The following is a 110,796-nucleotide window of genomic DNA, read 5'->3' on the forward strand; positions in this document are numbered from 1 at the left end:
ATATACAAAAAAGCGAAAAAACACTCGATTACTTTGCATAGGTTATTTGTTTAATTCACAAAGAGAAAAAAAAAACTCTTAAACTCCTCGTTCGCGCTCTCAGCGTTAGTTAGTGAGTGACGTCATGATTTGAATCGGCGCGCGCACCGGGGAAACCTATGGACACTGAATGTCCCGGAACACCGGAAGTAGAAACATTCCACCCCCCCCCCCCCAAGCTGTTTTTTTTTCTCCTTTTGGTTAGTGACGTCAGCGCGCGGCGTTACGACTGGAGTTGAAGATGGCGAGCGCAGAGACCGTGGCGGAACACGAGCGGATCCTCCGGGAGATTGAGAGCACCGACACTAACTGTATCGGTCCCACACTCCGGTAAGTGTTCGGTGAAGGCGGTAGGACGCGGTTTGGTGCGCTGGAGAAGTTACAGGGCGGGGAGGAGTGTGTGAAAGCGTTGTCTTGTTCTCCTTGTCTCGGTAACTCTTCAGACTTCCAAAAGACTCTTCCCTGAAGTTGTCATGCAGCTAGCAGCTGGCTAAGGAGCGCGCGCGCGCTCTCTCTCTCTCTCTCTCTCTCTCTCTCACACACACACACAAACACACACACACACTGCTAACAATTAACACCGAGACAACAGAGCAGACTTGGTATTCACAGCACATGCATGTGCAGCCTGCTGTCTTACAGCACGCCAGTGATCCCATCTCACACACACACACACACACACACACACGCTGTTAAGAGTTTCCCAACTTCCTAATTAGTGGCAGCTCTAAACTGCTGTTGCCTGTCATTCCAGCACGTATTGATTCAAGCAGTCGCAGTCCAAACACGTGTTATATACATCGTGCACCTGGACTATAACTGGCTCTCAGTGATTTATGTATACACACTCACTGATCATGGTTAACTTTGTACATGTCCTCACCCAGGCTGCCTTACAGGTGGTGCAGGATGATTCTTGTACCTGCTGTTCAAGTATGGCTCTGTTAACCTGTCTGTATTTTGATATAAATTAACCAACTTGTTATTGCAAGCTCAGTCCTGACACCAAATGTCCAGGTTATTCACATTTACATTACACCATTTCGCAGACGCCCTTCTCTAGGGCGACTTACTTTTTCCCCCTCATTATACATCTGAATTGTTGAGAGTTGCTTAAGTGCCCAACAGTGGCAACTCATGGGGTTTTAAACCTGGGACCTTCCGAGTAGTAGTCTAATGCTCTAAACCATTGAGCTACCCCGTGACCTTGTGCATAAGTCTTCACTGAACATCTTATTCCAGATTTAGTCCCCACTAGATTTGGAAGTGTGGATTTTTGTTCATATAGTTGTATTAGGTAAATGAGGGCCAGGCAGCGTTCCAGTTCATGGCAAGGTGTTCAGTGGAGTCGAGGTCATGGCTCTGGAAAGGATACGCATGTTATTCCGCTCCAAAATGCCAAACCATGTCTTTATTGGGATTGCTTCGTGATTGGGTCTCAGGGTCTTAGGAGGTTTTTACATCGGGGCGTGGGATCGTTTCTGTGTACACTTGACCCCAAAGTCTGGTTCATTTTGATCAGTGAGAACACAATCGCTCTGCGCTCTGGAACTGCAGTTATGATTGACAGTCGTACCTGGAAACAGAAGTAGTTCACTGTTTAGACATGACGCCATCAGTGCCATCTGTCTCACCTGAAATCTGTGTGTCAATCTTATGCTCTGACCTACATAGTCATAGCTGATAAAGTAGAAAGGCAAGTTAAAGGGTTGCTCTTGACATTTTTGAAATAGCAATACTATAAGGCACAGAGCCAAAGTGGCTCGCAAACTGCATACTGCCGCCTGTGTAAATACCCAAGTACTACTGAAAGCAATAATAATGTGAACTCTGCCTGTCCGGGGAGTGGGGAGCAATCGTTCTTGGGCATGGTACAAATCAGTTGTGCTTAATGTGAAAATGCCCTTGGTTCCAGTAAAGAAAATTGTAATGCTACAGGATGCAGAGATGATCGAGACACTTGTGTGCCTCTCACGTTGAGGCAAAAGTCAGGAGGTGATTCATGTATGAGTGCATTGATGTGGTGTCAGCATGGAGAAACAGAAACTGTGATATGATGTTAGGGGTGCTTTAATCAAATCAGAGCTGGAAACAAAAAGGGGTCAGAAGCGTGGAGTAATAAACTTGACTGGGGTCAGTACCTAACAGCCACCCCATGCCTTAATTTATTATTTTCTGTAGCATGCATGTCTTTATTGTCTAACAACATTTATTTGTTTTTTTCTGTTGCTCATGCTGGCATAATGTGTTTTCACCCGGCTGTGCAAACACGTTGCTGAGCACCTAATGTGCCTCATGGAAGCAGCGGCACAATGTAGAATTCATAGACTGATGAGAAGCTGTTGCTAATTTTAGTTTTTAGACCTTATGGTGTGTGTGTGTGTTGCACACTGATAAAGGCTTCATATTTTCACTTACTCATCGGTGTGACTTGTGTGATAGCCAGTGGGGGTCTGGTCTGTCTTGTGGCCCTCCGCTCTGCCTTTGTAACCTGATAGCTCCCTGAACGGGATTATTTTTGTCGGTGACAAAGCAGATCGTTTCATACACTGGGTCATATTCTTTTATTTTCCACAGAAAGTTATTAATAGCGTTCTTCTTGATTCAGAATTATGGCAATTGCTAGATTATACCCTGAACTGGTTGTTAGCTGACACTCAGACGTTAGTCATTTTTGTCATGACACACCCAGCCACAAAATGGACACAGCTAAGTTGTGGTGTTAGCTCTTTCCCTTCTTTAAGCTAAAAAGGATAACTGCTGTGTAGTGTGTATTGTGAGGTTACTAGCAGGAAAATGACAGAACTGAAGACAAACCGCTTATGAAGAAGTGATTACTACATAAAGTGATTTGCTTTTTTTTTTTTTTTTAGAAAAATAACCAGTGATGTGATATACAGATCACCGTTTTATTCCATATTCCATAAATTATTTAAATTTTTACATCGTAGAAATTCATCTGTGATTACCATACAAAAAAAAAAATTCAGTTGACACATGTTTCAGTTAAGTTTAACGATGTGGAACATCTACATGAGGTCGTTCCTCTTATCGCTTATTTTATAACAGCTGTAAGCAGTTAGTCTCCCTTTGGTAATCTTTCTTAAAGATAAGACAATTGCAGCTTACCAGGTTGCAACCACAAGCCATTGATTTATCTCTCACTTTTTAAACAAGCTTCCACAGGAGATTCCATCTGAACCCCCCCCCCCTCCCAACAAGACACAAACAAAACTTCTTTATTGAAGTTTATTATTTATGTGCTTCTTTATTGAGTGTCCTCTATACTAATTCTTGTACAAGCTGTTACTATGGATACTATAGTTAAGCAATATCACACTTGAGGTTGTGCTGGATATATGAGGGCATCACGGCCATGCTGATATCGAGCACAACAGCATGACTTTAAGTGTGGTATTACTTTTATACAATGTTTGCGCAACCAGCAATTATAACCAACAGATTACGATTTGTTTCTTTATTTCACCAGAACTACCCACCACGCGTGGAGCTGGCCATCGACAGTGTAATTAACGGGTGAAAGTAGTTTTAATTTCTTGCTGGTCCTGTGTAGCCTAAAGGTGGGGAGAATAAACCATGGAGCTGGTGGACATTCCTGTAGATCTTATGAATTTCTGTTTATATTTCCACTTTTTTCACTTTAGAATATCAGGAAAACTTCCAGGAATTTCTGTGTTCCGGGGTCGAATCCCAGATAGTGTTAAATGGAAAGCTTGTGTGCTATGTAGGGGGTACAATCATCCCAAGTAGTGCATTTGATTAGGGATTAGAAAAGGATTTGTAATTCAGTCTCATGTTAGAAGCTGGTTAGCTTTGTAGTTCTATGTGGGAGCACTAAGTACCTCTCATCCCTCCCTTCTGAGAGAGCTCGGCCAATCAGCTCTCTCTAGACCTTTGGCTAAGAGGTTACAGAAAGAATCGAACTCGCGATCTCCGGATGATAGGGAGAAGATTTTACCACTGCGCCACTCGGAGGCCAATACAGCAATACAGCTTCTGACCAATCATAACTGAGAAATCCTTATTTCACTTGTAAATGCATTTAAGTGTTGAGTACATTACTTTGTTTGCAATGATATCAGGACCATCAGGTCAGAAATTTTAGCTGGTACGAAATCAAGTGACTAAGGTGTACAGATTTTGAACTACTCACATACTAAATATAACTCCTGGCTGGTTTTGCTGTTTGTTGTTTGCTTTAAAATGATGGACTGATGTTTGTAAGTATATTATAAAATATTAGATCAAGTCAAGTAGGCCTTTATTGCCAGCAAAAAGACAACATAAAGTGCACATGAACATTTACAAACGAGAGCAACAACACAACAAGATCATAACACAATCCAATACTCTGAGGTAGTGAGTTGAGGTATTGCAGGTAAATTGTCAGTGGGATGGTGCATGAGAAACAGTAAAAAAATTCTTCTTAAAGTAGCAGTGAAGATAAAAAAAAAAAGAATTCTTGTGCAAATAACAGGTAATAAATATTGTGCAAAAAAAGCAATTGCAGATTGGTACATGAAATTGCTCGATAGTTGTAGAACATTGTGTTTTCGGGTGTGTTTTTTTCAGTCCTGTCCCATTGTTTTAAGGCGATCACTATTATCATAGTTAAATGAACAACAGTATTATTAAAAATTTTTTTGGTACATGGTACAGAACTTGGTTACTTTCCACAGCTTTATTTGACCTTATTTGTATTCTGTATGAGCTTGAGCTCAGACTGCTGTGGACTATGTGCGTCTGAATGTGTGATCGTGAGATCAGCAGCTTTACCCTGGTTTTTATTAACAGGCTTCCTCTGCATTGATGGGATGACAGTGGTGGTAGATCAGGTGTTTAATCTCAAACTGGTTTATGCTTTTCATCTTTCTGCTGCAGCGACAGAATGTAAATCCTGTAAACAGTAATTCAGTTGGGGTTGACGCCAAACTAGAAGCTACGTCACAATCCTAGAGACGACTAAACATTTTTTGATCAGCTACACTCGGACACTTACTTCTTCTTTATAGATAATGAAGGATTATCATGCTTGTTAGTGGAAATAGATTTGATGCTAGTTGGTGGAAATGGTCTCCCAGGTGGAGAAAAATAATTTTTATTCTCTGTATTATTCACTGGAAGTTTGCATACCTAAATACATGATGGTTCAGCTCTCAGACAGGTGGGAACACAGGCTTGTTATTGTTAGCGAAGCTCCAAATTGTAGTCAGAACATGCCAAAATAGGAAAATAAAAAGTGCTTAACAAGGCTGTTTGCTTTTTTTGCCTGTCTTAGTCAGTCAGTTCTGTGTGAAATGGAAACTTTTCGCAGTTTGCAGGCTTGTAGAGCATACTCAGCAGGAGTTTTTTCACTTGTCCAAACATTGTGGTGACGTTATTTTGCTGGGACAACGTTGGTATTAGGTTGTTTTTGAAAGGTTAAATTACTTTGTTGAAGGACATCGTTAACTACATGACAATGGGACAGTGTTTCTCACGGGTCTGTAATATACTTGTGCTGGCAGCCCGTTACGCTGGCTACCAACACAAGTTTTGTGTTGTTTTATTGAAGTGGTCTACCACATACAATAAACAATAAATACATTTTTATCTTTAACACAATATTTTGATTTTACTTCCACCAACACAACTTTGCAATAAATGACTTGGCCTGAGTGGACTGAGTTTAAGTCTGGATGCTGTTGCAGGGAAATGCTGATAAGTGTTACACACACCATATTACTGTAAAGTCATCTGGAAGTTAAGATGCACCTCATGGTACTAATAATAGAGAGGTTAATAGTACAACACTGAGATACGTGTGCTGTGTGTGGATGCTGTTGTGTTCGTCCCGATCTGCATTCTAAACTCTTTTAAAATATTAAGACAGCACAGATGTGGTCGATTGTTTTGTGGTTGTATGTGCATCATTGTTTGGGGTCATTCATTCAAAGTGGTCTCACTGTTATTTTATCCACGTCACTCTAATTTTTAAAAACAACATTCTCCCGATAGTGGACGTCATTGCAACGTCGTCAAGACCGAATTACAAAAGTCATCCAGGGTTGAGTATTGAGCATCGTTGCTGTTTAAGTTCATATTGAGTTGCATGATGATGATTTTTTTTTTTTTAGGCATATTCCATGTAATAAGTGGAACCAGATTAGTAGGACAGCGTAATATGTTTTTTTTTGGCAGCTTTGTCTCTTTCTATTAAATGGAATGGTTTTTATTAACAATAAGTATTTTTTTCCCCCTTAAATTACCTTTCTGAATTTTCATTAATGTCGTCCGCTTTCTTTTCAAAGTGGATCTGACCATGTCTTAAAACCTAACCCATACACAGGCTCAGCTTTAAAAAAAACTTCTCATAGCGTTTCTTTAAGCTTCCTATGATCAGTAAATGCGCTTCATTCTCATATTCACTCTCTGCAGCCGTCTGACTGCTCACAGTCGTGTGTTTGTTTATGCTGATGGTGTACAATGCATTGAGCCGATATGGTCTTTGTTCACCTCATGGCAACCGATTGTCCTCGTGGTATACAGTATGACGTCTCATGCTTTGTTTGCCTTCTCCTATGGCAAATGCTTTGGCCTGTGGAGTCATGCACACACACAGACACACAACCTCACACACCAGCTACGTTTACATTGCGATATTTCTTTGTGAGTGAAGGCATGCCAGATTTAGATTCCATCTGAACTGTTTATACAGACACTGATCCGAAAAGAAACTTGTTAAGCATTTAATCAGGATGTAACTATTTTGACAGGCGCAAATTGGTTCTGCACTTTACGGAGTGTTTTAATCTGTTGGAAATAAAACAGTAAATTTTTCTCAAGCTTAGAGGTTAGGCTGTGTTCCTTTTTTCTGATAAATCCCGCCTTCTGCATTATGATTCGTTAGAATTCAGTCTAATTTCTGATTGGTTAGAAGCTTTACTACAGTACATTTGAAATAACCAGCCAATCAGTGCTTCTTCCTCAGCCAGAGACCCAGTGGATGAAAGGAAAGTGCAGGTGGGAGAGAGTTTACAGAAAAATTACTGATCAGGAATTGAAAGGAATTCCCTTTACAAAATCTCATTACATCACATAATGTTAGCCCCATGTGCAGGAGGAATATCAAAACAAAAGGGAGAAAAATTCAGATCAAACGTGCATACTATGCAATAACCACTGAATGGCTAATCAAAAGATTAACACCACCCCTCTTTATGTGAGTAAAAATGCATTTAAAAAATGCAGTTTTAAAGTTTTTCTTGTTCGGGCCAGATTGCTTCGAATAAGGCGTTTACGTGATGCTGTCTTATTCCGATGGGACTATTATTCTGATTATTCATGGAATATTAAGGTCCATGTAAACACATCCACTGGCTCAGTCACATATAGTCCAACATAGAGTTTCTCGACTCCCCTCATCCCCCAACCTAACCCTAAGAAAGAATAACCTTTGTAGGTTTTTTATGACCGTTATAGACAAGTGTTATGCTTCATATTACATTGGATTTCTGGCATAGCCAAACTGCACAGAAAAAAAAAAAAATTAGCTGACTCAACATACACATTGGGTGTGTTGGGCTGTATTCAGTGCAAAATGTGTCTTAAGTTTAAAGCATGTGCCTGTGTTTAAGCCATTGAAGTTCCTGCTGTGGGACCGGTGTCAGTGAGTCAGTTCTCCCATTCTGCTCTGTCTAGTCTCTCCAAAGGAAGTCCAGAGACTAATTTGTCCAGTTACACTCAAGCACGAAAGCCTTTGAAGTCCTTTTCAAGCAGCAGCGTTTGGTGTCAGTGGGGTTCTCTGTGTCGCAACTTGTTCATGTCTGTTCCTGCCGCTGCTCTGATGATAATAATTCCATATGACTTCCAATAAAATCGCATAATTTGATTCTCATTTGCTTGCTAGCTATCTGCGCAGTCCTTTTCGACTGTGCTATACTCAAGCCAACATGGGGTAATAATAAAGACTGAGTCACACACCACTCCCTTTAGGACAGAGCGTTTTCCCGTTTGCTCAAAACTTGTCTTGGGCTGGACACGAATCTGCATGTACAGGCCTCAGAGAGAATTTGTAAATTAAGTAGGTCTGATTGATTCATCTCACACGGTTTTTCTCTGAAGCTCTGAGACACAGGAATGCCATGACAAGCTCGGACATGCTTACCTGCCTCTTGTCTTTATGAGTTATGTGCATGAATGCATGTATGCACACTCTGGTATGGACCGGTGGGGAAATGCACCAGCTTAGCAGAGACCAGTCAGAATCAGAGAGGGACAAAGGTGCCAGACATCATTCATGAAAGCTTAAAAGTTGCTGGCGCTGTCTTTTTGCAGATATGAGCAGTTTTTGCATTTTCGCTCCTCAAGTATAGCTGCCGCTTGTTCAAGCGAATCCTGCGGCAGTGATAAAGTGAATCTCAGCCGAAAGCATCCTGACACCGGCAGTACAGTGAGCGGCGGTACAGTGACTCAGCATTTCCACCTGAATGAGGTTGCTGAAGGTTTGCACATTCCAGGGAGATATCATTAATCCTTTTATATTTATTCAGCACTGAAATTATGATGCTTTTTCCCCCTTGATATTAGATGGTCCTGTATTAGCATCAAAAAGTTTTAGCAAGTGAAAATATCTTGAATCTAGACTAAATTTATCTGAAATATAAATGTTACTTAATATATGATTTCAACAAACCAAATATGATTGTCAGGTTATTTCTAGACACATTTTTATTAATTAAATACATTTCTTATTTATTTATTCTTTTATTTGTTTATTTTATTTTATATAAATTTAAATTTTATATTATTTTATATTATATTATTTGTCTAGAAATATTCTTAATCATCATCATATTTTAACCATATATTATGAAAGCCAAGAGAAATTTTATTAAATTAAGGATATTTTAACATTATTATTTTTTGCATTGACCTCACATTTCCATGATGGAAAAGAAAACAAAAAAATGTTGAGGTAAATATTGTTTGAAAAAAAAAAATAAAAACACAATCAATAGTAAAAATCTAATAAACAAATTCCAAAATTATTTGTATATTTCAACAACTGTTCCACAAAGTAAGTGTCAAGTTAAATACACTGTCTTCTAGCACTGGATTTAAGTAAGCAACCTGTTAAAAAGCTTAAATTAGCTCAAATTACTGCAGTGAATAATTTCAGCAGCCAACAAATCTTGTTACCCAAACTAATGCAGTGAGTAGCTTCTCATTTCTTAAATAATCATGTCGTAAGACGTGTTCCAAATTATGTTTCAGTAGGATCAGATAGTTGACCTGCATCAAGCAGAAGAGCAAACGAGCAGATGGCAGGAATGACTGGAAGGGAAGTCATAATGCACGCATTACGCATAGAGTCGACTCTACAAGCTTCTGCAGGCGGTGGTATGATCTGAGGTTGGTCAGGTCTAGACTCAGCAATGTTAGATGGCAATAAAATAAGTCAGTTGATGACTTATGTACTTAAATGTACTGAATGCTTAGTTTATCGTGTTTCTGGATTTTTTTTTTTTCTGATAACAGCCATATTACTGCATCCAAATAGTGAAATAATGTTTCTGAGAGCATGAGGATTCATTTTCACACATGAAAGTCAAAGTCGTTGGAATGTGCTGGAGAAGGCTTTACGGAGTGATTCGACTCTCCCGTTAGTTATTAATGCAAGATTTTGGCTGAAAAAATAACTTTTGATGGAAATAAATGTTGTGCTGTTGCATAAGGCGTTACGTAAGTTTTTGTTCGTTTTCTTAACTTTTAGCTAAGCTCACAGTCAATTCAGTATAAGTAAATTCAATTTGTTTAATGTGTTTTAAAAAAAAAATTGATTTAAGTGTAACTAATTGTTCCCGAAACCTGTCTCTACAAGTGTGCCAGGAGTCTGGTCAACCTTTTAGACAGGACACAACAACAATCCTGGAACATTTTATTCCTACAGTGGAAAAGACACCATGCAGATGTTGGAATGAGTGGAAGCGGATAGGGAAATGCCTCTCTCTCTCTCTCTCTCTCTCTCTCTCTCTCTCTCTCTCTCTTGCTCACTTCTGTGTGCCCTGGAGGAATTTAGAACAAACATTAAAAAAAAAAAAAAACCTTGCCAAGATCCTTACAAAAGCAGTATCTTTAGCACAGACGTGGAGTCTGGAGAGGAACTGAGATCTGGTGGATGAAGAGGTTGTGATTTCTTTGGAAATGGTTGAACCTGACATGACGTGTTTCTCCTTTTTTTTTTTTTTTTTTTTTTCTCTCCCCCCAGGGAAAATAATAATCAACAAGCTTAAATGTTGTTGCTTATATGACTGGTTTAAATAAATTCATGTAATTGATATAATCTGGCAGCGCAGTCTCTCTCACGCTGCCCTCCATCCAGCAATGATTTTTTTTACTCAGGTTACTCAGGTCACACTATGCTGGTTACTGTCGGGCATTTCTGTCTTTAGTTTACTGTTGGTCACATGGTTTCACTGGTGGTGCAGTGTCCTCACCAGCTAGTTACAAAACATGCAGGAAACCACTCAAAGTACCACACATTACAAGCTGAAAATGAAAATGATGTTGGAAAATGCTTGTGTGTAAAATCATTTTTTTGGCATAATCTCTTTGCTTTTCATTACAATTTGTCCATCTGTCAATAAGCTTTCATATTTCCTCATAAAAAAATGTTTAAGGCTGAGCTGCAAGCCATGAATGCTGTCTTCACATCTTAATCAGAAATGAATCTTCGTCCTTATAGGGCTACTTTCAGGGGACCAAACAGGTGAAAGTCCGATGGAGCAAGATCAGGACTATAGGGACGAGGCTTTAACTCCTCAAAATGAAGAGAAAATGAAAACCAGTCGACAGTGTGGAAAGAAGTGTGTAGACTTTTATTGTCGTGCACAACGCAATTGGGCAGCAGTTCTGTGTTTAATCTGAAGTTTAGGTTTCAGATCTTCAATCAGCATCTCACTGTAACGAGCACTGTTGTTTGTTGACCAACAGGATCATTTCTCCTGGTAGTGTTCCAATACTGGTCCTTGACAATCCCAGAAATCTGTAAGCATCAATTCTCCAGCTGAAAAGACTTTGAGACTTTTTGGAGGTGGTTAAACAAGTGTATGATGTACACAAGGGGAATTACAGAACTACTGACGAACACTTCAAGAAACCTTGACTTACTCAGGAGCTATGATTTGAGACCATCCTGTGATATTAGTCTTGTGTGAATCGGCATGTCTGTAATTTGGCCATGATAAAATATTACTTTATTGTGTGCCTTTTTATCCATCTCCCGCGAAGAATGGAGCCTGTGTTGGAGTACTTTGAAAGTATTTTGGGTTCTATGTCATTTCTCAACAATACAATGTGCAGAAAGAGAAAGTTGAAAACCATCATAATAGTGATAGCCAAAGGAGTAAATTTGTCCAGCCTCAGTGCAATATGAAATTCTCTCAGATACCTTATTAATAGACTGAAAAAGATCAAGCCCTGATTATAATGTTAACAATTTATTAATTTTCTCTTGTGCTTAATGGTGGCTTACAAACCAAGTTGGTGCATACTGCCACCTGCTGTATCGGAGAGGAACAGAGAACAAATATAATGTGAACACTGGCCAACTTTTACATGTTTAAGTAAAAATACTGGTGTCTTATTTTCTTATCTTTTAAAAAAAATTAAGTCTCTCTCATTGTGGTCATCATTCAACCCTCTGCCTGTGTGTGTGTGAAAGAGAGTAATTTGTATGTTTTCGTTGTCTTAATTTGCTTTTTCATGTTGCTGGGCTCATAAACAGTGTTTTGCACGGCTGTGTGTGATGGGGCAGCAGAAGACTTGCCTGCCACTATTACAAGTGACTCTCCATGTGCTACATTTAACCTACTCGTACAGGGAATACCATAGGCTGTATGCTTGTATTTTTATGTTTTCCATATGCATGTCATGGGCACAAATCAACACAATGTCTGTTATTTTTGGTCGTTTGCAAAACACACACAATAGACACGCAAAACACTACATTGCACACTACACATTTTACACACTACATATCACCTGCGCCCTGACGAACGCCACCAGACCTGTCCTATATGATCTCAAAACATTAAGGATGCAAAATATCTCAATCAGCACCCAGGGCTTTTTCGAGATCTAAAAGTGCTTAAAATTGAGTGGCGACATATTTAGTGATCTCAGCGTCCAGGGCTTTTTAGAGGCCTTGCTCAAAAGGCACACAGGTTCGGCGGTCCGCCCGGGTGGCGATGGCACAGGCGCATGGGCTTGCTCATCGTTGCTTGCAATTGTTTTTCGTATCGTTCTCATAAAGATTAACACAAGTAATTTTTATCACTGCTTCATCTGCTCACTTTGCATGACCAACAGTTGCTTTGAATACTGATGTTGTAGATCAGCAGGTCATATTGAAAGACTCCCAGTCTCCTCTCAGTTGTCATGTCACTGCTGCTCTCGTGACTTTCAACGTTTGTTCACATTGAACATCAGCGCTGCTCAATGTGCCCATGGTCAGTCACAGAGCGTGTGTCTATTAAAGGATCATGTTTGTCTCTTTGTCAACACACCAACAAAGCTGCAGTCACACAGTTGGCCTGGAAACAATGCGAGCTCCGGTGCAGGAAGTCTCCCAGATTTGTCCTTCGCCAAGGCCCTGTTAAGACTGGGATCAAAAGAATGTTAGCAAGACCACTGACCACAGGGTGCAAGGATCAGTCTAGGAGTCATGTTCTGTACAGAAATGTTGACAGTGATATTTCCTTAAATTGGTTGAACACAGTAGTGGGTCTCTGGAGTGTTCGGGTTTATAGAGTGAGAAACGAAGACGAAGCTGTAATATGTGCCGGGTTGAGGAAACGCTAGATTTTTAAAATGTATTTATTAATTTTTTTCTTGTGGCTATAAGTAAAATACTTATTGAGTGACCCCATTATCTGCATTCACAATCACGCCCTTGTGACTCATGGACTGAACCAGATGTTCAATTTCCTCATAGCTGCTCTGTAATGCTTCGCACCAGTGTAGCAATAGTTTAGGCATGTTGTCTTTCTCTTGTGTTTGTTATTCCAGAGTGCATTTGGTTTCCCATTGTCATCAGTCATCACTGGTAGTTGAGGTTTACCAGATGAGGGCCGTGATAGACTTAATCACTTCCTTCAGTTCTTAGTTGTGTCAAAGCAGCACGCTTTTGTTTTGGTGGTAGAGTTGCAGCATGGAAATGACATAAGTGCGAGATGACTGACGCACAGTTGACAAAACTCCTTATGTGTAACTGGGTCTTTTAGCCTGGAGTTTTAATAGGTCATTATTAGCAGAAAGTAATCAACAAAGTGATTAATTAACTAATGTCTGACTTTCCCCTATAATAATAATAAAGATGAATAAAGATCATTTTCTGTGACGATTTTAACAACCAATTTCAATAGCAGTTAAAGAGTTTACTGCAGAATTTTTATATAAAAGCACACGATACAGATAAACGTGAATGCAAATGGACCTCCCTCTTTATCTCACCATCAAAGAGACATTTATCATCTTTAATCCCTAAGGGCCACATTGACCAGCCTCACAATCACATGAAATTCAATTATTACAGATATCGTATTACTACAGTACATTGAAATATCTGGGCATGATAGTAGTGTTAACAGTTTAGTAATTAATTAGTTTATTAATTTCCCATTCCCCACTTATATGCCTGTTACTGGTGTGTGCTCGCGTGCGTGCATGTGTGTGTGTGCGTGCGTGCGTGCATGGGTTGGCCACTGCTGCATCTTTTGTGCAGGGAAAAAAACCTAATAGTTGATTTATTGAAAGGAATTAATTGATATGAACAGCCGTCCTTGCATTGATCAGCTGAAAACATGACCTGACCTTACCGTTAGCAGGCTAACAGTCTAAAGACTAAATGTGCTGAACACATTTCAGAAAAGAATACTGCTTTTTATTTATAAAATGTATGGTACATACACATCTTGTTCTAACTAATGGAGAGAGAGAGAGGGAGAGGGGAAAAACACTTTACCAAGCTCACTCCTGTTTATCCACTGTCAGACCCACCAGTGTAAAGACTGTGTTAAGGAGTGCCTGGTACTGAGTCTCTTACTGTGTGGTTTGAATATTTGCTTATCTGTTTTTTTCTCATGGGTTTAGCTGCTCTTGTTCAGCTCTGTTGATCGACTGGATCTTTAAACTTCAAGACATTTAGCACTTTTAAAAATTAGGCACGAATAATATGATTTTTAGATCATGAAGGAGTTGCTTGTCTACTGTCGTTGACTGGATGCGCAAACAAACGAGTAATAGCTAAGAGCAGGTCGTGCTGACGTGTCCTCGTTTTGTTTAATGTCTTTAAAATCTCAACACTTTCATGGACTTAAATGGACATTAATCGATTAATTGCCATAAAAAATATAACTGATTAAAACTTTTAAAACAATGTTTGTTTTGCATCTGTTTCTCTGTAGCTCACATTTCTATTGTAGCTCACAGTGAAATGCATGTGGGGTAAACTCCAGATTAATCTAGCCTGCTTACAATCTTCTCTTTCCATCATCTTTATTTTCACAGTGAGCTCGGTCTTAAAACCATTTGTGGTTGTTCTAAAACACTTTTGGCAAACAGTCTAATAACACAGTCATTTGTGCAATGAGCACGTAATGACTGATGTTTAAGGCGGCCACAAACTGAAAAAAAAAAAAAAAGCTCCTTGTTACCATCAATTATTACTGATTAATTGATCATTAATTGTTAATGTGTTCCACTAGCGGTTAAAAGAAATGTGCAAGATCTACAACCCTAGTCATTTATACGCCAGCGCTGGGTTTTACACAATAGACAGAGTGCAAAGAACATCAATATATACAGACTTTGCAAAGGGTGGGGAGATGTGACCTTTATTTATCCTCCTCAAAATCAAAATAAAGCAACACGATAAGTATGTCGAAAGCCAGATGACACGTGGAGCACTCGTGAGTGAGCCAGAAAGTGTCCAGAGGCAAGCAGTAAGAAAAAGGGACTCCTTATAAGACAGGGCTGTTTAGATTTAGTTGTAGAGAGCCAGTTTCCAGCGCATTATATAATCCACCAGCACTTAAACTCACACACTTGAACCTGGCAGTTAACGGCTTCATTGCATCAGCTGTGTTTGATCAGAGGAATTGCCAAATTGTGCTGCACACTGACTCTACATGCCTGGATTTGAACAGCCCTGTTATAAAAAAAACAAGCAAGCGCTAATACTGTGTCGTAGCTGGCCAAGGATATAACATTGATCAAAAACATTTAATTGTAAAATGAATTGTAAACAGGTCTGGATCTGTTTACGTTTTTATTGTGAAGCACTGGTTATTAAATATATTAATTAATGATGCATAGAATGCTACATTATTTACAGCTCAACATTGTACAGTATAATTGGAGCCATTTCTTGGCATTCCTAATCATGTGTATGATTTTTCTTCTCTTTGTGATTGCCACATCAGATCATTTGGCACTGGTTTTCTGCCGGATGCTGCTAGTGCTGCTTTTTTGCCAGATGCTTTTCCTGTTGCAACTTTCTTATTTTTTTAATTAATTAATATAATTTTTTTAGCTCGGCTTGGAAACGGCACTGCATGCACTGACTGGGTTGTACGGGCATAGGGTTAAAGGTCATGCCCAAACAACACTGTTAACTGGTGTTGATGGGGCTCGAACCCCTGACCCTCTGATTAGCAACTCAGAGTCTCAACCACTGGAGCCGCCACCCCAAACTGATTCCTGATTTAAATGTTGTAAATCCAGGCTTTAGGAAGGCATCATGGTAAAATGATTACTGAATAAAAACACTTTGACCTCTCACTCTGTGTTTATCCATCTCTACACTCCTCTCTATTTCTTTTATGTTCTATTTCCTGAAAATAAAGCACTGTCTTCTGCTAGTTGACACTGATACAAATCAACATGTTGGCTTCAGCTCATTCAGTTATCATCAGCATACATCAATCAGTGTACAGTGGAACCTTGGATTACAAGCATAATTCATTCTCGAAGCGGGCTTATATTTTAAACCAAATGAAATTTTCCCGTCAGAAATAATGAAAACTCAAATTATTCGTTCCACACCACAAAAGAAATAAATACATAAAAATAATTAACACAAAATATAAAGTACAAATAAAACAAATTAACCTGCACTTTACCTTAAAAAAAAAAAGGAAAAATAAATCCCGTCAGATAAGTGTTTCCTTTTGTGCGCGCTGTGTGTTTGTCTGTGTGTCTAATTTAGAAAATGCTGTTGTATTCACACTGCCCGAACAAACACCAACTTGCGTGTGGTTGTGCGCTGTAAAGGCAGATATAAATAAATAAATTATCGTGTAGACCTGCTTGACGCTATTTAATAAATATGCATATATATTAAGCATGTTACATGATGTTAATGTTTTAAAAAGTAAGTAATGCATCTGTTCTACAATAATAATGTGATAATTTCCCATAATTCATTCCATTTTTGTTGTCACTGCATGCTTAAGCCATTATGTCAGTTTATTGGGGGAGTGTGAAATTTTATTCAACTCCGAATTGTGGGATAAAAAGACAGCCTAAATATTGTTTTTTATTATTGTTTGAAAATCTTAAAACATTGTAATTTATTATCACAAAATACTTTTTATAATCACAAACAAGTTTTTATTTTATTTTATAAAAATCTTTGCCTTGTAAAGATTCTGAGCATGTGCCTATAGTATCTTAGTTTTTAAGGCCAAATCTGTCATCTGTTTTTGTTAATAAACTATACTTTAAAATGTAATTTAATGAACCCTTTAATTTTTGTGGCTTCAGTCATTGTTGGGATACTCTTTTAAAGCTGGCAGCATTAACAGCTTATATCGAAATATATATCGTTACTGTTCAATATGGGTAAAAATGATCGAGATTACATTTTTGCCATATCGCCCAGCCCTATTGCTTTTTCTTTCCCAGTGAGTGAGCTGGAGACTAAGTGCTGTGAGATTGATCAGATTTCACTGTTTGGTCAGTGCGTTGTGCACTAAGGCAATTTCCTCTTTTAGACCTTCTACTGTTACACCCAATCTTCCAGGGACTGCAGCTAGCACACGAAGAGGTTGCCTAACAGAGAGCTAAAAGAAAGAAAGAAACACTACACATTTCCTCTTTTCTCCTCAGGGCCACTTCACACAGACAGGTTTCTAAAGTTCTTTTTATCCCTTATGCAACAGATTTAACAGCCTTCATGTTAAACCTTAAGTAAATGTTGTCATGTTCATATTGCAATAGTTTTTGGCACCTTCTATCTTGTTTTTTTATTTAATTTTTTTTTTATCCTAGTTTTTCTGTACACACCCCAGAGAATACTTTATTAGTGTTCAAAACACCTGGTTATTGTTACAGGTTACCTGGACATCTACTTATTCATGCAGTTATCTGATCAGCCAATCATGTGGGAGCAGTATCATGCATAAAATGAGGAAAAAATGTAATTGCTGTGATTTTTACCGCGGTTTGATTGGTGGTGCCGGACAGGCAGGTTTAAGAACAGAAACCTTAAGCTGCAGCTTAAGTCTCAAACTCCCTTTAAAAAACTGCACAGGTGAAGACCAGAAAAGTCTAGCATGGTCTGATGAATCTTGATTTCTGCTGAGGCATACACATGGTTGTCAGAATATAAGAACCGCAGCATGGATTCATGGACCCAACCTGCTGTTTGTCAACAGTCCAGACTGATGGAGGTGTGGAACTTTAGGCCTGTTAATACCAATTCTTTATTGCTTGATTGCCTCAACGTTTTGTAACCATGTGCATCACTTCATTGCTGCAATTACCCATCTTCTGGCTACTTTCAGTATGATAATGCACCATGTCATTAAGCAAACTAGTTTATGATGATAAACCAGTTTAAATTCAGTGTCCTTTTGTGACCTTTAACATCTGAATCCAGCAGAACATTCAAAAGATGTGTATGCCAAACAATATTGTATAGGGGAATTGGCAGTGCCAAGTGCTATGGTGTCAAGTTGTGTGCGTTCCCCCCCCCAATTCATTGTTGTAGCAGCTGAGTGATTATTATTATATATTTTTTTCCTGTACAGTCGACCCAAAACCAGAGGAAGTGGCTAAAGCATTGGCTCCACTGTACAGTAGTTCAGACGTGGTGACAGTGGAGGAAGTGGGCTGAATAGCAGTGTTGTGTGATTGGAGACGCATACACACAACCCATATGAGTTGTAGCAATAAATCATCACTTGTTCAGTGTGTTTAGTTTGACGTGTCACTGACCGAGAAAAACATGTTCTGTGTTTTGTAACGGCAGTACACAGGTACATAACTGAAGTTTCTGTGGTAAAATCTGTGGGTAAAATGCATTTTTTTGGATAACAACAGTATTATATTAATTATATTATATTAATTGTAGTTTCTGGATATTATGCTGACTTCAATCCTAGACATAAATGCCTAGGAAGCAATTTAGAAGAGGTAATCCACCTAACAGCATATTTTTGTTAGTTGAAAGGAAGAACTGGGGATACTGGCATATCTCTTCCCTCTGTCAAATACAGCAGTGCTAAATATGAGGGGGTGTTCACTTGTGAGAAAGTCTCTTGTGAATGAAGCTGTAGAACCGGTCACCCGTTGCAGAAGACAGTGAGACGCTGATGAGACGTTGATGAGATGCTTGGATGCAATAAATTTTGAATGGTGCAAACAACAAGGCCACAGTCTGAATAGTGAGCCGTCTTGGGTCTTGCCCACTCGTCAACATTCGGCGACTTGAATGTCTGATTCTTGAGAATGTTGACGAATAACATTATGGGAACTCAGTTGGGAGTTATTGCCACATCCGGTGTACAGTTCATACCTCAAGCAAAATAATTTTCATATTCGGACCATTGAAGGAGTTCCTGGGAGGCCAGCGTTTCAGATTCAGTTCTGCCGTGAATGTATTTAAGCACTATTGAAATGCTGGGATGAGTGCAGTAGTGTAGTAGGCGATTATATATAGAGCAATAAAGGCAGTTTTTTAAACTCTTACTATAGCGTTCTGTTATTCTGTACAGTCACTGGAGTCAACTGGAGAGAAAATGGCTAAAGTCATCGCATATGCCGCCTGATGTTTGCTTTTGCACAATGCAAGGAGAAACGTAGATTCTTTAGAAAGGAGGCTGCAGCAGCAGAGCAGCATCAATCAGTGTTGTGTGCATGTAATGTCATCAATGATTTTTACATATGTGCATTTTTTCGATTCCATGCACACTCATATTATTTACGTTGCGGTTTTTTGCTGTCTTAATCTTGAATGTGTTGTAAATAATGTACAGTGGTGTTATTGTCTACTTTGAGAGCCAGGAATCTCATTTCTTGTGTGTCAACAAAGTTGGCCAATAAGCCTAATTCTCCTTCTGATGTTAAATAAGATCTGAGACAATTGTCCGCAGGTTCCTCTTTCTTTATGGCTTTAGAATTTATTTTTGAAATAGATTAGACATTACAGGGATGTTGGAGTTCAGCCTCACAAAAATCTCATATTTCAGCTTTGGAAATGACTCTAAAACACACTCTGCTCTGGCATTTAGGAAAGGTTTGTTAATCAAAAGCAGCAGTTTTGTGGCCAGGGCTACAAATGCTGACGGCTGTTCTTAGGGACGCAACCTATTGCTTAAAGCCACAGTAAGGGATTTCAGTGAGGACCTTCTAACATTTGCAGACACAGCTGTGGGTAAAAACAACGCTACGTAACAAATGAAGCTGAAAAAGGTGGAATGAATCCTCATGTTTTGCCTTTCCATGTTTTTATTCAGGTTCAGCCATTCTGTACTTCAGTAATGAGTGAATAGATGTAGTCAAAATTCTATGCTGAGTCTTAACCATTGCTCTGTGTGTATTTAAATGTAGAAATTCTTGTCATGGCAAAAACATGAATGAGAATTGGGAACCTGATATCCGGGGCTTCTCACATGTTCCTCTGCACCATCAGGGGTTTGTTAGTGAAAGGCCAGATTCAGCTGCACTCTGCAGCTGTGGTCATTAGGCCACCTCATACTCAGCATGAATGGAAATGAGGCTCTTCTTGGCTCCTTTGCCGTGCTTAAAACCAACAAACTAACCTCGCCCTCTATTCAGCTTTAGTATCAGTGCTCTTTTTATAATCATGCATGTTTTTCTTTTACCCGAGTCTCCAAAAATGAAAGTTGACTTTGTATTAACTTTTCGTTATATCGAACGTTCAACCGCGTAGCACACTGATGTACCAGGAGCTAATTTATGTTCATGCTGTCTGATACCTGGTGAGCCTGGTTCCTCTAAAGGTTTTTCTATTGTCATCTCAGAGTTTTTCCTTGCCCTCGGCTTGCTCTTGAGGGACAATAGTGATTATAGTCTATGCTTTTTTTTAGACAGGCTAATTAGGCTAATTTGCGTTCCCAATTCACCCATAGCGTGTGTGTGTGTGCACACACTGGAATGGGTTGGCACCCTGACCAAGGTGTACCTCGCCTTATGCCCCAAGTCTCCAGGGATAGGCTTCAGGCCCTGGGGCCCCGTACAGGATGAGCGTTACAAAAGATAAATTAATGAACGAACGAATGTTTTATATCTGTAAAGCCGCTTTTTTTTTTTTTTTTTTTGACAATTGCTTAAACCTTTATACAAATACAATTTAATTAAATGGAATTTTTATTACTTTGCATTAACTTTATGATCTACAGATTAAAGGAAACTTCATCCTGGCTATTGAGCTGAGCTATTAAGTAAAATCATGGGAGAGTATTTATTTACCTGGTTGACCAATGATTATTGTGCTACAGGCATCCTCCCACCACCACAAAATGGTGTAAACTTAAAAAAATAACCCACCTAATCTTACTGAGACCTAGACTTTGCTGTTGTTTACACTGCATTTACTCCTGACTTATTTGCACCTGATAACTAATAACTTGAGTCAGTGTTTTCAATCAAGTCTGCGTATGGCAAAAGAATTACATCTAAAAATCAGGATCACAGAAGGATTTATAGACAATACAGGGTTCTCTAGACAATACAGTGATCAGACAAAAGCATCGGTTTCATTTTCCATTCGTGCTTTGTTGTAATAAAGGAATGCCTTTAATAATCTTTTTAAATGAACAGCATTCTTTGAAATAATTTGCTGCTAATGAGCAAGAATAGAAGGTGAAGCACCTGGCAGCTCACCTCGGAGCTAACTACATCCAAAAACAAGTGCTCTAAGAGCTAGCAAATACAGTGTGTAGCTCACTTCAGCACCCAGCCCAGAAAAACTATTTGCAAATATGGACGCGGCACGTCACACACTGATTGACAGATCCTTAGCAACACAAGCTTCCTGAGCAAGAAAAAAGCTTAAGCTGAAAATGTGTACAGGTATGGCAGAGAGAAACTTCCATAATGTTCACAGTTAAAACAGTGTGTGCTGTGTTGGTGGAAAGCTATGATTTACTGCATAGTATCAGTCAGTGGAGTCCAGCTCATTAACCTTTCAGGGTCATAAGATTTTGCCGAGAAGCTCAGCAAGGTAATATTTGTCTGTTTCTAACTCATTGAGTTGGTAAAAAGAGAGGTTGGGTGTGTGATCATATAAAAATGTTCAGATTCTGTTGATCACTTCGGCCAAATATACTGCATGCATGTTTACCTCAAACGAAGCAGAAGAAACCAAAAGCGAAACAAAAGTATGACAAAGATAGAATTATTATTATTATTATTATTATATATTTTTTGCAGTACATTTGTAGCTTACTTTATGGAGCTAAATTTCACAATTAGCTTCTTAAAAATAAGTTTAAGTTTGGGATCTTGCGCGAGGTCTGGAGTGTAGAATAAACCATAGAGGTGGTTTCTGTTTATATGTCCACTTATTCTGTTTTAGAAGATCAGCTTCTTTAACTTTTAGGTTTCAGGGTCGAATCCCAAATAGTTAAATGGAAAGCTAGTGCGCTAGAGTGTACGATCACTCCAAGCATTTCCCTTGATTAGGGGTTACAGAAGGATTTGGGATTTAGTCTTGTGACCGAAGCTACTGTAGTTACCTTTTGTAGCTCACCTTTGGCATAAATAAAACAACACTGAGGCAATTTGGAATGACTTATTAAGTAAACAAAGTGGTGTTTAAAATGACATAGCGTTATCACATTTGTTTCTGGGTAAAAGTGCTTTTGTGACAGGTTTCGAATATCGTTGTATTGTGTTGTAGTTGTGTTATAAAAGATTAGCCATTAAGTCAATCTGAAATTTTGTACAAAGTAGTTAACATGGTTAATAAATTTGCCTGCGAATTAGAGATCTAACAATAGTGCAGCATATTACATGCCCAAGATATGAAACATTTACGTTATTCTGAAGCCTGAGATCACTTTCTTATTTTTTTACCATTTAAAATGACAAAGGTTAGATGGAGAGTATAATTCCAGACTTTTGTACTCTGAATGTCAACGCATTTTAATTTAGTAATTTAAAACGGAATAAAACAAAGTTTAGGGCTTTTGTGTTTTTATTTTAATTTTTTATATTATTTTGAATGATTATTTCTGTATATTTCATTAGTGGATACTTTGTAAATCACTGTCTCGTTTTGAATTGATGTAAATTACAACTAGGACATTTTTTCCATTTCTCACTTGCAAGGTGCCGCATTAAGCAGGCTTTTAGAGTATGAAAGGTTTTCTATAAACACAGCCTTAATGATTGTTCTTACTTCTGCCTGAGTTGTCAGACTGTGTGAATGCCTCTGCTGTGTGTGTGTGTGTGTGTTCACTCAGCTTACTCAGCAGGGATGGGGTAACATTGGGCAGCGCACACACTCGACTGTCATTCTGATGCCTTTATACTGTACCTTCATAATATATAGATCAAGGCCTGCTGTGTGGTCATGATTACTGTATAGCATAATGTCTGCTTCCAGTTTTAACATGGGTTAAAAGTCTTTCATAAGAAGGCACAGATCTGCAGGAGGTGATGGAGTTTAATCTGTAATGGACTGGAGAGAAGCCTGTGAGGAAGGGGTCAATTGATTAGGGAGCTTTAAGAGCGGATACGATCATTTAAACTGCAGTAAAGTTGCGATTGCTGGTCAATAATATGCAAACACCAAAAGGTAATCAGTTACAAACTTAAATGGGATTTTAGTAATAATTATCAGCATGAATAGTTGCTTTTAAAAAGCATGGAAATGAAAAACTAATTGCTTATATAACAAGCAAAATCGATTATATAAAATAAACATTGCGTAAACACCCTCTAGGCTTAGGCAATACGAGGAACTACCTTTGATTTTAGCAAAATATTCTCATTGGGATTGATTTAAAAATTTTTAATTATATATTATATCTGTTCAAATGATTGACAGTGCTAAATTTTGTCATTCATCAAACAATTATTTAAATTGTTTTCCCCAGTTTTAAATATCCCCATATTTTCATGATCCATAAATATAAGCGGTAGGGGAAAAATATTTTAATATTTCATGGTGAAACGTGACAGCTGGTCCATTGGTGATTCCCATCCCTAATAATTATCAGGTTGCACATGGATCATTGGTTTAAACACTGCCATGGGACCAAGCTTGCCATGGGACCAAGTTTTCCATGAAATAGATGCTCCTGGATGTGTACAAATGAGGTAGTTGATAGAATCGCTATAATTCTGGACTGATAAATTGCCATTAAGCATAATGGGCAGTAAATGAAGGTTATTGTGCCATAAAATGCTACACTGGGACTGCTGTGACATGCTTATTATTTTGGAGTACAGTTTAGGCTAAGTGAATAGATTTGGCCCTTGTTGTCAAGTTTTTCATGAACACAGAAGGAACAGTCGTGACAGTTTCCTACCTGATTAACCTAAACTGGATTTTTAAAAACAAGGGTGCGAATATTTGTCATTTTTATGCATAGATTTTATAACCAAACAAGGGTGTGAGGTCGGATCAATAGCCTGTAATTAATGAGGTGCAGCCTACTTACGAGACCAATGAGACATTTTACTTCTCTACCATGAGGTATTTGTATTTGAATGTCCGTAAACTTGAAGGATCCTTCCTGTCTAGATATTTACTGCATTATCTATCAAAGAGCAGTGGTTGTTTATGGCTGCTCTAAACATGGCACTTGTGCCAGGGCTCTTTTTTTAGGCTGTGTGTACGGCTGTGGAGGAAATCCTAGGCTGCGTCAAGACTGCAGCTTCAAGAGAAACATTTCCTTATCAACAGGAAGGGTGTGCTCAGGTGAAAGGTTGCATGTTGTAAAATAAGTTTTTTTTTTTTTTTTTTTTTTTTTTTGTGTCTGTGTGTGTGTGTGTGTGTGTGTGTGTGTGTGTGTGTGTATGTGTGTGTGTGTGTTCCAACAGTTCTTGCATAGGCTGCCAAATAAGGACGTGGTCATTACTGTATGTGTCACTAATAAAGATCTCTTTGAGTAAATGTATGATTAGGATTCCCCAAAAAACCTCTACATTTAATGTAGTATTTATTTTAATTTTAGCAATTTAGCTTTATTAGATCTGAGCGCTTCCTTCTTCTGGGTGTTTTTTGAAGTCACAGTGTATAAAGCAGAAATCTCAGGAACTGAAACTGCTTCATGCGTATAATCTCGAGCACTTTAATGCTTAATCTTTAATGCTATGTTTTTACCACTTTAATGCACATTAATTAATTTTCCGTTCCATTAAATGCATGATAATATCGCATGGTTATAAAATGGCTAGCAGCTCATGAAAACCCCAAATCCACAATCTTAGAAAATTTTAATATTACATAACATTACAAACAAGGATTGTTCATAGAACATATCGGACCTCTGAAAAGTATAAGTATACATATGTACTCAGTACTTGGTTTGGGCCCCTTTTGCAGCAATTACTTCCTCAATGCGGCGTGGCATGGAAGCTATCAGCCTGTGGCACACAGCCTGAGGTGTTATGAAATACCAGGATGCTTTAATAGCGGCCTTCAGATCTTCTGCATTGTTTAGTCTCATGTCTCTCATCTTATTTTTGGCAATGCACCATAGATTCTCTATGCGGTTCAGGTCAGGCGAGTTTGCTAGCCAATCAAGCACAGTAATCCCACGGTCATTGAACCAGGTTTTGGTGCTTTTGACAGTGTGGGCAGGTGCCAAGTCATGCTGGAAAATAAAGTTAGCATCACCATAAAGCTCGTCTGTGGAAGGAAGCATGAAATGCTCCAAAATCTCCTGGTAGACGGCTGCGTTGACCCTGGACTTAATAAAGCACAGTGGACCAACACCAGCAGATGTCATGGTTCCCCAAATCAGCACAGATTGTAAAAACTTCACACTGGACTTTAAGCATCTTGCAGTATATGCCTCTCCCTTCTTTCTCCAGACTCCTTTGTTTACAAATGAGATGCAAAAGTTGCTTTCACCAGAAAAGAAGACTTTGGACCACTGAGCAACGGACCAGTTTTTCTTTAGCCCAGGTAAGACGCTTCTGACGTTGTTTGTTGTTCAGGAGCGGTTTGACAAGAGGAATTCAACATTTAAAGCCCATGTGCAGGATCTGTCTGTGTATGGTGGCTCTTGATGCACTGACTCCAGCCTCAGTCCACTCCTTGTGAAAGTCCTCAACACTTTTGAATGGCCTTTTCCTGACAATCTTCTTCAGGCTGCGGTCAGGCCTGCCGCTTGTACACCTTTTTCTTCCACAAAGCTTTCTATTAATGTGCTTTGATACAGCACTTTGGAAACATCTAACTTCTTTTGCAATTACCTGTTGAGGCTTTCCCTCCTTATGGAGGATATCAATTATGGTTTTCTGCACAACTCTCAGGTCAGCAGTCTTTCCCGTGATTGTGCTTCCTACTGAACCAGACCGAGAGACCATTTAAAGGCTCAGGATCCCTTTGCAGGTGTTATGGGTTGACTAGCTGATTAGAGTGGGACACTTTGAGCCTGGAATATTGAACCTTTTCACAATATTCTAATTTTCCGAGATTGTGGATGTAATGAGTCTATCTCATATATTAGTTTTTTACCTTTTAAGTTGCATTACTGAAACAAATGAACTTTTGCACGATATTATATATATATATATATATATATATATATATATATATATATATATATATATATATATTATTTATATATATATTATTTATATATATATATATATTATTTATATATATATATATATTATTTTTATATATATATATATATATATATATATATATATATATATATATATACACACACAATCTACTAGTAGATGACATGTTTTGTGTAATTTTACTTCACTTTAGCCTTTAATACTGGAATATTTTTATATTGTGTAATGTTTAAAAAATCTGTTTTAAACTGACAGCATACCTGTGTTTTGCCATGCACTTCTGCCATCTGGTGGTCGAGAGGTGTAGGTGCCTTTAGAAAGGCTGACGTTAATTATGGTAGTTAATTACAGGGTTAAGATGCACTTAAAGTTAAGTGTAAAAAGTGAGTTTTCCTTTTTCCTTTACCTCCACATAGGTCTGTGTACGATGGTCAAGAGCATGGCCTGTTTATGGAGAAGCTGGAGGGGCGGATCCGCAACCATGACCGCGAGATCGAGAAGATGTGCAACCATCATTTCCAGGGCTTTGTGGACTCCATCACAGAGCTGCTTAAAGTTCGTGGAGAAGCGCAGAAACTCAAGGTGAGCAACTAAATGAGGACTGGTGAAGTGATCAAGAACAGAACTAGGACATGGGCAGAAAAGTGTGAAGGAAAGGGTGGCCTGGTATATATTGTATAATGTAGAAGAATATCATGCGGAACAGTTGGTTGTTGTGGTAGACCATTTGAATCTTTTTAATTAGAATTTTTTTTTTATTTTGTTCAGGGGCAGGTAACTGAAACCAATCAAAAGCTGCAGAACGATGGCAAGCAGGTATGAGATCATCTTGTAGCTCTGCCTAAAAACAGGTTAAATGATATCCAAGGTGGACTGATGATGATCCTTCATGTTGTGTACTTTTTGTAGCTACTGGCAACGATGAACGAGTTGAGACAATGCCGTGTACAACAGAGGAACATTGCCACCACCATAGACAATCTCACTCACTGCCTTCCAGGTACGTCCCTGGTACATCTTGGACATTGTATAGTGAGAGAATTTTTGCATGGCACAAACCTTATTAAATCTGCTTGACATTCAAAATGAAGTAAAAATAGTGAATATTTAATTGAATTCAATTTTATTTACAAGGGGCATTTAGGTCAGACATGGACTTGTATTTTTTTTCCGTGAATAAAGTCGCAAAACTGCTTAAAAATTTTTCAACCACAGTACGGTGATGAGACTCTTAGTTGCAATACAATATGCATTTATACATAATATACATTTTAAAGAAGTCCAGACATCCATGAACAAAAATTCTGTGATGCCCACTGTAGAAACACGTGTATCTGTGGGAACTGTACACACAACCATTCACTAACACCATATGCACATTATAGAAACTCACCTGGGAGTTATTGTCCCATACATACAGTCCTGACCATGCTCTAAGTCAATTCTAAATGTGTGGGCAATTTAAGGAGTTCCTGGGAGGCCGGTTTTAGTCACGTGTTGGGATAAGTGCATTAGTGTAGCAGAGGATTATACAGTGTAAAAGAAATAAAAGTGTGTTTTGTTATTTTGCACAATCAAAAGTCCCAGTTTAACTTGCGACCGCCGTTTTATTGCACTTTTTACAGGGCATTGTCACTAAGCAGGCTTAAAGAAATAAAAAAATCTGGATTAAAAAAATTTATTTTTTAAAATGTCAGTCTTTAATAAAATCTTTTTACAAGTGATTTAAAGAATAAAGTTTTTATGTATTGTAAGTCGAGTGCGTTTTTTTTTTTGTCACGTAGCACCAACAGCTTTCATCTATTTTAGCTAACAGATTTTCTCCTATTTTTTTTTTTTTTTAGTGCTAGAAATGTACACCAGACTGCAAGAACAGATGAAAGCCAAAAGGTACGTTTCTTATGTGAGAAATATAGAGGCGGTTAACATGGATTTCAACAGCACTCATATGAGCTGCGATCATTTTGCAGTGTTCACATACACATACAGTAATAACTCTAGTTGCTAGCAGATGAGACAAAAGAACATGCACTTTATCTTGAGCTTGACTCCTAAACAAAATATGAAGTGGCCAGAAAGTGTGTCTCTGTGTTCAGTGTCTGCAGAATGGTAATTCTAGTCCATGCTCACATTAAAGATTAATTACATTAAAGTTTTTTTTATTAAAGATGTTGTTTTATAATCCATCGTCAGAAATGAAATGAAGAACTGTTAAAGATGTGGCCAGTTATTTGCAGCTCAATGATTTATGTTTTTAGAAAATTGAATGTAGAATTAATATATCACATTTAGTTATATTCATGTGGAATGCTGATGTCTTGCTTTAATTTGATGTAAAGACACCATTAAATGATCTTTTTTTTCGATGTAAGTGGGACTGTTACCATCATAACTAATTAACTAATTTAACTTTGTAAGGTCAGAGGCCTAGTCTGCAGTATGCCTCATCAATAAACACTAGGTGGCAGCAGAGACTAAACTTCAAGTTGTCTTCAAGTCTAACCGGGACTTGAGAAAAGTTCTCATGAATGAAGGTGTAAAACCAATTGACATTTACAGAAGACTTCAGGCTCAGTATAGAGATGAGACTCTTAGCCGCAGTAAAACCTGGTGCAATTATTATTTTAGTGCCTACTGTAGTAGTCGTTCCCATGAACATTCCGCGACTGGACGACCTGATCCTTGAAAACCACTGATAACTTATCTCATTTTGCTGAAGAGACGCATCTGTCTTTGGGAACTATACAAAAACCATTTACGAATACCACTCGCACATTACAGCTGGGAGTTATTGCCACATCTCTTGTACAGTCCCAACCTCACTCCAAGTGATTATCCACATGTGTGGGCCATTAAAGGAGCTCCTGGGAGGCCAGTGTTTCAGACATGCAGTCTGAACATGGCTCTGGTGTACTGAGAAAACTTCCCACCTTGAAGGTATCCAAGCTCAAGTGGAACTCTGGGATAAGTGCATTAGTGTAGCACGGGATTATATAGAGAAATAAAAGTAGTTTTTACTCTCATAACTTTGTTCCGTTATTCTGCACAAAAGTCCCACTTTGGTCGTAAATTTAAAATGAGTTTTGCCAACAATCTAGTATTAACCTGAGAGTTGGTAGAATTTTTTTTTCAGTGTTCAAAACCACTGTGGATGTATTTAGACATTCTCTTTAAATATAATGTTATAAATATATAAATATCGTATGCCATGTAGGTTGTTATTAAAAATCCATTAGGGTTGTTATTTAAGTACTTAACCAGGTTTGCCAGCTGTGTTCAGCAATTTGGCCGAAAGCTAATGAAACCGACTGTTGAAGCCAGTCAAACAGAAAGTGAGTTTGAGCAGACGAGAGAAAACCAGCAGTTCACCAAAGTAAAGGAGCAAGGCAGTGGTCTGGGATGAGCTACAAATCGATGATTTCTAAAGATTCAGTGAATAAAACGTGAGAACGCCAGACTCGCAAATGCTCTTAATACTTGTGCAGAAGTGTACGGCAGTGGGACTGTTGTGTTTTGTGCGTGAATAGATTTGGTAACAATTTAAAGTTGGCCATCGGGTACTGTTCTATCCGGTCTTGTCCTTTTTCTGACCCAAGGATGAGCAACTTGTAGACTATAAATCTTGTGTCTGGTTTTATTTTATTTATCATTTCTGTCTGTTTTGGTTTTGCCATCAGCCTTGAGAGGGAGCAGAGGTCGGCCAAGAGTGGCTCTGTGTTGATCATGAAATATTGTGTAATGTTTATGTGCATCTGCTTGATTTCTAAGACGCAAAAGAGAGTTGGCTATCGATTTTAGGCTGCAGTTCAGTTCTCTGCAATTCATATTTTTCTCATGTATTGGATTTAAATTGAACTTCTCTTTGAGTTCCCTGACCTGGACTACATTTGAACTTTGGATTTCTCGAATAGGTTAAATGTGGATTAATTATGCGATCGGTTTCATTGTGTGGAAATTAAAATGCTTCGATCTCCATCACTTCACATAGCAATATAGGATCATTTAAAAATATACAAGAAATGGATTTCTCTTTGTCATGGCTCTTATTGCCTGTGTGTGTGTGTGTGTGTGTGTTCATTCAGATACTACCCTGCGTTGTGCACGTTGGAGCAGTTGGAGCAGAACTGCCTACCGAAGGCGGGACGGTACCGTTTCTGCACCATCATGGCTGAGAACATCCCTGTCCTGCGCACACGCATCAGAGACGTCTCCATGTCTGACCTCAAAGACTTCCTGGAGAGCATACGTAAACACTCGGACAAAATCGGAGAGACTGCCATTAAACAGGTCTGTGTCTGTTCAGCATGTACGTGATTCAGTGTGAATGTTAGGTGTCAGTGTTTCTATTACGTACACTTGCCAGTAGAATAAATGATTGGGTTTGATTCGTTTCTGTACATAGAACCGAAAGTCAGTGAAAAGCTTATTGTTCAGTTGGAAGAGGGCGAATCCCAAACCTTTGACTCCCATCTATTGGCCACATGACTGAAGTCATATGTAGCGTTGTTAGAGGTTTAATGGTTTAAAGCTGCAGAGATCGAGATATAGACATTATACACTCAAGCCAATTTAACCACACCCCGCATTTCTCATCACTGAACAGTTTTTAGCTTCATAGTGGTGCAGTTTGGCGTCACACACTGTTGGTTTTAACTGAGATTTAACTGCTGCCATTTCTTTGTGTGCTTTTGGGGAGGATTTATCCGCTTGCGTCTTGGTTAGGCAGTGAAACTTGGCTGTTAATGTACAAATTATTTCGTTCCTTTATTTCATTTTAACTTATAAAAAGAGAAGCAAATTGTAACGTAGACATGATGTTCTAGTGTTGATCGCCGGTGGGTTTATGTGCATGTTTTATTTTTGATGGATTAATTTGCTTTCGGCAAAGTATGCATTTGGTATAAAGAATCGTGACATGATCGTTATTAGAGGGAATATTTAGTCACGTAACAATTTTGTCTCTAATACTATCAAAATCAAATGCTGCTGTTTCATCATCATGGCTCTTTTAATAGTACGAGCTGAAATGGGATTAACATTTATGCCTATAAGCTTTCCTAATTAAAATACAAACTCAATCAAGCTAATCATAACGTTGAAAAGGGCAATTAAAAAACAACTACAACACAATATTATATACAGTGTATATATTCACACACGACACATCATGTATACTTTTTTTTTATTCCCTCAGACTCGCTGAATGAACAGAGAGGACTTGTTCACTGGCCATATTGCATGCACATAGTTATAAACCGGTACAAACCCCAGCCCAAGGGTTCATCCCAGGTCTAGGTCATGGAGTGAATAATGAAAGCTGGGCTACTGTGTATGTCATTCTTTTTTTTTTTTTTTTTTTTTGCTTTGTTTTATCTTACTTTTCCGCTGTTTATCTCTGCCTATCTATTCCATCCCCTTGGCAGAGAACTGCCAGGCTGTTGTGAATTAACGATCGTCGGGTCATATTAACTCTCGCCAGAAGACACTCGAACTGTGCTGCGTGTGTGCGCGTGTATTATACATGAGCGTGAGTGTGAATGCGTAATTGTCAAAACGGACCCTGTCTTCAAGGACAAACTGGTGATTTTGAGGAGAAGACCAAGGGAACACATATGAGAAAAATTGAATGGACTTTTCGAAGGAATGCAGAAAAGGTCCTGCTTTGTTTTACTGATTATTAGTCCAAGATGAGGAAAATGGAGGAGATTCAGCTGCCGAGTAGGCACCGGGAGTCATCCCCAGGCCTCGTTGAAATGGATTTCTCTCTCTCTCTTTCTCTCTCTCTCTCTCTCTCTCTCTCTCTTTATTCTCTCATTTTCCCTCTGTTTCTCATTCTTCCCCTCTTCCTTATCCACCATTGTCTCTAAGGTTTTTTTTTTTTTCTTGGTCCTCTTTCCACTCCTAATTCGTTCCCCCCCTTTTCCTTCTATCTTAATGACTACCAGTTCCCCTCATTATGGAATTGTTACTGCTCCCAATAAACAAACAATGTGGCACGGCAGGCGCCAAGAAGATATCACAGGAAGACACACACACACACACACACACACACACACACACACACATTTGTCGGTTGTATTTGTGACTGGTTGTCTATTCGTGGCTTGTCGAGTCATATACACAGTGCTGGCTCTGCTTTCCTCTGATCTCAACCCGAGTCTTCATTGTCACCTTCACTCATCTCTACTCCTCATCTTTGCTATCTCAGTTGGCCTGCAGGTTCCTGTGTGTCACAGTTGTGCTTGAGCTTTTGGTTGGTAAGACTCGTGTACCTCATTATGTGTGCATGTGCTTTTCTGCTCAGTATGGTTGTAAAGTTACTTATTGTAGTCATCCTGTCAGCCCATTCAGCGCAAACACTGTTACCTGTTGTGCGCGACTCTAATAGTAATTAGCAGTTTCTGACGTACGCACACCAGCGCGTCTGGCACTACCAACCATGCCGTGATTAAAGACAGTGAGATCAAATTTTTTTCCTTCCAATTTTGATGTTCGATGTGAACATACTATAAACTGAAGGTCTTTACCCATTTCTGCCACAAATGTACAAGTGTTCCTAAAAAAAAATGGTCAGCGAGTTTAAAATGACTGACAGGAGGTCAATATGTAAACACAGGTTTCCCAGCAGGTTTTCATGTTACATTAAACAATTACTTGAAACAATTACCTAAAACAGTTCTTAATCAATTTCCAGGTTAATTGGAACTTGATACGCTTTGTTTGTGAATATTAACCTCGCATCCTGTAGGGGGCAGCAGAGTGCAGTGGACGGCGCGTCGTCTGCTCCTGCAGCGTGCATTGATGTCTCCTACAGAGGTGGAATGTTGGCAATGGGTTTAACCACGGTTTGAACCCTGGTGATCTCGTAACAAAGTGGCTGTCCAACGCCGTCCTGCCAAGCAGCCACATTCCTCCAGCTGAAGGTTTTTTTTTTTTTTTTCTTTTTTGCATGTCTTTGAGTCTTGTATGGTTTGTCAACTTGGTGTGTGTGCGGTTTGGTTGTAATTCAAACCGTGCTGATGACAAAGCAATATGGCATTGTTCTTTATAAGCAAACTAAGGGCAAGGTAAATCAAGTTCAGATATTGCTCCTGCTTACACAAGTTCCTAGATTCGCTCTAAATCTTTGTTCCACACATTGGCCTGTTCATGCGTTAGCCTTTTATTCAATTTTTTTTGGATTCGCTTAACCAGACATACTTTTGCGATGCGGCAACTAACTGGAGTTCCTTAGCATCTTGGATAGAACGGGATCTCCCCTTCTTTTTCGCTTGTGGTTTTACTTTCTTTGGTGCTTTCTTCACTGTCGGTCTCTTACAGTTGACTCTTTTCTGTGATGAAGCATCTCGTGCTCGCTCTCGCCGCCTCAGTCAAAAACCATGAGACAGACGATGCTGCTACTCTTTAGCAGATTTATATCCCAGTGTGGTAAGGCAGCACCAACGTAGACGTTAAGCCAAGGAAGATAGGCTCTCCGAAGCGCCCTTTCTCCTAGTTTCCATCTCCAGAGGGGTAAGCAGACCGCGAATAACAGGAGGCTGTTTGTCTAGGGACTTTGTGATCCAGGAACATGGACCGGTTCCCATTGAAAATTAGGCCCAGTCCCTGCGCCTGTGATTGTTTTAATTCTACTAACAAATGATCTGAAAATAAATTGAAGGATTCGGTGCTTTAATAATGGCTCCATTGTATGCCGTCAGGCACAGTGTGTGTGAGCGTGATGGAAGAGGGTCTAGTGTTATGGAGTGTTTGGTTGAGATAAGTGTGCGACCTGGATGCAGCTCTGTTTTGCTTTTCATTGCCAGTAGGTCAGAGCTGGAGAGGTGAATGATTTGGACTTTTTGAATTTTGAATGATACCCATGACTTCACTTCACATTCCTTGTTGATGGCTCGTTAGGACATTCGGCGAACGTTTCGAATGGTTTTTATATCTAAAGTCTGTTACCCTGGCTACCTAGCTACGGAGTTAACTTTGTCTCAGTGAGAGCGCTTCGAGCGAAGGTTCAGCAAAGGTCAATGTCTGTATTCTGTCATCTGTGATGTATTTTACTTAGCGCAGCATTGACCGATGAAAAATATCCTGTCTTTTAATGTAGTGAAACTGAATAAGAGTTGAAATCCAATTAACAGATATCTGGAGCTTGACTTTGGATGGCTAAGATTCGAATTTTTCTATTTAATGTGCAATCCCCACTTTAAAATTACTCGCGTAATGTCTTTTGATTTTATACTCATAAATTTAAGCAGCATGTCTTCCTAAGCATGAAAAAGATGTCTAAAAGATAAAATTGTTAGGGGGGAGGTATTCAGACACCACAAATTAGTACTTGGTTTTCAAGGCTGTTGTTGCCTCTGAGATGTCTATGGTAAGCATTAATTAGGCTTTTGCTGCATCGTGGTTCAGTGTTGGCCCCAAACCCTCAGCGGATCGTCTTTAATTCTCTAAGGTTACGACCGTCCCACTGGTGGGCTTGCAATTTTAAAATCCTCCATAAATTTTTACAGGGTTTCGTGTCTGGAGATTGGTTAGACCATGGAAGGCTAGGATAGTTTGGCTGTATGTTTTAGGATTGTTGTCTTGTTGAAACACATATCTTCTCCCCAGATTCATTTTCTTGCCCTAGAATGTTGCTCTATTCACATTTCTTTCAACAGAGGTGTAAAGCTCCAGCACTGCTGGCAGAGAAGCGGACCCATACCACCATGTGCTCATCTCTGTATTCTCCCATTGTCTCATAACATAAAAAGCGTAATACTGTGTTATTTCTTTTTGTCTGACCAGAATATCTTGTTTCTAAAAGATGTGCATCTTTGCGCTTCGATTTTCCTTCCCATCATTCTGTCTGTTTTCTCTCCATCACACTCGTCCTGCAACGCTTTTTCGAGTGACTGTTAGCATTTCGCTTACCCACTGTATCTTTTCGTTAGTTTGAGAGTGCTTGTGAAATTTTGCGCGGTACGCCTGTCCTGACAGTTATTTATGGTTTCGTTGACTTTTCACACATGCAGTTTCGAACGAGGGATTTTTACAGTCTTTGCCATAACTATGTAGCTTCATTCACTCAAATATTTGTTGATGATATCGTCCCTGAAAACGTGAGCAAGCTCCTTCACCATCATCATAATTTCTACTTGTTGAGAAGTTTCCCAGGTCTTTCATAATGATAACAGTTGCAACTTGCATGAACACATTTATTTGCAAGATTTATATTTAGAAGAAAACGCCCAAGCTTAACACTACTACAAAATTCAAGAGTTCAGCTTTTTTTTTTTTTTCCTTTTTTTTTCAATTTAGTTATGGTAACCCCTTTCTTCGCATCAGGAATCATTTAAAAACAATTGATTAAAGAGTGTTTCAATTTGCCATATCAGAAATTTGCATGCCAGCTTTACATTATAGGTTGATTTTCTCTTAAAATACTTTGGAAGTTTCTGTAAATGGAGATAATCACTTCTGATTGGCCAGTTACCACAATTGAGTTAATGAAGGTGCATCTGTAAAAAATCAAGCATCTTAGTTAACAATTTAGGAACAACAAACTTTACCTCAAATTCCTCCTTACAAGCAGTTTTCAAATAACCTAAGTTACCACAAGCATCTGTAAAAACAGTTTTGTCCAAATACAAAAACTTGGGGCCATACAGGCACAACATCTTACAGGAATGAGGAACTAAGGAAATGGTAAATAGAATTAAAGCTAAGTAAGTGTACAGTGTGTATAACAGTTTTTTAAATAAGAGTCTTAAATTGGGGCTAAAAAGTAGACTGAATTTTGCGATGGGGGTGGCAGGTAGGAATTCCCTGAATCACACAACTGAAGAAGGCTGCTATGTACTAGAAGTCTAAAATATGTTCGAAAAGAAGAGTACAACAGTTTGGTGATGTTGGGGTCACAAGGTGGATGTAGTTATTGCAGCCAAGGAATTTGCCACCAAATACTAAGCATCATTCACTTTAATTTCGTTTACGGCTATCTGTTCCCGATCTTTAGCTTATCTAAACACTGGGTCGTCTGCCATGTACCAAAAAAAAAAGGGTCATGTACCAGATAGTTTTTCCACATCGATATATGAACCGATCAGCCGTAACATTAAAACACAACACATTAGGGCCAGGATTGTGTAGGTTCCCCACAACCAGACATGATCCACAAGACCAGGATCATAGATCTAACTGGCACATCCCACGAATGCTTGAAAGGATCGAGATCTGGGGAGTTTGGAAGCCGGGACAACAGCCTTGAATTTTTGCCTGCTAAGCCCCACATGCTGCATCATCTGATGCGCTGGATGTTTTGATACCTTTTTGTGGTTCACCTGAATGTGGGAGTTAATGGACAATCTGTGTATACATCATGAAATTCTGTTCTGTTGTCTTTTAATCATCATTTTATCTTAATGTATAATAAAAAAGGGAATTATCCTTGGTGTTCCATTACTTTTAGAGGGCCTAAATGATTTTCCTTTGAGTGTTTAAACATTTCTTTATGCTTATGAATGCATTTTTTTTTTTTTTTTTTTACAAGTAACTCAAAGTCAAATAACATTGGGTCTCATTTATACATTGTAAAAAGATGTCTATAAATGTTTATGTAAGCCAAACCAAACCAAAAATGACCCTTTCAACTTCCCAAAGAAGTGTGTGTGGGGTAATGAATGGCAACCAGTTATAAATTATCATGCTCACGTAACTTAATATATGTTTAAGTACACGAAAATCTGGAAGCACAGAATGATCGACGAAAGCCTGAAAGCAGTGCGCTTTTTTCCCCCCTCCATAATATTAGTGTATTCCATTCATAACAGTGGGCTAAACCTTTCAAAGTATATGATCTGAAGTTTATAAAGTCAAGGTTTGCATTCATTAGTCTTCCAATGCATAAATCTCCACACACTCAGGAGCAGGAGTAGGATCCAAAGGTTTTTCTGGATTTGCAAGATTTTCATGAGTATTAAACTTCACGTGTTAAACATAATTTATGTGCAAATCCTTTCATATCCAACTTGATAAATGAGACCAATTATGTGTATAAAGTTAATCAGAATACTTCATCCCCCTCATTGTACGTGATCTACTTGGGTTTGCTGATTTTTGCCAGATTTCCCCTTAGCATAGTTTATCTTTGCGTTTTTAAACCCGATACTCTTCGGCATCATCATTAAATAGCCATTCGCGTTCATTCATATTCTTCACAGTTTCTTACCGTCTTTCCTTTTTCTATTTTTCTGTCTGGGTCCTTGCTGTTTGTATAGTGTTAGTGGTCGCGTTTGAGAATATTCAGTGTCAGTGTCCGGGATCTCCTGAGAGATGTAATGAGAACCACGCTGCGTTGTGTGTGAAACGCTGGTGAAGGAGATTGATTACCTTCCTCCAGTTACCAAACGCACATGCATGAAGACCGCACACGTGAGGACACTGCACTGATGTCATGCTCTCTCATCACAGTCACGGGTATACTAACTACCGTTCCACTCAAACCACTGTATATATGAGGTAACTCCAAGTCAGAGTTTCTGTCTGAGGAGCGTATCTGACCCAGTCATGACCGTGCGCTGAATGGAGCGCCGTTTAATACGGACTAGAACTAATCTGTGCTTTTCTTCTTCGTGCTTATCAAATTACAGTCATTTCAATGTTGTGCAAATTTCATACTTTTGGAAACCAAAAGCTTTTTTTCTTTTTTTTTCCTCCCTTCTTTGTTCTTTATATGCCTTTATTTTTGTTTAAAGTCTTTCTGACCAGTGAATAGTCCAAGTGTTTGCATCCCCATGGTTTTAAAATTGTGAAATGCAGCTGTAAGTCAGCTATCCAAAACAAAAGGTCAAAAACAAGGAGGAGAGAATATTACCACATTTAATAAACGTAATGTTATGTTTTAGAGAGAGAGAAAAAATTTACATTCAGGTGAACTGCATTTTTCCAAAAGTATTTGGACAGATATTCATCAGAGTCATGTGCTTGTCGAACATCCCATTCCAGAGTACTGTAAGTCTCCTTTTGTTCCTGTTATAGTGAATGAGCAAAGTGCTGGCTTCAGCCACAACATCATTAGTTAGATCAGGCGCTGATGTTGGATGATTTCAATGAATCCCTAAGATCTTGGAACATGGAAAAACATGTTGTCGTGAAGCTCACTTAATGCACAGGGTCATTGTCATGTCTGAACAGGTTTAGGCCCTTCAGTTTCAGTGAAGGGAAATTGTGATGTTAGCGCATATGAGAACTTTTTCATGGACATAGTTTTATAATACTTTTGTGGTAACCCAGGGGGGAACCACACATCAGTGTGATGGACAGGATTCCAGACAGTTTCGGTCATGTATTTTGTAGAAGCATCACTTATAGTTTATGATGTGTGAGAGTGATGTGTAACATCAGTATTGTCATGAGCAGTGTTGGAGGATGTTACTTTTTAAATTAACTAATTACATTACAAAATTACTGTCCTCAAAAAGTAATCAGTTTCATTATTGCGTTACTTTCTGATAAAAGTAACTAGTTCAAATACTTTTCCATTGCAGAAAATGAAAATTCCTTTGTGATTCCTCATGCATGTTTTTTTTAGTCAAGACCTTTATAAATATTCTACCATCATCACTTAGCGAAGTTTTGCTCATAATTTGTTAACTACTAATACCCCTATCTCACCTGCGCGGTGGCCATAATCGGACGGTTCATCATGATTCACCACCAGTTTTGGCGCTGTGATTAGGTTTCCATCTTTCCGCGTGCCAGTCCTCGCATATTCAAACCGTATAGGTTAGATAGGCGTATAACAGCAGGAATAACAGAGCTGGCCAGGTTATCTGGGGCGGACCTTGTAGGAGGACTTTTACACACACACACACACACACACACACACAATAACGGGTTGGGAATGACTGCTGTTTGTATGACGAAATACAATTTAGAAAAAATGACTGAATAACTGAGTTTGATTACTCGTTACATCAAAAAAGTAATCCGAGTACACTTACACCCAACACTGGTCATGATGCACGGTCTTGAGATCACACTGATATCATGTGATATATCTTAGTAAATTACCTTCCTTGGAGTTGATTCAATTCATTTTCCTGTTATGTGAAAGATTAAAATGATAAATAATAAAAGAATCAAGGGCTGTGCCAGTGTCTTGTACAGTAATAATATAATAGTTCTGTAATGTCACTCACCCCTACTCCACTGTCTAGTTTGTTTGTTTTTGCATTTTACATTTTGGCAGATCATTCATGAGCCATCTCACACACCCCCTCCCCTAACCAAAACCATTTAATCCTGTTCCTGCATTTGTTCGTTCATGGGATGTTCAAGTTCTTGCCTTCATTGTTTTTTTAAATTTTTTTATATTCCTTATTGTCATTTATTTGCATTTGTGGAATTGTAATTGTATTACTTCCAGAGACCCACATAGCTGGCTTGTTCATGTTCTGCTGTCCAAAAGTCCCTCCAAACCCAACATTCTTACAATCATTGTTTATAGTCATTGAGGCTGTGAATGGTTTGTCAGATTTCATTTGAGGTATGCTACATGTCCTCGCTGGGATACATGGGATAGAACCCGATTCACCCCTTGGAGATTGGGGGTGTGGTGCCCATCCCCACACCCCCACTGTTGATAATAACTGTAGAAATCGTAATTCTTAAAAATCTTTCCCGATCTAGTCTGTAATTAGTCTGAGTTGTTTTGTGTGTTTTTAGATGTCTGATGTGGGCATTGATGCTGGTCATCAATGAGGCTAGTCATTGTTTTTTTTCCCCATTTTTATACCCAGTAGTATCTGGTACTTTGTCTCTTCTGTGTTATATAGCTATGCGGTCAAGCATTTTTGTTAACATTTAAATGGTTTCAGCACAATGTCTCTACTGGTTTGGAACCATCCTGGGAAACGTTGACAATTAAACAAACCTTGTGGCTGACTTTGTCTGTGTTCTTTTGAATTCATTCAGAGCTCAATAATTACTACTCTCTGTAGAGCAGATTTTTTCCCATTTTTCCCATGCAGCTGCCAATGAATGAACAAATGGTCTGAGGATTTGCATATTCTAAGTATGATGATAATGGAACTTTGGCTTGTTGTTAAAATTTTCTGTAATGTCTTTATTCCAAAAAAAAAAAAAAGTTAGACACGCATGTGTGTTTGTATTCCGTTTCCAGGCACAGGTGAGAAGCTCTCGTGACAGTGCGGTCACACGGCAACAGCGGGCAGGCAACGGATGGAGATTACGCAAGGAGACTGGGTCGGGTACGGAGGTGGACCGGTCAGGTGGAAGCCCTCTTTCAGAAGAGGATTCTGGGATACTAGATGTTGAGGATGAGGATGACGATGAGGTGAGTGAACTTGATGATGTAAGGTCATGTCTTGAGATTTGAGATGATAGCCCAGTATAACTAAGACCCTGAGTATTAGTACGGACTGATACCGATTAAATTATCATTTTTTTTAACTACCAGGACATTTAAAGGTTATTTTACACATTTTGCTGTTAACACAATATATTGCGTAAAGAAAAATGTATACGGAAAAAAACAGGTTAAATAAAATGCAGGGGAGGAGATGACTTAAACAGTTGAAGTTGCATTATAAAACAAGCACAGTAAAAAAAATGGTCAGCTGTGATCAATATTGAAAGTAGGAGCATTTTAAAATGATCTAAACCGATGTGTGGCCATACGAATTCAATTCCATTCAGTTTTATTTATATGGCGCTTTTAACAATAGTCATTGTCGCAAAGCAGCTTTACAGAATCAAAAACAAAATGTGGAAATGAGTTTGAGTCATATAAATCATAATGATGAGTTTGTCCCTGATGAGCAAGCCAGGGGCGATGGTGGCAAGAAAAAACTCCCTAAGAAGAAACCTTTACTAGGGAGCATAAAGAGTAGACTTTGGAGCAATGGCCATATGGTCTAATGAGTTCAGATTGCCCCTGTCTCAGTGTAATGGGGGCGTCAGTGTAATAAAAGGACGCATATGAAGCGATGCATAGTCATTATGTCATGCATAGTACCCATAGCAACAGTATAGGGCAATACAATGAAGTTAGCTGATGACCTGAATGTACTAAATGTCCAGGTTATGACATGAATGGATTTATTTATTTATTTTGGATGGGACGGGCATATTCCAGAATAACGATGCCAAGATTTCTTAGACTTAAATTATGAAATAGTGCTTTGACTTTCCTGACATCTCTTTTATTCTAGCGATTAAAAGGAAAAAAAACAGGCTGTTTGTTGTTAGAGAGGAAAAATGTTTCCGTTTCTGGAGGCCGTTGCTGACGAGAATAAATGTTTAACATTAAGGAAACAAAACAACGCTTCACTTTATCAATGACTGTACTTTTTTTTTTTATTAAATGAAGTTTCCTCAAGTCGTTTTTCACCTCCGGTTATGTGACGCATCTACCGTACAAGTCCATGTGAACGAGCTGTTTGTTATAGAAACACTAATTTATTAGAACATGAATATTAAAATAAACCTTTGGCTTGAATTACAGCTGGCACTTTTGCACAATTGGCGCAATTATTCGAATTCAGCTTAGCCTTTATCCTCCTGTAAATAAGTTTCTGTAGATACTGTATGCTCAGTTTTGGCTCGATGGCAGAGTCGTGTCCCCTGACTTAATCGTCCATTCCGTCTCTCCTCATCTGTTGTCATTAGGACTGCATCACTTGCCTGAGGAAGATGTGTGGAGCATGTGGGATGTGCTTTTCAGCTGCACATGCTAATAAAATCCAGGAAAGGCTTTAGGTTTCTGGAGTAGCAGACAGAACAAAAGCTGACGCAAACACACGGGTGGAGAAGCGGTGTTTATCAGATGTTCCACAAACACGTAGGCTTTCAGCACATGACTAAAATCATGTCTGTGAACACGTTGTGCCCGGTATGCCACATTGTTTTTCTGTTTATTCCTGTAAGGTCTCGCAATATAGTGTTGAAACCCCAGTAAGCACGCTACTATGGTGTCATGGAGTGGAGCTTACTCATTCCACAAAGGCCCATGGGATATCCAGAACTGTTGCTGACCTGAAACAGTGTGTATGTTGACTCCAGTGGCCTCCTGTTGAACTTCTCCGCTCTTCCCTTCTTTCTCTGCCCCGCTATGCGTGCACATCACTCTTTCCTGAAGCTGCACAAGGGGCAATGTGTGTGCCAGGCTTTAATCTACCCGCCTGTCAGCCATGGTGGGGTTTCCCGACAGTCATGCCCAAGGTTATTACCGAGTCCTTCGAGTGCATGTTACCTCCTCACCCCTGTTCTCAACGAGCTCTTGGGGAAAACCACACAACATTTCGTACACACTGTCCAAACAGTCTCCTGCCACCGAGTTGGCACCGGTGCCTGTGTTTTTAATTGTTTTCTTCTTGTTTGCTCAGGGTTATTGTTTGGTGTTGTTCTTCCTCTCTGGAGCTGTGACCCAGCCGACTCTCCGAGTTCCTGCTTGGCTTTCTGCGGGCACTAGATGAAAGCTAGCATTGTTTAGCTGCTATAGGTTTAGTAAACTTTGGAGCTGGAGGCATTTCTGCACAGACTGGGGCAGAGCGGGTGATCATGACAATAGACTGAATCTAAGACTCTTCATAGGCAGAATTTCCTCATTGTATTTAAATGTTTTAAAGACGTTTAGAAATTAGCACTTTAGCAGGAGATGTGTAGATATGAAACAGTTTATACCACCAGTGATGTCTTAGTTGTAGAGCAGTTTAGCTACAAGACCAGTTAGAAAAGCAGTTAATCTCTTTCACTGATCCTCTATTAATCTGAACAGGTTTACAATTAATTATTACTGATTATAAATAATAATTATAATTTATATGATCATATTAAACATCAGTAAACCCCAACACATTGCCATGACATGACCTGTAGCTTTTGACAGCAGTCTTAGTTTCTAATCCTAAGCAGCTTATAAGCTTGTCTTGGGCAGTCAGAGGAGCGACACCAATGATGAATCAGTAGATAGCGAATTAAAGTATAAAAATATAGCTATCTTCTTTTTAGCCTTAAAAAATAAACTGTACATCACCACTGATATGATGTGTCTTTCTGTAGGGTCCTGGTGCTCAGGACCTGGTGGACTTCTCGCCTGTCTATCGCTGCTTGCACATCTACACAGTTCTGGTAAGTCATACGGTACCTTCTTGTTTTTTTTTAATCTGATAAGCCCCAGGTCTTTTCTTTATTAAACGAGAATTAAGCTGATTAATTGGATTTCTTGAAAAAAACAGTTTTAATGTGTTTGTTTTTCTAATTATCTGCTTGTACTGTATATTATATTCAGTGCTTGGGTGTACTTGCCCTTGTTTAATTTCCAGTGGGCCTTAGATACTCAGGAGATGCCCTCTTGTTTAAAGTGTTGTTAAATGTTTTTTTTTTGGCAGAAAAACAGTATTGGTTGGATTTTCAGTACAGTGGTACCTCGGCATACAAACAAATTTTCGCCTCAAGAACTAAAATTGTGCAAGAAATTAGCCGGTACTTTCAGGTGCACGTATATCAGGTTGCGCTATGTTCGGGAACCAAAAGTGTTTGTGTCAGTGGAAACCAATGTGTATCAAGTTTTTTTTTTTTTTTTTTTTTTTTGCATTTTTTGCATTTTGTGCAAAATTTGTTGGGTACCAAGAATGCTATGAAACACAGCAGCAAGAATAACATAGACACTGTCTGTTTAAGTTTTTAAAGCAGCTGGTGCCAATCATAAATTAAGGTTAAGTGAAGTTTAATGTCTATTTTAAAATTTACCTCATTTACATCACTTTTATAAATATTTTAATTAGTTTTTATACGCAAAAGTATAATTATAGTGTTGCAGATTGGTTATATTGGTAATATTTATTGGTGGGTGGAATGGATTATCTGCATTTACATTATTTCATACGGGGAAAATGCGTTTCGCAGTACAAAATTTCACCTTAAGTACTCGTCTCCAGAAAGCCGAGGTACCATTTTACGGGTTCGAAGCATAAATAGACTGTTACATTTAGAGCTGTAAATCATGGGTAAACTGTCAATTTGATACGATTTCTGCCTACTGTGGTTTTCTTTTTAATTTCTATTTAATTTCTATTAAATTGTACAATAAATTGCCAGATTTTTTTAAAATTACTAAAAATACTTATTAAATGTTGAAATGCTTTGTAACTGATGTCATGGCTCATACACTGTGATGATGATCTTTTTCTGCTCCATACTCCAGTCCAGTAAGATGCTGGTATTACAAAGGCTGCCCATAAACTCAAAACGAGAAGAAGTGATAACCTTGAAAACTTCGTGTATTTGTGGAAGACACAAGTGGTTTGTACTTTCTGCAAAGAAACAAGTTTCCCTAAATATGATGGGGCGTTCAGGTCAAACCAGGACTTTTGACTGTGCAGAATAGCAGAACACAGTTATAAGCTTAAAAAATTCCTTAATTTTTCGATATAATCCCCTGCTACATTAATCCACTTATCTGAACGTTTCACTAGTGCTTGCATACCATCAAGGTAGAAAGTTTTCTTAGCACACAGGATCCATGATTAGACCGCCAGCTACAGTATATGCCTGAAACGCTGGCATCTCAGGAACTCCTTTAATGACCCAAACATGTGGAAATGGCTTGGAGCGAGTTCAGGTTTTCAATTTAATTTGAGTCAGTCGTACTAATAATTGCCTGATTTTTGTTTTCTGACAGTTTTTAGGGTATTCAAACTACTAAACATTAAACATTGAAATGCTTTGTAACTGATGTCAGATGTGGCAATGACTCCCAGCCGTGTTCCTGTAATGTGCAGTATGAGGTTGTGAATTCTCCTGCATCTTTGCTGATCAAACATTTATTAATTTTTTTTATTAAAGGAAGGGCCATTAAAGGAGTTCCTGGGAGGTCAGACTTACAGCAGGCAGTTCAATCATGGTTCCGGTGTAGTGAGAAAACTTTCTTGCATGGTGGTGCAGGGGAATATATCGAAAAATAAATGGAGTTTGAAAGTCCTGGTTTGACTTGAATGTGATTATTAATTTTAAAAGACCCAATTGATTCTGGATCAAAACGGACCCAATGATTCTATTAATTGAATCAACTGAAAAAAATTTGATTCAATTGCATAATCAATGAAATAGCACAGAGTCTGGTGTGTGCGTGTGTGTGGATGGTATGTGTGTGTACCTACAGAACATTCCATGTCCTCTTGGGCCTTTTCAAGTCTTTTGCTGGTATAACCATCGTATTCTGTCTTGCACTATTAGTACAGTATTTCACACGGTTAAGCTGGGGGTGTTTGTACAATGCCCTTTGTTTGTATTGGGAGCTGGTTTAAAATGGCATGTGAACAGAAAAGGAAATATTATTCAGGAAGGTTAAATGGGCACAGAGGATAAAAAGAAAGAGTTTAAGGTCAGGGTAACAGTAAAGGAGAAACATGATGATCTGTCCAGACATCGCATGTGTACATGTGCTCTGGGAGAGCAGAGATGTGAAGTCAGGGTAAGAAAATACGCCAGGAAGGAAGTAAACAGCAGGGACAATAGAGAGATTCGTTTGGGTACTTTACTGAAATCAGTAAGGTTTACAGCTCGCTAACCCATGCTGTTTAAGATTTTAGTTTAAATACTGTATGATCAATATAGAAACAGTCAGAAGGGAAAATATGACATGCTAGAATAATAAAGTGAAATTATAGAATGAACCGGACATCCGATTAATTGTCGCATAAGTGTTTGTGAAACGCTCTTACTGCATGGTCAAGACTACATGAAGAATCCGTGATTTCGCCTTTTTCTCATTTAAAACTGGAAATAAGCAGGTTTTATAAGCTTTTAAAATGTTGAAATTGTTAATGAAGGAAATGTCCAAGAACAATTTTGTCCTTCAGTTTCACTGCTCATGTCCAAAAGGCGCTTCCATGGGTTTAAATCTGAATTCCGTTCCAACTCGAGTGCACGCCGTCATTAAAGCAAAGCCAAATACTGGGACGTTGTGAACTTTATGTAGATGTTTCAAAGATAATACTTTTCACGCAAGCTATTGCTGATAATGTAATTTGTACTTAAGAAAAAAAGATTAAATTGGAGAAGAATGAAAAATAGAACTATTCTCACTTGTGGTCTCAGATTTTTGGACCTTAGTGTATTTTTTTTTTCCCCCCCAATATTTTTATAATGTTCATCTCTAAACTGATGTATTTCTTTTTCCTGAAGCTTCCCAGAGGTCTGGCCTTTTGGGAATTCATTTTAAACCAAAATATTTTGCAGTGCAGTGTTTTCTTCCCCCCCTTCTCTCTCTCTCGCCCCTCTCTCCCTCCTTTAAAAACACACACACACACACACACACACACACACACACACACACACACACACGTTAATCAGTAACATATAGTACAGTAAGAGTCTGTGTCCAGGAAGGAAATTGTAGGATGTTGAAGTGGCAGCTGACATTAGTACCCTGTTACGCAATGTAACTCATCTTTGCTGTAATGGGACCAAAAAAAAAATTACACTTTGCTCTCAAGTGTGTCCCATGAATCTGTGTGAGAGAGAAGGAACCTGAGCACGGTGCAGATTTAGGGAGTGGGGGAAGCTAGAACACAAATTTTATGATGGTTGATGACCCAGGGGACATAAAAGCAGGAGAGCGCTTTTCCTCCTTAGGCTCTTTTGACTCCTGGATTGGCCGCACGCCAAATGGCTCGGGACGGAGCGAGACGGAGAGGGTTGCGACTCGGCCATGGTGCTCTCGCATGCATGCAAGCGCGTATGCGTGAACAGGAGGAGTGCGCAAAGGCCACAGTTTAGACCTGCTGAGGAGAGACAGGAAGAATCTGAATTCTCATAGGGAGGCCAAGGCGCACAAGAGCGAGTGCGGTTAGAAAAAGACGGGGTTGTACAAACAGTGGAGGGAAAGAAGGTGAAAATGAGCGAGCATTAATATAGCCCCAAGGTAATGTCATTAACTGGAAAGATGATGTTTGGAGAAAGGATGGTTTATAGTTCTGGCTTTCGATATTTTCACTGCGAGACTCATTCATCAGAGGACAGAGAGAGAAAGCGAGGACAGTGAGTGGAGTAAGTGGAGACAGGGACACGGTAAGAATTTAGTAGCAGGGCGAGGTGTTATAAAACATGACCTCCGTACTGTCGGGTCTTTCACCTATCGTAGTCGTGTTTTCATGTGAGTTTAGCTGATTTATCCTTTTGTTTTTTCTCTGTTCTTTTCTTTGCCTTTGTCTTTTTTTTTTTTTTTTTTTGGACTGAATGACTAAACTGAGCCAGTTTCTTTTAAACTTGTCCAAAAACAATAAACTCGCATGTCCTTTTGGCCTTTCTTTAAAACACTGACTCTGACCCAGCCAAGAACTATCAGGGCTGCCTCTTGCAGCCAACATTGCAGATCAAGGTCATGCATTGGTTTTGATGTATGGCAGACTTCACAGACTACCAGATACCTCCAGTGTTGAGGACCAGACTGTCTCTCTGTTTGTCTCTATCTGATCTCTGGATGGATGAATTGGAGCGGAGCCAGCGCACATGCCATGGACTCATCAATCCTGTAGATTACATACAAGGCTTACTACACCCTGATTTAGGAGCAGGCTGGACACCTGGCGCAGGTGGAGGCATTATTTTCAAACGATCCATTTAAAGAGACTTTAGGAGACGCCGTTCAAGAGCCAGAGCACAGCTGGTGTAATGCCATAATTAGTGATACACATCCTGATAAGGAAGCAGGTACACACTCTAACACAGCCAGGAACATTTAACATACATTAAATAGTGAAAAGGTTACGGACGTCTGATCATCGCACTCAAGGTGCTTGGTGATCATTTCGCTTGTGATTAAGGCCCATTTGCTGTGCTAATAAGCTCGACTCTCCTGGAAAGCTTTGTGCTCGATTTTGGCGCGTAGCTGTGGGGATTTGCTCATTCTGCCACGAGAGCATTAGTGAGAGACATGATCTCAGCATTCCAGTCCATCTTAAATACAGTTGTATAGGATGTCTTTGTGCGCTTTCAACTTTGTGGCAACAGTTTTGGGAACACGCACACATGGGTGTGACAGGCAGGTGTCTACATACTTTGGGTCTTATAGCATGGATTCAAGTTTTCCTCCTCCGTCGTGCTGGATTTCTGGAGAGGGGCCGGGTCCGTTTTAGATTTCGAAAATAGATAATTATATCAGGAATAGCACGGCCATGAAAATCCTGAAACAAATAATGGAATTTATAAATCACGATTTCCAGACTTGAGTCATGGGAGTATTTAATCAACAATTTGGGTCCAAATAAATGCAGAGCGTTCAAGTGCTCAAGGGTCGATCAATGTGCCGTGGCCATGCACACGCTTATGCGTGTGTAGTGAGTGCATGTGTAATAGAGGATTGGTGTTACGGATCCGTCCAGCTACACTACCTTAGATGACCGATGGTTCAGAAGTTTCAGTTAAAGCTTTTTGGTGTTTCCTGCTGGGTGTCTCTTGGTGTCTTCAACGTACTGCGGGTGGACAGCAGGGTTCCTGAAAAGCAGGTTAATCTGCTACACTTACTGATAACCAGCTACTGATTGTTTGCACCTGATGGTAGTAATGAATTGTAACACGATGTAATCAAACTAATAATGAGCTAAACCAAGCGGTAACTCAAGTTGCTCTAAATGCACCAAGTACTTTGACATTGGCAACGAACTTACCAAAAAAAACAAAACAAAACAAAAAAAAAACGTTCTTTAAAACACACACACACACACACACACACAAATGTTACAACATGTCTGTTCATTCCCAGTTTTGTGCTTAACTAATTTGCACAGACCAAAACATCCTTCAAGTGCCATTTACCGTCTAGCGTATATTTTTCCACAACAAAGGGTGCTATTCAAGGTCATGCTAGGTTTGCCCAGGTCAGGCTCCTTTCACCTAGCAATGACCTGTCACTTGCTGCAGTGTGTGTGTGAGTGTGAGTGTAAGCGCGTGAGTATGTGCATGTTTATATCAGAGAGGAAACAGACTTCCCTCTTGCCAGGAAACGAAGGAGTAGAGTTGGCGAGGAGGTCAGAGTTAAGAAAATATCTTCATGTTCCTTATGTTCAGGGTCATACACAATAACATGCTGCATCTTTCAACCTCTACCATCTTTCCCCCTGATCTGGTGGTGTATTTTAAATTGAAATTTTTTTTTGATCTTGTGAAGCATTTTAGGTTTTCCAGCAGAGATTGATTGTCATGTATGGCAGTTTTCACTTTTTGTTCTTCATTACTAGGGGCACTTACATGGACCCCAATATTCCACTAGTAGTTCAATTGGAAGAAAAATGCTTCATGTAAACACCTCAGTCGGAACAACATGACCTGAATAAGAGGAGTGAAGTTAAACTTATATGATAGTCCATTCAGTGAGTAAATATTAGCCATGTAAAAATTTGATCTGATCGTTTCTCTCTTGTCGGAATAAATATATACTTTCTGTGCACGTTTGCTCTGCATTGGGTTAACATCAGGCGATGTGATGAACGTCCAGGAGGGAAACTTGGGTTCCAATTTTGATCAGTAACCTCTGTGAGGGTAAACATCTCTCTCCTACTGACTGGCTTACAAGATCATACATATAGTAGTTAAGCATCTAACCGATCATAGATGAGGCTGAATTCCCGTAACCAGTCATAATGTACAGTAGAAGGTGGCATTCATTGGGAAAGACGGGAAGCCTAACCTGACTTAACAGAGTTGGAGAAAAAGTTGTCTTCTTTTGTTTTATATATATTTCTGACAGATCCAGCTTTTAACAGTTGGCTTTAACCACTAATGAAGTTGGATTCTGATGAAATGCTTTGAGAATGTAAAGAGTGAAAATCAGTGTTCATGTAAACAGTTAAGCTGGAATCACAAACTGGAAAGATTTTAAACGGATTGAAGACATTTTGTCCATGTAACGGTTCAAGGGAACTTTATTATCCCCAAAGGGACAATTTGGTTTACAGTGCGCTGCAATACACAACATTAAACCAACACGGACAAATAAATATCAACACGATCTTACAATTACAACTTGTCATTACCCAAACTGATAGCCTCAGGAATAAATGACCTTTTAAACCCTAAATTCACACAACAGGAGACGGCTCGGATCTGCCAATATTCTGAAGGTCAATCCAGGATCTTCCACTAATTTTACCGCACACCAGCAGATGAAAGCAAAAGTAAAAACTGATTTATAAAACATTTCCATAGAAGCAGGTTTGTCCATGTAAGCAAGGCTATTCATGCATGACAGAATTGCAAAATACTGAACCATCAAACCCTCAAGCCTAAAGACAACTTTTCCTTCCTTTCATTCATGCTATTCAAGAAATCTGCAAGTACCCAGGTTAGATAATAAAGTATAGTATAACTTTGGCTGTGTTCTCTATCACTCAGAGAAGCAGAACCAGAACCATGTTACTAGATAGACTGACCAGAACCCACGTGATAAACCTGTCAAATAAGGCACTGTTTTCTTTCCTTTTCTCTTTCATCCCTTCCCTGTTGGTATCTGCTGTTTTTCATAGTTGGGCCCTCAGTGCTCCGCGCTGGACGTTTGCTCAGATAAAGCTCCGTGCTGGAACGGAGAGCAGTGGTGACCGTCAATTGACAAAGGCCAAACTCATCAAGCCTTTACTGAATGAGGTTTTTTGTTTTCGGTCCATGAGGACCGTGTAGCGTAATCACGGTCTAAATTGTACTTTGGTATTTGGAAAGTACAACAGATTTCCCCTTATTTAAAGTTTGATTGTTGATTCTTGAATGGGAATCATTGTGCCTTATCACTGTATGATTTAACTAGAAGAAAACCAGATCACTCCACCCATTTTGCTCCTTTTCCCTTAATCTGCTCACTTTATTATTATTATTATTATTATTAACGGTCGTTGCTCTTTAGAGTGCTGCTCATAGATATAATTGACGCTTTTTATAGAATCAAATCTTAGTTATTTAATCTTATTTATTTATTGCTGAACCATTTCTATTATATGTGTATATATTATAACAAACCATTTTTCTCTCTTTATTTTGGCCCAGGGTGACCGGGATACATTTGAGAACTACTACAGGAAACAGAGAAGGAAACAAGCTCGACTAGTGTTGCAGCCACATCCGAACATGGTATGCTTTCACACTTTTTCAGGGTCTCGGTATAGCTGACCTGCGCTCTGATCCAGCTTCCGACAAGCTTGGATATGTGGTGAAAAGAATTTCACTGTATTATACTTGTGTGTGTGTGTGTGTGTGTGTGTGTGTGTGTGTGTGTGTGTGTGTGTGTATATATATATATATATGTATATATATATATGTGTGTATATATATATATGTGTATATATATATGTGTATATATATGTGTGTGTATATATATATATATATATATATATATATATATATAACTAAGTTTTAAAGTAAGATGCAGTAAAACTTTATAGTTGCTAAAATATGTGTATATATGTTTGTATATATAACACGGTTAAATCTTGGATTGCGAGCATAATTCTTTATTTATTATTTTTTTATTTTTCCCCCTAATTTTCTCCCTAATTTAGTGTTTCCTCTGAACCACGTGATGCCACGTGGCATTTTCGAATTTTGCTTACCGTTGGGGGCGACGTAACCCCCTTGAAGGACACGCGATCTTCAGGATGATAGGGCGAGCGCTTTACCACTGCACCACTCGGCGCAGCGGTAAAGGAAACCTTTCAAGTGTCATTGAAGAGGTTAACAAGGAACCTCTTTAATGTCACTTGCTTTTGTCTCATTTTGAGGATTTCACTCTAATATGACATTGCGTTGTTGTTAAACAGATTCATCTCCCGCACAGCCTCTTAAAACTTTTTCTTCACAGGGGCTGTTGTTGCAATACAGCTACTGAAGAACAGTAACTAGACTTGGACACAAAACTAAAAGAATGCTTTACGCGTACTGGCTCAGTTGTGACCACATGACACTCAGCAGACAAAGTGTACGTGTACTCCTGTATGTCAAGACCTTGCTCATTTATCAAGTTTGCTCATCTTGAAAAACACTCGCCGACCAAGTTACTTGCAATCCAAAGTTTAAATGCGTGTGTGTGTGTATGTGTATATATGTGTATATATGTGTGTATATATATATATATATATATATAAATATATATATATATATATATATATATATATGAATGAGCATGATGAGATATGCCATTATAAGCGAAGACAGTCTTATCTCTCTTAAAAATCAGTTCCAATCTCCCTCTTCTCACTGAAAATCTAATACATACTGTAGCTTTGCTCTGCCTTAACTCGCTGAGCTCCTACAGCACTATACCCCTGCGCAGACTCTTAGTTCTACCAGTGCTGGGCATCTGGTGGTGGATAAGAACAGATACATTTTCTCTCAAAACCTTTCCCTTTCTTCTTTCTACTCGTCTGTTTTTGTTCTGCAACCTGAAGTCGTCGAAAGATGTTTTATATATAAAAAGCATTATTACCATTGTTGGTCATCAGAAGTTGATGAAAAGGAGGCACATAATGAACCTAGTCATCATTAGTCTAAATGAACAAGAATAGTTGATGGTTTGGGAAACATGATGGGTTTGGAGCAGATTATGATTGTCTGGAACACACTTCATGTGCACGACACAGGAATTTTAACCTAATAGCAAACAGTCCATGTTTTAGTGTTCCAAGTAATACTCACTTTTTCTCTCTCTCTCTTACTCTCTCTCTCTCTCTCTGTCTCACACACACAAACACACACACACACACACACACACACACACATATTCTCTATATTGCTTATCCTGGGTTGCGGTAGACCTGAAGCCTATCCCAGGGGACGCATGGTACACCCAGGACAGGGTACCAGTCCATTACAAGGCACAACCATGCACACACTCACATGCTACAGAAAAGTTGGAAAGGCTAGTGATCCTAATCTGCATATTTTTGGAAAGTGGGAGAAAACCAGAGTACTCGGAGCACACCAACCAAGCACAGTGAGAACATTCAAGCTTCACACACAGACCCAAACAGGGGACTTAATCCCTTGACCTTGAATGTGTGAGGACCCAGTGCTGACCACTATGCCATAGTCATACAAAAAACAGAAAGTGTTCTTCTGTTTGTCCATCTGGATGCCCTTTTGGAGGTTCTTGTGTAGAATGCTTTAACAAAGGGATGCTGTTTCTTAGGAGATCTTAAGTCTTCTTAGAAAGATAGCCTTTAACACTAAATAACCTATATTAATCAAAACGTCAAGGCTTTATAGGTATAATTATGTTTATTTTGTGTAACAGTCAATTTTTATTATTTATCATGTTCACTTAGATAAAAAAGAGGTAAATGTTTGCTCACAAAATATTACGTGTGGAAATTGTACATTATAGAGCATGTATCAGAACTACCTTCATTTGTTGACATATTGACTGTTTTGATGAAGACTTGTATTTAAACATTACATTGTTGTCCTTTATTTTGCTTCCCTTTATTCACCATGTCGGGACCGCAGCACGAAACCCTAGAGGGATACAGGCGGTACTTCAATCAAATTGTAGGGTAAGCTTTATGGACATTTCTCTGCATTTTAATTAACGTCATTATATTTAATGAAAATCACTTGTGGATTTATTAAAATGTCTCCGGTATTAAAGAGAATAATTGAAAATGGCAAGCATATCGTGGTATTCCGCTCAAGCTCCGGTTATTCCCTGCGCTGTCCAAACCATCCGCTCACTCAAACGCAAACCTCCTTCCCAAAATCCCGTCCAGGAGCTGTTGGAAAACCTGCCAGGCTTTACAATTTACGGCTGTAGGGATATAGAATGGCAGATGGGTGTTATTCCAAGCGTCTGAATGGGAATACTGGGAAGGTGGATGTCTGGAGGGGAGCCTTCCGCAAAGATCCCGGTGGCACGGACTGGCCCCTGAGCACGATCACAACAGAATGTCTGGGGAAGCAGGAAAGTTTTGCTGGACTGACCAGTTCGCCTTCATGCCTGTATTTTTTGAGCATGGTGCTATACCGGTATCCTCACTATGGAGGGAAAGAGCAGTACACTTTCTGTATAGTTACTCCAACAGCTCTGTGTTTTTATCCTTATCCACTATGTAACTTTTCCATTCTTGTGCTACTTTTGTAGTTTTTTTGTAGTGGAGGACCACATCCTGCATACAACACAAGGCCTAGTGAACAGAGCGTATGTGGAGGAGTTATGGGAACTAGCTCTGTCAAAGAGCATTGCTGCGCTACGAACTCATTCAGTATGTTGTCTAACTCTTTAAGTTTAAGTTTACATTACTAGTCTGTGTGCTGTACTATATTGTCTCATTGCCATGGTATTGAATAATACAGTCCCAGGTCCTAAACTGTCCACCTTCTGGTATCTTTAATAGTCATACTGCACTGACCCTGACCTGATTCTGGACCTAAAAAGCCTTATTGTCCTGTTTGCAGACACACTACAGGTGAGTTGGCTGATATTTGCTGTACTTGCCTACATTAGCGATTTGGAGATTTGTTGTAACTGTTCAGGAAGAGGTTATTAGACTGACAGTATACATATATAGGGGTGAACAATGGTCATAACATAACCAAACGAAACTAAGCAATACTGTATGTGGAATAGTATATTTTAATATAAATGCTGATAACATAATTCCAGTGGTATAAAGCGTTTCAAAAGGCATTAGGAATTAGTTTAAATCCCCAAGGAGACAGGGTGTCCTGCTAGAGGAAAACAAGATAGGGCAGGGTGATGCTGCGGGTGTCCATGGTGTACTATGGACTGCTTAAATTTAAAAAAGCTATGAAACCTTAACTAACCCTTGAGGAACACCTCTTAACTCTTAACAGTAACCCGTTTGATGAGAGAACGATTTAGACGACCTGGCTAGCTGAAGTTACCTAAAATTATCTCCTTCCATTTCAAGGCAGCTTCAGCATGCACATAATGTAGATAATGACTTGCACTGCCTGGCCAAAAAAAGTCAAGAGTTTGGATTTAAATAAGCAAATACTTAAGAGCCTTTAAATGGATAATTACTGCAGTGATTAATATGTTTCACCTGGCAACAAGTCTTTTAAGCGTAACCAATGCAGTGAGTAGCTTTTTCGTTCCTTAAACAGAAACGTCAGGAGACATATCCCGCGTTTATGGAAAAGACGTTATTGTGTTTCAGAAGGGTCAGAGTATTGACCTGCTTCAAACAAAGAAAACAACTAAGGAGATTGCTGAAATTACTGGAATTGGGTTAAGAACTGTGCAACTCTTTATTGTATCCTGGAAGAACAGTGAATTAACATCAACCTCGCAAAAGAACTGTGGTCAGAGTAAAATCATGGATGACCGTGATTGGTGTGATCAGTTAATTACTTGTTTGCACTGTAAAAAAATAAAAATAAAATAAAATAAACAGTAGAAATCACAGCTATGTTTTAAAGTTAATGTAGGAAAATCTCCACACGCAAAATGTGGAGTGTGCGCCAGCTGTGTGGCTATAAGAAAACCGCTTGTTAGCGAGTCTGATTAGAGAAATGGCTTGGACTTTGAAGCGATGGAAAAAAGCAAAGTGGTCATGTTTTCTGATGAGTTCAGATTGACTATTGCAAAGCAATAGGGAAGTGCAGGAAGCGATGCATAAATGGTGTGACATTCCTTATGTTTGTTGAATCTATTCAATGACTGATATGTGCTGTAATCAAATCTAAAGATGGTCTAACCAATTTAGTTGTTTTTGATTTGCGCCCAGGCAGTGTGCACTTTTTTTCCACTTGTATTTTTTCATTAAATGCCCCTTTGAAGCACATCTGCACATCTCTATACATTATAGATTTATATATTTTATAATTGTGTATTAAGAAATGTTTCTCTAATATTGCCGTATACAGTATATACAAGAGCTTGGTGCTTGTTCTCAGAGGCCTGACCAAGAAACCAAGATGATTTTCTTTTAGGTCCATCAACAAAAGCAGGATTCTTCTGTTTATATTTAATATGCACTTTACGCTAGGGTATATACTTTTATTAAGAGGGACCTTAAAGTCCCTAACATTGGGCGAAGCAAAAGAGGGTTAAGGGCCTTGGTCAATCGCAGTAATTTCAATTGCTCTGTGAACATGGTGGAAGAACAATCTTCTGACCAGTTATGCAGAGCCCCGAATCCTGCACTACCACTGCAACAAAAAATCTTTAATGAAATTTGAAGATACGACGAAACTTTCTTCAATCTAGGGACTTCATCCTGCCAAGTAGAAGCTCACTGTTGTCACTGGAGTTTAAAAGTGAGGTTTTAAGTTAGTGTGGCTGTATGGATAGCCAATGGACTGTAACTAGGAAAATTCCTCCAGTTGTCGCCAACTAACTGTACATGTTGTCTACACAGTGTGTCTGAGGCGGAGACTGGTAGATCAAAACACAACTGTGTTAACAGAATTGTATACATGCGGGTTTATTTGGTTTAACCTTCCTCAATATTGGCATCGCAGGTTTTCTAGATTTGGACTCATCTTGTGATTCCTAACAAATGCTTCTAGCTGTTCTTCATAAATCCTTTGAAACAGTTGCAGTGCAATATCATTGAAATGCAGGCTGTAATGAGTGTTCGTGAATTTAGAAAGTGAAACAATCTATACTGTCTGCTGTCCACATATGTCCCTAATCTTGTTGTTTTGTATTTTCCAGGTTTATGGGTTTCCAGTAAATCAGCTGTTTGACATGGTGCTTGAGATGAGAGAACAGTACGGAGAGATTTTGCTGAAGAAATGGAATCTGTCCTTTAGGTGAGTAGGTTTCCACGTGTCTTTCATCTCTCTTCCTTGTGAATAATTTTCTCATATAGTTCTAAATATGACTAAATTTCTCACATTTCATCTTATTATTGTTAACTGTACAATGCACAGAATGCCCAGTATAATAGTAGTGCTTAATATTCCTCGAAGGAGAAATAGTCCTGCACAAAAATCCTAGGTCATGGGGTTTTATAAACTATTAAAATTATTTAGAAAGCACAAAAATGCTGGTCTATTGTGGAAAAAAAAGCTCCTTGGAGAGGTATGTTAAAATTGGCAGGCTTGAGTCCTGAGAGCGGACATGATTGGAACGTTAGAGTGGCCTTTTCAGAGACATCCTGACCTGACTTTGACTTTGTCCATAAAAACAGAAGACCTTGAATTTCACTGCTTTGGATTGTACCGTTCTGGTTATGTGGAAAATGACAAAAATGATTAGCTGTGGATTGCACGCAAACACAGATGCAGTTTTGTAAAAGGTTACTTGTGTGCATATTTCTTTATGTATTAAAATAGTGACTCAGGATCTGAACATGTGTTTTTCATATTATAAATATTCAGTCTATTATCAGGTATTACAATGATTGTATACGTGGCTGTTGCATTGCTGGTATTATTGTGTGTTTTAAATCAGTTGAGCTCTTTATTGTGCTGTGTCCAGTAGAAACCCAGAAAGCGATTTCTGCACCAAATAGATAACAATGAGAAATGTTAATATTTTCCCTTAACAGTTAATTTCAGTTACTTGTGTATATTCTGAGATGTATCGTTTGTAAATTGTCCTTATTTTTCAGGCAAATCCTAGATCAGGACAATTACAGTCCCATCCCTGCAGCAACAGAAGAAGAGTACCAGCAAATTATAAGCCAGTTCCCCTTCCAAGACTCAGAACTAAACACGGTCTGTTATGAAAGCTTTAATATGCATACTGTAATATATTTGACACTTTTTGTTAATCCTTGACTAGCTGATTGATCCTGTTAGATTAATAATGCATAAATATATTTTTCATTCCACGCAGATACCTTTCCCAAAGAAGTTCCCGTTTTCTGAATTTGTACCCAAAGTCTATTCACAACTCAAAGAGTTTATATATGCTTGCCTCAAATACTCGGAGGACCTGCACCTTAGGTAAACAGCAATGGAACTTTATTTGTATATACTCTAAACCATAATGTCTTGTCATTCTCTTATAAGTGTTTTTATCTTCTTTACAATAATTTTTACTTGCCCTCAGTTTATGCGCTCGATTCTAAACACACAGCAGCCAAAAATTCTTTTAAATAATAAATAATTTGTTTATTTATTAATTAATTAATTTATATATATATATATATATATATATATATATATATATATATATATATTTGCCAGTATTATTTCTTAATATTATTACATTCTGCAAAATAAAAATTCTTTTAAATAATAAATAATTTGTTTATTTATTAATTAATTAATTTATATATATATATATATATATATATATATATATATATATATATATTTGCCAGTATTATTTCTTAATATTGTTACATTCTGCAAAAAAAATGTCACTCTTGATGCATGGTTGTGTTAAGATTGCTTACATGTACAGTATTTCTGCTCAGTTTTTGCAATTGACATTTGTTGACCATGTTAACTATGATTTTAATCCACTGTGCTGAATTAAATGCTAGTTCTGAATGTATTTGGCAACTACTGTAGTCTTCGGATGTCAGAAGAAGAAAAATGTGTGCAACACTAACGTTTCTAAATACCCTATATAATTTTTGGGCCTGATTTGCTGTTGTGATAAGAATTATAAATCATTAAAAAAAAGTCTGTAATTGTGAGTTTAGATCACTGGTCTGAGCATAATGACAGAATAATAAGTATAAAGACAGTCAGCTTGAAAGTTTGTTAAGGGGCCGTTAAGTTTTCAACAGCGTATTCAATTAGCATTTATTATATTTTGTAATGTTAAATCGCTGTTTTCAGTCTAATTGTTGAATTGCACGAGTTTTAAATAACTAAATACACCGATGTGAGTACATGCGCAGGGATCTCAGTCACTCGTCAGACAGCACAGATAGCAGTGACGGGTGAATAACAAGGTATGGAGAAAGAGAGGTTAGAAACTGCATATAATCACAAGGTGATGCTAGTGTTTTTGATTTATTTAACGATAGTTCAACATTAAATGGTATTTGACGAGCAGTAAATATCACCTCATCTTGAATCTGTAAGAGTTGAAAAATAGGGTTTAATAAAAATCACTAACATTCAGTAAATGAAGCTTCTCAACGTACACCATCATATGGTTTCTTGTCATGCATTTAGTAAAATCCTCAAGAGTGAATTTAGGCTGCGATTTATCATTATTTGGCTTGGCGGGAATATTTTTGGCAGACAGGATTGCAAGACAAAATGACTAATGTTTTGAATGTGGATCATGTGGCAGCAAAAGCTGTATAGAAGAAGTGCATGAAATGTACAGTATGTGCTTTAATATACAGTTGTTGCCAAAAGTTTTGAGAATTACATAAATATTGGAAATTGGAAAAGTTGCTGCTTAAGTTTTTATAATAGCAATTTGCATATACTCCAGAATGTTATGAAGAGTAATCAGATGAATTGCATAGTCCTTCTTTGCCATGAAAATGAACTTGATCCCAAAAAAACCTTTCCACTGCATTTCATTGCTGTCATTAAAGGATTTGCTGAGATCATTTTAGTAATCATCTTGTTAACTCAGGTGAGAATGTTGACGAGCACAAGACTGGAGATCATTACGTCAGGCTGATTAAGTTAAAATTCCAGACTTGAGGTTGATGCTTTAAATTATTGTTCTTCCATTGTTAACCATGGTGACCTGCAAAGAAACACGTGCAGCCATCATTGTGTTGCATAAAAATGGCTTCACAGGCAAGGATATTGTGGCTACTAAGATTGCACCTAAATCAACAATTTATAGGATCATCAAGAACCTCAAGGGAAAAGGTTCAATTCTTGTTAAGAAGGCTTCAGGGCGTCCAAGAAAGTTCAGCAAGCGCCGGGATCGTCTCCTAAAGAGGATTCAGCTGCGGGATCAGAGTGCCACCAGTGCAGAGCTTGCTCAGGAATGGCACCAGGCAAGTGTGAGAAAAGAAAAGGTAAGCGCTACCATCAGTCCTGTGTCATGCCAACAGTAAAACATCCTGAGACCATTCATGTGTGGGGTTGCTTCTCATCCAAGGGAGTGGGCTCACTCACAATTTTGCCCAAAAACACAGCCATGAATAAAAAATGGTACCAAAACACCCTCCAACAGGAACTTCTTCCAACAATCCAACAACAGTTTGGTGAAGAACAATGCATTTTCCAGCACGATGGACCACCATGCCATAAGGCAAAAGTGATAACTAAGTGGCTCGGGGATCAAAGCGTTGAAATTTTGGGTCCATGGCCTGGAAACTCCCCAGATCTAATCCCATTGAGAACTTGTGGTCCATCCTCAAGAGGCGGGAGGACAAACAAAAACCCACTAATTCTGACAAACTCCAAGTACTGATTATGAAAGAATGGGTTGCTATCAGTCAGGATTTGGCCCAGAAGTTGATTGAGAGCATGCCCAGTCGAATTGCAGAGGTCCTAAAAAAGAAGGGCCAACACAGCAAATACTGACTCTTTGCATAAATGTCATGTAAATGTCGATAAAAGCCTTTGAAACGTATAAAGTGCTTGTAAATATATTTCAGTACATCACAGAAAAAACTGAAACAAAGATCTAAAAGCAGTTTAGCAGCAAACTTTGTGAAAACTAATATTTGTGTCATTCTCAAACTTTTGGCCACGACTGTATGTTGTCATCCTTCACCCGGAAACAAATGGCTCCAAAAAAACTTTCCTGTTAGTTTCCTAAACATGTTTTCTCTGTGCATTCTGAGATGATAGACTGGTGCTTTGAGTTAATGTTTCTTTAAGCCTAAACTGGTTTGGCTTTTCTCTAGGCCTCCCTGGGAGCCACTGAACAAGGTGTTCCTGTCTAGATGTTTTCGTATTATTCTGCATAATTCCAGTATTTTAGCAGTTTCTGAAAAATTAAACCCTGCAGGTCTGGCTACAGTAGCCTTGCCATGCTTTTGGGTCAAGGCCGCAGTCATAGAACTACACTTTAGTGCTTCTGGCTGGATGGAAAGAGTTTGTCCCCTTTTGATTGCAGAAAGTAGTAAGAACACAGCTTAGAGTCTGCGTTGGGTTCTCCATCAGCAGTCACTGCTGGTTGCCTCAGAAATGCATCTGGATTGCTGGTCTTGTGAGAATAAGGTGTGAGTTGATGGTAATGGGGTCAAGAAAAATCCACTATGTCCTTTCCCCTGCCAAATTACCTATCAGTACCTATCAAACAGCATGGATGAATTATGTCTAGGACGGTGTCTATCCAGTGATTGCTAATAACCAAGTCTCTGAGGCCAGCTGATATCCATTTGAATGATCAGACAGGAAATACTCCTATCTGTTGAGCTTTTGTAGCCTAGTATTAGTAAACAAGACAACTCAGACTTCTAATTCTTCCAAATCAGATTTTATCTGGCTTGAAACGCACTGCATTGTTTGGTCTGACTTCTTGTGAATTTAGCCACTCACACTTAGTCATTACTTTTGTCTGGATCTTAAAGGCCTGTCAGTTTAACTTGACGTGAATGAGGTTTAAGAAAGCCTCCAAAGCTGGATACGTAACCCTTTCTATGAGATCATATGTTAGACGCGTCTGCATCGAGCCGTGAAATCGGTAGTTTGATAGTGCTGTGGCCTCTTGTTCCTCTAGTGGCCTCTCTATCCGCGGCCACGGTTTGACTTCTCCTGTTCTCATTCTCTTCATGACCACAGCCACCAGACATGTTCTGTGCGGTTTTCGGAAAGTGGCCAGTCCTTGTGCTATGGTGTCTGTTAAAATTCAAAAATAAACATTCCCTTCTTTTTTTGGCAGGAGGCTGGAAAGACCGTGCCTCAGCATGTGGGGTCTCAGAGCTCCAAATAGCCAGAATCCCACTTATTCTCAGTGTTACAGTAATTTAGCAGTGCTATTAAATAAGAATTTATCTTTGCGAGATAGATTTTCACATATTAGACATATTTTTCTGCAAAGCTGTGTCCTTGTTAATACAGGAGCAGAACATTGAGGCCCAGACTGATCTGAAATAGAGCCTCTGGTAAGGGGATCTATATGTATATATGTGTGTCTACATGTGCGTCTGTGCTTAGCTGCGTGCATGTGTCAGGACGCAGGGGTCAGGCTGGTGCTACAGGAAATGGAAACCTGAGATTGACAGACCAAAGGAGAAGAGCACTGATTCTGCATTCTACCCGGGCTAGTCCACCGGAGGCAATTAGGCCTTGTGGTTTCTCTCTGTTAATATTAAGATGAGGTGCAGTAAAGGGGGGGAGGGAGGTTGCGCTGGCCCATGTGCAGGTGGTTGGACCAGACTGGAGGAATTTCTCTTAACATTCAAAATGTCTCCCATCTGAATGTCTGCTGAACCTTGAACCCCAAGCGAGAAAGGATGCATTTTGAAGTTGTTTTACAGATGTTGAAGCAGTTCCATGTAGCAGCTAACCTTTACTTCATGCAGGTTCTGATGTGCATGAATGTGATGGTTCAATAGTCCATAAACAGACAGCTAGCTTGGCTTTTAAACTGCATTTGATGAATCAGTGAACAAAGATTCAGTACAATACAATCCATCTTTCTCTCCACCTCTGCACACACATTTCCTTCCTTTTGTTTTTTTTCTAATGGACTTAATTATCTTGCTGATTTCCAGCCACTTCCCTCTACATGACCCCTCCAGTTGTTGGTGAGCTCTTATATTAAGATATTTGATGGTATGTATGTTGGTCATGGTCTGCCACACTAGGTGAGTCAGTGGAAGAACGAACAGAATTGATTGTGCTCTAATTTGTATATTTCCAGTCTTTTTTTTTTTTTTTCTTTTTTTTGTCTTGCACCACATTTGTGGTCTGGGACTTCCATAGGACGGCATAGTTATTTTTCTGACTGCTTGTCATTAGGCCTGAATCAGTATTCTTGCTTCACTGAGCTATTCCCATTGAAAGCCATTCATCCTTCTCTCAACATCATTTTTTCACTCTTGCTCTGTCCATCTTTTTGCCAAGTTGAAGGAAATTCTTTCCCCCACTGAGGAGAAAATGTTTCTGAAATTCTTCCCTTGCCTCTCTTGACACAGTGTGAGACAATTTAGTAATTTATAAGGAATGTGTTTGGTACCCAGAGAGAAGAAGCCATTGCACTCTTGTTTTATACTAATTTACATGGCAAAGACACATTGTTTTCATCTCTCTCTCTCTCTCTCTCTCTCTCTCTCTCTCTCTCTCTCTCTCTCTCCCCATTTCCCGGTAGAGGGGAGGTAGGGAAGATGCTTCCAGCTGTACTTAGGGTAACAAGGGTAATTCACTGCATAATTATCCCCACTTGTGCCATTTCCTGACCCCACTCTCCATCAAAATTCACTCGTCCACAGTAAGAGTGCAAAAGCAAAGTGATTTCTCTCTCTTCTCCTCGCTGTGTTGACTTTTTGATTCATACCCTGTGTGCGCTCATGTGGTTTTCCTCACCTGTAGTGTTGGAAAATGTAGAGCTGCAGGCCATACAGTGTTGTTTGCTGTTGCAGATCTCCATCTGTGCGCTCCTAGTCTCCGTCTCACCATTTCTCTCTCTTGATTTATGTTTGGCCCTGTTTTGCTGTATCTCATTCTCTCTCCAGCCTGGGTCTAGTTCACTGTCAAGAGCTGGGATAATTAGGTATTCAGGGTTGTGGTTTACCTCAGAATAATGCAGATTAAAATCCATCCCAGACAACGTCTTGCATGTTTTAATTCTCAGAAGGTCTGAGTAACTGTAGGTCACCAAGAGATTAATTGACACACGATTTCCAGTAAAATATATCTGGACTTGTATTAATCTGATCTATATTAATCTAATGATTACATCAGTGAATTTTAGCATATTTCCAGTGTTTTAATAAATAAGTCTCCTGCAGCATGGCTGTAGGTTTTGTAAAGTACCAATCAAAAGTTTGGACACGGATTCGGATTATTATTATTTTTTATATTAAATCGTTAAGTGTGGATTAAGTGTTTAAGTAATTGCAACAGTCTGTTCATGCAAGTTTTGTCAAATGCATTTGTAAAAACCCATAAAGCATGCTGATTAAACTGGCTCTCAAGATGACCATCCCAGGAAAGCAAGACCAAAAGTTCATTTAGAGTTACCAGCCTCAGAAGTCACCGATTAACAGCACCTCTGATTAGAGCCACATCTGATTATGATCACTTTACAGAGCATAATTAGCAGACACATCTCAATATCAAGTGATCAAAGGAGATTATTGCATATTTTGGATGCCTTTATCATGTAGAGATTACAATGTAGAGAGAAACTAAAATTAAGGAAAGAAGACTGAATATGGAGGTGTGTCCAAACTTTTGACTTATACTGAGTATTTGTTTATTTATTATACAATTGTGCCTAAAAGTTTGCATACTTTGGGATAATTTGCAAGATGTGTCCTCTTATTTATTTAATTAATATAAAAAAAAGCAAATTAGTGAGAAATCAAAACTAGTTTATTTCATTTCTTATAGGACACTAGTTTATATGTAAGCCATAACAGGAATGGCACAATCCCCAAATAAATCATGAAGCCATCTTTTATATTAATTGTGCATGACGTCCTTAATTCTTAGGTGGTATAGCTGCGCATTCTTCTGGGCAAAATGCTTCCAGTTCATGTAAATGTTTTGGAATAATTTAAGATCTTCTCAGAGTGTCTCAATGATACTGAGGTCAGGCGACTGTTATGGCCACTCCAGAACCTTCACCATTTTCTGCTGCAGCAACTGGAAAGTCAACGTGACCCTGTGCTTTGGATCATTGTCATGTTGAACATCCAAGAGGGTCCCATGCGCAGCTTTTGTGCTGTAGAATACAAATCGTCTGGCAGTATTTTCTGATAACATGCTGCACTCGTCTTGCCATCAATTTTGACTAACTTCCCTGTGCTACTGGAGCTCACACAGCCCCAAAACATAGGAGATCCACCACCTTGCTTTTACAGTGTGGATGGTGCACTTTTCACTGTAGGCCTTGTTGACTCCTTTTTGACTATAAAGTTTAATTTTGGTCTCATACTTCAAATGACTTGGCTCCAGAAGCTGTGAGGCTTGTCTAGGTGCTGTCTTCCGTACTGCAGGCAGGACTTTTTGTGGCATGGGTGCAGTACCTGCTTTCTCCTGGCAACTCGACCATGCAGGTCACTCGTTGTGCGCCCTGAAACACCACCACTTTTTTTCAAGAAGGTTGTGAGTAAAAACAAACATTTCTTCCCGCAGTAGTGGGTGAAATCTTTCTTGGTCTACCTGATCGTGGCGTAGTTTTAACAGAAGCTCTTATTTTTCACCTCTTTATCAGAGCTTGAACAGTACTAACTGGCGTTTTTAAGTTTTAAGGTTTTTTTGTAAATCCCTTTTCCTGCGTTAGAAAGTTCAACTACCATATTATGCGGGTTTATTGGCAGTTCTTTTGTTTCCCCCATGCTGCAGTATTCAGCCAAGTCAATGCATCACCTCATGAGCTGAGAAACTCGCTGACTATGCAAGGACACTAATTACAATTACATTGAGTCACAGGTGTGGAAACTTCCCCTCAATAGACCATTTAAACCTGTGAGTGTCAACTTGTGTGTTTATAATGTAGCCGAACATGGAAGGATATGTTAATGTTTAATCAGGGTTGTTTGGGTGATTTCAGTTATTATTAGGTTTTAAAAGGAATCAAACAACTGTGATAATGAATGACTTTGTTACAAATATCCTTAAATAAGAAAAAAAATATTATGCATTCAGTCATTCATTTTTTCCAAATGAATGGCAATGTTTTACAATTTTTTTTCAAGGCGCCCAACTTTTGAACACAACTATATTAGGATGATTAATTAAGGTATTATTGGCTTCAGTTCTACAGAAATTGATGACATGATACGCAAGTCTACTAACCTGCTACTGACGAGGACACTCAGTAACTGCCTGCAGTATGCCATCAAGAAGAAGAATGTGGGATTAGCAGAGGTGAGATGCCTAATGTGCTCTTATATGTACAGTATAGACGAGTACTTAAATTTGTGTTAACCCGAACACTGGAAAACTAGATGCATTTTCTTGGCCAGTTACTTATGATGAGCTTTTTTTTGAATGAATCTTGTCAAGTGTGTTATGCAGTTTTTTTCCGTCCTTATGTACAGTCAAGTTTTGAACCTTTTCAAGCACCCCATTATACCTACCACTGCCCTTCCTTGCTTACTCCACCCTGCTCTTGGTTCAGCCTGACTGTGGCTCTCTGTCTTGAGTGTGTTTAGTCTGTTCCAACCACTATCGATGCAGAGACGTTAGCTTCCCGCTTCCTTTCAGCCCTGTTTATAATCTTACCACTCCAGATAGAAAGTTCAGCTGGGTGCCACTGATTGAAGAGAGACAAAGATGTGGGGTGAAGAGAGGGGGAGTTTTTTTGGTTATGATTTTGAGGTAGTTCATTGAAAGGGCAATCCGCTGCTTGCCCACTGTCACGCTACCGCTCTTGGTTAAAAAAAAAAAACTGCCACCACCCCCTCCCCCCCTCATAAACACACACACACACACACACCCCTACCTCGGTGTTTAATGCCAGATCAGATATCGGAAACCTCCAGCTTCTGTAGTTCACTGGTTGTGTGGAGCTTCGGATGTTTGACCCAGGCTCAGCGAGCCTAGCGAAAGGTTCCACACTGAGGTCTGGCCTAAATTAGTCCATCGCGTCTCGCACGGTTGCTGACAGCTCTGGCCTGCCTTTGCACCCATGAACCCTGGCTCACTGACTAAGCTCAGACCAGCCTGTTCTCTGTTTTGAGTAATTCCATCTCACAATGCACAGCACTTTAGGAGGAGCCGTTTAGGAACCACCTGTAACTCTGTAGGCTGGTTTCTACACAGCGTGTAGCAGAAATGTGCATCGTGGCATACACTTCTTTGCTGTAAGCGTGTAGACATTGTACTACATCATTCTGTCACTGTATTGAAATGATGCAAAGCTGAAAAGAAATTGCCTTAAAAGATATAGAACGTGATCTCATTTATTTAGTTGGTTCAAATCATCGTGAACACCACACACCTTGAGATGTCCTGTCACTGCCTGGAAGCGTTCATCTCCAACATCACCAACGTGCCTTCAGACACAGTGAACACCACCAAACTGTATGGCACCTCCACCTTTAAGGTACAAGAGAACACACGTTTAAATTAAAACATTTCAAAACCTACTTTTATAATTTGCCATCGCATGGCTTTATGTTAACATACCCATGATGAGCTATTGTTAGATTGGGTCTGTATAAGGATGAGAATTTGTATATCTGCGCTTGTGTGCATGTAGGATGCAAGGCATGCAGCGGAAGAGGAGATCTACACTAACCTGAATCTTAAGATCGATCAGTTCCTGCAGCTGGCGGATTATGACTGGATGGCAGCTCAAGGTGGAGGTCAGGCCAGCGACTACCTGAGTGACCTCATTGCCTTCCTCTGCAGCACCTTTGCAGTGTTTACACATCTGCCTGTGAGGAGCCTTTTCTCATTCGTACGCACACACAAACACAGTCTCATTCAGCATGTAGGTTGCTTGCATTTCCATTTCTTTTGAGGTACAACAATGCTTTTCACATCTTCTGTATAAAAAATGTTTTCTCTCTGTGAAAACACATTTATATTACAGCATGCTTGCTATTACGTGCATTTGTTAAATCTTTAATTATTTTACTTTTACATGTTCTCACCTGTGCGAGATCTTGGAATGTGAAGTTGTTAGAAAGGTTACCTAATGACTTTAAAGTTCCAAGGAGCTCTTGTCTTTTCGAGTTTGTTGTTCTAAAAGGGATTATGAGCACACTGCACTTGAACTTGAAGTCGAGGTTAAGTGAGATCAGTGCAGTAAGAGGATAGGAAACCATGGTGTAGGTCCTCCTAGTTCTCCTCCCAGCTGCCATTGAGCTAAAGAGAGTTGATGGCATAACCTAGATGTAGCTCATGTTGGGTAACTTCATGCCCTTGGTACATCCTGCCCTTGACCCATGACCTGACGCGGATTTAAAGCAAACAAAAGCTTTCCTTAACATTCCCTTCCATGAGCCTCTGCTAAACATCCTTTCCTTGCTGGATTAGCAGCGCTAAGAGTCCCAGTGCCAGAGCTGGCCCCCGGGGGTACACAGTGGCCTCTGTCCCCTGACAGAGGCGCTGAAAGCTGCTTCCAGAAACCCCCCCCTTTCCCCTCCTGTAATCTCCTAAATCTAACAATGCCCTCTGACCCAGCATTGGCTGAGGGGGATGTGCCCCCTTTACACAAAAATAACAACCTGAACATTTTGGGTGGATTTTAGCTGAGGGGCAGCATTCAACAGTGGCTTCTTATTTTCCCAAACACGTATTGTTTTAGTTATACTCAATGTTTTTGTATGTTCTTGGTTTTGCATCTGAAGACTTTTCTCAAGCGTGTTTTCCTCATCCTGCTGTAGACCATTCCATATCCATGCAAATGCAGCCATGCGTGTGTGTGTGTGTGTGTGTGTGTGTATGCAAGTTAGCCATGGTGCTCAGGTGTGGATTTCACATGTGCGGAGATGTGCAAGTGATTGTCCGCCTTTTTGCGCAGAAAAGATGTTGGCGCTGGTTCTGGAATTGCTGCTTAAATGAACACACTAATAAAAGAGCCGTTATTTAATCTCTAGGAGAAATCCAGCATCCGAATTATTTATTATAGTTTTTTGATTATTTTTTTTATTTAATAGGGGTTTTGCAGATTTTGACTAATCAGGAACTTTTAGTTTTAATTATATTTATTAATTATACTTATTATTTATTTATAGTGGTTATTTGAAAATTTAAAAAGGAAGAAAAACAAAACCCTGCATGTAATCATATTTTTAATTTTGCATGTAATCATACATTATCGCAATATCTTTGTTTGAACGTATAGATATGCTATTTGATCAAATGTGTTCTCAAATGCAGAAATACAATAGAAACCCACCTTGATTAATATTATCTTTAGACTCTTGGTTAGTAAACCTCCACTTGCTTTCAAGGGGCTTTGTCATTTCCGTAACTGCTCCAGAACCAGCATCAGCATCTAGGTAGTTGGAAAACAGGTACAGTATCTGAAGCCACAGCTTCGTCAGTCATGTGAACACCCTTGTCCTTGACCACCCACTACACACCCAGCAGTGACTCTCTGAGAGAGATTTGGGTTTCCATGAAAGAAGTGGAAACAGCATGGTCATCAGTCTTATGTATAATCCCTAAATCACAGGTCCTAATCCCTACGGCACAGTCATAAATATGACCTCTGACCTAAAAACAGTCCCTTTCCTCCTCCTCTCTCTCCTCTTTAGGGCAATCCTATAGAGCACGCCAGGCTGCCGGTGAGTATGGCTCACAGCGTGTGTGCTTAAATGCTGGCATAACCTTAACCATGAGTCGTGATTGCAGTGTAGCACTACCGCATGTTTTTCTGACGGCTCGTTTTCACCCAGTGATTTATTGTATGTTTAAATGGAACCTTTTTTTTTATTCCTTTTTCTTTTTTTTTTCATCGGCCCTTAATCGTCTGCTTTTGGGACCGGATGTTGTGTGCATCATTTGTTGAGCGTTATTAACTTTAGCCTTTCAAGGCATTTGGTCATGGCACTGAGACACATTTGAATTTGAAGCACGTGCTGACATTCTCTTAGGCATTCCTGTACTTACTTTGCTGATTTAATAGTTTGAAAATGCTTGAAACAAAGCAGTCACTCGCTAAGTATTTCTGAATGGGCTTCGGTAAATTAGAAAGGTCATATCGGGTGGACACTGTGCTCAGTGTCTGTCCCCGTGCTCATCCCACAAAACATATTCACAGTCTAGTTTCTTTTTTTTTTTTTTCAAAATGCAAACTAATGTCTTTTTACTCTTCTCTGGTTCCTCATGTCATTTCAAATGCAAATATTCCTCGACACTGCTAGCTCTGGCTCGCTCATTTGGAATCGAAATCTATTACACATGCTGTAGAAATTAAATACAATCAACGATTGCTAATCTTATTTACTACCCGACCTGTGACCGTGCACCCATCATACATAGAGGCCAATGTAAACGACTCTTAAAACAGTGTTTTGATCTGGGGTTGTTTCAGTTCAGGTCAGGTCTAGAATCAGCATTATGCGGCAATAAAATGAAGTCAGCTGATGACCTGAATGTACTAAATGACCAGGTTGTAACATCGATGGAGTTTTTTCCCCCTGATGGCACACAAATATTCAGAACGCAAGTTGTGAAAAAGGGGTTCTGGGCATGAGGAATAATTTTCACACATGAATCGCACGTCATAATCAAAGCTTAAGATGGTCAAATGATTTTTTTAAGCTAGTCAGAAGATGCTGTTTAGGATGGAATGAAGAACAAGAAACTGACTGACATAAAGAAGCAGCCACAAAAAGATATTTTAGCCCTTTTATTATTTTTTTCATAACCAAAGGAATTGTTCTGACATGACATGTCTAGACAGGGGGACACAAAAAGGTTCTAGCCAAAGTATCTTTCATGAGGTTTCCTTACAAAAGCACACACAATATCGCTGAAAGCTCCGTGCCCCGGTGTCTGCATGGCCTCAAGGCTGACTGTTGCACAAACAGTCTAAAATACCTTTTGAGTCAGAGCAGCTCAGAACTGTGGATTAAATCTCTCGGCTTTGGCAGCCTGTCCCGAAACGTGCATTACGCACGAGTGAAGTCCTGCTCTGTTGCGGTGTTCCGCTTCTGTATCCCGTGATGCCCCGATTACACGATACAGAATTTGGTAGAACATGTGGTGAATGCTTCTCCAGTGATTCTGAAGCGTGAAACCACCGTAGCTTACTGTTCAGTGTCTCCAGTCTGTTTTATGAAGAACATACTCTCTCAGCACAACAGTCTCTACTCTAATGGCAAGTTATATTCACTCTATTTGATTATTTGATTAGATTTTTTTTCCTAGTTGCCTACTCCTAAAGAATAGGTTTCGCAAAATGTAATGTTTTCCGTTGTCTGTATGGGAGTGTGTACAAATGTACATGGAGATTCAGACGGATATGTCTACATGTGCAGACACAGTAGGCCACAGGCTGCCAGTAAAGGTCGGTTGGGGTTACAATGGTCACTACAAAAGTGTTAGTGTGTGTATGTGTAATGTGGGAGACCACCAGGGCAGCCTGTGGGATTTTATTTTATGTTTTACTTTGTCGTTAAAATGGAAAGAATTCACAGAAAGAAACGTGTTTGAACTTCATGCATGATGAGGAGTGTAATAAGTGCCGGGATGGATTCAATTCAGTTTCCTTTTTATAAAATGTAATTGGTAAGAGACAGAATCCTTTAAAAATCGAGTGCGGTGTTAAAGTAGTAGTATAGTATTTTGCTTGGGTGACATGGTAGCACTGTGCTCTCAGACATCCAGGGTCGAGGGTTTGATTCCTGCCTCATGTGTGTGCAAGGGCCAGGGGTAGCTCAGTGGTTAAGGCATTGGACTACCGTTCGGAAGATCCCAGATTCAAACCCCACAACCACCAAGTTGCCACTGTTGTGCCCTTGAGCACGGCCCTTAACCCTCAACTGCTCAGATGTGTAATAAGATAAAAATGTAAGTTGCTCTGGATAAGAGCGTCTTATTGTGCTGCAGTGTCCTCCTACAATCCAAAGACATGCAAAGTAGCCTAAATTTCACCATAGTGTGTGTGAATGTGTGCGCGCTTGTGTCCCCTGCGATGGAGTGGAACTTGGTCCAGGTTGTACTGTATGCCTGTTAGTGCCCCCGAATTCCCCTTGGGCTACTGTAGGTTCCAGGTCTCCCGTGACCCTATACAGGTAAATGATATCAGTGTTTGTTTTTTTTTTTGCCTGATGTGCATACATGTATGAATTCATTCATTTTGTTCTGTAGGGGAGCAAACAGCAATTCCTCTATGTAACTTTGATCAAATTGTAGCCCTACTTTTTTTTTTTTTTTCTTTTGGTTTGCGCTGTTCTTCCATGAATCTTACACGGTTTTGGTAATGAATGATTGAAGAGAGTAAGTTTTCTTATTCTTTCCATAATCATTATAAATGAATTTGTGCATTATCTGAAGCATAGTGTTATTCGTTATAGCTGTTATTACGTTATGTCAAGTTTAACAGTTTAAATAAAACAAATAAATGAAACATGACTTTTTTTGGCTGTTTAAGTGCAAAAAGTTTTGGTTGACGTTTCAGTAGATCCCTGGCCAGCACCGCTATAATTCCTCTCAGGTTAAAATCCTCAAACATTATCATACTCATTTACTTTCTTTACAGTCTGTGCTGTTCCTGTTTCATGTCTTTCTTGTCTCTAGTACTGTACTCCACTGATAGGTTTCTCTGCGGTCTGTTTGTTTTCACAGCCGTGCTGCTAAGTGCTTTTTAATGAGCGCTTTGATGAGTCCATGTTTAATTAAGCACTCTGGCTACCTCTTGCTCACCCTCTTCTTCTTTTTCATTCATACTGTCGATGTCCTGAGCTAATTGTTAACATGCCTCTGCCCTGAACTCCAAGACAAGTGTTCTTGTGTGTGAGAGAGCCGGTATACCTTCCTAAGCTTGACCCTGTGTGAAACAGAACCCAGGAGACGTACACACAGACGCATGCACGCAAACAACCCTATGAACTGATTCTGTGTCTACCTAAGGGAACAGCTCAGGTCTTAGGACATAGTCTCCCACTTTAGCGTAAACATCTATTACTCAATCTGGTTAGCTCTGCATGTGTGTGAGAACATGTAAATAATCCTGCGTGTGTGTGCATTGAGGACACATGCTCCACAGTTACAGAGCGTGCACATGTACATGGTACAGGCACACACGATTCCTCTCATCAGTTATTTAAATCGCGCCAGGTTTGTGATTTAAGGATCTCTTGACTGTTAGTGAAAGATTTAGGTAGAAGGAGTGAAGGTGAAAAACGAGTCAGGTTTCTAGAAAGTTGTAGTTAACATAAGCAAGAAAATATTTTGTGAGCAGACTAAACTGCTACCCTTGTTGTGTGTGTATGTGATTGCTTTGTGAAGTAGATGCTCCTTAGCTGGCTCTGATTAACTTTGGCTATGTTCAGACCTTTTTTTTTTTTTTTTTTTGCATGTGATCAAAGTAAGAAGGATTTCTTTCAGCGCAAAACACATGAAATCTTTTTCCAATTAGATTCAAGCCACATTTTACTTAACAATTGGATTTCATTTAGTTTTTCTATTTCTTCTTTTTCCCCTCTCCCCATCAGAAATGTACAACAAGTATTGTAACTAGTTGTGAAGTTCGAGTAGTATGCTGTTAGTATGCACCTCAGACACACATCGACATAAAGTCAGCTCAGAGGAGCAGAGAACCCGGTAGGGCTGCACAATTAATACATAAAAAAATAAAATAAATAACGATGCAATCTTGATTCACATATCTACAGCATTTCTAAACATCAGCGATTCACTTGCTTGTATTTTCCCGCATTCAGAAGACACTACGTTCACATGTTCACATTTTTACTTGTCAACAATTCCAGATCAGTCACACTCATTGGTCATGCACAGAATAAAACGAAATGTTATAAATTCAGGCCAGAGATTAGTGAAAGGTTCAGTTATACAACTCCATCACATCTCTCATCTCGTGTCTTTGTTTACTGGAGGCTGGTTTACTTGAAGTTCGAGTAGTTATTTTCGTGCCAAACACCTGAGCTTAAACTCGCTTAAATGCTCACTTGCGCTTCAAACTCTCACTTGCGTCCCGCTCAAACTGAATTTCCACTTTCTTTCTTGCGTGCAGACAATTTCAAAATACTGTGCTTGCTAATTTCCAACCAATCAGAAACTAGAGGAGGGACAATGCCTGCTAATCAGTAGGGGTACACAGTCTGACGCCCTGTTTCTGACTGACTACTTTTGATGAGGTCTGTGTTCCTCAACTGACGTGTGTTAAACCATTTACATTTCCTTCTGTTGTTGCGTTTTTCATCGCATGCGTTAATTTATATGGTCATCATTTTATCAGCATATGGTTAATGTCTCCCAGGCGCACATACTAAAACGTGTATACCGCTGTCTGACCAGAGACAGGCATGTACAGTTCTAATGAGGATATAACTTGGTGTATTAGTAAATGAAACCTGACATTGATTCTAGCTGTTCCACAGAGACTCTAAAACAGATCGAAAGCTACAGTGTACTAGAGGTATGTTAGCAATAAAACCTTGAGCAATAAAACCTTGGACAACATTTATCTTATGCTGATAAAATAATAATGATATAAACTAATGCATGCAATAATGAGGGAAGTACTGTGGTTGGTTGGCGTCGTGTCCAAAAAGCACAGGTGCTGTCGGTTTATTAGTTATAAAAACATACTAAAATGGGTAAAAAGCATTGCGTTTAAAAAAAAAAAAAACTCTAGTACCTGGTGTTAAAACTAGCTATGCAAGGCCGATGTACTTTGTAATCAGACGTAAGAAGTAAACAGATTGCTTTAAGAACACATTTGTTTAACTTTACGCCATACAGTACTAAACTGGTACAGTACACTTTGTCACAACGATGGTGCTGACACTCACTTTTTTTTTTCTTTATCATCTAACCAACCCACATCCCTTCACAACTGGGTGGGCATATTTCCACATTAGGGTTCCGTTATTACTCTTTCTCATGCAAAATCTGTACACAAATGTTAACCGTGCCAAATCAATATAGCCTTACGCTCCAATCAGACCAGATGAGCCGCGCTTGTGAGTGATTGTAATGGCTTGGGCAGGAGACAGGTAATCGTGGGGTTTTCATTTCACAATGAGGGAGAGAAACAACAAACAGCCACTCTTCCTCTGGCCCGCATGATTTATTATAGCTATTAAGAATGCAAAGAGGAGCAGCCGGAAAACAAGCGTGTTTATTTTTTAATCACCGTAGTGCCGCACAGGCTCCCTAATCATCTGTAATCGCCTAGTTAAGCCTGAAAGTGCTTTAACCTGATTAAAGGCTGACTGGGTTAGACCACATCATGACTGAGTATGTGTCTGAAAGAGAGGTATGTAACACACTGACGATTAGTGAGGTGTTTCGTTCCTTAAGAGACTTCAAATACAGCTGTTTTACCTACAATATGAATGAATCACTAAGTGAGTTAAAAAGGTTGCTAAATGTAAACGCAACGTTGATTAACTGGACTTACTTTCATCCACATGCAAAAGCATCATAACAAGGCTTTAATTTCTCCTCAGCCTTCATCCCCTCTGGCGTTGTTCTAATCTAATTCTTTGTTTTCTTTTTCTGTAGCATTTGGTTATTTGTCAAACAAACATGTTTATGATCTTTTATGGGAAAATTTATGCGTGTCAAATCACGATTCTGATTATGTTCGCAAATACAATCAGCAGCTCATGAAAGGAAGATCGGTATTAAGATCTTCCTCCCGTCAACATGTTTGCGCACATGCATGAAGACGTCCTTTTGCCAAAGCACATGCCAGCCAGTGTAAGACTTATATTTAATAAGGTTGTGTTTTATTCCTTGTTTCTGTTTGGCCTGTTGGATGAACTACAGTTATATCTGCAGCAATAACTTTTAGTCTTTCATAGAAAAGTAGCAGAACTGAAAAGTTTAGTTCTGGCTGGTAGTAAAGCTCAGAAGCCAAAAACGCTGGACCAAAGAAACTAGTCTTGTCTGTTGTAGCACTGCGTCACAAATTATTGTTTTATTTTTTTTATTTCATTTTTTAAACCATAGTTTTAGGTGGATGTGATTTTGTACCCAGGAGATGCCATGACAAGAAACTGAAATGAGCTGTTATTAGTCTAAAGCCTATATCTACAACATGTACACATACACTGTATATGCGTGGCTCTTTTATATATGTCCCCTATGATGTCCCTAGTTAATGATGTCTCAGCAAAGCCAAGACTTGCTCACCTCTTTTGCGTAGCACTAACAGTTTAGCAGGCATACTCCTCCGTCTCCTTGACCCAGCTTTAGGCTTTGGTCCAGCCTCATCTCTTAGCTGTTATTACGCCCACCGTTAAATCAATTACTGCAATCAGAAAACCAGCCAAATCACTAATTGGTTAAAGACTTAGCACAAGCCAGCATTAGGTAAGGGGTGAGCGGGATTGGATTTTGGATGGCAACTCGCACGTTGCATTTGTTTTGTTTTTTTGTGCTGAATACCTGAACGCATTTATCTACCTTCGATTTTCTGAATTCGTGACCAATTCGTAACGTCACTCATATTTGGTTGTGGTGTTGTTTGTGTTAGTTTGGGATTATGTCATTCCTTTCACTCAGAAAGCAGGGCTTTACTTTGGGCTTATCGGCGGCTTTTCTCCATTTCTACTTTCTCAGTTTGGTTATCTGGTTTTATTTAATTACTTTTCTCTAAACAGGGAATTTTATGAGGGATATACTGAAAGTAACTCATTTTGGTAGGGTAAATCATTCTTTATGCAAGGGCACTTACTCAGCATAGTCTCCATCACAAGTGATGCAGTAGAACCCAACTCTTGAATCCTCTTTGAAAATCCTCTTTGTCAAAGTTGTTTGTCTGCAATGCTAGTTTTCCATTCTTTAAACTCCTTCATCCATCTGTACACATTGCTCTTGTCAATGGGGTCATCTCAGTAAACGTCCTGTAGCGCAGTGGAGACCATAAACTGCGACAAAAGGGATTTTTCACCAGGAGTTGAGAGTTGAGTTCAATGATGCACTGCCTGTGATGGACATTATGTTGAGTAGTACTCTGCTCAGTTCATAAAAAAGTTCATTTGTTTTGCATTAATTTTATACAAAAGGCATATGATGAAAAAAATTTCTGATCATTAGTAATGATTTAATGCACTCATGATTGTGTAAAGATTGGATGCCACACTAGCTTTAAGTCTCATGGAGTACCTGTATTAAAGCTTTAACATTTTGCACTATAGCAGTGGGCATCTCTCAGTTGTGTTTTTCCTCTTTTTATTTTACTTTATACTTCTCTATACTTACATTTTCTTTCTGTTTGTGTGTCCTTTGTAGATTTACACTGAAGTTAACCTATTTGGAATTATTTCTAGGTGCTTTGCCAGTAGCTAGAATAGTAGTATTTTGTTTTTCATTTTTGACCCTGTTAGTCATAAATCCCACAGATTCCAGGTTTTCCACTCTTGTGTTTTCTTTTAGCTTTAGTATCAAATTAAAAGCTTTGGATCCATCCTGAAAATATCAGTTTCCTTCAGAATAGGATTGGACAGCAGACTAGGGCATATTTGAGGTTTTTATGTGTCTTTCTAAGGGAGAAATGCACAAATAGGTTACCATATTCGAAATTAGGGATTTATTTTGTAAAATATTTATGTCTAATAGTTATCATTACTCTGCTAATGTCCCTGTAGATTGGATGTGGTGGTATTAATATTGTATATTGCACTAAGCTCAGTTTTGGATTATTAAATTTTGATGTGTGTACGGGTATGCGTGTCGTGCATTAGTCTTCTAACAGATGTTATGAGGTGATGTCCTCCCAGAAATTGAAAAAAGCAAGGCATGTCCTTTTCAGGCATTATTTTATTCCTGCAATTCTTATGGTTCATAATTTTTTTTTTGTGTGTTTTTGTATTTCATTGTGTACCAATTATTAAAATGTCTGTTACTAAACATTCTTTTTTTTTTTTTTTTTGTCTCTGTATGCATAGGGTAAGGTTGCTCAGACAGCATGTATGTCTGCGTGTAAACATCTGTCCACCTCCTTGCTGCAGCTGCTGCTTGAAACTGATGTCAGGCAGGTATCTATGGGAGCAATCCAGCAGTTCAATGTGGACGTCAAAGAGTGTGAAAGTAAGTATGACCTTTTTAAATCTTTACTGTATGCAAGACATGTATAGAGCCCTGATGTATAGAGACTGATCCCACTATCCCTGAGGACAAATTAGGGTAGATTGAGAAAGAGAAATAATGCATATTTGGCTTATGATAGAGTTGTGTAGCTTGGCCCATCTTTTTTAGTAGCTTTTTTTTGTGACCACAGCTGAAACCGCTTCTGAGCGTCTGACCGAGTCTGGTTAATAGATTTCCCATCTCCCAGAGATCACAGGCAGACACAAAATGAGCTTCCTTCATGAGACTGCCACATCAACTGTCGTGGTTGCACCATCTGTTGGCATTTTGTTTTTTTTGTTTTCCTACCAGGCTGATAGGTACTGTCACAGTGTCAGTCACTTTTGAACATCCCTCTAAAATTTGCGATACTGTTGCTTTTATTTCACAGAACCACAAATATGGCCTATAATCTGAACACCACTTGAGTGGAAAGTGTCTTGACCTCAACTTTCGGTTTCTGTCTGTGTAGATGAGCAAATGCGATATAGGTTGGGTGGAAGTAATAGAGGGTTTGAGGAAATGAGGCAGAACTATGCACAAAAATAACTACTATAACTTAACCACTGTAATAGTTGGGATGTGTCTGGAGGAATCCCTCATCAATGACATTATTTGTGATGGCTTTAAAGAGGCATGTGAGAAAAGTATAGGCAAATAAGTTTACATGGGCTTTTGAGAATAGCATGATTGTCAGAGTCTCCAGTAATTTTGTACTTGAGTGATGCTAAAGTCTTCTTGCACAGCTTGTATTGATCCACTAGGGGCGCTGTTAGTCTTTCTGAATCAAAACCGTGAGTGTCCAGAGCTTTGGAATGATCATTGGTAAGTTTTTGGTCTAACTTCATATTAAGGGCAAATGCAAAATGATCAATTCCAGCTTTTATTCTCTTCTGGCCACTGTTTACTTGTTACATCAAGTGCAAAGTAAGCAGGGGTACAGAGAAAATTAAGCAACAGTAGAAACTCCACTCACTCCTCAGAGGAACTTTTGCGTTTTTCTAATGTGCCCTTGAGAAAGCCCAAGCATTTCTTTTCGCTTACCCCGTTTGTATTGTGGCGTAAGAATAAAGCTTTGAAGTTTTTTTTTGTTTGTTTGTTTGTTTTTATCTTGTAATTGTGTATTTGATTTGATGCAGCCTGACATGCGTCACATTTACTTTGCTGCCATTTGCCCAAAGTTCCTTATGTATAGTGCAGGGGTCAGAAATAAAAATGGCAGGCATGTAATCCGCGTGAGAGGGGAAAAAAGCCTTCAGCGTTGCGAGGAGAAAGGGTTTTCTCCCAGGCTCAGCTTGTTTTGTCTCTGTGTGTCAAACGTTCCGTTTTCTAGAATGGCGAAGCTGCTTGTTTACGGGTTTCCCGCCAAAGCCAGAGAACGCTCTGGTGGCCTTGCATCCAACCCCCTGAAACCTCTCTACAATCCCCCTCGCCTTTTCACAAGGTTTTGTCCCCACCTTTGCTCTGTGCAGCGCCACATGTTCAGAAGGACAGCCTCATGGGTTTCAGACAGTGGAGGTAAAGGCAAAGCCCTTGTCACTCATACTCCACCCCACCCTCTGACTTGTCAGATCAACACTGGGGAAGAATTAATGACTGTTTGATGATGAAGCGGATAGCACAAAGCCAGTGGCAGACCCAGAGACATGACTCTGTGGCAGGGGCTGCCCCGAACCACCCAGCCCCCCCCTCCCCCCCAATCAACACCCACAGAACCACCAAACACCCCCCTCCATTCCACCTCCCCTGCCCCCCACTGTACCTCCCCCTGTCCTCCCCTTGTCCCGGCTGTCATCCGTCTGCCAATCTCCTACTCCATGGCGAATTCCCCGTTCTCTTTATCCTTCTCTCTTTCCCACAGGGTTTGCCAGGGCCGGCCCGGTGCCTGGCTTCCAGGGGGACACTCTGCTGCTCGCCTTCATCGACTTGAGACAAGTAGGTCTTTGTTTTTTTCCTACCCTTTTTTCTTTTCTTTCATTCTTCTTTCCCCCTTTCTTCTGTTTTCTCCTGTTTACGCCTAAGCATCCCCTCCTTTCACTTATTCTCTTTCCCTATCCAGCAGTTCCAACCCCCTAAACCTCTACCTAAGTCCTGGTTTTGTTTGAAGGTTCCTTTCCTTAAGTTGCCCTCAATGTGTGTCTTTTTTTTTTTTTTTTTTTTTGCATTCTTATCTTCGATCCCAAGGACTTTGATATATACAGAACTTTTAATCTGTCCTATTTGGATCAGAAGTGCATTAATGACTTTTGTTTTGCTTAAATTTCTTAAAGTGAGTATTTCTTAACCAGCCTTTCTGAGATCATTAATTATGCCGGTGTCACTGAATTGCTCATTTGGTTTATCTCTGCATTTTCTGAACCCAATATGTTGTAACACTAAAAATTACAGTGTCCCAAATTGCCCATCGTCGCCTTGCCACTGTGTGCATTAACCATACTAACATTTTTGCCTTTACTCTTGAAATTTATACAAGGTGTTTTTGCTAAAGAAAAGAAGACGAGTGTATGGACTGCGCATGTTTTGTGGTGGTGGGTGGCAAATTACGGGGTCTAGAGGGGATGGGAAAGAATAACACTGGGGGTATGAGATTCCATATTCGGGACCCCCTCCCTTGCAGCCGAAGTAACCAACCTGAGCAAATGTCAGAGGCTGAGAGGGGATGACGGATGGGCTGGATGCTCATGGAGCAGTGGATGAATGAGCTGATAGACAGTGACAGATAGCTCTTTCTTCCACTAAAACAATCCCGTTTTGTCCCGCCTGCCATCATGATGCAGTGCCACTTGTTTTCCATTTTGTTTTTTGTTTTTTTTTCTTAAAACCATGACTTCACCATGAACGAGCATGTGTGGTTTTGCTGGGACAAAACTGTATACAGAGGAAAAGAATGTCGATTGAATTGTCTGTATTTTATATAAACACATGGTTGGTTTTGGTCGCCAGTCGGATGTCTGGATGGGCCACTGATTATCAGTTCTCTCATCATAATTTCAAAGTGACGTAAAGTTCGATTATACACCCCCTTTGGTTCCACCCATTCTCCTTCCCTTTTTGTAGCTGTTGTAAGGATCAGGGGTGTCAGAACCGGTGCGTTGACCCAGTCATCCCCCAGTGGGGCTGGCAATGAATACGCCCGATAAATCAACCTGAAGGGCCCGTTTGTGTACCAGACTCCTGGGTCCTGGGATGGGGCTGTGGGTCAATCTTTCTAGAGACAGACAACAGAAAGGTCCGGAAGCTCTGGGAGGGGTTTGGTGAGAATCTCGAGTGTTGCTTTATACTTCGGTTTGAAGAGAAACCAATATGAAAAGGGAGTGAATCATCCAGACTTCAGGAGACGTTGCAGCATAAGTAGGACAAATGGAGAAACCTTGACATGTTGACGGGACTGAAGATGACCGATAGGAGATATTTAGAACAAAGATGAGAAAACCTGTTGAAGTCAATTTTATGTGTATTCTTGTGTTGATCAGGGATACTTCATATGGTAAAGACCAAATATCTCCTTTCCCGCAGTTGTCTTATAGTCTTCCTAGCATTCTTGGACTGCTTCATTTTCTCTGCAGAAGTGATGCAGAAATAAACAGCTGTGACTGCTATAAAGAGAGTCAGTCTTTTCCGACAGACAGAGTGAGAAAGCAGAAGTGGGCAGTGTAAACAGTGCTGCTGGCTGCGGCTCAGTGCTGTGCTGCTATATTTAGTGGCAGAGAGTCTTGTGGTGGTGGGAACCCTTGGCCGGCCTTGATGTGCGGAGGCCTGCTGGACTCTGTGGCATGGAAGCGCACATCACCACCCCTGCCCCCAAGCATTGTACACATCCTTGGTCGAAGCCCATCATAACTTTCTTCTCAATCTTCTGCTTGCCCAAATTCCTCCTGAGACGTACATTAGAGTATATATTCAGCAGGCGCTTTTGACGATATTGATGTCCATGAAGACTTTTTAAGGAAGACTGTACAAACTAAACATTTGTTTTGGGTGACTTATCATATAATGGTTGTGCCTCTGTGAAAATAGCTGTATAATATGAGATTTGTTGGCTAGACCTTCCTAGAGCCGATTAACTCAGACCGTTTGATATACATTTGCAGCCACTGGAGGCCGTCAGTAAAGCTGTGTAGTGGTTCACTGTGTTTTGGCAGATATATCTCAGTCAGACTAATAATATCTTTGGCGAACAGTTCCCCAGTATGGGCTAGTGGGAGGGAAAATAGCCAAATCAAAGAGGCTAGGTTTTAGTGTACCTTAGGATCTTCTCCCCCTCACCTCATGTGCCAGTTTTACAGGGAGATGGGGGGTTGGAAATTCGGTTCCTCTTACCCTAAGTTGGAGCCAGAAGGCTGCAGTGCATTTTTGTGGCCTGTCCGCAGGCATTATCCTTGAATTCTTGGAATGTGTGTAAAATGTCCAATGGAAAATGCTTTTCTTTTCTTACTGGTTCAGCTCAGGATTTCTCAGGTCTACTGCCATACTGGTGTCAGTTTTGGTTAACTTGTGACTTCAACCAGATTATTTATATTGCATACATGCACTTTGTTAGCATGGACGTTTCTGACTAAACAGTCAGTCCTTTTTTCCACTTTTTTTTTTTCTGTGCCTTGCTTGACTTCCAGGTATTTCCAAGTTTTTAACTTCATGTTGCAATTCCAGACACTATTTGTCTGTGGACTTTCATCCATTTATTTTTTTTTTGTTCGCAATTATTATTGAACCCCTGTTATGATTCTCTCAAGTTCAGTCTATATATATATATATATATATATATATATATATATATATATATATATATATAATGTCATAACCTGTTTTTTCAATGGCGATTTGTTGGAAAGTTGCTTATTTTTTGTCCCACGTTTGTGCAAATAACATTGCTAAAATGTTAAATTATTAAATATTTCAGATTACCATTGCATTATCAGGCAGGGACAGATTAAGGGATAGGAGGTGCCAACATTAGTCTCCTGGTTAATTTAAGAGCAAATATTAAGGACAGTGCACGCTAACTAGACAGCACCAGAACAATATTTGGATAAATTATATTACATACTGTAGCTGAGAAAGTGCTGTAGTTTACACTGCACATATAGTCCAGCAATTAGGAGAACCAGTTCAAGGTATCAGTGATACACTGGAAAAACTATTCCAGCAGCAGCAAGATGGGTATAACTGTACCGTAGTGCCATAATATACTCCATGTGGTATGCTTTAATGTTTAAGGCGAAAGTGTATAGAAAAAGCAATTGCAGACTTTGGTAATGGTGGCAAGCAGGTGATGCATCCATGGAGGGAGATAAAAGTTTCAAGCTGCTTGGTGTGCATATAATAGACAAGCTCGCGTAGATTCTTAACAAGATAGACAACAAAGGCTGACAGTATCTTTACTACTTGCAGAGGATGAAGAGAACAACCCTAAAACACTTTGTTGTGCATTTTGAGAAAGTGGTAAGGGTTGCTCTCTCCATGGTTTTCTGTTTCCAACTTTCAGCCAAGGAATGTGAGGAAATCTGAGTTGTTTTTTTTTTTACTTTGTTTTATTATTATTATTATATATATATATATATATATATATATATATATATATATATATATATATATATATATATATATACTTCAGTAAACAAGGCAGATCTACTGTTAAACTTTTTCATTCCTTAATGTTGTGCCACCAGCTTGGAAGCTTTACTGAAACCATAATTGGCCACCTACACTGTAGAATTTTTTCCCCCCAGTATACCAGAAGGGGTGAAGAATGGGTGAAAATGACCTACTTTGTTCTGTTCCCAATACGACTGCACACATAGTAGAATTATGTGTTGGGATACTGTATGAACATAAAAGTGGTGGAGGTGGGCAATTTATAGTTTTATGCAGGGGAGCAAGTGGTCAAATGTGTCACACTCGGAATGCTTCCATTTCCTGTTTCTTTGTCCCATAAGCATGTGCATTATCATGTTCATTTATTATAAGTGCTTGTTTACTCAAACTTTCACAGACACGTTCATTTGTTGCTACTATTGGCAGGGTTGGTGGGAATAATTTCAGGATTAAAAAGAAATGTCTAGAGTCTTACGGACGTCAAGTGACTGCAGTGCAGAATAGAAGGATGGATTTGCCTGCTAGAAGAGTGTTGGGTAATATTGTTTTCAAATAACGATAAAAAAAGAAAAATATTCCAGTATATCAGAATTGTGTTGCGTTCTTTCATTGTAAGTTGTATGTTTTGCACTGTAGCGTAATAATGCAAAAACTTACCTTACCATATTGCTTATTGTTCCCTCTTTCTCGTCTTGTTTAAAATTGTTTACCCAGAATTGAACTGTAATAAAAGGAAATGAAAGCATCAAAGCCAAATGAATTTCTGGGAATTTTTACAGCTAAATGTATAAACACAAAAGTTCTGCCTTACTGCAAGTTCAACAATGTGGGAGTTTCCCAAGTTGGCGTTAGAAATTTCCCAGTAGAGCAAGTACAGTGCCAGGTTGCTTGGACCAGGCATTACTCTCTTGCAGTCTTTACCTATCCTTCTCTTTCACCTACAGTTTCCCATCATATTCCTTATAATTTACCACATTTAACAGTTGAGAATGTTTTGTATCCGTATATGTATGTCAAATTCTTGTTTCGTTTATGTAATTCATATTTTTGGTACAATGTGTTTATGGCTTCACAGATGAACCTTCATTAAATAATTTGTGCCATCGTTTGGCAATAACACACTGTACACTTGCCATTTACAGTAACCGCATTAGTGATCTTATTTTTAGTCTTTGTGCTCAGAAAGTAAGCAGCATGAATGTTATTTTCCCCTGATTAAAACAGCACATGCCTGTCTAAGCTTGAGGAGCTAGGTAGAAGTAGTAGTAATGGGCAAAGAGGGGAATGAGTAAGAGAGAGAGGGGTAGAATGACTACCCCTCTGGCAGTGACATAAGCAGGATGGACTGGACCCTGGGTCTATCATGTGTTTGTGTTTCCAATGAAATACGAGTCACAAGTAGGTCAAGCACAGCTTTTGTTCAACCCAGAACCTAAAGGGTTCAGCAGCTGGGGTCAGACAGACCGGAGGAGAGTGGAGGAGTGCAGTTTAGAAATAGTGGAGGATGAAACCATCTGGGCTGAGCTATTCTTATTATACTGTAGACCGAGACATTCTATGCATCACCCCTATGTGGTGCCTTCAAGAAACATTTGGCAAGTGCAAGAGATCAAAAATGTGGTCTGTGAGGCACCAGAGTTCATGAAGTAGTTCTGGTTTTCTTGTTCCTTCACTGGCAAAAAACGAAATAACAAGATGGTATGTGATTAAAAGAGTTAGAGCTGAAAGTAGGAAAGGAAAGGAAGTGGTGCAATTCCAGTCATCTTGCCATCCCTCCATAGACTGCTAAACAAGCCACTGACAGGTGTCACAGTGTAATTGTTCTGTCTTGCTTCCTCTCAGTGGCCAGAGTGTGTCATGCTTAACTCTGTCTCCCTTGCTCTTTCTCAATGGCCTGCCAGTGTGTGGCAGTGAAAGGCCTGTTTAAGGTCCTGTCACAGGTCTCCAGGGGTCAGACTGATGAGCTGCCCTGCTTGTATGGAGTCGCTGAGGGAGCAAAGATTCTACCATGCAGGGGGTTGACATCTCTCTTTGCATCCGAGTACTCTTCACCCCCATGAGGATGACACACTGTGTGTGTTCTTGTGGTGGAGATGGATGCTGAAGTCTCAACTGATTCTTTTTAGTTTGGCTCACTCCGGAGTCCTAAACAGTGTCCTTTTTCACTCTCGCGCTCTACCATGCAGTGAAGACATCGTGACACACCAGGGCAATGATTCCCCGCTAAAATGTCTCTTTCAGCAGAACATCTCTTTCAAAACAGCCACATATCAGGGGCAGACAGTTGGGGATGTTGTGCTTTTGTACAAAGATGACAGCATGATTGGTTGTGATCCCGGGCCCAGGGTAGAGTTTCCATGAAGAGACACACTGAAGCTCATAATTCATGTCGGACTATGCGTGCTAGCATTGTGGTGCTGTCTCTGCAATACAAATTAATAGGTTTTGCAGATATAGACTTTCCTAGATGAACCATGTCATTTGACAGACCATTATCTTTTCTAAGCAAAGAAATGTGGTGTTTAAACCATATTGTTTACCATTTAAATCTCATCTGGTTTAGATTTTAAATAACAACCAATTCCTTTTTTTTTTTTTTTTTTTTATAAGGTGATAATTTAAATCCGAATGGAACCTCAACCAATCCCGAAACTATCCTCTTTATCTCAGTCCTTTTTTGTTATTATTTTTTTTTTAATCGTCGGATTAAGAAACAGAGGATTAGGAAACAGACATCAGCTGAGTCATTGAGTAGAGCCAAGAATGAGTGATCCCTCGTGTGGGAAGCAGTAAGGAGTATAAATAGTTAATAACTGAATTCATTTAGTTCAGCAGTTATTGTTCAGTAGTGAACAATGATCACTACAATCATGCAAATGTACACTTCAAGTTTGGACACACCACCTAATTTCATGGTCTTTTCTGATTTTTATTTCTTTCTACCTTGTAAAACAGTATTTTGCACCCAAAATATGCAATAATCTTTTTACAGATATTGAGATGTGTTGCTACTCGTGCTCTGTAAAGCCCTCGTAACAGCTCTAATCTGAGGTGCTTTTTGGTGATTTATGACGCTGGTAACTCTGAACTCCTCTGCAGCAGAGGTAAGTTTTGGTCTTGCTTTTCTGGGATGGTCTTCATCAGATCCAGTTTCATCATGGTGCTTGATAGGTTTTAAAAACGCGCTTGACAGTACTGTTCTTGCATGAAATATTCCAGAACAGCTGAGTTTCATATCTTAAAATAACAACTGGCTGTTGTTGTTGTTGTGGTTGTTGTTACTTGATTACCTAATGCCATATGTGTTATTTCATAGTTTTGAAATCTCCAGTTTTGTTGTTTGAATTTAGTGAATAAATCCAAACTTGTGTCCAAACTTTTGACCCACACTGGACTGTACTGTATGTGCAACTGAACGAATGATGTAAATTCAGTACTGAATTAATAGTCTACTGAGAATGGTGGTCAGCACTGAGGAGACGGCAGAAAAGACTAAAAAAGCATGGACGGCAATAAAGGGAGGAGGTAGCAAAAGGAGAGACAAGTGTGTGAAGTGTGGGGCTGTGAACTCATCCTGCCCCCGGTGCACGCTGGCTGACCTTCCTGTACTTAACCGCCAGAACCAGACCAGGTGTAATCACTTTCTCCAGCCTTCTTCCTGTCTTTCCGTCTTGGAGTGAAGAAGGAGAGAGAATTTGTGAGGGAGAAGGGGAGGGCCAGTCAAGTGGCCTCCGGCCGACCCTGCTTGCATTTCCCTGGAGCCAATGGACGATAAGCCTGACATGCTTGCTATCTGTCTGTCTCCCTTTCTCTTGTTATTTCCCACTATTTCTCTCCTTCTTTCTGTGACAATTGGCAGTGTTGGGAGAGTATGTTAAAGTCGTAACGCTTTGTGTGCAATACGCACGGTGCACATACAAGATGACCAAATGCTGACCTCAAGTAACCTTGGCTGCTGTCCAGCAAGGGCGTCTCGCAAAATCTGGAGCCTGAGCTTTTCTATCTTTAACACACCAGCTCACTCACCATCAGCTTAGCTTAGCACGTGGAGCTGTTTCTTTACAGAACAGCCCTGGTTTGCTGGACCACAAAAACTGAATTATATTTTTCCCCCTTTTTCTTACTGTCTTCTTTCAAACATTAACTTTGTGCTGATGAGAAATTTTTGGTATAAACTATCCCAAGACACCCAGGGTTTATTCCTTTAAAAGGAGTGGTCTTTTCCTCTTTGTCATTTCCTTGCTTTTCGGTCATTTATTTCCTTGTTTCTTTCTAAAAAAAATATTCTCTCTATTTAACAGTTGATGAAAAAATAGTTTTTGTTTCCTTATGACCTCAATTTCAACCCTCGTTGCCTCTTACTGGAAAACCTGATGCGTGGTAGGTCAATCACTAATGCTAGTTTCATTGCCACTTAGATCTGTAAATAGTTTTTGGTGAATTCCGGTGGAACAACAAGCACTGACGTGAGTTTGTGTTAAATGGCCAACTCTCATTCGCTTGTGTTATTTTTTCTGGAATTAATTTATCTGTTATCTTCATGGTGTGGTGATTGTAAGTAAGTGGACTTTAGTTAGTAGCCTTTCTGTGACCCTTATTGCAGTGGTTGTCAGAGTCCCTGTTACAGTCACGCAGAAAGGTTGAACTTATCTGCTCCTATGCATGCCCATAATCTTCAGTGTTAAGCTTCAGTTGTAAAAGCATTTTGCCAAGTTCCTTTAATCTCATTCCAGTAAGTCAGGATGCATTTTTAAATAAAAATAAATAAATGGCAATAAAAGCCTTTTTGATACATTTTCATTTCTGGGATCACCATGACATTTTATTCCTTATTGGAAAAAAGTGAATTTTACTTCAACATTTGTATGCTGTTGCAAAACCGGTTTTGTTTTCCCAGAGCTTGTCTCATTATTAAATTATGAGCTTCTGTGCCGTAGTTTAGTTAGATTTATGTTATGGGAATACCCCAAGGATCTACCTGCCATTTTCTCCCATGATGCCTGTCCAATCTATTCCTATCTATTGTCTTAACTTTTTTTTTTGCTACACTCGCAGTTTAGATGTTTGTGACCAGCACACAGCTCTGACCGTTCCATCGCACTCTTGCCCTGGTGATAACTCTGCTTTGTCTGAATGGACAGGAAGGTGAGAAGGCGGTCACGTCATCCCCAAGTTAATTCATACTCTGCTTTGTCAACCACATATTAATTGCCAGCAACTCAAAACATGGCTAAAACAAGTAGAAGCAATACAGTTTTCCTCCTCCTTTAGAGGTCAGGTTGCTCTGGATGATAAAGAGAAATAACTTCTGTGTGTCAACTGAGCAATTTCTGCAATTTTTGATTACTTTCTGTCATCCATTCATTTACTGTGTTGATGAAAACAAAACAAAACACCCTTTTCATTATTGTGTTACCATATCCCAAGTTAGGAAACTTGGGTCAAAGCACAAGGTTAGCCATGATCCGACGCCCCTGAAGTATATAGGGGTAAGTGCCTTGCCGGCCAGCCTAACAGTGGCAGCTTGGCAGTGCAAGAACTTGAACCCTCGACCTCCTGATCAATAACTCTGAGCTTTAGACATTGAGTAATCCCTGCAAACCCTCCCCCCTTCCCTCTCACATGCCCCTGTGGCATCTTGTTTTTTGTTTTTTTTCTTCATTAATACGAAATAATGAAACACCACACAGTAGAGGCATGTTCTGAACAGAAGTAACCGAAACCTGAGTCAATATATCCAGCATATGCACAAGCAGCATCAGATTTTGTCCCAGTGATAACTGTGCCTTGTCTGAATAAGCAGGAAGGTGAGAGGGAGGCCATGTCTTCCTCAAGCTAATTCATACTCCTTCTGTCAAACATCTTTGAATTACTCTCTGCAACTGTACTAAACAAGTGTCAAAACAAGATCACAAAGAAGCCCCCACCATGACCCTGAAAAACCATTACACATAACAGTATGTGATTTTATTACCAATTATACTGATTTTGTTATTAATATAATAAAACTTTATTATAGAATTTATTTAGTATAGAATGTTTTCCTAAGCCAAAGTCATGTAATAGTAGTGTAAAAAAAAGAAATAGTTCTCACTTGTGCTGCCAAAAGAACCTGTTGAGGCACAGACTCCACTGAAGGTGTGCTGTGGTATCTTGCACTAAGACGTTAGCAGCAGAAGCTGTAAGTTGCGAGGTATTGGACTTGTTTGTCCAGCACATCCCATAGATGCTCAATCTGCTTGACATCTGGGGAATTTGGGGGCCAAGTCAACATTTTATCATGTTCAGCAAAGCATTTCTGAACTTCTTTCTTTTTTTTTTTACATGATGTAGCAGGGTTCTGTATCCTCCTAAAAATGTCTAAATCATTGAAGAATATTGTTGCCATGAAGAGCTGTACCCGGTCTGCAACATAGTTTAGGTAGGTGGTCCGTGTTGTAGTAACATCCACATTAATGCCAGGACTGAAGGTTTCCCAGCAGAACTTTGCCCTATTGAGCATCATACTGACCAGCCATTACAATTTGCCCTTGTCAAAGGTAATTAGATGTTTATTACCCTTGGCCAATTTTTTTCCTGCTTCCAATACATCGACTTTAAGAATGGGCTGTTCACTTGCTGTCTTAATACATCCTGCCACTTAACAGCTGCCGCTGTAATGGAATATTCACTTCTGTGCTTTAAATTTTATGACTGATGGGTGTAAATTATACAAACAAAATATTCAGGTACAAGTACAGATTTATCTGAAATCACGGTAATAAATGGATGAAACAAAGCCTGGCTGGTCACTAGGTTGGGATACAAGTGTTGCTATTGTATGAAGAGGTGTGCATTAATAATCTACTCCTTCCAGTAAACTGGAGAAAGTCCTACAACCTTGTGGAGTTTTGGGAAAAATGTAAAATTCATTTAATAGTTCGTGTTTTGCATATAATACATTTTTTTTTTACCTTAAAAAAATTAATACTGTATACGTACATATAATAAAACTGGAAATTCAGTGTGTCTGTACATTGAAGATATTTGCGAAAAAATTATTTGCGGGGACGTAAGATGAGTAATAGAACACATCAGGTTGGATCTGTTTGTTTGTGCATGCATCATGTAAAAACTACTGAATGAATTTCACTGAGGTTTTCACAGGTTTATTTTGCCGAGCTTGAGGTACCATATAAGCTTTGTTTCATTGCAGTTGGCCCACAGTAAAAGAAGATATGCTAATTTGAACTTTAAATGGAAAACTCCCTTATATCATAGAACAATCGACCTTGGAAAAATCATTATTTCATCACAAAATTCAACAGATGGAGATTAACATTTTTCAATACATGTTACGGGTGTGCAATTGAAATATACTTAAACCCGATCTAACTCATTCAGTGAACTTCAGACTAAAATGTAAAAATTTCAGTTCATTTCAAAATTCAACAGATGCCGTACATTTAAAATGCGCTTATGAGTGTGCAACAGGACAGGAAGTCAGAAATTTGGCAAATAGAATATTATTAGATTAGAAGAAAAGTGGTTGATAACCAGACCAGAAACAGAAATGTATCACAAGTGGTGTTGACAATGTCAACACTACTGTACATGTTTGCTACTTTTTTTTTTTTTTTTTTTATAGAACAACTCTACGTTAATCAAGATGTAACGATCATAACAAAAGTTTAGGTAGAGCAAGAAAGCACTTCATAAAATGACAGCCATCCATCCAGTGTCTATCACTTATCCTGTGTATAGGGTACTTGGGGAATTTGCAGAACAAGGCAGGGTACACTGGGTATGTGGATTCTTGTACGCTTGGATAAATTAGTACCTCATTCACAATCACACAATACAGGCAATTTGGAAATGCCAGTTAGCCTGCATGTCCTTAAACTGAAAGGGGACAGGAGTACTTTGAGGAAAGCCACTAAGCACAGAAAAAAACATTCACAAACGGGACTGGAGGTTCAAGGTGACTAAGCCATTTTGCTACCTCATAAAAAGCCAGTCTTCTTAAATTAAGTTGATTTAATAAAAATTGTGAATTTATAAATTTTTTAAATGTTAGTAAAGTAGTTATAGCTTAGTAAAGGTATTAATTTGTACCTGAATACTGTACATTAGAAAATAAATTTAGCATTTTTACTGACCCACTCATAATGGAAGTAAATGTGACAGCAGGACTAAATGCTGAGGCTGAGCAAGTATATGCTACAATATTCTAAATAATTATGGCAGATCTATCCAGCACTGGTTTATACTGAAATATGCATTTTATAAAGCCCCAGAGGATTAGAAATGGCTAGACGAAATGCTTATAAGGAATATTTATTAGTCCCTGTTGTCTTTGCGTTGTTGGGCGACCCTTTAGATAACACTGTTTAGACTGTCTTCATGGAGTTTTTATTTTTTTTCATTAACCTGTATCTGTTTCTTAGTCTTATTTGTATCCCATGGCCTTCATTCTTTCCTCATGTATATGTGCTTTTGTGGTCTGCGTGACCGTTTCATCACACCATTGCCCCTATGATAACTTTTGCCTCTATGGAGAGTACAGGAAGGTGAGTTTGGGGCCGCTCCTTCCCAAGGCGTGTATAGCGTCTTAGACAGAGTGGCCCCAGGACAAATTCTGTTTTCACTCGATCCTGATGTCGCCTGCTAGCTGTGACGGCTGATAACACAGCGCTGTGACCAAAACTGGGCTTGAGTGCAGAGGCTCTGTGCAGTGATCTCATCCTGATGCCAACTGGTGCGCACGTTTTGTGCTTAGCTTTGTAGCAGGTGACAAAATGGGAAGTCTGGGGTACAAGTGGGTCAACTGTTATTTTCTTTTCAACATGTTTTATTGAAAAGCACGTAAGAAAAGATTGTTAGTCACTGGCGTCATTGAGATTTCTTCTAATTATGTCAGCTGTTTTAGCAGTATCACACAAGCTTGATTGATGCTATATAATGGGGCTGCTCAATTATGGAAAAAAATCATAATCAGGATTATTTTGGTCATGATTGAAATCACAATTATTTTACACAATTACTTATTGACTTTGGAAATATGTTGCATTTATTGAACAGAACAGTGAATTCTCCTTAAAACAGATTTAAGACAGATAAAACAGATAAAGGCAAACAAGATCAACAATGTAGTGCACTTCCACAATCTTTTGAAAACAAGTAATTAATATAAATAATAAATAAAATAATTAATAAATTATATATTATTATTAATAGTGTCGAGATGGCAAAGCATAACGCTTGTCCAGAGTATTTATCATTTTCCTGAATCCTTCATTCTCAACTGTGCTAATAGGGCACATGTCTTTGGCTAAAAAGTATGCAACGGCATCTGTTATTTTTTTTGTGCCTTTCTGAGCTGGATGGATACGGAGTTGCACTGAAAAGCGTGTCTTTAATGGATGACCGTGTTGCCGAGGATGTTGTGGGGGTTGTTCCTCGTTCTTTCTGTTTCTTTATTAGTTGGTCATATGTCGGTCTGTGTTTAAATTTTAAATGGTTAAAAAGATTTGTGGTGTTACCAACCGGTGCCGACACAACCGCGTAGCAAATCTTGCACCTAATATGTTTTTGATCCACGTCCGCTTCTTCGAATCCAAACTGTTCCCAAACAACAGAATTGCTTCTATCTCTTTTGTTGACCAAAGACTTCTGTGGCTGCTCTTTTTCTACCATCTTCACTAGCACCGATTGTTAAATGCGATCAGATACCACATACGCAACTTCTTCGCTGACAGTATAGAGTGAGAGAGTTAGGGCTTCTGGAAGGGCGAAAGTGCGGATGCGCGCACGTCAGAACGCAGGTCAAAAAAACTTGAATAATAATTTTTCCAATTACACTATTTTTGTGATCGTTGAGACCCGAAATAAAAATTGAAATCGAAATTCGATTAATTGCACAGCCCTACTATATAATGAATATTGGCATGACTGTGGCAGAGCTGCAGGTAACACATCTGTGCTAGTATTCAGTATATTCCAATATTCTTTTATACAACACTTTTATACATTTAAAGGGAGTAACTGACATTTGGAACACAATGAGACCACATAATTTTTTTTCTCCCTCTCAGAGCAAGAACAGATCCCAGAGAGGCCATGCTCACTCAAAGCTCATCAGAATTTCCAGATTTTCTCCCTCTAATTTAGTTGTAGCCAATTCCCACCCATCAGTAGGGCACTTTTCCACTAAGGCCACAACCACTAACCGGGGATGACGAAGGCTGTCACTTGTATACTCTGAGACTCAGGATGCAAGCTGACCGCATCTTTTCAAATGCTTGCTCATGCACCGAGCAGTGTATCACACTCGGAGGACAGCGCTTTCCTCCCGTCCACATGCTCATCACAGGCGCCCATGAATGGCTATGATTTATGAGAGTGCTCAAATGCCATCCATCCCTTGACCAATCAGATATCTCTAGGCTCCCCAGCTGTCAGAGGCTACATTCATACACCTGGGATTCAAATTTGTGATCTCCAGGCGATCGTGGTGAGCTCGGTGCCACTGTGCCACTCGGGGAGCAAGTAAAGTTTATGGAATTCACCTTCGCCTTACTTTTACCTAAGATTTTTATGCTAAACACAGACAACTGGGGTGATGCATACAGCAAAAGTTCCGTGTTCTTATTTTAAATAATCACTTTACCTGGATTCCCCTCAAGAAATTCTTCTGCTTTAATTATTTTCTTTTAACTTTTTCTCATTATCCTTTGGTTGCTTAAACTGTCTCGTCATATTCTTTTCTTTCTTAATATTCTCTATTTTGCTATTCCAGCTACATGTTCTGACAACCGACAGTCACTCCTTTAAGTCTTTATCTCATGTCAACCTGACAGAGCCCATTTCTGACAGTGAATAATATCTGTTGACTGACAGGATTTCTACTTCTCAGCACTTAGACTGCAGCCAGGCTCATTCTCCACCTTACTGTGTTTGAGTGCTTTGAACATACCACTATAAGACAGAAGCTTGAACTCTGTCAGTCTTGATAACCTTATAAGATAACCTTTGACCATTTTGCAGTGCTGCTATTCAGATTGACGTATGGTCAGCAACATTGGGAGCCACTTTCCCTCTGCTTTTAACCTCTGATAATGCTTCTTATCTCTATCTTACTTTGCCTTTATGTTGAGTGATGCTTCTGCATTTTTTCTTTTGCCCCATTTCCCACCGTCCCCCCACAGGCCCACACGCATATAGACATGCCGAATGCTTCCACTTAGCATAGACTTGTTTTGTGTTAGCCACAAAACAGAAGCTAAAAACTGTCATTTCAGGTTAGTGCTCATATGTCCAAGACATCCAAGATATTTAGTCAGCAGGAAAGAGGTTTGAGTTGGAGATGACCTTGTTGACAAAAAGGATTATGAGATTGACTTATCTGGTGTCAGTCACTGATTTTCATTCTTTAAGCTGACAAAGCACACATGGACGCCATTCATTACGTATACTTCTCACTGTCTAAACTTAAACTTTACAGACTGCCAAAACAATCTCTTTAGTCACATATATTTTACGTAAATTATAGTGTTTTAGTTTTGCCTCATTCCTGAGTTAATTTTTTAATTTTTTGTTTTTAAGTTCCTGCCATTTTTCTATTTTAGTTAAGATGAAGGTGCTAGAAATAGTTTGCACACTTTTGCTTTCTAATCCAAAAAAAGTTATGTGCAGCAATCAAATTGTGCATTCCTCTAGTTTCTACTGCAACTGGGTTTTAATACACATCTGTATTGTTCAGAAAGGTGTAACGCAGGGTTTAACTTGGTTATTACAATTTAAATAATTTTTTAGATTGAATTATTTCTTTTAGGGCTATTTATCCCATTTCCGTGTCACAAACCTGGCCTTTTTTCTGTTTGTTGATGCTATTCAGCTAAAATCTTTCATTAATGAGCTCAGACTCCCATAATGGGCCAGTGTCACTGTGATTGTGATCTCAAGTAAAAGGAGTGGCCTACCTGCACGAGAGTGGACTCCTGGTCATAGGTGACTCTTGGTACAGGATACCTTCAGTCGATAAAAAGATCTAAGTATCTGGATTTGATTATTGTCATGTCTTAACAGTTTTACACCCAGAACCAAATCACTGCGTTCAGATCTCATATCTCATGGTTCATCCAAGTTACTTAAAAGACATGTTAAGTTGATGGTATGAGCTTTGGTTGGATTTTTAGCATTACCAGTACAGAATAGCCTTATAACACCTGTTTGAATGCTTCACAAAGCTATACTTTTTATTTATGAGCTGTTTCTAAAATAGGGGTTCTTTTTATTTTTATTGATTATGTATTGTATTGGCTAATAATCCTATTCTATGGCATTTATTATTATTGCTCGGGCTTAGGTTCATCTGAACTTGGCCTGTGAAACCCTTCAGGCTGCTGGCCATGTGCCATAGAATGCACCAAACAATGCTAAAAGCCAGAGGCCAGCCAGAGGTGAGAGACAAAGAGCTGGAGATGAAGGCAGAGATAGCAGCAAAATTAATGGAGAGAAAGTGTGATTCTAGGGAGGACAAAGGAATGAATGGTTGGATATAGGAATGATCTGAGAAAAAGTTGAGAAGTAGAATGCATACGATGCAGCAATATGGTTATTATCAATAAAAGAAAATGTCAATTATTGTAACGTCCCTTATCACCAGTGATGGCATAACCCCATGTCATATGAAGGGTATAATTGCCAGTGCATATGACGATATAATACAACATTTTCTGTTTATTTCAAATGTGTTCTATGATTAATAACCCACGTTGTGCTGCAAATCCACTTTTGTGTTTTTAAGTACTGCCCAAAAAGCAACAAATCTGGGAGAAGCCAGCCCTTCTAGACTATTAACGAGATTGGTAATTCCCCTAGCGTTCTAAACAAATAAATACACCAGTCAGAATAACCATTAAGAGCCCTTATTCAAATGCCCAGTTCACAGTGAGTGAGGGAGAGAGAGTGTATATAAGCTTGGGGTGAGAATGAGGGCACGAGGGAAACAAGGTCACCACTTCAGTGTGCCGCGTCATGTTTTATTTTGCCTTTTTTTCCCTTTCCATCATTCTTTCCTTGCAAAGAATGAGAGGAAGTGATAATCCAGTGCCTGTCCCATCCACCACCGACCCCCCCGAACCCCCCCACCCCAGCTCGCTGTTTGTTCAGCGAGCGAGGAAAGTGGGACCGATAACACCGCCACGGGGTCACACTGAGGTGAGAGAGAGAGAGACGTGTACAGATACAGAATGGAAGTTCATAAGGAGGTGAAGGCGGAGGGAGGGAGCGCAGCGGAGAGGTGAAACCCGGGTCATGAACGCGTGTGATGAACCAGTCAGTGCAGTATGGAATGCACACATTTGTGTTTGTGTATATGCAGGGTTCCGAATTATTGTGAAGCCCGATCACTACTTTTCCTTCAGCCTTTTTTTTTTTTTCCTCATTATCTAAAAGGTAAATATTCCTTGCTGGTAAATTTGCAGCACATGCATGTAAGAGGAGCGAAAAATATTGACATAAGTGCATGTAAATCTGACTTATCACACTTGGGTGCTTATCTGCCGCTATACGAGGTCATGCTGAGGCGATGCCGTGAGAGTACGGATCCAGACGGAGATGTTTGGAGATTGCCTTTATGTTGTGTACTCGATCAGACAGATTTTTGGTAATTTATCTCTGCTTGTCACAGACATGTAAACAAGAATGTTTTTAATTCAGCCCATGGACCTTTTTCCATGTGTGGAGGAATAAATATGTCTTTAATTGTCTGCATGTATGTACGTCTGACCAGTGTCAGCATGTGTGGATGGGGCTAGAATGTTGGTATCGGTAGTGTGCTGAATGTCACTGGCTTCGTAGTGAGCCGTAAATTTTCAGGGCAATCCCGGGTCATTATCGGGTCAGGGCACCTCAACTCACAAGGTGAAAAAGTGTAAACGGCTTTTCTCTCTTTACGCTCTCTTCATTCTTCACTAATCCCCTGCTTTGTCATGTTTGTCTCCCTTGTGCCTCCTCAGTAATCTCATTTAAGAGGCCCTGCTCACTTATGTAACACTGAGAAAACTGAACTGCTCCCTTCAGTAAGGGGCGACTCATGGAGTCAGTCTGAACTTGATCTGCTTTGATGCACTCTAATAAAGTTTTTTTATTATTATTTCTCTCAATTCCATTCAAGACTTTATTGCACTGTAATAGTGCCAAAACAAACCATTTTTTAAATCTATTGGTCATACTTGAGCAAAAAAAAAAAAACATAGTACAAATAAATAATAGGGTAAAATATGTTGTCTTATTTGATCATATTCACCTGTTTCACTGTTTCTTTTTTCAGTTGCTGGATCTCTTTACTCAGTGGGATTGGTCGACATACCTCGCTGACTATGGACGTCCGACCTGCAAGTACCTGAGGGTCAGCCCGCATACCGCTCTGGCCCTCCTGGAGAAGTAAGTCACACATAAAGCCATGTGGCCATCACTTATGTTAAATGTGCACATCTTCCATGCATTATCAGTTTCTCATTTCTCAGAAACTCATAATTTCTTTGACATCTCTGCTGTCTGACATCTTCTCCCTTACATCACATCACTCTCTGCTGTTCTGCTTATGTGCAGGATTTCTCGAGCGTGAGTACCCTGCTGTCTGCACAGCGTGTGGGTGTGCCTGTTTGCCGTTTAGAAATATAGATTTTTTTATTTAAATTAATGTACATGTAAGCATGGTTGTTTATTTAGTGTTTATTGTGCACAATGATGCATCAGTATTTTTTTTTTGCATGTTTATAGAACTGATTGTTTCTTTTTGTGTGATTTCCATATTACTTTTTTATTTATTGATGTATTTTTAAGTTGGACTGGACCTCAAGCTCACAGCTTTTCCCTTTTCTGTCACCCCTTCCTTTTCTGGGAAGGTCGTAAATTCTCTGGTTGCAGCAGTATACGCACCAGTCTTGATCCCATTTGAGCTGCACTTACCCTGGCCATACCCTCTCGACCTTAGAGCTCAGTGAAAGGGATCTGTATATCTAAACCCCGAGCTGGCCACCAACCAGGCAGAAACAGTGGGCCTCATTTATCAAGCTTTATTTGTCAAATGTAAAAAGTTCATAGGAGCATTTACACAAGAAATTTGCTATTCATGAAAATCCTGGGATTTCAGAAAAATATTTAAATCGACCTGTGCCTCTGCGTGTGTATAAATTTATTTAAAATGTATAAGAAGACTAAACTGTGATAAGCCTTTGTAATTGAGTAAATCGTGATAAGTTACTGAATTTTATATTTGGATTATGCTGAAAAGTTTAGCAGAAATAAAGATTAAGCAAATGTAAATCAATAGAATGAGTCCAAAAAAAAAAGGGAAGTTCAATTTAGACTTTAGCGGTATAAAAAGAGGAGGGTCCAAAATTGATCATATGGTGTTCAAGTCGATTCTATTGCCCATGACATCATCTGTCTGCAACTGCAGTGCATCATACCCTCTCTAATGAATCCCAATCTTATTTACTATACACTACTATACTACTCTGTATACTGTATACAATACTAATACACTACAAGTACCAATATACTATTATACACACACACAGTGCACTTTATTAGGAACACCTGTACACTTATTCATTTGTGCAGTTATCTAATCAGCCAATCATGTGACAGTGGTGCAGTGCATAAACACATACGGTTTTGGATAATGTTCACATCAACAAAAAGTTCATAATGATCTCAGTGATTTTGACTGTGGCGTTATTGTTGGTGTGTGGTAAGTAGTTGTGTAACTGCTGATTTCCTGGAATTTTCATACACAGCAGCCTCTAAAGCTACATTCACATTACCAGCCTGTTGGATCTCAATTCCAATTTTTTTACTCTAATGTTACAGATCAGATTTTTATACCGCTGTCTGAACACACAAACTGATGTTTTTCGCTTTTATATTTTATATGTGGTTTTAGATCAAATAAAATATCCGATACGAGGTCACATGACCTGAATAAGATTGAGCAGATTTCATGCAGAACTCATGCAAATTTTTTTTGTTTTTTTTTTTTTGCCTGTACGCATGCATGGAGTGCTCGCAGACGTCGGCACCCGCAGCCTGGGGGTTTTAGAGCAGTGCTAACAAATACAACCGAATAAGTGTTTGCCATCCTACTGAGCAAAATCCCAAGCATAATTGTTGCTAAAGTTGCATCTGTTGTTTAAAATGAATGAGTGGCTGCACAAACCCATGATGTGTTTTTAACCAAGATGCCCTGAGCAAAATGAATGTGCATTGAGCATCCATATTAGAGTCAGATTAAAGTCACTGCTAATATTGAATGTAAACCGTTATGACTCAAATCTGATCTGACCAAAAATCAGAGTTGAGCAATGAGGCTTGTAATGTGAACGTAGCCTAAAGTTTATTCAGAATAATGCAATAAAGACAAAACCGGTGCCAGTTTGATGAAAACGCCTTGTTGTTGCAAGACATTAACTGAGAACATCTAGACTGCTTTGGTCTGCAGATAGCCACTCTCTACCATCGTAAAAGCATCTCCGACTGTGCAGCCTTGAGACAGATGCACTACATCAGCGGGACCCCACATCAGGTTTCACTTCCTTTAGACGAGGAAGTGCTTACAGGCTTACCAGAACAGGAAAGTTGGAGACTGTCACTTTTTATACCCAGAAAAGCTAATTCCTTCTTTGCCAGTTTTTAGTGACTTTTAGCTTATGAGAAATCTAGTAAGACATATTGGAGATTACAAATGTTGGAAGAAGGTTCCAGAAATCAAGGCAGAGTCACAGTACAACAGTCTTAGGTCAGGTATTAATTGATCTATAAGATGATCATGATGTTGCTGGTAGTATTAACATGAACGTTAAGCTTTGAAGCTTTGGAGCTTGATCTGTTTTTGTCAGATTGAACATATGAAGAGGAGTATTAGCTGGACAGACTAAGAGCTAAAGAGCTGCTCCATCTCACTCTAAGTGGAAATGGAGATAGTGCTACAGCTGACTGCACCGTTATCTGCAGATAGACACAGTTCAATTTGGGTAATGTAGGAAACCATAAAAAAAGTGATTTTTCCATTAAGCATGTGTGAAACCTTTTAAAAAGTTAATTCTAGTTCTCCCGTTGTGCGGGATAAAACCACTAAAACGATGCTAAACTGAGTTTCTGTTGCTGGTTTTGCGTGATGGTTTTGATGTATACCCAAATCAAGCATCTCACTGCATGCCGTGTTCACCTGTTCTGTTTTCATACTGCTTTCAGAAATGTATGATACTCATCTACTTCCTCCCTCTTCATCCATATTTGGGAACACAGATTGCTATCCACATTTTTACACACTTCCAAAAGATGGTAGTGATAGTTGCAGAGATAAGAGGCAGATATTTTTAGCTGTCCTGTGGCCACAGAAACACTATTGTATGTCTGAGTTGATGTTAATCTCATCTAATAACCCCCAGTGAGGTACATGATATATGAGTGAGATCGGGACAGTTGAGCAGAGCCAATAAAGCTTTATAATACTAAACGTAACACTGCTTGAATAGCAGTTGTGTCTGGCATGAACTGTTTGTTGAAGACTAAAACACTATAGTGAATGAAACTGAGGACTACTTTGGAAAAAATTACCAGTAAAGCCAAGTATTAATAAACTCTTATGTAATGTTTACCATAAAACAGTCTTAAATGTGAAGAGATATATATATATATATATATATATATATATATATATATATATATATATATATATATATATATATCGTTCTGGTTGACTGTGGATCCATGAAGAAGTGGTTTTGTGGAATTTGTAAAAGTCCTGTGCTGTGCAGGCCTGTGCTGGTGGTCCAGTTTTTATTTCCACTTTAAATTATGCTCCAGTCTGCGTCTTTCCTTTGAGGTCTTTATTGGGACTCAAACCTTAATTTGTATCCATCTTTACCTCCCAGACATGTAATTAAACAAGGACTTAGGGTTTCTGCCTAAAGGTTCAGTCTTTTCCAGACAGGTGTCTTAAAAGGGAGGAAACCAAATAATTTAAAGCTCTGATATTCAACACAGATTGACCTTGAAAATTTTCAATAGTTTATGCAAACGTTTAGATCTACCTCTTTTTTTTTTTTTTTTTTGGTCAGACTAGATTATCTGATGTAGTTTCTTGTACATGTCGAGATCTGACCGAGATATACGGGTTGCTTGCATAATTTTTCCTGTATCTGTTTATATAATCTCCTTCTTTCTTATCTCTTTCTGTCTCAATCTCTGTAGGATGAAGGACACTAATCGGAAAAACAACATGTTCGCTCAGTTCCGTAAGAATGAGCGTGACAAGCAAAAGCTGATCGACACCGTGGTCAAGCAGCTGCGGAACCTTATTACCAGCCACCAGTCCTGAGTCCACCGCTGGTTGGATATCGTCTGATTCCCCCCACCCTGAAGATTTGGACGGGTAACTACCAGGAACAGCATCACACTGGTGACTGGGGAGACTTTTGCTTGTAAAAGAGCAAAAACAATAGACTCGCAAGACAAATGGAATAGACAGGAATTGACAAATGAGTGCCATGGGTCTCTCAAAATAAGTATTTGTTTTACCCGAAGGGTTCTGGCTTTCTGGTTCCAGTTTTGCAGCCCTTTGTCTAAGCCTTTTAATGTCTTCCTGACAGCGTCTCACTGGTCTAAGTATCAGTGACCCTTGAAAGTGCGCTCCTGTTTTCCTAAATACCATATGGTTACCAGTTATGCAGCCCTTTTTAAGCCTGTCTCTATGAGACTTTGGTTATTAGCTTCACATATCTAGCATCTGCAGGGACGCTACAGTGCCCAGGCAAAAAAGCCTGCACTTTTTTTTCTTTCTTTTTTTTTTTTTCTTTCTTTAAATCTGGCTGCTTCATGCCCTTGTAGCCTTTCTGTAAACTACAGCAAAACCCTTAGTTAACCTGTGTCTATGTGAGATGTAGGTAATTTAACCTTTTAACCCTGAATTTAGATGGAATGTTGCTTGCACATAATCGTGACACCACCATTTTGTTATTTTTCTCCCCCAGACACTGTCTAATTTAATACATTTTCATTTTATTTTCATTTTATTTTAATTTGATCAGTATTCTTACCAATACCACATACAAAAATGTCTTCTGAGATCAGTTTACCTTTAATACATAAACAGCCTCTTGTTCCTGTTTTTTTTAAATGACATGTTTCATAGTCAGCAGAAATCGATAGAGATGCTTAGTATTTGATTTCCACAACGATAATTCAGAATGATTTCCAGTCTCTGTTGCCGTTTCTGCATTTCTCAATGCTGTCACAAAAATCCCTAGACTATTTTTAACACCATCTGCAATAGGCAGAAGTCGAATGATGCGCTGAGACATCCTGTATATTGCAGCTATAATCCCCTGCACAGTTAAGACACATAGTCACTGTTCTCGTTTCTAATAAGATGCTTCTGTAATTCCCTTCAATTAGATAGTAAGGCAGAAACCTGTCACGAGTAAGTGGCCTTAACAGGATCTCGATCAGCTGCTGTTATTCTGCACAGGCTTGTTATCAAATCTAGATAGAACTCGAGAGGAATAGCTCACAGCGTTGTAAGCAGCATAACGTGTGTGTTTGTGTGCGCGCCTGCTTTTATGCTTTCGGTCATTGTGGGCCTTTACTTAATCGATGGGATTTTCTCATCAAGTGGGTGCAATATTACTAGTATTTTCAAAGGAACTCATGAAATCTTAGGAAAGTAGGTAAAGTATTTTTTTTATTGTAAACACAAGAGGTTATGGTTTTGGTTTTATTGGCTATAGATCACTTTTATGTCCATTGTGTGTGCGTGTCCTTATTGTCACTACGCCATTGTTTGTGTCCATAAACTCTGGCCCATACAGAAGGGATCGAAAATGAGATCAAAACCTAAAGGGAATAATTCTTTCCAAATCGTTCAGTTTGGGAAGAGTTTAGTGTGCATGTAGGTTTGTGTGAGTGTTGTGATTTGTGGTTGTGCTCTTTGTCATTTTGTATTATTGATTTTGAGTCCTTTGTACCTGCTCTTGGGTTGCTGACCGAGCCGCAGGATTATTACTACATGTGAGCAGAGTTTTGATTTATAGGAAAATTTGATTTATTTTGTTGTTGATGGAGACAGGTGAACTGTACAGAATGTAACATTAAACCACTAATGAATGACCTTCCAATACTAATAAAGTCTAAAACAAATACCAACCAATATCAAATAAACAATAAAAAATAAAAAACAGTTGTGAAGGCTCTTATTTTTCACTTGTTTTTTTTTACTGCTAGTTCAGTAGGATGTGGTTATTCATGTATTTGGTTGTTAAAGAGGCTTAAAATGATCCAAGATGCATGAAGATATGTCATAATATGTATACATTAAGTCATACTCATGTAAAAATACTGGATAAAAAAACTGAGAAATGACTATTCCTGCCTTGTTAATAATTGCATGACTCACAATTTATAATTAACTCTTCACTTCCTTACAGGTCATTTTCTTCCTATTTGCATTTTTTTTAACATACCGCTGTTTCAACACTAAGAAGAAAAATGCTGATATTTATTTTATTTTAAATGCTACTAGGAATTAGTTGTGTGCAGCTATACCGATGTTCTCTCAAAAAGATCTCATGTCGGTACAATCTGAGAGAGAGAGGCATCATAAAAAGAAATCTGAGGCGAGTCTTATGCTTGAGGACCAAATGAAAAGTTCTCCTATACATATTGCAGCAGGAACTGTTCTTTTCTTAAGCCTTTGATTCCACAAATTTAGATATGTGTATACTGTACAGATATACAGAGTAGCTGTTTTTTTTTTTGTAGTTCATTTTGGACGCTTTGTTGGTTTTGCTAGACAGCGTATACAAATATCCTACATATTTCTGGTACAATTGCAGGTTTTTGTCATTTTAATTTGAAAAAATACAATTTCAGGACTTTTTCCATCATTAATTTGATATAGCAACCTACAAAATCTAGGTGAAAAACACTTTGGGTAAAAAAGACATTTTGGGCAAAAGTAATTAGTAATATTTTGCTCAGATTACAGCTCTTTTCTATAAGAGCCTACCAACCTGACGCATCTTAATTTAGAAATTTTATTCCATAATTTATGGAAAAAATACTTCAGAGTTACCAAATAGTGAAAGGATCTTCTGTGTACACCTTTCAAATCCTTCCACTTGTATTTCATAGGCTTTAGTTCTGAACTCTGACTGGGCCTTTCCGAAACATCAATCTTATTTTGACGCTGTACCTTTGTCGACTTGGATCTGTTTCTCAAGTCGTTAGTGTGCTGGACAGTGAATTGTTTTTCTTCAGCTGGCTGAAAGAGGCTGTCAGTTTTTCTGCCAAAATATATTGCTGTTTGGCGATCCATAATTCCCCTCTATCTTCGCTAGAACAGCAGACCCAGCTGGAGAGAAGCAGGATCATATCACACAGCTGCCACTACCGTGCTCCACCATGGACAAGCTGTTCTTTTGGTGATGTGGGGTTTGTATTTTGCACCAAACATATCTTTAATAATTTTGTGCAGAAACTTTTGCCTTGGATCTTTTATACCATCTTTTCTTTTTATATGATTTGGGCTGAATTACAGTTTTTGGGCTTGGATGTTTTTGCATCTGCCTGCAAAGCATAGGAGACACAGGAATTGTTACTATCATTGTCACACATTTCCTCTGAAACATTTGTGGGAATTTACTCAGAACCTTTATTAGCAAGCATAGACGTGCACTAGCCATTTCGTTTTCTAATGTAATTTATTTATTTTTGGGGGGTAAGATCAAATCTGCCATCCATTTCCACTTAAACTCCCTCGAAATGTGACCAAACTTGAACAGTACCTCTTTCCTTTTTTTTTTTTTTTTTTTTTTAAAGAAATCATAGGTGTGCACTAGTCTATTAAAAAGGTCAAAAATCATGCTGGGTTTGAATATTGAACCAGAGAGAATAATACCAAAATAAAAATCTTGAAAATATCCATCATCTCAATACCAGGAACACTGATACAGTCATGTATGACATCAAAGAAAGTTTCTCTTTTTCCCTGTACAGCATGCCAAAAAAACAGTCTGGACAGGTGATGCACACGTTGGATAATTTATTTTTTTGCTTGTTTTTGTGAGAAAGAGATTTTGTCTTGCCGGCCTACTCCACAGCCCCAAATATGTGCACCAACAATACAATAGGAGAGATGGTCAGGAGCAGGGAGTGACTTGTACTTGCCCGATATTCCTGCTCGAACTGTGGCTGTATAGGTTTCTTGGAAGCCTCCATGATGTGTTATTTCTTCTTGTTCTTTTGACGGTTTTGGAGGGATGTTCTGTTCTTAGTAATGTTACTATGGTGCCTTGTTTCCCCGCACTTTAGATGATTGCCTACACAGTGTTCCCTGGAACATCTAATGTTTGGGAAAATCTTTTGGACCAAACTCCTGATTAATGTCATTTCACAGTGAGATCCCATGCATGCTTTCTAAGTGTTTTGTAGACCAGTTTGATGACACCAAGAATTTGCCAAGGAAGAGAAAAGGCTCGTTTTTCTTTAGGGTTAACTTGAATCAAGTCATTGATGACGGGCTTTTTAGATATGATTTCGAACACTGAACACGAGTCACATGCCTAATTATTAAAGGGTGTGCACACTTGTGCAAGTAGACTACTGTCACTTTTTCTTTCATTTTTCCTACAGCGTTATTTGTTTTTACTTGATTTTGTTGATTTCTATTTAACATTTAAAGTGGAAAATATGTGACAATTTCTTCTTTCTTTTGAATGTTTTTTAATACATTTATATTTTTAATTATACAATTCTGACATTTTAACAAGGGTATGTAGACTTTTTATATTTACTGAATATTAAGGGTTCTCAAACTTTTTACAGTCAGGGTTCTCATTCAATTCAGAATGAAGCAAATGTGTGGTGATTAGCACAGTGGCCTCGCACCTTCAGGCTCGAGGATTCGATTCCCACCTTGGGTCTTCAGGCTGTAGAAAGAAACCTACCAAGCATGGAGAGAACACGCAAACTTATTTTCTTGTACTGTATATCTGAGGCAACACCTCAACAAGACTTTGTCCCTAAGTGTGAATAAGTGTCTCCCCTCAGGGACAATTTAGAACTGACAAGCCATCTACCAGCATGTTTTTAAACACTTGGAGGAGTTTGGAGTCTTCATAAGAAAAGGAGCTGGAAATAAATGGTTCTAGTGAATTACACTGGAGAACTGGGTAAGATCAAATGCCTAAAGGGTAGTCCTAAAAAGAGCTTTGCATCTAAATTCTCTACCATATGCAATGTGGAACTCCTGAATAAGAATTCAATTTTTCTGTGTGTGTGTGTAACATTATTGGGATAAATGTCCCAGCAATCTGGGATAATTTAAATTTAGATTCATGATGTGCAAGCCAAAGGACTGTGGCAAGGGTAAAAAAAACAAAATAAAACACTGACATGAAGAAATTTTGGGGGGAACCAGACCCGAAAGAGAATGTGTTCTTTTCTGTGTGACACTAAAGTATGAAGACCAGTGATTGTGAGGAATAAAATTCAGAATATAATACGGTTTGACATTTGTTTGTAGAGTTGATTAAATGTCTCTGTCCAAATTTCGGCGCTTTTTCATAGTTTAAAGTATTCGCTGCTCCTATCGCACTGATTAAGCTGATGAAGGGAAATTGAATAGTAGGTTGGATCAGATGTTGTTTGAACAGTGAACTTTTTTTTTTTTTTTTACCTAATGGTACTGTACCTCAGCCATCCTGATTTTCTATTGACTATTCATCATTTCTTTTTTTTTATAGTATTGTAGCTGTCAGTTTAAGTCTTCACTGCTTAGCTTACAGTAATTTCCACATGGGTGTTTTTGTTAGTGGCTAGCTACCACTGCCACACTACGCATTCAGAATGGAAAGGATATTTAAGGCTATAACTTATGTTTGCTTTCAATTAATGTGCTGCTGTAAAGGTGATTCCCATCGTAGGTGATCAGGTAAAAAAAAAAAAAACAACAACTAAGGGCTGGGATTCATTACAAACTATAACGAAACCACAAACACAATATAATGTTTAGATACAGTCATCAACCCTCAGGGGAATGAGATGAACTTGGATCACATCCCCAGTTTACGGTGCCTGCTCTGGTGCCTGCTCTAGCCCTTCGGCATCAAAACTTTGTGCTAGTTTCCATATTTAATATAGCTGAGTGCTTTATCCTGCACGGCACATTCTGCTCTGTTCTGTTTGTGTTTGTGTACTAGTTACAGTTCAGTGATGCTGTCCGTATACAAACAGACCATTGTCTCTTACACTTGTCTTGCTGTGCAAAAGCGATAGAGCAATCCAAAACAGCGGTGGAAGAATTCTCTATAATGGGTGAGTCAGGCGGTCTTTTGGGACTCATTTAAGCACATCATCCTTTTTGTGAAAGCTGAGTGAGCAAGCAATAACAGCAGAGTAGTGGAAGATGAATCCTAAGATCTTACTGGCCATCCGAACACTGAAGTATTAAAAGGCTTTTAGAGACGTTTAAGTCATATGTTATGCAAATACTGTATAATTGGATTTCTTGCATTTGAAATCACCTGGTGGTGCATTGGATCTCTTTTTAAGCATTTTTAAATATACAATTTATATAATGTATCAATTATTCTTGAGAACTGGGACAAAACATGTATTTAATAATAAAAAAAAAAATTTGTATGTTCTCCCCGTTCTTGGTGGGTTTCCTTCGGGCACTCCAGTTTCCTCCCACAGTCCAAAGATATGCAGATTAGGATAATTGGCGTTCCCAAATTTTCCATAGTGTTTATGCGCGTGTGTGCTCTGTGATGGATTGGCACACTGTCCAGGGTGTACCTCATCTCATGCCCCAAGTCTCCTGGGATAGGCTCCAGGCCCCCTGCAACCCTGTATACAGTATAAAGTGGTATAGACAATGAGATTATTAAGAAAAAAAAAACATATATATAACATACACAGTATCCATATAGTATAGTGAGGTGTGGGTTATCAAACCCTATTTTAAAACAACCTCCCAGTTGTAACACTCACTCATGGTCTATACCGCTTTATTCTGTATTCAGGGTTGCAGGGGTCCTGGTGCCTATCCCAAGAGACTTAAGGCACGAGGCAGGGTGGACATACATACACACATGCTACAGGCAATTTGGGAACGCCAACCCTCCAAACATAGGGAGAACATGCAAACTCGATGATAAAAATCGAGCCTGGCCGGTAATCGGACCCGGATTCTGGAGACAGGCATCAGTGTTGACCACTACACCACTAGAAATACACTATTGTGGAAACAATTTACAAAAAAAATCTGGTGTGACATCATCTATATATTAAACTGAAGTTTGTTTGTTTGGGCAGCGAGTGGTGCACTGGTGTTTGCACAAGTAGTCATGTGCGGTTATCAGCTTTTTTTTCATACTGTGATCATGTCGCAGGCATATCTCACTGATTGTAACATTATGCATATCATCGTCTGTGATGAAAACGGGTACGTCGGGCCGAGCTCAGAGCTGATGAAACCCCAGATCAGACTGCAGAGTGTCTACGCTAATGGCGCATGCAACAGGCCGTAGAAAGGGCTGCTGAAACGTAGGAGCAGCGTGAGGAGCCGCACCGAGTGGACTGCACACTCCATTTGCAGGTCATGATAGCATGCAGGCGTCAGGATCTGCACAAGGTCTAGCCGTGAATAAACCTCATGCACTCAGGCAGAGGGTAACCTCTAGTAAGTTATAAGAGAAGAGATCTTGGAAAGATATTAAAGGTTTTACAGATACAAAAATATTGAAAACTTTTATAAGAATTTCAAACTTTGTAATCAACTTGAAAACATTTTTCATGAAAAGTTTTAGCATCAAATTTATTTTGAATTCAGCTTTCAAATTTTTAAAACCACTGAATAGTGAATAGCACTAATGCCTTGCAGCTTCTGGTTCTGTGTTTGATTCCCACCTGGATGTATTTGTCAACACTCTCACACAAATAGTTACCACTGTTAGATTCATTTTCCTGATGGTGTTGACAAAAATTCCAATAGATAACTGGAAATTTATGAGAGCCAGTTTGTTTTTGCTTAAATTGCTAGATGTATATTTGATTTGTTGTACTTTTACTAAAAATGACCACAAATTCAACACAATTTAAGACATACAGTGTTGACACTTGTACTGAAAGTTTTATTATTTACTGCTGTGGTCACAAACATAAACAGAACCTGAGCAGGTTATAGAACAAATAGGGAGTCATAAAGGTTGCCTGCTTTTATTTATGTATATAAACTAAGGACACAAATTCAGAAAATAGTTCTAATAATTAAAGTTAAAAAATATAAGAAGTTGATTTTTAACAGGCAAGATTATTATTCAACTTAGTAAGCAGCATGCATTATTTCATACATTTTCACCAGTTTTTAGGCTATTTGATTAATATAATATAATATAATATAATATAATATAATATAATATATTATATTATATTATATTATATTATATTATATACAGGTGAAAATAAATCCTCCTTTAATTTAATATTGTCTGAGAAGGTTTTTATTCAAGTCCAGGCCTGTTCAAGGTGATGAGCAAGGAAAGGGTAAAATTCCATATTTGTATACTGAGAAAGGAAATATTGTGAAAATATTTATACTCAGGAAGGAATACTGTCTGTATTACTTGGTGGGTGTTTGACCTTACAATCCTTCATTTCAGCTTTCTGCTTTCCGTGAAGCTCAACACCCATATACCAAGTTGAGACACATTGGAAAAGAATCACATTTCTGGCAGATTTTATAAACATTAAAGGTAATAGAGGATAATTCAACTGGATAACATATATAAAAATTCAACAGATATTTTAGTCTGGTAAATACAACTATTAACATTGTAAACATTTTTATAACCATGTAAACAATTAAAATTCCTTGACACTATACAGATGGGTTCAGTTAAATGTATAAAAGTCATCCCATCCGAGCATGTCCTCCTGCTATAAGGTTAACATATAGAAAAGTTAACCTTACTTAGACCAAACTTAATGTCTAATATTCACATTGTTAGATTTCCTTTTAATCTTACGAATGCAGCAGCAGTATAAAGCCAGATCCATAAGTATTTGTACAGTGACATGATTTTTGGATTTCTGCCTCCATAAATAACCACAATGGATCTGAAAATGAAGCAATCAAGATGTGAATGTGTAGCCTTTCAGCTTTAATTTAAGGCATTTAACTAAATTATTGCTTTAACTGTTTAGAAATTCCAGCCGTTTATTACACAGTCCCTCTATTTTTATAGGCTCAAAAGAAATTGGACAAATGAAGAATTATAAACTAAAGGGTTATTTTCAGTTCTTGCA

The 110,796-nt window shown here is 39.0% G+C and overlaps 1 protein-coding gene across 2 annotated transcripts; it reads left to right on the forward strand.

The window, feature by feature from the left end:
- The first annotated feature begins 261 nt into the window (after window positions 1-261).
- exoc6b (exocyst complex component 6B) lies at window positions 262-103,659 on the forward strand. Of its 2 annotated transcripts, XM_053493754.1 has the most exons (23): window positions 262-369; window positions 26,532-26,697; window positions 26,884-26,931; window positions 27,025-27,115; window positions 27,960-28,005; window positions 30,198-30,402; window positions 40,277-40,450; window positions 43,177-43,245; window positions 51,151-51,234; window positions 53,605-53,651; window positions 54,236-54,356; window positions 54,489-54,560; window positions 56,777-56,874; window positions 57,678-57,783; window positions 57,905-58,014; window positions 65,877-65,988; window positions 67,034-67,168; window positions 67,325-67,504; window positions 69,333-69,362; window positions 77,664-77,805; window positions 79,706-79,779; window positions 97,754-97,866; window positions 101,683-103,659. In XM_053493754.1, exons 1-23 carry the CDS (start codon window positions 281-283, stop codon window positions 101,807-101,809), a joined length of 2,439 nt encoding a protein of 812 aa, XP_053349729.1. In that variant the 5' UTR covers window positions 262-280; the 3' UTR covers window positions 101,810-103,659. The 2 variants fall into 2 exon arrangements, with proteins under 2 accessions (XP_053349729.1, XP_053349737.1); XM_053493762.1 differs by lacking the exon at window positions 69,333-69,362.
- The last annotated feature ends 7,137 nt before the right edge of the window (window positions 103,660-110,796 follow it).

Source organism: Clarias gariepinus, chromosome 1 (genome assembly GCF_024256425.1).
Source record: "Clarias gariepinus isolate MV-2021 ecotype Netherlands chromosome 1, CGAR_prim_01v2, whole genome shotgun sequence".
NCBI classification, from domain to species: domain Eukaryota; kingdom Metazoa; phylum Chordata; class Actinopteri; order Siluriformes; family Clariidae; genus Clarias; species Clarias gariepinus.

What these genes read in the sequence shown, in the direction of transcription:
- exoc6b (XM_053493754.1), top strand. Translation starts at nt 281, where the DNA reads ATGGCGAGCGCAGAGACCGTGGCGGAACACGAGCGGATCCTCCGGGAG. An exon ending in GAGAAGCGCAGAAACTCAAG is followed by an intron (nt 26,698 to 26,883) that starts GTGAGCAACTAA and finishes TATTTTGTTCAG; the next exon opens with GGGCAGGTAACTGAAACCAA. An exon ending in CAGTGTTTACACATCTGCCT is followed by an intron (nt 67,505 to 69,332) that starts GTGAGGAGCCTT and finishes TCTCCTCTTTAG; the next exon opens with GGCAATCCTATAGAGCACGC.